General features: G+C 37.5%; 2 protein-coding genes across 6 annotated transcripts; both read right to left on the bottom strand.

Annotated features, from left to right (window-relative positions):
* Positions 1-42,686: 42,686 nt before the first annotated feature.
* Positions 42,687-92,258, bottom strand: DSC3 (desmocollin 3). Of its 2 annotated transcripts, XM_038543612.1 has the most exons (17): positions 92,144-92,258; positions 82,738-82,822; positions 80,326-80,525; positions 78,604-78,723; positions 75,449-75,604; positions 74,058-74,202; positions 70,625-70,791; positions 67,510-67,644; positions 66,935-67,120; positions 60,983-61,242; positions 60,730-60,872; positions 59,534-59,758; positions 56,428-56,652; positions 54,219-54,340; positions 48,832-49,089; positions 47,050-47,092; positions 46,825-46,967 (listed from the first exon to the last, which is right to left on the bottom strand). In XM_038543612.1, exons 1-16 carry the CDS (start codon positions 92,207-92,209, stop codon positions 47,066-47,068), a joined length of 2,520 nt encoding a protein of 839 aa, XP_038399540.1. In that variant the 5' UTR covers positions 92,210-92,258; the 3' UTR covers positions 46,825-46,967; positions 47,050-47,065. The 2 variants fall into 2 exon arrangements, with proteins under 2 accessions (XP_038399539.1, XP_038399540.1); XM_038543611.1 differs by lacking the exon at positions 47,050-47,092 and having other exon boundaries at positions 42,687-46,967.
* Positions 92,259-102,254: 9,996 nt separating this feature from the next.
* On the bottom strand, positions 102,255-135,465 carry DSC2 (desmocollin 2). Of its 4 annotated transcripts, none has more exons than XM_038543609.1 (17): positions 135,000-135,464; positions 128,702-128,786; positions 127,436-127,632; positions 126,379-126,498; positions 124,960-125,115; positions 122,743-122,887; positions 121,656-121,822; positions 117,597-117,731; positions 117,182-117,367; positions 115,207-115,463; positions 114,952-115,094; positions 109,726-109,956; positions 107,436-107,672; positions 106,764-106,888; positions 105,276-105,533; positions 104,568-104,613; positions 102,255-104,481 (listed from the first exon to the last, which is right to left on the bottom strand). In XM_038543609.1, the coding sequence occupies exons 1-16, from the start codon at positions 135,066-135,068 to the stop codon at positions 104,578-104,580; spliced, it is 2,547 nt and encodes an 848-aa protein (XP_038399537.1). In that variant the 5' UTR covers positions 135,069-135,464; the 3' UTR covers positions 102,255-104,481; positions 104,568-104,577. The 4 variants fall into 4 exon arrangements, with proteins under 4 accessions (XP_038399537.1, XP_038399538.1, XP_038399535.1 ...); XM_038543610.1 differs by having other exon boundaries at positions 126,379-126,489; XM_038543607.1 differs by lacking the exon at positions 104,568-104,613 and having other exon boundaries at positions 135,000-135,465.
* Positions 135,466-144,179: the final 8,714 nt, after the last annotated feature.

Raw genomic sequence — 144,179 nt, 5'->3', positions numbered from 1 at the left:
TATGCTTTTCTTATATGAGACCAGAATGTGTTTTCAGATACAACAGCCTTCTTAGTAACTAGGGAGAATGTTAAACCTAACTTATCTTCCTCACTGGCCCAAAAGCTATGTATGCCTCATTAGCATTTAGCAGAAGACCAAGGAATTTTTTTTTCACTTTTAAAACTAACATTGTTCAATGTGCTTTTTTTTTTTTTTTGCAAGTCTATTGGTAATAGTATTATCTCTTCTTTAAAAAATCTTTTTTCTTAATTTTTCAGAAAAAAAAACTAGAATTTCGAACATGAGAGCTTCAAAATCGTCATTTCAGGAACAGGAGCTATGAAAAGGGACCATTTCAAGCTGCAACAACTTCAAATGATTAGCCTTTTGAGACAGCAGGTGTTAGATTCAGCAAGGTCCTAATGCCAGGAACACATTTACATTCAAATTAAACTGAATGTAATTAGAAGTTATTTCTTCAAAGTAGGAACCCCTTTGTGTAAGAAAATAATTGCAACTCCCACTTCTGCAAAATTCGAATTAAATTTTTACACTTAAAACACCCATCTTGGCCATACTAATAAGGATGTCAAAAATTGGCTCAATATTTTTCCCTTTTGTTACTACCTACTATGTATTTAACCTTCTGTTAACATTCTTATCATTTACTTTGAATACCAATGTGAAAAACCAAAAGCATACGTCCATAAGTAAGACAGTGACTAAAAATCTAGTTTTCATTATGATTGTCAAAGTTATTTGAAACTTTTTGAGACAAGGAGACATAAGCTTATGTGGCTCAAGTAAAACTCATCTTCCTGCCAGCAGCCACTATCCATACCTCTACTGAAACAGGTAAACTTCCGCAAGTGTGAAGTCTGATGGCAATTTGTGTGAACTAATCTCTTTGCAGTATTGTCCTGTGATCCCCTCCTTAGAAAATCTCTTTCATGTTTTACTGTCTGCTCTTTCTTCTATTTCTCTTCTTCTATTTCTATCTATTCCAGTCCAGTCATCTTGGCTGGCTTCTCTTTTCTTTATTGCCTGTACTTTGAGTCCTTCCCAGAGCTCTGTCCCCAGTTGATGTCTCTTTCCAACCTTCACCTACAATCTCACACCACAACTTTGACTCTCATTTCTGCTGGTCACTTTCACCTTTCTGTCTTCTAGGACATTCTAATTAGCTTACATGCTCTACTTTCCTTTTCTTGACCAGCAGATGTCTAGGGTGATTATTTTTGAAGGTACATCTGCTGCTCATTTATAACTCAATGTCCCACAAAAACTTAAATTCAGCCTATTAACACTGATCTCATTTTCATATTCTACCTTTATCATCTTCTCATCACAAGAGCCTGTTTCAATAAATTATGCTGCCATTCACCTAGTTAATAAATATTCGAGTCTTCTATGCTTCCTTTTGTCTTCACTCTCATGACAAGTCCAGTCTAGTATTCTACTGCTAGTGTTTCTTTAAGCTGCTCTTTTTTGGCGACTACAACTTCCTTTGGGTTGTCATCATTTCTTACCAAGATTCTGTATTAATTTCCAAACTGAAGTCCCTGTCTTCCAACTATGTGTCATGGTGGGCAGAACAGTGACCCTTCAAAGATGTCCGAGGCCTAATCTCTTTTATTTGTGGATACATTACCTTTTTGGCAAAGGGACTTTGCATATGTGATTAAGGTCAAAGGCCTTGGGTTGAGAGGTCATCTGGGATTTGTGAGCTATGCTCAATCAAATCACACAAGCAATTAAAAACAGGACATTTCCAGGATATAGCCAAAGAGAGAGATGTAATGACAGAAGAAGAGTCAGAGAGATGCAACGTTACTGTCTTTAGAGATGGAGAAAAGGGCCAGAAACCAAGGAATCCAGCTTCTCTTCAAAAGCTGGAAAAGCCAAGGAAACAGGTTCTTCTCTAGAGCCTCCAGAAAGAAATGCAATCTGCTGATGCTTTGATTTTAGTCAAAAATCACAGTTTTTAGTCCTGTGTCCATTTTCTGGCCTATAGAAGTGGAAAATAATAGATTAGTGAAGATAATAGATTGATAATAGTTTGTGGTCATTTGTTAAGGCAGCGGAGGAAACTAACACCTATCTCTCTGAATTATTTTTTTTTACCCCACTATCGAAGAATCTTTCTAAAATGCCAATATGCTCATATAAACACGTGTGTTGATTTTATATGCTGTGTAACAACCACAAACAGCTGCTAGAAAACAACACACATATATTATGTCAGTTTCCGTAGATGAGGCCAGACTTAGCTGAGTTCTCTGCTCCAGGTGTCATCAGAGTTGGGACCTCATTGAAAGCTCTATTCATCTCCCAAACTCACTAATCTCAGTTCTTATGGTTGCAGAATGGAGGCCTTTAACTTCTAGAAGCTTTGGGAAGTTTCCTGCCAGGGACTCTTTCTACATACCACAGATTGTTCAGGTCAACAAGAGAACAGCTATTATTGTTTCCCTTTTCTGTGACCTCAAGATATTTTCTTAAAGGGCCCCCCTGATTAGGTTAAACCCACCCAGAAATCTTTTCCTTTTGTGCGCATGGGGGTTTTGTTTGTTTCCGGCTTCAAACAACACAAATTTATTTATCTCACAGTTTCTATGGGTCAAAGATCTGGGGACAAGTTAGCCAAATCCTCTGCTCAGGGTGTCACTAGACTGCAATCAAAGTGTTGACAGGGTCTGTAATATCAACTGAGGCTCAAGATCCTCTTCCCAGCTCATAAGGCTGTTAGTAGCTGTGTAGCTGATGTCCCCATTTTCTTGCTGTCATGGAATGGAATGGAAAACTACAAGAACCAGAAAAAAGACAGAATGATAGAGAATTCAGATCATTTGGGAAAGAAAGATTGGATCACTCCACCAAGTAAGGAACCAAGAACAGTTGGAGTTCTGGCTGTAGGCAAGGGAAACATGGAATAGATAGTTGAAGGTAGAAACTACATATATCAACCATGGCTTCATGACCAATTACAGAAACCATGACCAATTACCAGGGCTCTGGTAGTTTTGCATATTTTGTCTTTGCTTGTTAGATATGTGTGTTTATTTTTTCCAGCTTTATTGAGATATAATTAACATGAAGCATTGTGTAAGTTTAAGATGTTCAACATATTTACATGAGGTTGCAAAATGACATCACAATATGGTTAGTTAACACCTCCATCACTTTGCATAATTATCATTTTATGTGTGTATATGTGTTTGCATAGTGAGCAATTAAAGGTTTTCTCTTTTAGCAACTTTCAAGTATATCATACAGTATGGTTAACTATAACCACTGTGCAGTACATTAGATCCCCAGAAGTGATTCTCCCTATAAGTAGAAGCTTGTATCCTATAACTAATATCTCTCTAACCCCTGACAACCACCATTCTAATCTCTGTTTTTATATAATGAGGCTCTCAGGGGGACCAGGCAGGTCTCCCTAGCTAGTGTGCCATGGCTTCAGGGAGCAAGACAGGTAGATTGGTTTGGAATTTTTATTGTGTTTAGGAGTTGAAGCCAGGCTGAGGGACCCCACATGCAGGCAGGAGCTAATGGGGCTTGAATTTTCCACCAGTGACAAAGCAAGAAGAATCCAGGTTTTCCTAACTTCCACGGATATAGAGAAGAAAATCAGCAATTAAATGTCAAAACCACAGAGTCCAATCATTTGTTGCAAAGGAATTTGGAAGATTTAAGGAGATTGCCAAAATATGATCCTAGAGATGCATTTGCAGAGAGATACTATAAAGACATATATCTGAATTATTACATGCACCATATCTAGTTTTGCATTACCTACTCAACTCCCAAGGCACACAGGAACACAAGTAATTGCCTATTTAACATGCATATTTCTCAGCACTAGACTTTGAATAACCTTAGGGCAAAAGGATCATATTTTATGTGTCTTGGTATTTCCAGGTTCTAGCATAATGTCTGGCATATAGTTAATGTTCAATAAATGTTTATAGAATAAATGAGTCTATCAATTCTCATACGCTATAACATTTATTTTTAAAATACTTGAGCATAATTAGTGTGGTGGTTGGTCTAACAGTTCAGCCTATGGGCAATTTGATAAAATGCACAATATTTTAATCAGGATTACATACTCTAAAGTGGTTAGTTAGCATTTTAAACACTCTTATCAGGAGTTTTCATTCCAGAGGCAGCTTCTACAAAAGCTTTAAGTATCTTTATTTTATCATAAGCACTTAAAGGGTGGCATAATGGATTTTAAAATCTTTAATTAGTTGAGTGAATTTTGTCCACAAAATGTAGATTGACTAGAAACACATCATAGGCCCCTCAGTCATGGCATGAATGTGGTATAGAATCTAATACACCCAGTAGCCTGTGATGTTTATTACTTAAGGCTCTGATCAGCCTTCTGCTTAAAAATGTACAGAAGAGGGACACCTAGGTGGCACAGTTGGTTATGCATCTGCCTTGGGCACAGGTCAGGATCCCAGAGTCACAGGATCAAGCCCCACATCCGGCTTCCCGCTCAGCAGGGAGTCTGCTTCTCCCTCTGACCCTCCCTCCTCTTGTGCTCTCTCTCCCTCTCTCTCTCTCTCTCTGATAAATAAATAAAATCTTTTTTAAAAATGTACAGAAGAATCTGCACCTCAGGGCTCCTGGGTATATTCTTAGGTGGCTGGCTGAAGCCCAAAGACTCAGAGCTAGGGTCTCATGGAGCTTAAAAGAACAATATAAATGACTGCTTTGGGGTCTGCTCTCTAAAATATGCCTTTAAATATGCAAAGTTTTGTCTGTCACTTGCTTTGCTTTAATATACAAACACATAGTGAGATTGTGTGGGACCCTACGACCATCAGCTGCTTCTAATAATTAAAGGCGACTGGTATCAGCAGAAGGAAATACAATACATAAACCACCAAACTGGCTTAGCTAAGTTCATAAACATCCCATCTCTAAAATATCCTACTTTATCATAATAAAAAGGAACATTCCTTAAGACCCTGTCAGACTCATAATTAAGAAATATTTCATGAGGAGGGTCTATATTAATTTGCCGGTGCTGTTATAACAAAGTAATACAAACTGTATGACTTAAAACAATAGAAATTTATTGATTCACAGTTCTTGTTGCTAGAAGTCCAAAATCAAGGTGTTGGGACTCCCTCTGAAACTTATACAGGAGCCTTTCCATGCTTCTTCCTAACATCTAGGCTTGCTGGCAACCTTTGACATTCTTTGGCCTGTAAATGCATCACTCTGGTCCCCAGGCATTACATGGCTGTTATCCTGCATCTTTGTTTTCCCATGCTGTCTTCTTACAAAGACACCAGTTGTATTGGAGTTAGGACCCACCCCCTACTCCAATATGACGTCTTCTAAACTTAACCAATTACTTCTGTAATAATCCTACTTCCATAATAATCCTACTTTTAAATAAGGTCATATCCTCAGGTACAAGAACTCAGGATTTCAATATACTTTTGTGGGAGGGGACACAACTCAACCCCTAGTAGACTCTGTGAACTTGCCATCTGAGTTTCAGTTCCCAAAAGAGAGCTGATTTTTAATTTTTAATCAGGGGACATTTTTTTTTAGTTTTTCTTATGTAACAGAACTAAAATCTTAGTCCTTGTTTTTAATGAGTTGTTAGTCTCATGATAAGGCAAACATGTAAGCAAGTGAATACTGCAAAGGCACTGTTCCAGTGAAGGAATATGCCTCATTATAATGACACATAAAATTTGAGAGTTGAAAATAATTATAACAGATTGTGTTATCCCTTTATTGAAAGTTTTAAAACACACACACACATACACACACATACACACACACACATTGCCCTGAATTCTAAAATGCTCTAAACACCTATTAAGAATTTTCATTTCCCCTGAAAAGAAAGTAAGACTTTTTTAATATCTTATCTCAGAGAGAATAAGGCTAATAGCATAGTAAGATGATTCAGCAATTTAGAAAGTAGTTTTGAATGCAGAAACCCAGCATCAGTTTATCAGCTCCCACCTTGCTTGTGTTATAGGAAATAATCAGCACTGTCAGCCTCAAAGAGGAAAATACGACAATAGTATTTTTGTTTTCCCTGACAGGTCAAATCATGTTCCAAGCCCTTCACCAACAAAGAAAGCCTTTCCTTTGAAATATAATTTCTAATAAGTTGAATGCTTGTATAACCCCTATTTACCATGCACTTAACATCAGAAAGTCAGGCCAACACATTCATCTCCTATGAAGAAAAAATGAAAACAGTAATAACAACAAGAAAATCTCAATTTTGCTTCTCAGTAGCATGGATGAGTTGGGTCTCAAAAGGGATTTCAGAAAAGATCCTAACTCCAGGCTTTGGCCAGGGGTGGCAAAGCACAGAGTGCTCCAAAGACAGGAATCAGGAGCTCACCCACTGGTCCCTCAACAGGTTAGCAGCCTGGTTTTCCTGCCTACAGCCTCCTAGGCCCTTCCCAACTCCCTGCCTCTTCCCCCTGAGACTCCTAAACCTTTTCTCTCTATCCTTCTCTCTCCCTCCCAGTTATCTCCTCTCCTCAGCCTTAGAGCCAAGGGCCCAAGTATTTCTTTTCAGCAGCTTTATTTTCTCTGATGCTGAAAAGGACTGTAGAACCCTTTGCCTGGTGGCATTTTTTTCCCCTGCAATATGCTGAAAATGCCTGTGTCTGTCTTTGTTTTGAATTGTATTGGATTGATGGGAGCTCTCTCTTCCCTTAGTATTCTTAACCTGGGAAATATCTGGACCCAGAATTGGAATTAGCAAGTACCCTTCCCCAGTTACAAGGGAAATGGAGAGAAAAATTCTTCCACACTCAATTTTGGGGAAAAATTTAATGTTGTATTCAACTTAGGCAGGTGCACGTAGAGATTCCAACCATGTCCTTTTACACTATAATTTTTGTGTATATGTGTCACAGGAAGAGGCTCTGTGAACAAAGGAGAGAAGGAAGAAGGATGAAGGGAAGAGGAAGAGAGGAAGGAGAAAAGCAAGGAAAGAGGGGGGAAAATAGAAATTATCATCTAAGAATATAACAAAAAGGTTTTTACTAATATTGACATTTTGGGAGATGGGATGAAGGACAGGCATTTCCATTATGAAATTAAGATATGAAAGACTAATATGCCAATGCTGACCATCTTTCCCCCTTTGCATCATTCATGGAAAAGTTAATATGCATCACTTTTTAACAGTAATATTGGATATATTCCATTTATTTTTAAGTAAAACAAAAACTCATGTTAATGATTTTTTCAACCTTATGAATATCTTCTAATATCCTAAATGTCTTAATAGTCTAAATATTTTCTCTTTTTTTAAGATTTTATTTATTTATTTGAGAGAAAGCACAAGCAGGGGGAGGAGTAGAGGGAGGAGCAGAGGAAAAGGGAGAAGGAGACTCCCTGTTGAGTAGGGAGTCCAACACTGTGGGGCTCCATCCCAGCACCCCGGGATCATGACCTGAGCCTAAGGCAGACGCTTAATCAATTGAGCCTCCCAGGAGCTCCTGTTCTACATATCTTCCCATTCTAAGAAGTGTTAAAAAAAATTCAATTCTCTCTTCCACTTTCACCTTAAATAATTTTTCTGAGCAACTATAAGTTAATAGTAAATAGTCTTTACACCCCAAGACTAGTTTGTGCAGAAAATGTCAAATGGTGTGATATAATTATCACATATGATTATAAAGCAACTGCTCCGAGCCTGATGAATACTAATTAACAGGGAGTTGTCCCATGCATATGGTGCTTGGATGAAAGGATTTATCCCCTAGCAGGATCCTTGCTGGTAAGTTTTTACATCCTCAATGGTCCATTTGCTACCCACAGATACAAAAAGGTTTAAGTGATCAGATTTACTCAAGCTTTCATCATAAAAGATATCTATTGAATTGCACCACTCTGTGAGTAAGATACTTCACTGGCATACATAAAGATCATAACCATTTTCCAAGATATGTTCTAAAATGTATTTTTTACTTCAATATGAACTTGGTAAGCAAAATAATGCCCCCCCCCAAAGAGGCTATATTCTGCTTCTCAGAACCTGCAAATATATTCTTTTACATGGCAAAGAGGACCTTGAAGGTGTGACTAAAGTAAGGCTCTTTCACTGGAACATCACAAGGTCTTTATAAGATGGAAGCAGAAGGGTCAGGTGGGAGGAAAAACATCGATAGGAATGCACCATAGGCTCTGGAGAGTGGAAAAGGCAAAGAATGGATTCTCTTCTTCAGCCTCCAGAAGGAATTCAGCCATTGATTTTAATCCCTAGACCCCATTTCAGACTTCTAACCTCCAAACTACAAGGCAATAAATTTGTGTTGTTTTAATCCACTAAATTTGTAGTGATTTGTTACACTTGGCATTAGGAAACTAATACAATGGATTTTATCATTTGACATAAAAGAATCAATAAAGTATAGTATTTGAGAGCTGAGGCTTTGAATTCACACAGGCCTAGTTAGAATATGCTGCTCCTGCCATGTACTACTAGGCTCATTAATTAATATCCTCAAGCCTAAATATTTCTCATTTGTAAGATGGGTATTAAAAACGAAGTTTTTGAGAAGATTAAAGGAAGTATTTGTAAAGCACTTTAAATAATTCTAATTCTTTTTTTTTTTTTTTTAATAATTCTAATTCTTAACAAGGCCCTGCTACAAATACTAGCCACTGTAATCATACACTATGAATATATTATATTTACTATTTTTTACTGTTGTCAGGTGAACCCGGGAACCACCTTGTCTTAGGTAACTGTTATTATCTCCTTGTTGCTGTAAAGGAAATAAAACTGCAAAACAGAATTGAACCAAGTTATCCAGAGCCACTCTCAGAATTTTATGGTTAAATATGAAGCAAAGATAGAAGTGCTGAATCTGGGAAATATGATCCATCTATAATATTGCAAAATGGAGGGAAGAATAGAAGATTAAATTGTAACTTGGATCACATTTTTTTTTTGAATATTCTTTTTCGGAAACAAAAGCATAATCAGGCAATTTGTAGTCAGCTTTCTATTATAGATACCAAACCATACTCTTGGAAAACTTGAAGGTAATTGACTTTTTATTCATTTTTAAATACCTGGAGTCATAACTTTAACCTACCTTATAAAACAAATGTGGCTTTTTATTTTCACATCAGGATATTTTTAAAAGGTTAGTGTGAAGTGCCTATAAATATGCAAAGATTTCAACAGCTAAGACAAACATCTCAGTAAATAACTTAATTGAGCTGTGAATATTTAGTGATTGAAATCCGATTACTTTGTGGCGTAATTTGTGTACTGCTTGACTGCTCTGCAGTTTCAGGCAATTTAACAATGTAGACAGTATATGAAGATGGAATGTTAAATAGTGACTGAGGCATTCTAAGTAAAAATGTCTGTGTTGTGTTCATTTTTTTAAGCATACCACTGAGTAGGATGCAAGCTCAATTCAAAGATTCCAAGTAGACAGAATATATAAGTCATGGAAGACACAGATTCTCTTCCCCCACATCTTTGGATAATTAGTTTTACCTTCCTGTTGAATTTTGGCGATCATTAGACTCATAAAGATTAATAGCATAGCACACAAAATCACCTTCACTCCTGTAAAATATAGTTCTCTCTATGGTGGAAAACACATCAGGTCAGTGAGTTTTTGTGATGACCTAATGCTTTCAGAAGACATATAGAGCTACAGAGATTGGGGAGATTTCTTGTTGTTCTTAAACCCAGCTAAGTGAGTTTCTGATATTTTACAAGACTGTGTACCCAGCCATTGAATTTTAAAAGATTGATAATAAATTAGGTCAATAAAGAGAGCAAATTTGGACACGGCATGTCAAACAAACCGAGTCTTTTTCCTCAGTTTGTCTTTTTATAAACAAGTTCCAGAATATGGCTTCTATCATCAGTTCATTTTATTCTTTCTTCAACATAAAGCTGTAAGTTCTGTCCATCTCCACCCTCGGCATTCTACATAAGCCATGTGGGTTAATGCAAGAATTCCAGTTTTCTGCACCAATCTCCTGTCCCCTTTAGTTCATTCTTTTCACGGAAGCCAAATGATCTTTTCAAAAACCAATTATGTTATGACCACCTCAAAACCTGTCAATATCTTCTCATTAAGCAGTTAGGAAAAATTCCAAAGTCTTTACTATAAGCCTCAGGGCTCTGCTGCCCACCATCTTTATTTACTCAATATATCCACTTATCATTATTTTGACATGTAATAATTTCACAATATCAATAAAATATTTCATCTTCCTTTTGTCATAAGAACTCTCCAAAAACTAGATCATTACTCTTTTTTTAAAAAATGATTTTATTTATTTATTCATGAGAGACACAGAGAGAGAGGCAGAGTCATAGGCAGAGAGAGAGAGAGAGGCAGACTCCCCACAGGGAGCCCGATGTGGGATTCGATCCCAGGACCCCGGGATCCCAACCTGAGCCAAAGGCAGATAGTCAACCAGTAAACCACCCAGGTGCCCTTGGATCAGCACTCCTAATTCAAGTTGGCCACATCTCTACTACTTAATAGCCACATGTGACACTCATGCTGGATCGCAGAGTTTCAGAGAACCAACTAGTTGATGTCAATGAGTGAACCAGATGAGAAACCTAAGTCATCAAATACATGGTTTCCAGGCAGCTTGGGTGGCTCAGTGGTTTAGCGCCACTTTCAGCCCAGGGTGTGATCCTGGAGAGCCGGGATCGAGTCCTACGTTGGGCTCCCTGCATGGAGCCTGCTTCTTTCTCTGCCTCTCTCTCTACTTCTCTCATAAATAAATAAAATCTTCTAAAAAAATACATTGTTTCCTTCACAAGCAAGAAAATACTTTTCCAGAGTCAAAGAAAATGCCTAAGAAGTAAAATCTTCTCTCCAAACTATTAAGTATTCATTTCTAAGCTAAATTATTTTATGTCAAATAAATTACAATTAACCATCCAATACATTCTAATACCTTACATTTAATAGTTGTTCCTTTTTTGAGTATTAACTTTCGCTTTGTAATGATTACATATTAATATAACAATGAAGTTTCAATATAACTACCTTACACTAAATGTCTTTACCAACAAAGAAGATTTCATTCAAACCATTTTGGCATTTATAATCAAATTAAAGCCACAGCAAGCACAACAAGTTCATAATTACTGTGATAAATATGGACTGATTGAAGGGACTAATAACATCCATCCTTAATATATTGTAACACTGCTATAAAGGGAACTTCAAATTAATTTAAACACTTTCTCATTTCTAATTTCAATCATTTTAAAAGACTGAAAACTACGAAAATGGATTGCAATGTGCACAAAACTACATTCAATTCATTCTGCCCTGAGTTCACTTTTTGTCTGGTTGATTAAACTTTTTTGGCTTTTATAGCACTGAGAACTCAGCAATTGTTCAGACGTGAAAGGCCATTTAAATTTGGTGGTTTTAAATGGTCGTTTGGACTTACTAAATAAAATTATGAATGCCAGTATCTAAATCGCAGTGATCATTTAATAAGTAATGGATCATCTCTTTCTATAGCAGAAAAAAAAAACCACTTCTTCAAATTAATAAATGTTCACAGGCATAGCCAGAATAGAATTTTAAGTATAACTTCAGCTAAACCATCTATATCTCAAACACAGAATTAATATGAATCATTGACACCCTGAAATGAGAAGCTATTGTTGGCAACTTACTAGGATGGAGCCCAGTTATAAGGATTTGGCAAACTTTGTGTTCTCCATACTAACATGTTTTAGCTCCAGCCTGAGCAGGCTGGTTTTTGAGTTCTTGATATAAACAAGGTTTCCTTGTCTGTCAGTCAGATGTAATTTCAGGCTTCACATAGAGATTGCTTTCTTAAAAGCCACCTGCAACCCCAAGCTGCATGAAATTATAAATGGAGTCCCATACACTCCTCTGCCTTGGGGCTCCATCCTAGGTACAATTTCATTGTCATTCTTCCAGCTTTATCTGGTTTGATTCTAATCTTTCCAACTTTCTTTTCAGTCTCTTAGGTCTTCAGATGATGTTTCCAGATTCTCTACCATTTCCACCTTCTATCTTCATTCACACTTCCTTTCCAGTGATTATATTAGCCCTAAATTTCTGCCTATGATCAGTATTCCTCTCTCAGTAAGTTTTTGTAGTAGATAAGAATAACCTTCCCAAGATCGATAAGTACACCTACATATTCATGAGGAAACCTGTTACCTTGTTGAAACAGGTGTCCCGGTTGTCTTTAGATTTTGCAGAAGAAACAGAAGTTTCTCCAACAGAATGTGAGGAAGAAACATACACTGGTGTCTGTAAAACAGCACTTCTTAACCTCGGCTGTATGTAGGAATCACATGCTGGGACTGGGGTGTACCTCAGAGATTCTGATTTAAGTGGCCCCAGGGTGAGGCCCAAGCATCTGTATTTCTGAAAGTGATTATAATGTGTATTCAAGGGTAAAAATCCACCCTCAAGGGTCAGATTGCAGCACTCTGGGAAAAAAAAAAAAAAAGCCTTAAGTAAGGAAAGTACTACAGATTTAGACATCATGGAGAGAAAAAAAAGGTGCAGAGGACAGATGACGTGCCAGAGACTTGCCTAAGAGCAGCACACTGAGAATAACAAGTGATGCTGGCAACCAGAGAATGCAGGAAGACTGTCCATGTTAGGACTTATGAGCCCTTGCTGAGCAATTTATACTCAGAATTAAACCAGAATTGTTAATAGAAAGATGCCAGGGAGGTATTTAGTGACTTAAACCAGAAGCAGAGTATAAGCCAAACTAATGCGTCAGGCCAGAATAATTAAAAATGTATCTCATCATAGGTTCAAGAAGAATAATTAACTCAGAGATACGCTCAAAATTAATGTGCAAACAAGTCGACAAAAAAAAAAAATTCTTTCTCTGGACCTGTGACTGCTTCCACCAATTTGCCTTTTCTTCCTCCCACAGCCCGGCCAGCATCTCAGAAATATTGTCCTACTTCATAGCCTCCAATTCACTCATCCATTCACTGGGATGCTAAAGCCACTTTCACCAAGGTTATCAGTGAACTTTTTATTGGTAAACCCCATGGATCTCATTCAATAATCTTACAGAGCCTCGAACAGGTTCGGACAGAGTTGACTACTCTCTTCAATTCCTCTCTCTTTCGTTGTCTTTTGTGATGCTACTATCTTGATGATCATCCTCATCTACCTTGGAAAAGTCTTCCAATGTTTTCCTAGGTTAACCCGTCCCTTGGTGTCCTGTTCTTAACGTTGTCATGTATTCAGGATTCTGTCTTTGGCCACACCTTACAAACCACACTTTCCTGAGGCATTTTCACCAACACTTATGGTTTCAACCACTCTCAAGAGGCTGATGGCACACTCAGCTTTGTCTCCTGCCCAAACATCAAGGCCAGCCTCTAGAACTTGCATGTTGACTCTGTCGTTCTCAGCCACTTTACACTCTACATGTTCAAAAATGAATTTACGATCTTTCTCCAAGTTTTCATTACCAAACTCTTAGTCATCCTAGTTGGAATTTAGCAACCGTTCTTGACTTAAGTACAATTTCATCATCATACATATATATATGTATGTATATATGTGTGTGTGTGTGTGTGTATATATATGTATATATATATATATATATATATATATATTCTTGCTCAACAAAGTATGCTTTAAGGATTAAAAGCTTTGACATCATCTGAGAGTTTGTCAGATGTGCAGATTCTCAGCCCGCACCCCAAACCTGCTAAATCAGAATTTCCTTTTTTTCCCCCAATATTTTCTGTTTATTCTCCACACAGAAAAGTTTAAGGGGCACTGCTCTATAATATATGCCTTAGAAACTCTCTGATTCAACTTCCATGTCTGCTACTACTATTATAATCTCATAATCCGGACCCTGATTCTGAAAATTAGCTGCATGTTATGATCACTTGGATATATTTTTTTAATATCCATGCCAGATTCTATCCCTGGAGATTCTGACTTAATTAATCTACAGTGGAGCCCAGGAATCAGTAATTTTGAAAAATTCATCAGGTTATTTTACTATGTTGCCAATGCTGAGAACCACTCATTAAGGCCACAATCACCCTTCAACGAGATTATTACAATAGTCTCAACTGGTGTCTCAGTCTTCAGTGTTTCCAATTTTCCTTCTTTCTAATAGAATGATATTTCTTAAAATCTAGGTTTAGAGCCTCTCAGTGGCTAATGTTGACTACATGTTAAGCACACACACTAAAGGTGGACACTCATGGCCCTTCATCATCTGTCCCCTGTTTATTCATTCAAAGCCATTTCTCATCTTGACCTTCCTTCTCCTTGTGTCCTGCATCACAAAGTGAATTGTTTGCAGTTTACCAAATGGGCCATGGTGTTTTTGCCTCTGTTCCTGCTTTTTTAAAAAACACATTTATTGAGATATAAATGATCTACAAAGAACTATACATATTCAATCTGTACAATTTGATGAGTTTGGACATATGCGAACACCCATGATACCATCACCACAATCAATGTAATAGACATTAACAGATATAGCCAACATCTTTCAGAGTAGCCTTGTGTCCCTTTGTTTTTATGTATATGTTTTTTTGGCTATCTGTGTGTTTTTGTATGAGTGGCAATAACACTTCACATGAGATCTACCCTCTCAAAAAATGTTAAAGTACACAACTTTCAACAATTTCTAAACCTCACTGTGCTCACTTATAGTGAAAAGACTGTTATCATAATAACACAAAGTAAAATGAACTATTTTGATGCAGTGTTTAATTTTGGTAATAATAAATTTCTAGTTTCCTCAACTAGTCTCTAAGAACTGTACCCGTTGTGACCTCCCTATCCAAAGGAGACACCATTAATCAATTGATGGACACTATCTGAAATAGAACTTGGAAAACTTAAATATCTAAGCTATATTAAAAGGAGGAAATGATGTAACATAACAAAATTTTGTTACAATGCATTTATTAAATATTTATTGAGGACTTCCCTATGTTAGGCACTGTAGAAGACGCTAAACGAGTTCCTGACATTAAAGATGTTAATATGCAGGGAAAATAAAAAGTGCATGCAACAACATGTAATATCAACTTAATACTTTATGTTAGTGTATATAACCCTCATTTTAACTCTAGAAGACAGATATGATTAAAACCTTTGTATTATATATGAAGACAGCAAAGTTTCTTAATTTTCTCAAGGGTACCAACTAATAAATGCGGGAGGTCAAATTCAAACCAAGTACCATCTGATTCCCAAGGCCCCACTCTTATGCACAGCCCTCTGCTAATTCTTTATGATCACGAGATGATGGCTAAATGTCATCTGAGTGCTGCATGCATTGGCAGTATAATAATCTCCCAATCTTACAGTCAAACAAGAAGCTAATTATCCTAAGATAAAAATTCACTCAGTCTTTCGATGCTGAAAATTTTGATACTTGGACACATCTGGTTGATTCGCAGAACTTTTACTTTTTATCCAGATTGCTTGTCATTATAAATGCTGTAACATAAACACAACCAAACTTGAACTGCTCAAGCTTTTCTAAATGGACCTCAAAGCACTCATTGCTCTTTCAGAAGTGTAATGTTGATTTTGATGCACTATCAGCTTCTGAGTGATATCCTATAATTAAAAACTTACAATGCCTCATTACGAGGATAGTAATGAAACAAACCAGACAATAGAAAGTCGTTGATGAGAAATCTTAACATTTCGTTCTTTCTGAAGAGTCTAGGAAAATGAGGAACATCACTGGTGTTGCAGTCACCTCCATGGACTGAAGAGGTGTTATATTCAATACCTCATGCTCTAAATAAGATGAATGGAGGTCCAGACTCCTAACACTGAAGGCAAAACACAGCAAAAGAAAAGTTATGGCAAAAAAAAAAAAAAAAAAAAGAAAGAAAAGAAAAGAAAGAAGTTATGGCAACAAAATCTACCCACTAGGCAGAAAATAAGACAGGAAAGTTACAGGATTAAGAACCTTTTTTTTTCCCCAAAATAGGACCGAACATGTTGTGTCCAGGGTGTATATAAAGTATAGAGCAACCTGGCTTCAGTAATGGCACCGCCCTGTTATTTCACAAGGTCTGTTCCTGGGTAAGACATCTTAGAGTACAGATGCTAGCATTAAACTTTTGCTTGAAGAATATCCTAACGAGTCAGATTTTTCCTTTGTGTGGAGCCTCCCACACACCCTATTCTACTACTTTGATAGTTTCACTGCTTTTCCTTCCTAAGAAAGGTTTTGGCTATTTGTATAACTATTTGCCTAGTAGGTATTGTTACTCATACACTTATATGTTCTTGTTTTATTTTTTTTGGGGGGGGAGGATGTTGAGTTTCAAAAGCTCTTTTTATATTTTGGATACTAACCCTTTATCAGCTAAGTCCTTTACAAATACTTCTCTAATTCTTTAGATTGTCTTTTAGTTTTATTGATGTTTCCTTTGCTGTGCAGAAGCTTTTAGTTGTTGTTGTTGTTGTTGTTGTTGTCCCAGTAGTTTATTTTTGCTTCCACTGCCCTTGCTTCAAAAGACGTGTCTAGAAAAAATGTTGCCAAAGCCTGTGTCAGAGACCTCACTGCCTGTGTTCTCTTCTGATATTTTTATGGTTTCAGATCTAACCTTTAGGTCTTTAATCCATTTTGAATTTATTTTGTGTATGATGTAAGAAAGCGCCCCAGTTTCATTCTTTTGCATGTAGCTGACCAATTTTTTGAACACCATTTGTTGAAGAGACTGTCTTTTTATGATTGGACATTCTTTCTTGCTGCATCAAAGATTAATTCACCATATAACTGTAGGCTTATTTCTGTGCTTCTTTATTCTGTTCTATTGGTTTATATGTCTGTTTTTGTGCCAGTACCATACTTTATAGATCACTAGAGCTTTGTAATATAATTTGAAATCTGGGATTTTGAGAAATATGTATCCTAATTACAATTTGTACATTGGTATCAATATGTACATTGATGTTAACCTTTAACTCAACTACCTTTATTAGGTATACATGAAATTCAACCATATGATTCCATTTATTTTCGATTACTTCTGGTTTTCTTCTCTTTATTGAGATTTTTAATGAGACCATTGTAGATTCACAGATAGTTGTAAGAACCCTTGTACACTTTTCATTTTCTCTGGAATAAATTCTTATGAGTACAGTTGCTGAGTCATATAGTAGCTGCATGTTGGTTTTATAAGAAACTATCAAAGTATTTTTCATAGTTTTATTTCACTTTTTGTTTTAACCATTCTGATAGATATGTAGTGATATCTTGTGGTTTTAATTTTCATTACCTTGATGTATAATCACATTAAATGTCTTTTCTTTGCTTTTGTCATCCATTTTATCTTCTTTGTTAAAATATCTATTAATGTCCTTTGCTCATTTTCTAATTGTGTTGTTTGGTTTTATACTGTTGAATTGTGAGTGCTTTTTTATATACTCTAAATACTAGTCCTTTGTTGGAGATGAAATTTGGCAATATTTTCTCCCAGTCATAGTTTGTCCTTTTTCCAATTCCCATGGGCTTTCCTCAGAGGAAAAAGTTTACATTTTAGTGAGTACCAATTTATCAACTTCAATTGTGCTTTTAGAATTCTTTGTCTAGCCCTAGATGCCAAAGATTTTCTCCTATGTTTTTTTTCTAAAAACTTTATAGCTTTACATTTTACATTTAACTCTATGATTTATTTTTTAGTTAATCTTTGTATAAGGTTTGCATCTAGGTCAAGGGTCTTTTGGTTTGGTTTCTGCTTTTGTTCATATTTTCCCCATGCATATTCAACTGTTCAGGCAGCATTTGTCGAAAGGCCATTTTTCCTTCATTTAATTGGTTTCTTGCCTTTGTCAAAAATCAACTGGGTGTATTCCTGTGGGTGTATCTCTGATGTTCTATTCTGACCCATTAATCTCTATGCCTGTTCTTCCACCAATGCCACATTGTCTTCATTGCTATAGCCATATAGTAACACTTAATACCAAGTAGAATAATTCTTCCCACTTTAGTTCTCTTTGTCAAAATTGTTTTAACAGCTTTAGGCCTATGCCTTGCCAAAAGAAATTTCAGAATGAGTATGCCTGCCTCACACACACACACACACACACACACACACACAAATCTTGCTGAAGTTTTTTGATATGATTTGCTTCATTTTGCTTTTATAATACTAAGAGCTATTTTAGTTATTACTAAAAACTGGTTTTTAAAAAAGACAGGTTCATACATAGATGCAGGTATCTTGATGAATGCACTCTCATTCAGATGTTCCACAGATTATACAAGGGTATGGCTAGGCTTTGTTAGAGTAGTAGGAGAATAGGTCACGATGTTATACATCAGGTAATTCAGTAATCAGTATTTTTTTTTACTTTCATACAGACAGCCATGATATAAAAAACAAGATGAGCTTTATTGTTCTTCAGACATACATGTTGTGAAAAGGGAATAGTAAACCTGTCTATGTTTATACTCTCATAGAACTAAGATTAGGATGAATTTATCTGTTCTCTTCTTTGGAAAAAGGAACTGGCATCTTAGCTAATAGTCATTATTTTACAGTGATTAATTTTAAGTGCTTATTCACATTCATCATAATTAAAATCAGAATTCTATGTGAGGTACTAGTAGCCTCCTTTAGAAAATCAAATGGATTGCAATTAGGAATTGATGAGAGCTTTGGCAGAACCATGGAGCCTTCTGGGTCACTTTTGGCATGTTCTTTGTGAAGAGCCATCCACATGAAGCAGCTGGAGTTCCAAAAGAACATTTGACTGGTAAATTGACTTGATTGATTCAAATTTGATTACATACCAGAAACACATTTAGTTCAAGTTAAGCACATTAATATATATCAGTTAGAATAAAGACCCAATTGCTTCTTTGTTATTCATTAATGAAACTTAATGACTTCAACAAAACATTAATGAAGAAAAAATATTGGCTTGCATAATTCATTTGGAAAAATTAATTAATTGTTGTATTAAGGGCAGCCTGTTCCACAAAGTAATTACGGAGGCTTTGATGGAGAATTGCTTTATGTTATTTATTTAGCAAGCTGTTGTTTACCTTTTTCATTTTATATTGATTAGTTATGCACATAGTTTTTTTCCCCTACAGAAGCAAATAAAGTCAATTTACAGTGATGATGTAACTATGTTCTTATAACTGATAAGGTGACCATATTTTACTATGTCTACTAAACTCAACAGGCATTACAAAGATGGTAATGTTCTACCCAACCAGATTTTCAACAGTAATATCTTGCAAATAATATCCTAATTAAGTAGGTGACTAGAAGGCAGAAATGGCATAAAATAAACTTTAGCCAGTTAGCATTATGGCTCTTTTTTTGATTAGGCAAAGCCATGGTTTGTTAATATTGTAACATAAAAGTGCCAGAACTAAATATTTAATAAGAAAATCGCAATATTTAAAGTTTTCTGAAATGTAATATCAAGGGCCATATGAATGAATAATTAAACATAAGGCTGAATCAATAGTTTAGAATTCTATTTTTTTTCACTTCTGTTTCCCTCTATGACTTTGATCTATGCACTAAAACTCATCATATCTACTTATGTAAAATAGAAATACTAATAGAAAAATTGTCCCTAAGTATAGACTGACTGACTAATGACTTTAATTGGTTGGACAATTAATACAAGAGTAAGAATTAATATTATTAAGATTAATCCTTAATATAATGCTCATTAAGTAATTTTTTCATTAGATACAACTAGGAAAGAGCAAGTAATTTGTTTTAAATTAGAAACAGGTGATCAAAAGCTACCCTTCTTTTAGAAGATAATTCATTATCTGCTGTGAATAAATGAAAGCATTTCTATATTGAATTGCCTCAAAGAGACTTCCATTCCATCACAGGGTAGATTATTTTTCAGGTAATAGCAAGACCACTTGCATAATGGCACCATGTTTCATTAAGATAAAAAAAGATAAAACCTGAAGTAGTCGCATTCCAAAATAAATCAGCCCAGCTCTCTGCTGATCCGCTTTAGCTTTTTCATTACTATATGGATATGATGGATATTTTTCAAAACCTAGTTTAGACAAACTGTTCAGAAAGGAATGAGTTCTCCTGATCAAATGAAAATTAAGGTGAAAATAGATGTTCTTCCTTCCTCCCCTTCCCCCCCCCCCCCCCGTGGAAATATTCACGAATAAGAAACAATTATTTCTCTGAACTGTTAAGTCCTCTCAGGACTTTTCTCCTTCATACATTATGCAGCAACTATTTTAAACTCATCCCATCTCAGAGGGATGAAAGACAGAGAAAATAAATGAAGGAATGCCACTGAATATCATTCTTTCCAGAGACAGGGCACAGGTCTGCTCCTGTCCCTTAGTCCTGTTTTTCCCTCCTGCCGCTCATTCCTGTTATTCCATAGAAGCAAACAGCTCAAATCTTTTTTTTAAACATGGGATCTTCCCCACTTCATTCATTTCTCAAGTAACCACCGGATGGCAGCATAGGACGATAAATCAAAATTGATCGCTTCATTCAAAGCCATCCACCAGAGGTTATTAATCAGACGTGAATCGTTTTGGTGCCTAACACATGGAACTGGTAACAAATTCATTCGTGGGGAAAACGTGTGTGATATTTAGCCCACCCGTGTGTGGTTGCAGTGACCCCTCACCAAGTAAGTTCTCAATTGAGTCCAGCAGAAAACAGAACAGCATCTATCTTTCATGCTGCAGCGTCTTGTAGGGTCACGGCGTTATCAGTGTGAACACGAATTTGTGGTGAGAAGTATTAGAGCTTCAAGCAATGTTAAATATCTGTCGTACAGCCTGCTTTTGAGAAACCGATACCCAGTCTGCTGCCCCTGGTGCCACTCCGCCTCATAAGAAAGAAACCCAAATGTTCAAAAATCCATTCCGATTAGGTCACGTTCTTTCGCCTCATTAACGCAGGATTTTTAATATTCCCACTATCTTCTTGCAGACGGGATATAATTTATCTTCGAGCCGGATGAACTAGCCAATGAATCTGAAGTTTAAAAATTGCTATATTTTCAAAAATTAGTTTAGATGTAATCCCCCTACATTCTACATTTTGTTACTTCACATGTGTTTCCTATTTCCTTCACATGCCTACAATCACTTCTTTTCTTTTTTTTAATTTTTTTTTTATTTATGATAGTCACAGAGAGAGAGAGAGAGAGAGAGAGAGAGAGAGAGAGGCAGAGACATAGGCAGAGGGAGAAGCAGGCTCCATGCACCGGGAGCCCGACGTGGGATTCGATCCCGGGTCTCCAGGATCGCGCCCTGGGCCAAAGGCAGGTGCCAAACCGCTGTGCCACCCAGGGATCCCCAATCACTTCTAATCATATTAGTTGTCACGTTTAGAACTCTTTCCTCAGAACCCCATTTTCCCTCGGATGCTAAATACTAATCTCTAAGGAAATGTTTCATAAAAAAATGTTCCACTCTAAGGAATTCTACAGACTTTTCCTTTTGAGGAAAGGAATACATATAAACATATTAAATCTCTGAAAAGTCTTACTAAGAAGAATTAGTTTATCTTGTATGAATCCAGCTTTTAATCCCTGCTACTATCATGTACTAATAAATGCTAATTTAAAAAAAAAAGAAGTCAAAACATTAAGATTACACTTCAAGACCCATAATATGATTCAAAACTGGCATTTGACATCACAAATACTGACCATCCAATCCACTTGGTTGTCCGCCCAAAATATATAACCTTGAAAATTTCATCAATTCTAAAATTCCTGAGACAATTTTAACTCTACTTCAAAAATTTCTCATCTATATTAAAATAATATAAATAATTTAGCTTATCTAAAATAAAATTTAGAAAATGAAATTAATTTTTATGTGAAAATTGTGCACTATGTAATAACTTGGACTTACCTTGAAAAATAACTTATCAACATATGTTGCCATCTAGTGGCCATTTCTGAAATCATAGTTTGGACTAAATGGAGCGGACATTTGGCTCAAAGGTATCAGGCAGCGATTATATCCAGAAATAGAATTTTAGAGTAGATCCTCATTGAACTCCAATTAATTTATAATCTGAATTAAATTACTATGAGAATTTTATTCCAGAAACCTTCTATTCAGTTATTTCATTTATCAATTTTCTAAATATATTGAGTGCCACTTTAGTGTAAAGAAGTTTACTATTTCAAGGAGGTTGGATGTTAAACTGATTTTGATCTGCTTGTTCATACATATTTCTACTTATATGCATTTAATCTACAAGTTTGCCAATCACACCAAGTTAGTGATTGTCACATTGCCTTTCAGAAGAAATGATGTCAGAATATATCAGCTGTGAAAATTAAATGTGTTCAGTTCCTCAAGTGATGGAATGTGCCTATCTTAAACCTTAAAAAATAATTACAATTTCATTCATTCAACAAATACTTTTTAAATACTAATTTTATGCTTTTTAATATGTTAGTTAGTAGAAATAAAGAATGAACAGGATATACTCAATCTCTGCCTTATGGGCCTTTACAGGAGAAAGCATGCTTTTAGTGATGATAATGCATAGAAAGTACTTACTTAGAATTTGACCAAAGAATCAGTTCCATCTACTCAATAGCCACCTTCCTGAGTATATTGAGGCAGAAGGGGTTTTCACACATCCACCTATTTGTGTACCAGTAGCTATTTCTCTGCCTCTATTCCCTGCTGGTCACAGCGTGTATCATCCACTATCACTCAATATGGTGTTGCTGTCAACTACAGGACTTAATCAATGTGGGATAGCCCACTCTCCTTCACTGGTTTCCATATATATATATATATATATATATATATATATATATATATATAGAGAGAGAGAGAGAGAGAGAGAGAGAGAGAGATAGGTATATATAGATACATATAGATATCTCAGAACAGACCTCTCTGGGGTTAGACCCAAGTAGTTTCTAGAAATGCCATTCTGTCCTCAGGTTCATGTTCTTCTCAGACACCTCCTGACTTTGCAAACTCTTACACATACCCGTATTGTCTTTAGGAAAATCTCACACTCTATCATCAGGGGTTGGTCTTCTCTAAGACCCCTTAACATCCAACCAGGAACTGTAACTCTCCAGCAAGACACCCAAAACTGTTTAGAGTGGATGACCACCCCCCCCCCAAAGTCAGTTCCTACTGAAACCTGTCCACAGGGAGGTGTTCGAGGTACTTTGTTCTTCTAGGCATCCACCTGGCTGGTGATGAATCCAACACAGGCTTCCCAGTACACAAGAATACACACGCACTAACTCTCAGGGTAGTACAGCCTGAATTTACAATACGAAAAAGACATCTTTTCCTAAAGCAATCCCTCAGTTGCCCTACAGTACAGGCAAAATTTTATGTATGCCAAAGAACAATGGCAGTTCCCTTTTGGTTTTTCTTTCCTTTTTTCTAAGCTACGTCCCAGGGCCTCCTACTGTGTAAGACAAACAAATAATAAATTGAGTCCATTATAGGACCAAACACCCTTTGATGGCTATCTTTTAGATACATAGAGACACAGAAGACATTTTGAAACTAGATTTATTGGGAGCTTTTCCCTTTTATATGCCAGATCAGGTTTATGAACAATGCATCCTCTGGCCATTTGTTTAGGTAAAAGGAAATAAAAACTACTTCTTCCTCTACCCACTTTCCTACCTAAGCAACACGTAGAGGTAGGTGCTAGTTAGTGATAGTGATGATGGTCGTATGGTAGGGAATAGTGGGTGAATATCCTCCTGTTACACAGTTAGAATAAGCATTAATGGGGATATCTAATCCAATATTAAACATTTGGAGGACCATAACATTTAAGATTCTTGAATAATTAATAGAAATTAGTTTGAATAAAGGGGATCAGATTTGTAAGGGAATGGGAATTCTAAATAGACCAAAAAGCATATTCAAAGGCCTCAGTGTAAAAGGAGCATCAGTTAGTAATAAGTACACATCGCCATCCTTAGCAGTATTATGATTACTTCAACTTTTTTTGGAATATGTATTTCTTCCAGGGAATTGTATTGACTATGTTATGTTACATCTCTTTGTGTTACTAAAATTCGGGCTTGGTTATACTCCAATGGTATCTACTCCCCATGTTCCTCAGACAAAGCACACTAAACTACTCAATCCACCCCTGAAAGTACAGAAATGAGAGTCCAGTTGCAACCACATATCCACTGCACCAGAAGCCTGCTTGGAGATTCAGGTGCTGGGGACATTGTGGAGCAGAAATCCTCATGAGATAAGCATTGTGGTGTAGCCTTAAGTCATTGCAGGCTGTTCATCCCACTCAGCTATTGGACATGAAGTGCAAGTTTTCTTGGGGCAAGTGATGTGACACTTCCACTTACATGGGAACAGGACAGTTGACAGTTGAGGGCTCTTGATATAATTGTATGACCTCTCTACTCACACTGTTCATAGCTAGCATCTAAGAGTCTCTCCCACAAACAGCAAAAGGTCAGCTTCCAAGGCTGACAGTGGCGTCACTCAAAATGAAGCTGACGCACTCTGGATGGGTTCATCTTGCCCTAGACAGTCACCCTCCCTTCAAGAATAGACTAAATATCTTTCTTCACTACAGCCAGAGTGTAGGAAAGTTCTCATAGCTTGTTCACCCGGAAAGAAGTCCAAAAGTAGTTGATAAGCATCAATTAGCAAGTAAGAAAGTAAAAAAGTTAGATATGTAATAAAATTATGATAGGAAATGATGCGAGGCACCTGATTTTGGCTCAGGGTCATGAGATCAAGCCCCATTGGGCTCCATGCTCAGTGTAAAGTTGGCTTCAGATTTTGTCCCTCTCCCTCTGCTCCTCATGCTTGTGCTCTCTCTCTAAAATAAAAGATAAATAAATCCTTTTAAAAAATGATACATAACAATGGTAATATGACCACTGACTGAAGTTTAAGACAGTTGGCCTATAAAACAGTGCAATGAAAGGGAAAATGAGAGACAGAGACAGATTGTTATTTTCAAAGTGATTATTCTTAATCCTTATCCAACAGAGTTTCAAATTTTCAAAACTTGGCTAAAATTATAGGAGTGTCCCCATTTGTTTCAAATACTTTAATCTTTGGAAGTTTTTTTAATCTTATTTTATTGTGGTAAGAACCCTTAACACAAAATCTACCCTCTTAACATTTTAAGCGTACAGTACAGTATTGTTGACTATAGTGTCAGAGTTGTACAGATCTCTAAAACTTTATCATCTTGCATGACTGAAACACTACACTCACTAAACTGCAACTCTTCATTTCTTCCTCCCCTAGTCCCTGGACACGACCATTACACTCTTTGTTTCTCTAAATTCAACTATTTTAGACAACTCATATAAGGAGAATTACACAATATTTTTCTATGACTGGGTTATTTCACTTAGAATAATGTCCTCATTGTTCATGTATACTGTTGCATATTGCAGAATTTCCTTCTCTTTTAAGGGGAAATAATAAATATTCCAGTGAATATATGTAGTACATTTTCTTTATCCATCTGTCAGTGGAACCTTGGGTTTTTCTACATCTTAGCTATTGTGACTAGTGCTGCAATAAAATAGGACTGCTACTATGTCTTTGAGATCCTGATTTCATTTTTTAATAAATACCCATAAGTGGGTTTGCTAAATCATAGGGTAATTCTATCTTTAATTTACTGAGGAACCTCCACACTGTTTTCTATAGTAACTATAATTTTACATTCTTATTAACAGTGTAGAGGAGTTCTAATTTCTCCACATCCCAGCTTATTGTTGTTTTTGTGATAATGGTCATCCTGAGAAGTGTGAAGTAATATTCACTGTGATTTTGATTCACATTTCCCTGATGACCAATGACGCTGAGCATTTTTCATATACCTATTGGTCATTTGTATGGCTTCCTGAGAGAAGTATCTATTCAAGTCTTTTGTCCATTTTTATATCAGGTTATTAGGGATTATTTATTATTGAGTTGTAGGAGTTCCTTGTATATTTAGGGGATTAACCCCCTGCCAGATATATAGTTAGTAAATATTATCTCTCATTCTGTAGGTTACTTTTTTATTTCATTGTTTTCTTTTTCCCTCTGCTGTAAATCTCTGGAATCCTAAACTAAGATATTTGGAAGCTATCAGACTCCCAGCCTGCCAACAAAAAAACTGAAGTGCTTTTTCAATGTGCATACGAAAAACTTAATACAACTGAATAAAAGTAGGTAAAAAGAAAATATCTATTCTTGAATAACAAATTATCCCAAAACTCAATGGCTTAAAAGGACACATACGTATTATCTCACAGTTTTGTTTTTTTTTTTTTAAGAAATCCAGGACAGCTCCGCTGGCTGTTATGCTTTCAAGTCTCTCACATGTTGCAGTCAAGGTGCCAGCTTGGCTGTAATCATTACAAGGCTCCAATGGGCAAAGATATGTTCCCCAAGTTCACAAGGGTGTAGGTAGAGTTCAGTTACTCATGAACTATTAGAATGTGGGCCTTGGTTCCCTTCTGGATATGGGCATCTCCAACATGGAGGCTTGCTTCATCAAAAAGTGCAAAAAGTACAAGAAGGCAATAGAATCTTCAAGCAAGATGGAAGCCACAATATTTTGTAACCAAATTACAGAAGTAACATCTCATCAACTTTGTTGTACTGTATTGGTTAGAATCGAGTCACTATGTCCAGTGCATACCCAAGGATGTGAATACTAGGTTATGGGTGTTATTGGGAACCATTCTATGAATCTTCCTACCACAGATGGGATGAAGCTTCTTGATGAGGTTTATGGTCATCCTGAAGACCTGTTTTAGTCTCTTACTATATATATTCATACACACAAGAGACTGGAATCTGCCCTTCTAACTGGAATGATGCATCTACCATGTCTTTGAGGCCTGAGAAAATGTCTTAAGTCTCATTCCAAAGGAAAAGTAAGGATGTGTCTCAGCAATTGGATAATATGCAATCCACGCACACTAGTGATATCTGCCGATGTGCACATGTCAGCAGCCGGCCTCAGAAGTTTCAGAACCACCTAAAGTCAAGCCAGTATTGAACTTTATCAATATTTAATCACACTGATTCAATCACCAGTAATATTAGAAGTTTGGACTCATCATTGAATAGGGGGCTGTATGCATCAGGGTTTAGGGAAAACAATACATTTAAGCTAGTTTTAGCAAAAGAAATAAGAGAGTTAAGTGCTTACAGATTTGTGAAGCCTGAGGAAACAGATTGATTGAATTGAACTGAACCGAACAGTTTGAATATGTAGGAAATAACAGAGAGCCACACTGAAGAACAAAGGTACCATGGGAGCTGCTTCTACAGTGCCTGCCTGGCTCTGAGAATAAGCCACCACTGCCACATTTATGAAATTACCACTATCAGGACAAAGCCACAGTCAAGAAGCATCAATTATCAGGAAGTTGTCAGAAGAAAATGAGACACCTCTAAAAGACTTATTTTCAGAAGAAAACTATGGAAGAAACAGAAACCAGGCCTCTTCCTGCCTTCTACCTTTCAGCATCTGTGCAAAAGTATCTGATGAATGGGAACCTAAATTGTAGCCAAAACCCAAAATGCAATAGGGACTGAGAAATGTAGCTTTTATTTTTCTAGCTTGTACACTATAGGACAGTGTAACAGAAGGCAGAGGGAATGGATGTTTTGAGTGGTTCTGGGTCAATATGAGTGACAGCTTGTCAGGCCTTTGAATCTGACCCAAAGGAATTCCTGGCACCATCAGATGAAAGACTATAGCCACATGTCTCTTTGCTATCATTGTATCAGCTTCTGGCTTCCCTTCCCTGTTTGTGTTCCAGGAGCAGATGCTAGATCATCCATATCTACATAGTAAATAGTAAGAAAGAGAACTAAAAAATGCAATAAACTAAGATCCATGTCCGCTTACTATACACTGTATTTTGGTTGTAACCAGTGTGCTTCAGGTTAAGAGTTTTTAAGCCATCACATTTGAAGTCAAAGGTGGTTGCAATTGTTACATTTACTTTTAGTAAACTATTTAGAAGCAAGAGAAAACCCATGTGATATGGAGAAGAGTTCATGGTCATACATAAAGATATAGACCTTATCCTTTAGCAGCCAAGACAGAAATTGAAGAAGCATTCACAATCAGTATTACATGATGGGGTCCAGAGTACACACCCTGATCTGATTTGTTGACTAGATTAATTTCAGTTTCCTCTTGATAACCAGCACTACTTAATATCTTGCCACTGGACTGTAGACTTTTCCCCAAAATTTTATTTTATGACAGTTGCACCTTCCTCCCACTCTTCCTTCCTTCCATCCTTCCTTCCTCCCACTCTTTCTTCCTTCCTTCCTTCCTTCCTTCCTTCCTTCCTTCCTTCCTTCCTTCCTTCCTTTTTCCTGTGGTTCTACATGCATTGCTGTTTTGAGTACATAGCCACATCAACACGTGAGTCCAAACTCACGGTTTTAAATTAGCTAGCTGGTTCATCTGATATATTTTTTTAATTATAGCTGGCAATTTCCATCTCCCTCCCCTATTTTTTCTTTTTGCTCTCTTTATGAAAATGTCTTTCCCTTTGGGCCTCAGTAAAACTAACAATATTTTTTTAAAAAACAGAAACACAAAAGTATAATGAGATAATCAGAGATATTTACAAACTATATGCACAAGAAGGTTTATCATGATACTAAGTAGTGATTAACTCATTGGGGTATCAACATCTTGACACACTTCTATATGCCATCAAAATCATAAAGCAACTCAACTCTCTCCAGTGTTTATTCCTTGTTTCACCATTTAATCCTTTAAAGTTGTCTGGTTGGCCATTCTCTCAAAATGACCCCTTTATTCTCAAAGTCATATTTGTACAAATTTTTATCCATGAAGCACTTGTAAGTTAATTGAAAAGGTAATTGAAAACAAAACCAACTTTGAAGCCTACTTGTGAAGACATCTTATAATTACAACATTAATTGAGTTGATAAAATCTAACACAATTCTGAAAACTATCTTCACAAAGATAGTCCCCATGTTCAAGTATTATGGTTTCACTTTCAAAGAGAAAGTGCTCTTTAAAAAGAGAAATATAAGAAATCTCCAAAAACAGAAAAAAGAGATTTTAAACATGAAGGCAATACTACTAGATATACTAAATATTTTAAATTGTATTTTAAAAAAGAGAAATAGGGGCACCTGGGTGACTCAGTTGGTTGAGCGTCTGACTCTTGATTTCAGCTCAGGTCCTGACCTCGGGATCCTAGGATCAAGCCCCTAAGCTGGGCTCCAACTCTTCGGGGAGTCTGCTTAAGGATTCTCTCTCTCTGTTGCCTTCTGTCCTCCCCCCCACTCATGTGCACGTACTTTCTCTCTCAATCTCAAATACATACATAAATAAATAAATAAATAAATAAATAAATAAATAAATAATCTTTTTCAAAGAAAAAAGAGAGAAGTAATTATTCCTTCTTTTAAATTGAAAGCAAAAATGAGGCACCTGGGTGGCTCGGTTCCTTAAGGATATGACTCGGTCATAACATTGAGCTCAGTGTTGGGCTCCATGCTCAGGAGGGAGTGTGCTTGAGATTTTCTCCCTCCCTCTTCCTCGTCCCTCCCACTCATGCTTTCTCTCTCATAAATACATAAATAAATAGTAAATTGAAAGCAAATAATGTTATGACTTGAAATAAAATGTAAGCAATATATGAAGTTCATATTAAAGCATTTGAAATATAAAGATACTTACCAACTCTATGGGAAATCACATGCAGCATCATAAGATGTTTTACATAAATATTACACAAATCAGAAAACATTTTATAAATAATTTCTGTGGAAAAATGCTATCATTGCACCTGAATCATTAGGACTTAGTATTTTACTTTTAGCACAATAGAGAAAAAGCTATTCTTTTGCACAATAAACCATACATCCTTTGATTTTGTTTTTATTCCCAAGCTCATCTTTCCACATATGAAATGCCAGAAAATAGGAATAAACATGAAAAAAAAAAAAACTGGAATTATTTGGGTAGCTAAAAACCCTTACAGAATCCAACATCAGCAAAATGGCAGATTAAGATGGTCCTAATTCTCCTTCTCACAGAAAACATTGATAAAACAACCCATAGCTACCTAAGTCAATTTTTTAAGAGCTCTGGAAACAAAGGATTGCTACCTAGCAAACCCCCAGTCAAGAGAGAACAAATTCCAAAATGGCGGGGAAGTTTTATATTTTTATTTTCCCTCACCCACCACTTCCCTGGTCTTGGGCAGCAATAGCCCAATTCTCAGATACCCTAATCCTTGGACATGATTGTGTATGTCTATGCTAATAAGGCTGCAGGATATCTGTATAACTGACTTGTTAGTCTGTCTCCTGTAACTTGGAATGTAGGCATGAAAAAGTGGCAAACACTCCTCATAAAAGCTACAAGGGGACTATCCACCCATGATATCTAGATTATGGGCAAAGACATATAATAGATTGATCAAAAACCTAAATGTAGAGTTAAAACTATAAAATGCTTAGAAAAAAATATAGAAAAAAATCTTTGTGACTTTGTGATTTGGCAATGAGTGCTTAAAAATAAGACCAAAACTATAAGCTACAACATAAAAAATAGATAAATTGTACGTCATCAAAACTAAAAATGTTTGTATTTCAAAGAATACTATCAGGGATGCCTGCCTGACTGGCTCAGTCAGTAGAGCATGTGACTCTTGATCTTGGGGTTGTGAGTTCAAACCCCATAATGGGTGAGCAGATTGCTTAAAAAAACAAAATCTTTGAAGAAATAAAAAACAAAAAAGAACTGTATCAAGAAAGTTAAAAGGCTATCCATAAAATGAAAGAAAATACTTGCAAATTACATTTATGATGTGTATCCAGAATATGTAAAGAATACTTTGAACTCAATAATAAAAAGAAAACTTACTTTAAAAATGAACAAGGGATGTGAATAGATATGTCTCCAAGGAAGATATACAAATGGACAATAAACACATGAATTAGATGCTTAACATTATTAGACAAATAAAAACCACAATGAGATATGATTTCACATCCTCTAAGATGGCTACAATGAGACACATAATAAACATTACTAAGGATGTGGAGAAAGCACAGCTCTCACCCACCGTTTGTGGGAATGTAAAATGGTACAGCTGCTTTGGAAAACATTTTAACTGTTTCTTGAAAACTTAAACATAGAATTACCATGTGATTCAGTAATTTCACTCCTAGCTATATACCCAAGAGAAATGAAAACATATCCACACAGAAATTTGTACATACATATTCATGGAAGCATTATCCATAACAGCCAAAAAATGGGAAAAAATCATAATGTCCATCAGCTGATGAATGAAAGAACAAAATGTGTATATCCAGACAGTGGGGTGTTTTCAGCCATAAAAGGAATGAAGTAATGATACCTGCTACAATCTTGATAAACCTTTAAAATATTATACCAAGTTGAAGAAACTAGTTACAAAGGACCATGTATTATATGGTTCCATTGAAATAAAATGTGCAGAATAGGCAAATCTGTAGAATAGTCGGCTAGTGCATAAGGCCAGAGGTACTGGAGATTTATAACTAATGGATATGAGGTTTCTTTTGGGGGTGATGAAAATTTATTTAAGTTGATTGTAATGGTGGTTGCACAACATTGACTATAGAGTAAACTATTCAATTAATTGCACATTACAAATGCATGAACTGTATGATAGTGAATTTCTTATCAAAAAGCTATATAAACAAACAAATATATATATTTGAGCCAAAAGCAGACATTCAACCACTGAGTCACCCAGGTGCCCCATAATGAAACAATGTTTAAAACCTGAATTAATTAGGAGTGCTGTGTGGCTCAGTTGGTTGAGTGTCTGACTCTTGATTTCAGCTCAGGTCATGATCTCAGGACCAAGAGATCAAGCCCCATTTCTGGCTCCACACTGAGGTGGAGCCTGCTTGGAGTCTGTCTCTCTCCCTCTCCCTCTGCTCCCCACCCCCTACTCATGCACTCTTTCTCTCTCTCACAAAATCAAATCTAATCAAATATTTTAAAAACTTAAAACTGAATTAATTAAAATGAAATCATGGAAAAGGAATAAGGTAACAAACAACAGACAGGATAAAGAGAAAACAGCAAAATGGTAGACTAAAACTCAATTATAAAATATTTGATTGTATTAAATGTGAATGAATTAAACACTCCTATTAAAATATAAGAATTTTCATTTAATATGAGATCAAACTACATGTTATATGTAAGAAATACACTTTAAATAGAGACACAGGTGTGATGAAAATAAAGGAGAAATGCCATACAGTTAGCAAAAGAAAGTTGGTATAGCTACATTGCTACTACACAAATTAGAATTTAAGGCAGAAAAATATTACAAGGATAAAAAGAAACATTTCATAATGGCCAAATGATCAATTCAACAAGGAAGATATAAAAATTCCAAATTCATATGAAACCATCAAAGACCTGAAAAAGACAAATCCATAATGACAGTAGGAGATTTTAACATCCTTACCTCCCCCAGTACAGACATGTGATAGAGTGAGCAGACAAAATATGTGGAAAGAAAATACAATATTTGGACAACTTGATTACCCATATGGACCTAAATGACATTCACAAAAAGCCAGCTATGGCAACCTCAGGATGTGCATGTTTTCCAATTCTGAGAAGCAGTAGAATACCCCATTTTTGAACAATGTCAAATAATGAAATGCTGACTGTACTGATCTGAGAAGTTTCCAGTATGACTTACAGCATCGTAACCACTTAGGAACGAAAAACAGGGTAGAAACTGAAGAAGCATCCTAGGGAGAGAGATGGAGGTTTGAACTTGAGCTACTCCAGTCCCATGCTCTTCCTCAACTATTTCTCTGGCTTGGGGCCAGTTCCTTAACCTCTGACCTTAGGCTTCTTCATCTAGAAAATAAATATAACAACATGTCTGAATTAAATTCTAAGCTATCCAACATGTATTCAATGATACTAGTTTTCTTCCTTCCTTACCTCTTCCCAATCATCCTAAACATGATGGATGCAAATTATAATCTTATGCATCTAGAAGGAACAGCTACAACAGAAAAATGCCATGTGTTTGGTACATAGATGTAAGATGTTACATACCCAAAATATGTCCTATAGAAATATGGCTAAAGAAATTGTATCCCTCAATAAATCATTAAAACTTCTAGCAATGGGCTTTCAGGGTTTTTTTGTATATTTTTTTTTCCTAGAGCTCGATATGCCAACATATAGTATAGCACCCAACGCTCATCCCATTAACTGCCCCCCTCAGTGCCCATTACCCAGTCACCCCATCCCCCTGCCCACCTCCCCTTCCACTACCTCTTGTTCATTTCCCAGAGTTAGGAGTCTCTCATGTTCTGTCTCCCTCTCTGATTTTTCCCATTCATTTTCTCTCCTTTCCCTTTAATCCCTTTTACTACCTTTTATATTCCCTATATGAATGAGACCATAAAATGTTTGTCCTTCTCCAATTGACTTACTTCACTCAGCATAATACCCTCCAGTTCCAACCACATTGAAGCAAATGGTGGGTATTTGTCATTTCTAATGGCTGAGTAATATCAATGGGCTTTCAGTATAAACATAAGAGATCTGTTTTTTAATTGTGTCAATGCATCTTTATTTTGACTTGATTATTTTTTCTTTTTTTCATATTTTCATTTAAATCCTAGTTAGCATATAGTCTAATATTGGCTTCAAGAGCGGAATTTAATGATTCATCACTTATGTATAAGCCCCAGTGTTCATCATAACAAGTGCCCTCCTTAATACTCATCAACCATCTAGCCCATCCCCCACTCACCTCCCTAAACATAAAGATCTGTCAGTGGTTTTCTACGTTTCCTTTCGGAATTCATAAAACAGCAGTAAGAAACACTGAAAACAAAGCAGAATAGACATAAAACCTTAAAGCTCCATTTTCATTGAGACCAGGAGACAGGATGTGGTGACAGACCCGGAAGTAACCCCCTGTGATTTGCTAGTGTCTACGCCTTTGTGTCATTCCCCCTCTCTGCATGCAGATTAGACTTGTGATTTGCATCTAGCCCATAGAGTATGGCAAAGATCATGGCATGTCACTGCCATGAGTAGATGGTTTTATGTAAGTCTCCTACTTAGACTGGAGGGAGAGACAAGCAAGCAGCTGTGTGGAGGAAGCCCAAGGCAAGGAAATGGAGTGGCTTTGAGCACTTGCATGGCCTGAAGAATCTGAGGGCAACCCATAAAGACAGTAGTGAGTCAAAAGTGGAGACCCTCAATTCTACAGCTACAAGGAAATGAATTCTGCCAAACACCTGAAGGAGCTTGGAAGCGATTCTTCCATAGTAAACCTCCAGAAGAGCCCATCACCCAGCTAATATCTTGATTACAACTTCATGAGACCCTGAAACACAGGACCTACCTATGCTGGGCTCACACTCCTGCCCCCATGGGTTCAAGAAAACAAATGTGTGCTGTGTTAAGCTGCTAAATTTGTGGTAATTTGTTACATGACATCAGAAAATGAATATACAAAAATAATTCTCAGACAACAAAATATATACCTGGACTAGTAAAATCAGTGGATCAGTGAATTAGGACTAGTGGAATCAAGTAGAAATCTCCTGAGGAATAAAGAAGTAGTGTTTTGAAAAGTGAGGGTGGTGAGAACCTCAGAAAGTGCCAATAATAACACATTCTTTGAAAGTAAGAGCTAAAAAACAAAAACAAAAAAAACAAAACAAAACAAAAAAAAATGAGAGCTCATGCTAAGGTACAAAATAAAAGAGATTTAGAACTTGTTCTCAAATATTGTGTAGGATCTGGAGTAAGTAGTTACCATTGAGGACCTAGGTTAGTTTATAGATAAGTGCAAAGAATGCAGGATTATGGATGCCCCATAACTGCAAGAAGCTGAAGAAATAAAGAGGGTCTTCAATTGAGGATGTGACTGTGCCCTCTCCTTCCAGATAAGCTCCTCAACTAGCTGGCTTAATAAATCATGTCTTCTCTAATGCTAGTGGAATTTACTCTTCCAAGAGTGGAAAAAACATCATGAATTGCATTGAAAGGGGCAGGGATATTTTAGGTTAATAGAAGGAACTTGATCAAGGATCACTGCAGGGTGTAAACTATATGATGAAGAGTATAACATTACTATTTAACATATAGCGTCTTAACCCTTGTGCCAAGCCATTCAGGTGATTAATCATCAAATAGGCTTTTTGTTTGTTTAGGCTCTTGGACCACTATGGATATGATGCCAAATAGTGATGAAGGTTAAGCTTCTAAATGTAACCTGTTAGTTTATAACCCTCAAAGTATTTTTTTGTTTTTAAGAGAGCACAGGAGGGACAGAGGGAGAGAGAAACTCAAGCAGACTCCATGCTGAGCATGGAGCCTGATGCAGGACTTGATCTCATGACCTTGAGATCGTGACCTGAGCTGAAATCAAGAATAGGACACTTAACTGACTTCACCATCCAGGCATCCCGACCATCAATATGTTTTTCATAGGGTCCAGATACTCAGTTTACTGTGAGGACCTTCACAGTATCATAGATGAAGGAGTCTAATAAGTGATGAAGCTGGGAATTCAAACCCAATTCTGCCCCTACACCTGGTAATACTAAATAGCCAAACAAATCCTCACATTTACTGAATGCTCACTCCAGGCTAGGCAATGTGCTAAGTAGAGTTTATGTATGGCTGGGTTAATCTTCAGAGCAATCCAATGAGGTGGGTACTGGGATCACAACTGACTTCTATCCTCTGATTCAAAGCCACCAGCAGACTCAGGGTGAAATCTGACAAGAAATGTAAGAGTTGTATGTCACTTCCAAAAAACTACTTTACAAAAATTCTTGAGAAATTTCAAAGTCTGGAAATTACGCCAACTTTATGTGTAGTGTTGTTATTAAAGAATAGAAAGAGACCTGCCAGTTAAAACTGCCTCACATAAAGAATAAAGTAATATATTTGGTACCATTGTCCATTATCTCTGTCTTAAAGGTCATAGTGAAATTAGTGAAATACACAACTCTGCTTGGGGAAAAAACTCAAAATACAAGGATTCTGAAACTTCTCTGATATTGAAAAAATAATTTTCAAAGTCATCTTACCAATAGAGGTATAAGTGGACAATATATACATATTTATATATGTATGTATACATATTTTTATACATATTTTTAAGTGGAAAATAATACTCACTAAATAATACCAATATATTGATCTCTATCCTGAATTTTTAACACATTAATTTTAAAATATAATTTTAGAAAAATAGCCAATAATCCAAAACTGGGATTTTCATCTAATGTTGGCAAGGTATGAAAAATAAATTATTTTCTCACTGAAACCACCTCAAGTACATTTATTTGATTCATTTTTGGTATAAGCAGCAGCAACAGGAAAAAAGCACTTACAAATATCTATCCACCACACATGAATTGCACTGAGCTTTTACGGTGTGTGAAATAAACCATTTGATTTTAAAGAAAGAAGAAAAAAAGAAAAAGAAAAGAAAACCAAATTAACTGTGAGCTTGGGTACCACTGATGTAATCATTAATAGATAAAATGCATTAATAATCATTGGATCAGACACTAGTCACATTGATGCTTTCCTAAAATATCCAAAACATATTATTTGGACATATAAATAAATCCAAAAGGAAAATTAGCTCTCTAGTAAAACAATTTGACAAGTATCATTTCTTCTTATATAAAGGGAATGTCAGTAAACACAATGGAGATGATTTTTAATTTATAATAAATTTAGATATATTGCCAAATTTTATCTCCTTGAGATCTTTGCAGATTAAAATCTGTTTAATCATGAAGACTGTTCTGTATATTTATTTGGTAGGCTCCTGGGAGCATGAATATTTACATCTTTTACCCTTCTTACCAGCACATAAAATTACAGAGCTGCTGCTGCAGAGATGAACAGAAATCAACAGTGGAATATAAAGGGCCCATGTCATGATGTAAGATTAGGAAGGACAGGAAGGCTCTGTTTAAAGGGGCATTTTTCAAGCACCAAAGCCAGAGTGGATTGACTTGAGGTGGAGACAAAACATCAAGGGTAATGTAAATTAGCCAGAAGGCAAACACCAGATCTGAAATCGGACCAGGCTCCTAGCTGTAAAGACATGTCAGAAGGCAAGTCAGATTCCCATTGTCAGAAGAAGAACAAGAGGCCAAATGCTGATACTAGCTGTTTAGGTTCTCAAAAAGACTTGCTAGTTCATGCCTATCTATTTCTCCTCTGCAATATTCCAAAGTCACTCACATGGGCACCACCCCCGTGACACACAAATAAGGGAATCTGCCAAGCAGGGAAGCTAGGATGCAAACTCAGTTCTAATTCTGGGAGGCAGTAACTATAAGACAAAAAGGAGTGGGAAAAAAAAAGGAAAAGGAGGGGAAGGTGGTGGAATAGGAGGAGAAGAAGAAATGAATAAAAGAAACTGAAGAAGAAAAGAAAATTTTAAAAAGAGAACAAGGTGGCGGAAAAAGAGGAGGAGGAAGAGGACAAAGAAAGTCTTTTATACAAACTAACTCATTTCACCTGTAGCACAGAGATTGTTATAACTCATGCCCTCTAACAGGCTCTTCCCTTATTCAGAGTAAGGTCCCAGACCACCCTCACAACCACAGAACCCTAGGCAACAGGGCTTCCCACTGCCCTCCCTGCCTCACCTCCTCTCATTCTTCCTCTCCTCCTCCCCAGTTCAGCTGTACTAGCTCTACGAATATACCGAGCAAAGTACTACTTCAGGGCCTTTGTGTGAGCTTTTTCCTTTCTCCAGAATGTTCTCTCCCCTCATGACAACATGATTTGCTTCTCTTCCTTCAGGTTTTTTGCTCAAATGCCACCTCACCAGGACTTTCTGTAACTACTCTTAATAAAATAAAAACCTCCCATAATTCTCTTATTCTGTTTTTTCTTAGTATCATTTACTACAGCATGACATTATACACATATTTGTACATTTATTGTCTGCCTTCCCTCCTTTCCTGGGATGCAATTGTTGCAAAAAGACAGACTTTGGCTATTTTATTCACTGCTGCATCTTTCTTTCTTTCTTCTTATCTTCTTTTCTTCTTTATTCTTTCTTTATTTTGTCTTTGTTTCTTCGTTTCGGTGCTTTCGTCGGGGTTTCTTCTTTCTTTTCTTCGTTCGTTCTTTGCTTCTTTCTTTCTTTCTTTCTTCTTTCTTCGTTCCTTGCTTTCTGTTTCTTCTTCTTTTCTTATCCCTTCCTTTCTCTCAATCTTTTTCTTGTGATACTCCATTATTGAATACCTAATACACTTTGGGATCAGAACTTAGTCTTTAAAGAAAACAGTATGAGTGTTTGATCCCAAGAAATGTATGATACAGTTGGAGAACCAATTAAGTACACACACAATAATAAGTCAACTTTCTTTTTCTTTCTTTCTTTCTTCTTTCGTCTTTCTTCTTTCTTTATTTTTCTCTTGCTCCCATGCTTTCCTCATTCCTTCCTTCTTCCTTCCTTCCTTCTTCCTTCCTTCTTCCTTCTTCCTTCTTCCTTCTTTCTTTCTTTCTTTCTTTCTTTCTTTCTTTCTTTCTTTTTCTTTCAAGTGGTGGGAGGGGTAAAGGGAGAGGGAGAGAATCTCAGGAAGTCTCCATGCCCAGAGCAGAGCCAAACGTGGGGTTCAATCCCATAATCCTGAGATCATGACCTGAGCCAAAATCAAGAGTTGGATGCTTAACCGATCGAGCCACCCAAGCACCCCCCACTGCTGTGTCTTCAGCATCAAGAAATAGGCTCATCATGTGCTTAAGTGACCAAGAAATAATTGTCCACGACTGATTAACTCACTGACTGGCCAACTCACTGAAGAGCCTTGCTTTAGACAATAAATTGAAGCACAGAAAGACTACCGAGCTTCTCCAGGTTACTTGGCAGGTTAAATACTTTTCCCTGCCAAGCCCAACAAATCTTGTGCCTCTTTAGAACAGAAATTCCATTCAAATTTGAAAGTTCTGGTTGTGTTATCCGTGGGTTTTTTCTGTTTTGGTTTGTTTCATTGTTCTTCTCTTTAAAGCATTGTTCTTATGTTGTCTTAGCCCCATCTATCAAGATAATAGTCTTATTCTATTATTATATGCTTGGTATGTGTGTTGGTGTGTAGACTGGAGATACGAAATTAGACTAATTGGCTGAGATAATACTCTGATTCAATAATTTGAATTGATTCAAATTCTTAGATTACTTGGTAAATCTGGTCAGAAAGATGGGCTTGAGGAGCATACAAGTTTTTCAAGAGTCAGCAAATACCATGAAAAAAGTTGAGGGGGGGGGAACCTTGGTTCTCAAGATCTCAGGAATAGAAACCCTGCACTCTGATCCCCAATTACTATAAGTGGTATAAACTCTCTGAAACTCAGACATAATCCAAGAATAGAGACTGAGGGAAAACCTTAAGTTTAAGCTGACTGATTTAATTTAGATTTTTAAAAATATCTTATTTATTTATTCATGAAAGACAGAGAGAAAAAAGCAGAGGCATAGGCAGAGGGAGAAGCAGGCTCCCTACGGGGAGCCTGATGCAGGAATCGATCCCAGGATCCTGGAATCACAACCTGAGCCAAAGGCAGATGCTCAATCACTGAGCCACCCAGGTGCCCCAGAAATTTACTTTTTTATTTCATTTTTGCCATCCAGCTGAATGGGGGGTGATTGAGGATGTCAAGACAAAGACAAATTAAGTTATGAAAAAAATATTGACATTTTCTTAATCTGATTTTGTGATCATGGATATAATTTATAGCCTAAGTAAACACATATATAACAGAATTCCTCAGAAATGATATATAATCTTTCTGAATCAAGAGAGTGTGAGGAAGTGAGGGCCTCTTGTAAAGAATACAGTGTTTTGAAAACTGGACTAGAAATGGTATTTTTGCTTCACTCTGAGACACATTGCCCTGGTGGATCAGATGCATCCAGCCTCACCAAGTTAGAATCACAGAACAGAAATGTGACTAACCTGGTTTGATTCCAATAAAATTCACATCACTTTTTTTTTTCTACTTTTTGCTCTCCCTTTGCCTAACATACTTGAGGCCATACTTGCCTCTCCCCAAGTAACCTTATATGATTATATATTTGCTTTAACTTGTCTGTGATGATCCATATTGAGAAAAAAAAAAAAACAACAAATTTCAGTGAGAAATTGAAATTAGGAATTTCTGTGAAATGCCCTTTAGCTTGGAACCTGTCACATCCTGTCAGAGAAAACTTGCATAGTCTATGAGCCAGAATGCCAGTCTCAGCAGAACTCTACAGCCAGTATGCACTTTAACTCCACAGATTCAGGTTTACTTCTACACAGGAAGTGAATCTATTAAAGTTCAAATGTAAATCGATCTTTTATTTTATTTTATTTTTAAATCGATCTTTTAATAAATGAAATGTAAATACACTAACATCACGCAGCATATATTTCCCTTAATGTACATTGAAAAGAAAACAAGGAACTCAATACAAATTATGTGGGAATTTAACAGTTTAGTAATTTATTCAGGTGTCTGCGGGCATCATATTGTATCTGTTCGCTTCCAGGGATGTGAACTACTGGCTCATCGTGCTCACAGTGCAGATTAACCTCCCACTGTGGGAGGCTGCACAGTACACAGGAGACAGAGAACGATTGTGGACGAGATAGGCTGCAGGTATTTCTGCCAATGTTGGGCTTTTTTCAAACTGGCTTCCAAAGATCCTTCTGCTCTTGGAGTCACATGAACAACGGCAGTGCCAGAGCCTGGCACTGGCCACATGTTTGTGCAGCGCCGGTGTCTCTACCTGCTCACGCTCAAGCACAGCTTAAGGGCGCGTCCTCCACGCTCCTCCACGCGAAGGCAGCAAGGCACTGGGAGCTGGGGAGGTGCAGGCAAGGGCACCCAGCCCCTCCACCTCGAGGACTTCTGGCAACGCCCAAAGAACACTGCAAAACCAGTTTATCTTGAAGGGAACTATTTTCCTTTTATTGGTGTTATTTTCCATTGTGGTGAAACACACTTAACCTGAGACCTGCTCTTAACCAAGGTTGGCGCGTCCAGGACGGTGTTGTTAACCATAAGCACGGCGTCGCCTTCTCATCGTACATGACAAACTATCCATGTGGAACAGTGACTCCCCGGTTCCCCCCACCCAGCCCCTGGCAACCACCATTCTCCTGCCTGCTGATTAGTGGTTGCCAAGAGCGAAGGGAGTGGGGAAAGGGGAAAGGCAGCTTAAAAGGTTTGCTTTTTGGAAACTGAAGGATAAAAATGTTCTGCTTGCACAGCATTCCGAATGAATGTCACTGAACTGTACACTTTCAAATGGTTCAAGTAGAGGCACCTGGCTGGCTGGGTCCCCGCAGCAATGTGACTCTTGATCTCAGGGTTGTATATTTGAGCCCCACGTTGGGTAGAGATTACTTAAAAATCGAATTGTTAAAATGGCTTGAGCAGGTGAATTTTATGCTATGTGAATTTTACCATAATTGAAGGGAAAACAGCAGGAAAGAGGAAACAAAAATTCTGAGGCTCAAATTGATGGCATCAAAATAAGCAATCGGAATAGCGAGACCTGCAAACTTAATCTGGATCCTATTCATTTAAGTCACTGGCCATCTTGTTTTCTGTCCACGCAGCCAACCTTAATCCTAATACAAGAGCCATAAAGAAATTGTCTGGAGCCTGGATTAACCCTTAAAAATTTTTAAAAATGTTATCACTGCTCATCATAGAAAATGAATACAAAATACAAATCTACCATAATTCCATTATCTGAAAAGAATCTGTTCAGATCTTTATATATATATACTTATATATATATATATATATATGTGCATAAACTCTTCCCTAAAGACAGATTAGATGTTACAGTATATTCAACTACATGATTTTATTGCCTATATACCTGAAACATATCTTTTACTATGTACAGGCAGTATTCTATGTGCTATAAATATAGTAACTCACTTAATCATGCCAACTATCCCTTGAGGTTGGTACTGTTATTTAATTTTAAAGATGGAAAAATTCAGACTAAGAAGGGTAATAAGTAGCCTTTCTAAAGTCACACAGATAGTAAGTGGCCGAGCCAGGATTCAAACGCAAACAGTCTGACTCTAGACTAGACCGTTTCCCTTCTCAACCGCTATGAGCCAATATTTAACCAAGTCAATTCTCCTGGATGCTTGGAATTTTCTGAATTGTTTGATATCAGAAACAAAATGTCAATAAACATTTTTTAAAACAAATATTTACACATAAAAATAATAATCACAATAAAAGGTCCTGAAATTGAGATTGTTGTTCAAGTTACACTACAGTGTAAAGCTTTTGATACGCGTCTATTTTTAAATGGGTCAGCAGCCTTACCTTTGTGGGAAAGCACTCACACACCCAGGGAAAAGATTCACTGTGAAATACACAGCACCATAATTTGGTTGTGAACACAGTTAAAAGGTCATATATTCTGTAAGTGACAGAACAAAGACTTGAATACCTCTTGCCCTTTTTTTTGTTGTTGTTAACTCCTAATGTTTCCCCTTGAATATGCTGCTCCAAGTAAGAATGCTATGACAGCATTTTATTTCTGGAACACTCTACAATTACAACTACCTTCCAATACTTCTTTACCCAATAAAAATCAGACAGAGAGAGAGGTACAGATTTTTGATATAATTTGGAAAGCTGTGCCCCAAATAGTGATATCCCCCCACACATAGTTTAATATACAGATAATGCTGACAACTTGGTAATGATTCATTCTCTAAAATATTCCCCAGGAATATAAGGAAGACATTATCAAGGATCTATTTTCCTGCCAGTCTTAAGCACAATTTTATAACAGTTCATCTTGGAATCATTTAATCATTAAAGATAGCAAAGACAAGATACGGAGTTAACAGTTTTATTACATCCTGCATCTGCATCTATTACTTTACACATCCCCTTTTTACTTATTTTAACCTGCCAGGTTTCTTTAAAAGCAAAGTAACTTCTCTTAATAGCATACTTAAAGTTCTATTAAAAATGCTGCAAACCAAACCTCACTGCATTTTAGACATTTAACTGCTTCCTTATAAAAATATGAAAAAACAATCTGTACATTTACATTAAAAATTCAAGAATATTCACTGGAAAAAAATGAAAGCTATTTTCACACTGAAATAACATAATTTCCCCCTTACACATAAAAGGAAAGAATATCACATGTTAAAAATGTTTACATTAAACATAAGACTTTAAAAGGAAAAGCACCCTTTTAAAAGCCTAGGTCTGAAAATCTAGATTTCAGGGGGAAAATTAGAAAACAGGAAATGTGGCATCAGGTAAACAATTTAGATACACACTTAACTGAACACCTTCTATCTCAGTGCCCAGAGGACTGCATAAGGAAGAAAGTATTCCCCATGAATGCCTTGATTGTTCTGCACAGCCAGTTCGGGCCCATCCTGTAAATGCCTGCAGATGCATCACGCAGTCATGTAAGCCCTTCCCTTGATTCCACACTCCAAATAAGGTGAGGTATGGAGAAAGGGTTGGTGATATTCCCCTAAATTCAAATGGGAGCTGCCTTTGGCCTGAGAAAAGCAGCAAAAGGGAGGGTCTGGCCTAAGAAAACTTAAGTAGCAGTGTTGTCTTTACTATCAGTGTCCCTTTGTTGGCTCTCTACTTGCCCTTCAAGGCCTGGGTTTTCATGTTGCTGACTATCCAAATATCCTACTTGGGCTTGCACTCTCCCTAAGCTCCCTGTGTTCTCAAATGATGACTAAGTTTTTTCTTTCCTGTATTCAAAATGCTTGTTTCTTCTATTAACTTGAAAAATCCTTGTAAGAAAGAAATCGCATAAAAATTAAGTCAAACTATAGGGTGATTGACAGCCTGGAGCATTTGCCACCTAAGTGTTACTGGCAACACTGGGAGAGAGGTTAAAGAATGGGGACTGATGGGAGGGCTAGATGTCTGATTCACTACGCCAGTTTAAAACAGGGAAGTGAGTGGGGAAATGGCATTTTACAATTTCCAGGCTCAAATTAGAACACAGCAAATGGCAAGGAGTCTTAGGATGGTCATGCCCCTCTTGGTCCCTTCAGTAAGATTTGTGCTCTCACCCTGTTCCCTTTATCCCCTAAAATCTGACCAGCGGAATATGGCTATTTGGCTCTGAAGTTTTAAAATGTTGGTAGAAAAGAGAGAAAAAGAAAATGGTGATAGAATCCTTTTTCCAGAATTGGTTTTTAAAAAGCTTTCAGTATTAGCTCCAAGAAAAACACTGCATCTCTGGAACTTTGCCACTGGAAGTCAGGCAGCCCTAGCTCTAACAGCTTTTGCCAGTTTGTGCATGCAGAACCAAACTGCAAAGCAAAGCTACTGTTCCACCTACTTGCCTCCTTCCTTTCCACTGAAACCAGAGAAGGTTAATTAGCTGTATACGATTTTAAAGAAATTATGCAAATGTACGTGAACTATCTTCTGATATGCTCAGCTCTGCAGCACAGACCAAAGGCTAAGAGGCTCTCTTTTTAAAATCCTGGATTCCTACTGTAGGACACACCTACCTTATTTTATCAGATTCCCCTTTGGTTTTCATTTTATTTTAAACGTTGCACTAATAGTTTTATATAAATATATATTTATCTATTTGTGTGCATGTGTGTGTGTGTTTACCCTTATAGCATTTCTATGAAAACTTTCTAAGCCAAAATGGCAGAGAGCAAAGAAACAATCACCATTCATTTATATGGAAATCTTTTTAGTGTTGTCAGATCCAAAAATTAACCGTTCTTCGGCTTTTCTGATACCTTAGGACACATTTTACTAAGGGATGCACAAAATAAATGGAGATCAAGCACAGACGCTTGCAGATGCCATTCAAAACTCTGGCAGTGGATGCTGAGAAACAGTACAGTTCCTGGGGAAGGCGCTTGGCAAGGCGGCTCTCTGCTCTGGGTGCACGCTTGCCTCCCTAAGGCTCACTGCAAGACAAGCCCTAAATGCTATTTTCACTTTTTGCCTTTATTCATATAAGTGCAAATCTTCTTCAGGTATCATTAGGTTAGCAAAAACAGTTGCTAATGTAGGTCTTTGTGAAACACAAACTTTTGAAAAGCAGGGGATACCACTGTCTCTCCTCTCTCTCTCTCTCTATATATATATATAGAGAGAGAGAGAGAGAAGAGAAAGAAAAAAAAAGAAAAAGAAAAAGAAAAAGAAAAAGAAAAAGAAAAAGAAAAAGAAAAAAAAGAAAAAGAAAAAGAAAAAGAAAAAGTCAGGTAAGCCTATATTCATATTGAACATTGCCCCCCATTCTTTATTTGACTGTGAGGCTCACTTTGTGAGTTAGCCCATGTAGTGGCAATGTACCAATTCGTCACAGCTGCAAAATTTTTAAGTTAATTTAGTTTTGTTTCTCTTCCAAAATTTTCTTCAATTGGTGATACATAATATTTCTTCTCTATTTTTTAAGCTAACGCATGAAGTGAGTATACAACAATGTGATATGAGATTCTGCAAAAGATTAGGTGTTAATTATTTTAAGTTTAAACACCCTCTCTTTAGAGTTTTTTTGCAAGTCCTTTGCAGGGGCTCTATCACATGAACAAAGCTGAGCAGCACAAAATTTTAAGCAACAGTTTGAAAGATATTAAAATGCTCCGAGGGGTTCTTTTGATTGTTTATAGCATTTTAAAATGTTTATCTGCTTTAATAAGGAACAATTTATGTGAAAATGATAGTGAAAGGAAATGCACACTCAGCCCTCATTGCTACGCATAACTATGACAAGGTCTGTTTCTTCAGAATGTGTGGTGCGGCATACTCTGTCTAAGGAGAACATATTCTAATTGCAAATAACTACTATTGAAAGAAAATAAAAAGCCAGATGTGCTAAACTTGCAAATAAAATCATGAAAGTACGATATTAAAAAGAAGAAAAACAACTTTTTTCTCAGCATAATGTTCATCACTGCACATTACCAATAGTAGTCCTGAATCTCAGGGAAAAAGATGTTAAGACTTGTGATTACAATCTCAATAGGTCTTTGGTATTTTTCATTAAAAATATGATTACAGTGTAGTCTAACATCATATTTTTTAAGACCTTATTGGGGCAGTCAAGTAGATAGACCTGCTCTTCATGATCTAGTTGCTAGCCAGAAGGAAAATGAAATTCTAGCACTCTCTGGAGCTACCAGCTTGGTGGTACTGATTCTTTAAAGAGCTAAAAAATGCAATATAATTTAACAAAATGTTTGATATAATCCTATTCGACTTAAATCTAAATCTGGAAAAAGAACAGAATTTCTAGCCCACATAGCTATTCTATATTCAATCAAGTACAGCTTAGCTATCATTGGACTAATATTAACCTAACACATTTATTGGTAAAGTGTCTATGAAGAATGGCAGGTCCTTTATAGACCTTAATTCAAATGCTACAGCATGAGATCTACTAGCTGTCTATTTACTTGGCAGTAAAGAAGACAAGAGACATTTTAACATTTCAAATTCCTTGGAAAACATTAGCAACAAATTGCTATAAAAATACAACTTGGTAAATAGTACAATCCAAAATTTAGAAAGTTATATATTCTTTTCTAATGTATAGATATATTAGAAATATATCTATATGTATCTTTATATATATTAGAAATTGAAATTGAACTTTACAATATCCCTTTGCTTTTGGAAACCTCCAGAATATTTGGCAAATACATGTCTAATTGTAGCACTTTAACATTATCTCTTTGTGCATGTCTCTGCTAATGTAGTAAATTTGGCTCCCAAATTATTTAAAAAGTCAAGGCCATCTTCTTCCTGTTTTTCACTGCAGCAACCCACAGAACCAGCTGGAGATCCTCTTCCTTCATAGTTATATGTAAGGACATAATCTTGAGATGGCACGTGGTCTTCATTCTGGTTACACAGATGCAATTTCTATAAAATAAAAAAAAAAGGATTCTATTATTGTTTTAAACACTCTTAAACATATGAACATAAAATTTATTTTTTTATTTACCTTTTATGTTTAATTTCTAACCAGTGTGTCCTCTAATGGAGTCCTACATACAAAAAATGCACATGATTGGTTGATATCACAACCGTACCATAAAGTCAGTATATTTTACATTTCTAGTAATCAATATAAATTTTAAAAATTACATATATACAAATGTTATATTTAAGTACATTTAAATCACCATTAAATGCTTAATCTAAATTTTGTACCGAGAGGGGAGGCTAACCCACAAAATGGTGACAGTATGCATGGCAGGCAGTTAAGAATTTGATTCTGGATATTTTAACAGTCCTGACTCTGAGTCATATCTCTGCTTAATCACTATGTATATGACTTTGGGCAAGTTACTACACATCTTGAAGTCTTACTTCTAACTCTCCTTATGTCTAAAACAGGAATATACACAGTGACTATCTCACAATACGGATGAAATAGAATTTTGCCCAGCACATAGTAAATATTCAATAAACGTGCAATTAATAAAGTAGGCAAGAATTACCACATTGGGTTCAGAATCAAGTTTCCAAGACAGCCCAAACGTGACAAAAGTAGAGAGATGCACAAAGCATTTTAGTGAAATTACAAAGAATCAACATCACCCACATTGCAAAAACCAGGCCTTGGGAATGGAGCAGACAAGCATTCAGCTACAGCCATCCTCACTGGCTGCTACCTGCCTCCTCTGCCCTATTGAACTCCTTTGGCTCCTTCCTCCTCACTCCCTCCCTAACTACAGTTTCTTTCTTTGGCTTATGTTACCAAGTGCTTTTCTTCACAACCATTCCAGCCTCATATCCCATTATCTGCTGTGCACATTAAAGGACACCCTTAAGAGCACTTCTTAGGCTCCACTATTTCCCAACCTGACCTTACATGAATATTGAATAGAAACTTTTAGAAAAGAGATGAACACTTGAATTTGACGGGAAAAAAAAATGCTATGGACATGTGATAAGCTACAGCTGCAGCACAGAATGATGCTATCTGCAGTCCATTAAAGGATTAAGGGTTCTGGTCCACTGTAGGTGTTACAATAGTATCAGTAAACTCTGATAAAAAGAAAATTTAGTCCCAGATAGAATATTTAATCCAGTGCTTTCTCTACCCAGGTGGTACATGTGCATCACCTGAGGAGCTTTAAAAATAACAATAATAATAAAAAGCCAAACCAATTAAATGCAAATCTTTCAAGGTGGAGCATTTAAAAGCTTCCCAGGGGATTTTGATGTGTTGCCAGGACAAAATCCATGATTTAATCCCTCTTTTCTTTTATATCCTTGCTTTCCTCTGAATAAAAACACTTTATATTTGAATAGTGCTTTTTACATTAAGTATAGTTCCTATAACTCATATTACTTAACATACCCCCTAGAATTGTGTACAGACGTTTTGTTTTCAGAGAGAAATGCAGAGTTGATTGGGGGAGTTTTGTGATTAGAGGGAATGAGATTTTTTTTCACATTTCTCTATATTAAAATAGTTCAGGAGGTAAACAACATCTATAAACAGCATGCAACTTTAGTGGGGATATTAGGAATTTCCAATTCTCATGAGATTTTAGAAATTAAAAGAAATGGGACAGATGGGATTAGATCTCTCTTATGTTAAACAATGTGACAACATCGAAGCACGGTTGGTGGGGGCCATGCAGGGAATGACCAGAGAGTGGAAGAGAAAGGATACATTGAAAAATATGCAAAAACATCTGTGGAAACTCTATGTTAACTTCAATTTCCTATTGTTCATTTAAATTGCAGATGCAAAACATTCAGGAAAACTCACTTCACCAAGACGGGGCTGAGTGAAACTATGCCACTCGGAGTAGGTGTATCTGCAGTTGTCCACCTCTGTGGGTCCTCCTCTGCAGGAATCCAGGGTGTGATGATGCCCGGTCCCCCGGCACGATTCCAGTGTCTGGTGTCCGCCTTTCACCATTTCAATGGTCTCCTGACCTCCATTTTTCACTCCTGATCCCATAGTACCGCAAAAGCCTTGGCCAGAGTTGTTGACTGTCTGGGTCATAAACCCATTGGCAGAACACTGAAATGAAATAAAATAAGACCATTTGTATCGAGGAAACAGATTCCAAATAAAGTTGTAAGAAGACAAGGGAGAGAGGATGTTTATTTAGCCTTTTATTAATTCATCCATTCATTAACAGACATTTTTGTTTTCTAATTATGTGCCCAGTGTAGGATGCAAAGATGGACATGATACCTCAGTGGCTCCAAGAAGTTCTTATTCCAATGAGGCAGAAAAACAGATAATTACTTTAAATATACACACACACACACACAAACACAGAGTGCTATAGGAACATAGAAGAAGAGCCTTAAAATCCAAGCCCCGGGCAGCCCAGGTGGCTCAGCAGTTTAGTGCTACCTTCAGCTCAGGGTGTGATCCTGCAGACCGGGGATTGAGTCCCACATTGGGCTCCCTGCATGGAGCCTGGTTCTCCCTCTGCCTGTGTCTCTGCCTCTCTCTCTCTCTGTGTCTCTCTCTGGTCTCTCATGAACAAATAAATAAAATCTTTAAAAAAAAAAAATCCAAGCCCAGAGAGAATAAGTGGAGAAGACTAGAAAATACTACACTGAGGGACTTCTGGACTCCTACTTGAGAAATGGGAAAAAGAAAGCACTACCTGCAGGAAGGCCTACACGTAAAGGCAATGGAGTACTTTGGGGGCCTTCAACTTTCAGCCTGTTGAGAATGGCTACCACATAGAGTTCACAGTGAGAGAGAAAGTGGAGAGGTCACAAAAGGCCAGAGAACATAAAGATCCATATGCCATGCAAAAAAAACTTAGACTATCATGAAGATCATGGGGACTCAAAGAAGGATTTTAATAACAGGTAAGGGACATATTTTTTACAATAATTCTGGGCAATAATTTAAAAGACAAATAAGAAGACAAGTTGAATATCATGGATACTAGAGAGGTTTCACTAGGTGAAACATGATAAGGACCTAAGCCAAAGTAGAAGCAATGATGATTCAAAGTAGTTGGATCCCATACAAAGTTTACTGGTGGTCAGATGGATGAAACAGCAAAGGGAAGAGTCAGGAGTTATTCCTGAGTGCTCTGCTTGCTTGTGCAACTAGATAGATGGTATAAATCACTATACCATCTAGTGATGAAGGATGCACTCATGGGTGAGAGGAGGGTGAACAATTCAGTTTTATACATAATTACTTTAAGAAATTTGAGAAACCTATGGATGCCCAAAATAACTACATGGATATGAATTGATTAATATGTGAGCCTGGAGTTCAGGTGGGGGAGCTGAGCTGGAGCTATAACACTGGAAGTCATCACCATTTAAGAGGTAGTTGAAGCCATGGGAATAAATTATAACTCCCAGAGAAAATGGTAGACTAAACAAAAAGAAGGCTAAGAATAGAACCACAATCATGAAATGGGCAAAAGACATGAACAGAAATTTCACAGAGGAAGACATAGACATGGCCAACAAGCACATGAGGAAATGCTCCACTTCACTGGCCATCAGGGAAACACAAACAAAACCACACTGAGATACCACCTCACACCAGTGAGAATTGGGAAAATTAACAAGACAGGAAATCACAAATGTTGGAGAGGATGTGGAGAAAGGGGAACCCTCATGCACTGCTGGTGGGAATGTGACCTGGTGCCACTCTGGAAAACTGTGTGGAGGTTCCTCAAAGAGTTAAAAATAGATCTGCCCTACGACCCAGCAATTGCACTGCTGGGGATTTACCCCAAAGCTACAGATGCAGCGAAACACCAGGACACCTGCACCCCAATGTTTCTAGCAGCAATGTCCACAATAGCCAAACTGTGGAAGGAGCCTCGGTGTCCATCAAAAGTTGAATGGATAAAGAAGCTGTGGTCTATGTATACAATGGAATATTACTCAGCCATTAGAAACGACAAATACCCACCATTTGCTTCGACGTGGATGGACCTGGAGGGTATTATGGTGAGTGAAGTAAGTCAATCAGAAAAGGACAAACATTATATGGTCTCATTCATTTGGGGAATATAAAAATTAGTGAAAGGGAATAAAGGGAAATGAGAGAAAATGAGTGAAAATATCAGAAAGGGTGACAAAACATGAGAGACTCCTAACTCTGGGAAATGAACAAGGGATAGTAGAAGGGGAGGTCGGCAGGGGGTTGGGGTGACTGGGTGATGGGCGCTGAGGGAGGCACTTGGCAGGATGAGCACTGGGTGTTACGCGGTATGTTGGCAAATTGAACTCTAATAAAAATTTTTTAAAAAGAATAGAACCACAAGGAAAACAAAACAAAACAAAACAAAACAAACAAAAAAAAACATGTTTTAAGGGTGGATAAGGGAATTAGAGGACAGAACTGATCTGAAATAGCTATTGAGAGAACAGAGGAACCCAAGAGGCACAACTCTGAAGTCATGCCGAGAGGATTAGTGTAAGGAGAAAACATCAAAGTAGTTTAAGAACTGGTTCAAATAAAGTAATCCACCTATTAGATTCAAGTAAAAAGGTGGCCATTGGTGACCTCTGTCAAAAGAATTTCCAAGAAGTGCTGAATGAACAGGAAGTAATGCCATGGACAAATCAAGTATAATCTCTCAAAAAGCTGTTTCAAAGAAAAAGAGATAAGGAGGGAACTAGAGGAGAACAGAGTCAAGGGAATGTTTGAAGATAAAAAGACTTGGCTAAGCATTGACGAAGGCCGGAACCTTATATGGAACTCTGGGCTGTAGGTGGGAAGTCTAGTTAGAGCGGTAACCTCAAGCATGTCAATTTTAATTATAAACTGTTACTTTCAGACAAGACCTCCATTAAAATCAGGCTCCATTGTGCCATCTTCTTACCAATTTGCTTTTCTTCTATTTAATATGCAGAGTCTCTAACTAAACTGGAAGATTTTCAAGTTCAGATGATTTGGAGTTTTGGATATTTCAGAACCTGAAATGTCCCTATAAATGTCATACATAGTGTCTCACTGCCTTAGAAAATTATACCAGAGAAGAGAACTGAAAGTAGCCATTTGGTGGCACTGCTACCCCATATTTTTTGCTTGGATTGCTCCTACAGTGAAATTCTATTACACAAGAAAAAAAAATAATCCTGATTATCAAATCTCCTTGATGGTATAGTTTTTGTCATTATACATACATGCTCAGAGATCATGCAAGCTAATACCAGGAGAATTCAAACTAAACTAAAACCAAGGCCTAGCCCACAATGCCATGTTTCACATTCTATTTTCTGTTTCCTTCCTGTCATCATGTACATTCTCACAGGGTATCATATACTCCTTTTCCACACCCATGATTTCCAGATTTAACTTCTCTAGTCCTGACTTTTCAACCAGCGCCTAACCTCTTCTGAACCCCTTTGACTTCAACTTAAGTCCAGAACTAAAGTCATCACCTGTACTCACTGTACTAAAATGAGCTTACACATTCACTATGACATTCTGTTACATTTTGTAAAAATAGACCTAAATTAAACTGCAGTATAAATTAATAATTCTGAGAATTTTGAAAAGTGTTCCTAACAGAGAACAGGCAAAGGTAGGTCTGAGTATGTTATGGTGAAATTGCCAATTAATGCCAGCAGCTCTAGTATCGATTGGCAAAGAACAAGTATTACAAATATCTCCATCATTCCCTTCTCAGGTATAAGATAAGAATTTACTAGGAGTTAAAGAGTATCAAGGGACTCAATGTATTTTCTGAATGGAGAAATAATTACAAGGTTCCACATGGAGGCATGTCAAGCATAGTGGGCTATGATTTTACGTGATGGTGGAAGGAGGTGAAAGAGGCAAAGTCGTTAAGAAAGGTATCCTAACACAGAGATACAGAAAAGGCTTGAAAGGCTTAATGTAAAGTCCTTGTCCTTGGTTATGGCCTCTGTTGCTTTGACTTCATTTTTTATTTTGTTACTCAAAAGCTAACAACCTTATCATTTACACATTTAAAATATTTATTATCCTTATTTTAATTTTCCAGTGACCATTATCCATTCTCGTAGAGTTACCTCCTGCTTCAACTACTGAAAGATTCTAATCCTTTCTCTTCCCTATCCCTAATATCTTCCTATTCTCACTGATCATCCTACTGACTCAGCATCACACTGCTCCCATTATGCCACTTCTGTGCAGAAAAACCATCACCTGCTCTTCCTTACCAAGAGAATAAATCCCAAGTCCTTAACAACAGCCCCATATCCTACTCCTCTCTTCCAAATGCCTAACGAGTTTCAAGCTTCTACTGCAAAACAGCATTTCTTCCATTTCAAATCGATTTCTTTACTATTTGTTGAAGAATCCCTAAACTTTGTCATCTCCTTTTTTATTCATAAGGCTGTTTTCCACCTCTATAGCTATTCCCACCATCTTTCTACTTTCAAACCCTTCCTATTCTTTAAGTTACCAAGGCTTTCACCAAGCCTTTCCAGTTGATCCAGACAACACGAATGCACCTAAGTATCACAAGCACCTTTGAAAGACAACAGTTTTCTATCATATTGGTGCTAATAGTTTACTGGCATGTTCCTACTTATTTTTCCCATAAAAATAGATTCCATTTCTCATCAATACTTTGAAATCTTTTTGAGGGAAGAACATGCCTTGTAAGAACTTTTTAAATATACATCTCCCCAGACAAGAAGCCTAGTACAAAACACCTCAGCGGTCTCAAGAAATCTATACGGAAAGAAAGTGGCAATAATCTTCCAAGTAATCTATCCTCCCCCCACATACTTTTATTAAAAATATGTATCTCTTTGGTATTTTCTTAGTTGATCTTGAAAACTTTTAGTAAGTTTTTTTTTCCCTATTATCAGTGGTCAAGAGTCAGAAAAACAAATAATATCTGGAAATGTACATTGTGGAGAACAGCTAGAAGATTGGTATTATAATAATTTCACAACATCAAAGAGCAAGTTTTAAATCATAACACTAGAGAGTGGAAGAATAAGAATGAAAACAATGCATCTGATTTAAGAAGTTCAATAAATGCCACCTACATAAATATTTGAATATTGACAGATAAAATACTTATGCCTACAAAATCTGACCAAACTAAAAATATAAATATTAACTCCTAAATTACAAAATAACTTCATGAGAATCAGTAAAAGAAATTAAGGGAGATACTCAGAGATAAATACTCATTTTAAAAAATTACTTACCACCTTATCATCTCCAGGAGCTTCTGTGTTTGATATAATTAAGTTTTGCTGTGCTAAATCTTCAGGAAAACCTTTTCTTTTTTTGGCACCAACAACTCCACATACCAAAGTTAGCAATACAGCTGCATTGAAAAAAAAGTTTAACAAAATAATCATCTCTTATTTTTTATTACCTCAGCTACACAGGAGGAAAACCAAGCCAGTAAACATGGTCCTGTGAATTACCTTGGCCTTTCTAAATTAATAGGCTGTGATTTAGCTTAGACTTTCAAATCTGAATTATATGTATATTTTTATTATAGCTCTTTTTAAGAGTTTGAATTCAATCCGTAATTTTAAAATATTTACAATTGTAAGTTAAGTCATACATTTTCAAAAAATTCAATGACATTTATTTAAGACAGAGACTTTAAAGAGATTTACTGATTCCCAAAACACTGATTTGCCTATATGAAAACATGACAGACTTTTCTCCCCAGAACAGATTTATCTCCAAGTATCTTCATTAAAACTACTCTGTATTTTGTCTATTCAAAATTTTCTTTCTAAAAAGAAAATTCAGCATACCTGTGGGAGTTTTAAATATGTGATAATTAAATTAGCAGTAATAATAACGACAGTTCTCACAATGTCCTACAAGCCCCTCTATCAAGGGTGGCCAAACTACAGCCCCAAATCCAGCCCACCACATGTTTTTGTATCATTCATGAGTTATGGTTTTTAAAATCAAAAGAATAGAAGTTCAGTGCATGTGGAAATAATACGTCATTCAAATTTTAGCCTCCATAACATTCTACCGGAGCCCAGCCATGCCCATCACTGAAATGTTTTCTATGGCTACTTTCCTACTAGAAGGGTAGATTTCATTGGTTACAAGTGAAATCACAGGGTCTGCAAAATATAAAATATATACTAACTAGCGCTTGACAGAAAAAGGGTGCCAATCCCCGCCTCCTCTATGTGGTCCCTTGTTACCTTTCTGGTTCCATGTCCAACCCCACTCTCCTGATCCACTCCAGTCCAGCCACACTGGCATCCCTGCCATGCCTTGACTTCTCCAGCCTCCCTTTCACCTAAGAGCCTTCGAGCTGATTTTCCCCTCTGAATGAAAACCTTTCCCCCAAGTACTGTACTTGGCTCTTTCACCTTTCCCCCAAATCGTCAGACAGCCTTGTCAGTTAGCCCTGACCAAACCATCCGCAGACAGCTGCTGTCACTTGCACTGATCCCTCATACTCACTCACACGTGCTCCACAGCACTACAGCTCCTAATTCTTTTGCTCTATTTTTCCCTCCACGGCATTTCATTTATTTATTAGTTCACTGTCACAAGGCACACTGTTTGTGTTTGGTTTTGTCTGTTTTGTTCTCTGATGACTCCCAACACCTAGCCAGTTTCTGGCATATAGTGGCATATTTATTTTGTTGACTTGCAGAAAAATATTGAACACTGTACTATTCTAAGCTCTTTACATGCGTTAAAGCAATTAATGCTCAGTGCTGCCCCCTAACGTAGGCTACTCCAATTATTCCCTCTTATAGTTGAGGAAACTGAAGCACCATTAATTAAGTAACTCGCCCCAGGGTGCATGGGTTGCAAATGGTAGAGCAGGGTTACAAATCCAGATAATTTGGTTCCAGAGTCTTGCTCTTAACCCTAGGGCTATCACAGAACAAAGAAACCATGGCTCATCTAGACTGTAGGAGTAGATGGAAATAGAGGGGAAAATATGGTGCCATTGGGAACTACACAACTGGCAAGGAGAGGGTTAAAAGAATTCAAAACAGACAAGATACACGCAAGATGGGATATTGCTGTGATCTGGGTGATTCCCAGAAGCCCTGGGCTGAATGGCGAGAAGAGGTCACAGTGGCTCATAGTGGACTTTTATATTGCAAAAGTTTTGATTGTTTTATTTAGCCCTAATAGGGGTAGTACCAGGACCAAGAAATGAAAACTATATATTGACAGATTTGGTACGGTCTAAGGAATTTTAACCAGCTCTGTCCAAGTATGAAATCATATCTCAAAAAGGATCTAGCTTCTCCCTCTCCCCAAAAATATTCCATCAGAACTCAGGTAACACAAAAGCAATTTATAAAGAGGACACTCCTGATGGATAGTTGGACAAGATTACTTTTTAAAGAACTTTTCCTGCACTCACATATTTATGATCTATTTTAACTTTCAGTAAGTAAAAGGACTTACAAAATAGTAATGCTATACCCAGCAGTATTGCTAGGATCGCCCATTTTCCGAGTATTACTCCTGCACTCCTTCGAGCTGCCCGACATTGACTTGGATGAGTACAATCACACAGATTAACTGTCAGGATTTTTGTTGTAGATTGACCTTCTCTATCCTTTACAGTAATAGGAACACTATATTCCTGAGATTCAGCATTTTTCCAATATGAAAGACGGGCAGCTGTATCTGAAAGAAAATGAAAGAATTATATCTTTAATGGACTTGTATTTCTCTCTTACCATTTGTTTTGCCACACTTGCTTCTAAACATATTATTCTCAAGGAACCACCTGCCACATGAAAATGAATAAAAATGGACAACTGCCTACAACCTTTTCAGCAAGAACACTACCATGTATGTGTTGTCCATTGTAACTTTTTGCACGAAAGGATTAAAGACATAATTCGACATTGGAGTGACCCAGTAGCATTTCAGTAATATTTATATTCCTTTACTTTTCCCTTATCTGCAAACCAATGATGCTAGATTGGCCCCTGACATGCACTTCAAACATTTTTCTACAGTACCAGTTTTTGGTATTCATAAAGAATTAATGCCAATTGTTAGGCACAAAGTATGTCTTCAGTTGACCTTCTCTTATCTATTTACTTTCTGGTATCTGTCCATTATTTTTTTTTAACAATTTTATTTATTTATTCATGAGAGATACACACAGAGAGAGGCAGAGACACAGGCAGAGGGAGAAGCAAGCTCCATGCAGGGAGCCCGACGTGGGACTCGATCCCGGGACTCCAGGATCACACCCTGGGCCGAAGGCAGGTGCTAAACTGCTGAGCCATCCAGGGATCCCCCCATTATCTTTACATATAAAGTAAATTTTCAAAATACAATAGACCCTTTGTTATTATGCCTTCCCTACAGAAGTGATCTCAATACCAGAAAGCTAATTAATGTCACCCAGGCTAGGTATAAGGTTTACATAAAAACAAATGTATCTGTATCATAAAAAAAAACATTTTTATCAACTATATTTCCCCAATAGTCTTGATACCTATTTTAATGACTTGATTATCAACTTACCAAAAGCTCTGCCCACTTTTAATGCCAATTACAGCCTTCTGAGTCTTGCAGTAAGTGAAATGACAAAGTAGCACAATGCATACCCTGGAAGTCATCTGTAACTTTTAAGCCTTTCTTAAATGTACTGTTACAACTGATGAGAACTTCAAAGACTTTTGGCTGCACTTCAAATGCAAAGCTCCCTGGAGGAATGTGGATTACTACTAAGGTTTAGATGGAACCCTCCCAGATCATATTGTGGTTAAGGTAAAATCCTTCAAATTCCTCTCTTCCCTCAAGACATGCTCAGCTCTGGTCACATCTTGTTTGTTCATACAAGTGCAGCAGCCTCTGATGACCCTGCCACTCAACTCTTGCCCTCCTCAATCCTGTCACCAGTGTCACCTTGTTAAGACACAAATCTGGGCACAGCATCCCTTACTGGCACACTCCCAGTGCACACCTGCTGTCACCTACTGAATATAAGTCAGTCTCTTCAGTCATAGATAGGCCCTGCATCCCCAAACTCCACCCATTGTCCCACCCAGTCTCTCAGCAGTTCTGCTAAAACCTGAACTCTAACAGCACCAGTTTACTTATTCTTCTAGAATTTTCCTTCTTTGTGCAAATATACTAATCGATTACTGATTAAACAAACACTTATTAAGCAGTTAGTATCAACTAAGCTCTAGGCTATGTGCTGGAAATACACAGAAGAATCACAAATATACTGAGAAACTCATATATTGGAGGAGAAAGGTAAACAGATGATAATACAACATGAAAGGAGCTATAATAAAGGTAGAAAAGGTCATGGTGCTACTCCTTCTATTTTGAAAAAGGCTTCATTGACGTGAGCAACAGAGCTGCAGTCATGTCTGTCTTGTTAATCTCTACATACATACCCAGGGTTAGAACAATGCATGATAGATGGCAGGTGCTCCCCAAGTATCATGAATTAGTATCGAACTATGAAATGGGAAAAGTATTCAGAGCAGAAGGGTCAGCATACACAAAATTCCACTTACATGAAAGAGCATAATACAGTAACAAAACAGCAGTGAATGGTGGCTAAAATATAGAATATTCTATTTCCCCAGGAACCACTATCATAGGAGGCTGTCCTGATTGCTCCAATGCTATATCCCTGTCCATACTCCAATATGTTTCCTTCCAGAATACTATTGAGTCCTTGTCTCATACAACCAGATTCCTCATTTCCAGTTTTCTTATACTAAAATTTAAACTAAAATTTATACTAGAATTTAAACTGTCCATCTCTGTTCTCCCCTCACCTCACTGGAGTCACTTTAAAAATACATCAGGGGAACCTGGGTGGCTTAGTGAATTACATTGGACTCTGGATTTTAGCTCAGGTCATGATCTCAGGGTCATGAGAGGCCCACATTGGGCTCCATGCTGGGCTACACACTGGGCATGGAGTCTGCTTAAGATTCTCTCCTTCCCTCTACCCCTACCCCATCCTCTTTCTCTTAAAAAAAATAATAATAATACACCAAAAACAATTTATCTTAATGATAAGCTGCCCAATATTTTAACAAAGCTTTGTCTTTGTTGTAAATGGAAGTTTGCCTTAATAAAAATTATTTTTTTTCATTTTATATGCAATAAATAACACAGACCACATACAGTATTTGTAAAAGACTGAGTTAGTCTTCTAAAATATATTAATGAGACTATTACACTAAACAACAAAATCTACTCTCAGTTATTTTAGAGCATATAAAGCATTACTTTTTATTAAATACTTCAGTGTGCCTGGGTGGCTCAGTTAAGTATCCGACTCTTGGTTTCAGCTCACGTCATGATCTCACGGGTCGTGAGATCCAGCTCTATGTGAGGGCTCTGTGCTCAGTGGGGAATCTGCTTAAAGATTCTCTCCCTCTGACCCTCCCCTCACCTACACACATGTGTGCTCTCTCCCTCTCAGCTCTCTCTGAAAGAAAGAAAGAAAGAAAGAAAGAAAGAAAGAAAGAAAGAAAGATAGAAAGAAGAAAGAAAGAAATCTTTAAAAATAAATAAATACCATTAACTTTGGTGAGGGTCCATATTTTGTTCGTTTCTGGAGAAGTGTTTGCCAAGCTGAAATAAAATGGAGCACCATGGATAGGTTCATCAGGATCAACAGCTGAAATGTCTGTATACTTCATCTTGGGTTTGCAAACTGTTACATAACTTTGAAGTACTTCTGGTGGATTATCATTCATATCTTCAATGCTAACAGCAAGTGTTCCAGTACATGATTTACCATCTATGAAAGAAGGAAAAAAAGCTTAGCATAGTTTTTTGCATTCTCTTACAGTTTTCCAATAAAATTAACTACATTCTACATAAGATATATGTTTTCTTAAATAAGCTGATTACTACAGAAAATAGGATGTAAGAATGTAGAAGGATAAGTGAAACCTGCAGATCATCTAAAATGAGTACGTCATGGACAATATCAGCTACAACTGCCAATAAACCCAATAAAACTTACGCCAGGATTATTATCAAATAATAAAAATCAATGTGTGAATTTCAAGCTCTGTATTTTGGGGGAGTTCCTTCTGGTGCAGATGTTAATGAGCAGTAAAGAGGCTACAAAGAGTTATTCCAATCCCGATACATATTTAGGGAGTATTTAGGGGTATGATAGATACACTTAGGGAGATTTTCAAAATATATGATGCTCAAGTCCCCAATCTAGGATTCTGATTCAGTGTGTCTAAGTCACATCTACAAAATGATTTTTTAAGTGCCCCAAATTATTATTATTCTAATCATTAATTATTCTAATAATAATATGAAGCCTGAGTAGAACCTCTGGGTTGTTTTAAGGAACAGAATTCAAGGAAAGGACCACTTTGCCCTAATAATCAGCTGAGTTATTTAAAGATTCTATTTTAAGTGTAATAAAGAGATGTAGAAGAGCCTGGTGAGAACATTTCATCTGATCCCAAACTTAAGTTTCATCTTTGCCCTCTAACATAGGCATCTATAGGCATTTGACGTTCCCCCATACTGCGGATATAAAGATAAATATGACATGGCTTCTTGTTGCTGTGAAAGTTCACCTTGTTAGACAATCAAGAGAAATAGGTAGTCTCCAAAATAATTCCTAACAATTCCAAATACTTATCATAAAAAATTCTGCACAATAATAAATGCAGTTTATTTTCCAATTCCTTTCTAAAATATCATATTAAAACTTAAAAAAAAAAGTTGTTTTTTTCTTTTTACCTTGGTCTATTGCTAGGACTGTAATATTATATAACTCATTTCTTGGAGCCATGGCCTCCCGGTCCAGGATTTTGGAAGTTATGATCGACCCTGAAATCTCATCAATGGTGATCCATCCTTTAGGATCATTCAATTTTTTGTACCTATTAATATAAAATGAAAAGTCTTTAGCGATACAAAATGTATAAAAATAAATTACTATCTCAACTATCACAAATACATTATCTGTATGTGGTTACAGACTTCTCCGTACCTTAAGTGGTTGCTACTTTTAGTTTCAGGGTCATACGCCTTATAGCCATTGATCTTTGACCCCACTGCTGCATTTTCTGTAATCCGTATGTATTGGGCTGCAGGGCTGCATTCAGGTCCTTCATCCTGATCTCTCACGTGAACTGTCACCAAGGCTCTATTCATGGTTGTCATTCTGAGTGCGACATCTCTGGTAAATGGAGCTTCGTTGCCTACTCCAATTTCCAGAATCACCTGATGGTTTTCTTCATAATTCAGTGGCTTTTTAAAGAAGCACATGTATAACAGTATCAGTGTAAAATACATTTGGCATTTCAAATAGCAAGGGACCTTCTTTTTTATGGGGGGGGGGACCTTCTTTAAATAAGAACAGTGCTTCATGAGTTCTCTCTTCCTTTTCAATCAGTACTGACTTCAACAGAGAGATGATTCTTCACTAAGCCTTTAGCAAGAGTGATCTGAAAGTTTCTGCAGGTGGTTTTATGGAGTTGCAGAAAACAATTCCTAAAATATTTCTATAGTTCATTCTTACTGAGGAAAATTATTCTGAATCTGGAGATAATGCAAAAAGATAACAGTGTTTTTACGGCCCTGTCTTATAGCACTGAAGGACCAGCCTGAGGGGCATCTAACTCCAAATGAATCCAACTTTGTTTGACTTACTACTTCCTATTGACTATGTCCATTTCCTCAACCACTGTACTATAATCCCTCTGCTACACAATTCTACTTAAATGATTCATCAGCCTCCAAAAATATTTAAGTGAATCCTTTGATTGTAATTGATTTTCAGACAACAAATCAAGCAAAACCCATAAAGACATTATTTCACACTGTACTGCAAATTGGAAGCATTTTTTTCCTTGATTCTCTTCCTGCTTATCAAAATCATCATTGGCTGACCATTGAACGAAATGAAAACAGATGAGTAAAAATTTTACTTTAAACCTTTCCCCATACCTAGCTATTATCAAGCTGAGATATAGTATCATGAGTCCATTAAGGAGTGAATCATAGAATCCACAAAATGTCTGTGAAATTCTTTTTTAGTTTATATAAATATTCCTGAAAATGGAGGGTCAAGGGGGTAAATGAATTAATATCTGTTTATCTATTGCTAATGAACACTACCTCACAAATTACATGTGTTGGTATGAACATGTAGAGAATGAGAGTATCCACTGGCAATGAGCCATGGATGGAAATTCACAAAACAGCTGCTGCTCTGGAGGAGGTGCAGTTATTCCATCCAGGACCACTTGCTAAAAAGCCTTAGAATTTCTTTATGTAATTTTTCAAGGCTTATACTGGATATTGTTTTAGAGGCTTAAAACTCCACAAGACTGAAAATCTGGTGGGATGTGAAATGAATGATTAATGAAAAAACAAGAATTCTCTTCCACCATAGGGTAAGCTTTATGTTTTAATTATTTTTTTTAAAAAGTGCAAAAATATCCTATATCTGCACTGAGATGCTATGAACTCCCTAGAAGATGAAGTGCTGCTTTGTGGTGGACCTTCTACATTGAGAATGATCAACAACAATATCTTCTTCACTCAAACCAATGTGCACTACTGCTGCTGCTCAAATGGAAATGAAATGTAGGGATGGAAAGATCACTCAGGATTGAGCTACTAAAGACTGTATCAGCTCATGCTCTACAGTTCCAGAAAAGCTATCCAATATAGAAAGGTGTAACACTAGCCCCACACACATGTAAGACTTCTAAAAATATAATAATAATATCCTATAGTTTACCAAGTGTTTTCATTTTCATTGTTATAATTGAATAGCTATTAGGGAGACAGAGAGAAGTATTTATGATTTATAGATAATACAGAGGCTAACTTTCCATCACATAACTATGCAAAGCAATTTAACATGGTGCTTAAGAGCGTGGTACTTGGAATAAAAGAGATCTAGGTTCAGATCCTGTCCTACTGCATCCTAGCTGCATCACTTTGGGTAAGTGTCTTAATCTCTCTGAAATTCAGTTTTGTCTTCTGCACAACTGTTACAAGAACAAGATTTAATATTGTAAGCCCATAGTGAGTGTTTTATACTATAGGATATAATAATCTCTCAGGCTGCCACATAAACAATTGAAAGAAAACAGTGACATTTTTTGTTAACAGCCAATTTAATGCAATAATAGGAGACATCAACTAGCAAGGCAATGTTTGGAAGCTTTGTTCAGATAAAAGAAGTACATATAAGCAATCTTTGGTTTAACTTCTGATTCTTTAACTCTTTTTGGTATAAAGGAATAAAAAAAGTTCATTCCCAGCCATCATTATGTAAGTAGCCTACTGAAAGAATGATGGATTTCAAAATGCCTTGATTATACAGTGTTTGATTTTAAAATAAAAGATGCCTCATCAAGGTTAGAAAGTACTTAAAGATAGAACTTAGGTACACAAACACAAATCTTGAGCACGGAAAAGGATTAAGATATCTTTAAAGACCAGTGTGGCTACCAAAGGAGCTATGTGATGAATTCAAGTTTTCTCAGGGTTTGCATAAAATATAGAAAAGAAAGTATACCATGGAAAACGCACATTTTATTGACCAACATGGTAGAGACTATTATGAATGGCTCAAAGAAAGAGAGATGGTAAAATTCTGAGAGGAGCTAATAAGGAGAGATGAAGAGAGGAAGGAGATAACAAGAAATAAATACATAGAAATAGAAATTAATTCAAGTTTAAAAAAAAGACCCCCTTGTGCAAGTCATGGTTTTATCAAGCTAAGTAACCCACATATGGAAAAGAGGAGAGAGAAAGGGAATGTGACCCAAGAGTCTCCAGCTGGAAGAGCAGTACAGTGGTTGTGAGGAAGGGTTCTTCTTCAGGAATGTCTGAGTTGGCATCTTGGTTCTATCACTTCCTATCTATGTGAACTGGGGCAGGTGACTTCACTTCTTTCTACTTAGCCTCCTCATCTGGAAATGGGAAGAATGAGAGGAACAACCACACGGTTGTTAGAAAGGTTAAAAATAAATCTTTTGAATCTAGCATTTTTTGTTTTGTTTACAATTTCAGAATGTGGGAAAAGAAACAAAATAAATTATTTTTATAAGCCAAGTCAAATACCAATATAAAAACTTAATAGGAATTGTGCAAAAGAAGAAAATTATAAGTATCTTTATAAGTTGTAAAATGGGGATAATAATAATATCTTATCCTAAAGAGGATGCAACAATTAGTTATAAACTACATAAGGTACTTATGTCATTCCCTTGACATGAAAGGTGATCAGTACTTGATAATTGCTTTTAAAATTCTGAAAAAATTTCCTAGATATAAGAACTAGGATGTAATTATAAAATATAAGTGCAACTATCTTCTGTTTAAAGATAATGGGAATAAATGTACATAAATTTTATGGTGGGGATTTTCTTTATTCTTCATATGTGAAATTAACTTAAGCTGAACCAAAGACAAAAAAGTAAAGTATCACCATATAATTGCTCTCCCTACTGGGGAATCCTGAGATGGTAACCAGAAGTTGTTCATCAAAAATAAAACAGATTGCGGGGGGGAGGGGCAGCCCGGGTGGCTCAGCGGTTTAGTGCCGCCTTTGGCCCAGGGCCTGATCCTGGAGACCCAGGATCGAGTCCCAAGTCGGGTTCCCTGCATGGGGCCTGCTTCTCCCTCCGCCTGTGTCTCTGCCTCTCTCTCCTCTCTCTGTGTCTCTCATGAATAAATAAATAAAATCTTTAAAAAATAATAATAAAAATAAAACATGTTTATTAGTCACCCAGAGTGGGAAATATTCTAGGATATTATAGGCTATAATTTCTGAAAATATTTGGAAACATTTTTCTTAATGTGATCAACATTCTTTGAGGGAAAAAAATCCACTCTGAATATGAAAAAATGGAATGTACTACATTTTTTTAGAATATATTCTTTTGAGAAAGTTTATTAAAATTCATTTTGTATTGCTTTAAAAAAACTCAAAAAATTTAATTCCCAGTGTTACTTAAATTTTGCCTTCCAAAGCAAGATGAAATCACTGAGATTTAAAAAATAATAATAATAGGACTTTAATAATGGACTTGAATGAGAGAGAAGTGAGGATTAGTCTTCTAATCAAGCAGCAGATACAGAACGCTCTAAAAGGTCTGAGCTTGGGTCTTTGACTTGAGCTACTGCAGTTGGCATAATCTTTCCATCTTAGAATTCAAACTACTCCTTTGACTTCCTTCTAGAAAGAAGTTAAGATGGCGGTGAGGGGGGCAAAAGAGGTGTCCAGGAGAAATCTTTTACAGAGTATCTGTTGCCAAACACATCAAAATTGATGCCTGACTACATAGGTATGCCTAACTTTGCAAATTGATGCATAGCTGCACTTTTCATAAGAATTATACACCACAGACCTTTAGCCTACCCAACTTCAGCTGCAGCTTGGTGGACACTCCCCCATTTATGCTGATAGACTCACATCTCAAGCACACAAAGATTCAGCTCTCCACATTCAAAGTCTCTCCAAAGCCAGAGTGCTCTCCCCCTAGCAGACACAGCCAAGCCAGAAGTGCAGGAAGAGCTGAGGTTCCCTTAAGGCAGCCTTCCACCAATGAGGCATGGGTATCAATGGAGTTGATGGATAAATGTTCCAGGTACCACTTTTCGAGGAGATAATTCCGAAGTACATTCTACGTGGTTTATTGTATGACTGAACACCAGAGGGGACTAGGTCAATAATGCAGACTTGATTGGCTTTTCATTCTTTCCTGTCTTTTCCATTTTTACTCTGGCTTCCTGGAATCCACTTCCTAAATAATTCCTTTCATTGAGGTACTTGTCTTGGGTTCTGCTTTCTGGAGAGTCCAAATAAGACTGGATTGAGGTGTACCAATGAAGAGGAACAATGATCAGTATCATCTGCTTATTTCTTTTCCTACTATTATCAGTTAAAAGTTTCATTTTTCTTAAGTAGTTGGTTTTAGTATTCAATTTGAGCATATCATATTAGAGAAAACTGAAATAGAAGTTTAATGTTGAGAGTAATTGGAACAAATACATTTGACTATTCACATCCAAGTAGAACTTGCCAAGTCTTATTATGTAATCTCTGGAAATTTTTACAGAGCAAATAATTATAACTAGATATTTATGTATCAAAGTCTCCACATTGTTGTTGGCAGGAAAACTTCCTTTATTCAATGGATGACTGCTTCACCTGTCCATAGGACATTTCCTCTCTTATTCTGGGTTACGTAGTAAAACCAAGGGTCCTTCCCAAATAGGGCCTTTTCTGCCCTCATAACCTGGACCCTAGAATAAAACAATGCAACCAAAAATATAATATACGGGATAAAGAGTCAGCTCCTTCAGTGCTGTCTGATATAACACTATATTTCACCCTCAATTATCACCTATAAAAGATCAGATACAACCAGGCATATATTCCAGAGAAAGAGAGAGAGAGAAAGAGAGAGAAGATTATGGGCTTCTAAATTATGTCATGCAAGGAATAAAGGAATTAGGAATATTTATCCTAGAGAAGATAAGTTTCAAATGAAAATAGCAATCTTTTCAAACGAATTCTAGTTCTTCCATTAGCGATGGAACCTAGACCATTAAAGGCAGAATCCAGCCATGGAATATATATATGGAGAATAATTTGGGGAATATATATATATGGAGAATAATTTGGGCACGGTAGAAATAAGGACTTGTGAGAATGAGAGCTCTCCAAATATGGAATCAGCTGCCAATGGAGATACAGAGATCCTTAGAACTAAGAATGTTCAAGCATAAGCTAGGTGACTAATGACTGGCAGCAAAATTATAGAAGAAAGACTGCATTAGATGGGAACAATTGGACTAAACAAAGCTCTATTCCAACTTGTGGAGTCTTTGATCTGAAACTATTTAGTTGATTAAACCATTAGGTGAACAGAACTTGTTAGCTTGCCAAGTTGTCAATTATTCATTATTACTGTACCTTTACAACATACAAGACACCTTCATTAGTCTCTTTGTCTGTGCTGATTTTGAAATGTTCATTTTCATTGCCCTTCAAAATGGTAAAATTGGCTCTCCAATTGGCAGTGTTAATTAAATCCTTATCTTCTATAGGTATTCGTAAGATCTCCACATTGTACGCATTTTCCTCTACTGATGCTTCATACTGAAACAGAAAGAACTCATTAAAAACTTACTTTATAAAGAGAACTTCTACAAAGAAAGCAAAATATTTTTTCCACTCCAAGAGTATTGGTTCTTACACTTTTTATCTAGTTTATTTTAAAGCCATAAATCACAAGTACTGTCTCATTAAGGGTTATCTTTGAAATGAAAGAACTTCATTATAAATGAGGGCAAATGTTGTTTGTCTTTAACAAGAAGGAGATAATATAAATACTACAATGAATAAGTAAAAGAAATTTCTATGTCAGCCATTTAATTTTATTTATAAAATAAACATACATACCTCAAAGTATGGGATGTATTTTATTAATTCATATTAAATAACCAATCCTGGTTAACAAGAGATAGATTTTGAAACTGTGCACTTACAGTATTTTGTTTGAAAGTAGGTGCGTTGTCATTTGAATCTTTTACCGTTATGATGCAAGTTGATGTACCCACCAATCCAAAATTCTGACCATCCATGTCTTGTACTTTCATTATCAGTGAGTACTTATCTACAGTCTGAAAACAAAACAAGTATTTAATTAGTCTCAAAAACATTTGCTTTGACTCACAAATGAATTTTTTTAAGATTTTATTTATCTATTAATGAAAGGCACAGAGAGAGAGAGAGAGAGAGAGAAGCACAGACACAGGCTGAGAGAGAAGCAGGCTCCATGCAGGGAGCCTGATGCGAGACTCAATCCTTGACTCCAGGATCACGCCCTGAGCCAATGGCAGGTGCTAAACCGCTGAGCCACCCAGGGATCTCCACAAATGAAATTTCAATTGTACCCTCTTCTATTTATGTGTATCCATGCTTTTATTTGATTCTATATTTGCATACTATTTTAAGAATTTGGTAGACAGGGAGAAGCCAAAAGGGTAAACAGGTTAAATTACAAAGAACCATACTAAGAATTTAGATTTATATGTTAAGTAGCAGGTAATAAGGAAAAGTTTTATGGGAGTCATGGGGGGGGGCAGAAAATAAGAACACCTAAGTGTTAAAAAGAAGTTTCTTAAAGAAGATTTACCATAATTTGCAGTAAACTGAGCTGAAAGTCAAAGAAATCAGTTAAAGAACTCTTGAAATGGTGTGAGACAGGTGATGCAAATCTGACACAATGGCCATGAGGACACAGAGAAAGGGTAACAGGCAAGTTCCCTGGGCGTTAACATTTAATAAGATATGATGGTAGATTCTATATAAAATGTAAGAGAAAAGACAGAGCTGAGAATGATGCTTAGCCATCCTATTTGAATAGGCAGAGGATGTATTATCAATCATTGCAGCAAATGCAGAAGGAGAGCTAGTTCTCTGAGGAAGTGAACACTAGCAAAATTAGGAAGCAGGGCCAAAAGGAATGACTTGTGTTTTGGATATACTGGATTGTATGTGCCCATGGCAAATCTAAGGAGAAAGGTTCAGAAGGCACTTGGATGTTTGGCCCCATACTACAAGAGAGTTCATAGCCAGAAATACCAATCTGGGGGTCATTAGTATGTAGATGGTGGTTGAAATTACAGCAGGAATCAGATTATCTAGAAGAGGTTAAAGGATGAGGAGAGCTGAAGATTTAAGAACAGCAGCATTTCAAGCATGGGGAAGTAAGACTAGGAAACGACACAAAAAAAAAGAAAGACCAGAGAAACAGGAACAGAACCAAGGAAGAGATGAGTTTTAGTTAAGTGCCAACAATAGACAGAGGCTTCAGGCAACAGGTGAATGTGGCAATTAAGAGGTCACTATTGACTTCAGTGAAGAGAGTTTTTGCAAATGGTAGGGTGATGATGAAATGAACTCATTATGTTATGACACAATTACCTGTGTTGCCCTTCTCTTCTATTTTTTAAGCCACTCCTTTTGTTTTTGCTTTTTTTACTTTTCTCCATTTTCAACTTCGTATTTCTTCCTCCAGCGTTCATTTTCCCCATCCCCCTTCCACATTGGCAACAAATATTCCCACCCTGAAATGCTCCTCTTTTAGGCTCACTCACTGATATCTTTCTTTCTCTTCCTCTAAATACACTGAGTGTTTTGTTTTGCTTTTTTATCTCCCTTGTTCATTTATTTCCTGTGTTGTCCCCACAACACATTTTGTGGTTGTTCCTTGAAAAATCCTGTTGACTTTTTTTGATCAGGAAAACAGACATGGGGACACCTGAGTGGCTCAGTGGTTGAGCATCTGCTTTCTGCTCAGGGCATGATCCTGGAGTCCTGGGATCAAGTCCCATATCGTGCTCCCCATGCGGATGGGGAGCTTCTCCCTCTGCTTGTGTCTCTGCCCCTCTCTCTCTGTATCTCTCATGAATAAAAGGAATAAAATCTTAAAAAAAACAAAAAGAAAAGAGATGTGGGTCTGACCACAAATCTGTACAAGTTGTGTATTCTCAAAGTATTTAATTTTTCTAAGCCTCATTTGTCAGTGTGTAAAAAATGAGGGAAAATGCTTGTTTTCATTTGATTAACTACATACTCTACCTATTGCACATATACAAAAACATGCTCATACAGGCCCTCTCTCAACCTCTGCCATTTATTATTACCATCATGTGCTTTCTCACCTAAAATATCCTGACCACACAAATAAAAAAAATGACAAATAAAACCTTTGTACAAATTTTTATCCCTTTTTATGGGTTCTCATCATCTTTTCCTTTTCTTTGGCATCAAATTCCATGGATTTCTTCTGTACATTATTTCTCCAAGTCATATTGATCCCTTTATTTGTGTTATTCTAGTTGCAGTGGGAACCACTGAAGTGTTCTAAAAGAGCTATTTTGTACACATGAAATTGATTAATCTGCCTCAGTCAATAGTTCAGGGCTCTGAGTTAAACATAGGCTGACAAAAAAGAGCAACAATAATAAAAATTAGGAGATTCAGTGCATTAATTTGACTTAGGTGAGTCAATCAATCTTTCTGTCATGTTTGTCCTCTATAGATTGGATGGAATACCCATCTAGTCAAACGAGGAAATTATATAGACCAAATACAATTATGCATAAAGAATTTGAACATACCTGACAATATTCTAGTACTATCATCCAAACAGTGTTATAGATTTTGTAATAATTCATCAACTCATTCATTCCTGATAAAAAACACATATCAATAATAACTAAATAGGGATCAGGGTATGATCTGAACTCTGAAACAAGGAAATTAATTGTCCTACATGAGAACTGAAGCCTTTACTGAACTGGAATCAACTAGCCACATGTAAGAATAGAATAATATTTAACAATAGCAACTTTCATAAGAAATATATATTGTTCCCATTCCTTCTAAACACCAATCTTTAAAAAATAATAATAAAATAAAAAATAAATTTTTTTTTAAAAAACAATAGGTAATATTACCAGAAGTCTTATTGTCTTACATCTAAATAAAATAAAGTAAAATAGAAATGCCTAAGATTAAAGGAGAGCAAACTACAGTAAATGGGGTATGGGTCTCAGCTCCAGAAAAATGATGTTCTATGGAATGGAAAGCTACCTCTCTGTCCAAATAATGAGTGACTGTGGTGATGACACCTGTGCTGGGATGCACAGAGAAGAGCCCAGGGGATCTAGGGGTCTGCTCCAAAATGCTGTACTTCAGGCGTGTATGCATCGTGTCCGGTTCATCTCTGTCTGTGGCACAAACCACTCCCACTGTAGTACCTACATGTTTAAAAAAAAAAAAAAAAAGAGTCTTTAATTTCCAGAAGTGCAAAACACAGTTAGGAGTATTACATTTTACAAATTTTAAAAGATTTTATTTATTTATTCATGAGAGACACATAGAGAGAAGCAGAGACATAGGCAGAGAGAGAAGTAGGCTCCCTGCAGAGAGCCTGATGTGAGACTTGATCCCAGAACCTCAGGGTCACAACCTGAGCCAAAGGTAGACACTCAACCACTGAGCCTCCCAGGCACCCCTATTTTTCAAATTTTAACAATGACAGTGGCAATATAATTTTAAATGTTATTTCTTCTCAGAGGTGTTCCATCTTTAGATAGCATCAATGAAGAAGACTTCAAATTTATAATTTAAAACACTATGATACTGGGAATCAAGGTACACCTTTACTTTGCTCACTGTTAAGAATGTCTGATACTGGGGCACCTGGGTGGCTTAGTTGGCTAAGCATCTGCCTTCAGCTCAGGTCCTAATCCTAGGGTCCTGGGATGGAGCCCTTTGTCAGGCTCCCTGCTTAGCAGGGAGCATGCTTCTCCCTCTCCCTCTGCCCCTCTCTGCTCATGTAAGCACTCTCTCTCTCTCTCTCTCTCTCTCTCTATCTCTCTGTCAAATAAATAGATAAACAAATAAATAAGTCCTTAAAAAATGTTTGATAGTAAATCCTAAAAACTTATTTAAATGGCAATCAAGAATAATTACAATACATATTTCCAGACACAAACTACAATAACAAACCTAGCTGGTTCCTAAGTAAATCAGATTTTTTAACTTAATTTCTGATTAATAGGTAAATCAAGACTGAGTTGGGGTATAACTGAATAAATGATCAAGTTGACCTTTCGTAGTCTAGTCTCCACTCTCTAATGGTTTTTGCTAGTCTCTCTTTCACCCACTTAGTATCCATACCCCACTGCTCTCAGCCCCACTTAATCCTCAAGAAAAGTTTTCAGACGATTCACCCTCCAGGGAGAATTTAAGTCAGCTGTTTCTTCAGGTGAAACTATTAATATTTGTCATCTGTATGGAATATAAGATCATTGCTCTGGTAAAGGATTATAGGTATCAAAGAGTACAAATAGGTGGTATTATATAGTGTAAGGACAATGTTCCAGTGCCCATGAAAATGTCATCCATAGATCCACTTTGCCTATGGCCCTGTAAGGCCAGCCTGAGAAGCAACACATATACAAACTCACACACACATATGTTTATATATTTGTTGAAATACTGTATTTAAAGGAAATAAAAACCAATTAATGCAAGAAAATATTAGTTTTAAATAATTTTTCACCATAACATGTCTTTAATATATGTATATATGTATGTGTGTAAATAAATGAATATATGTACACACATATATATAAAAAGAAAGAGAGAATGTCCAATTAGATATTTATAACTAATGACAAGATTTTTGCAGACATGAATATGAAGACATGAAGACATGAAGACATGAATATGAAGACATGAAGTAATCATGTAATGGTAAGAAAACAAATGATATTCATCTATGTTCGCATAAAAAAAGTTACCGATCTTTGTAAGGCAGAGTATCTTCTTTCTGAAATTTTACCAACAGGACACAAACATTATTTTAAATCTCTGGATAAGAATGGCTTTACTTATCACAGAAAATCTTCCTAAAATCTTGACTTCAGAACCTTTTATGAGTGCTATACTTAAATGTTAGTTGAGCACCCTTTGTCCAAACTTCTGTGTGTGAGTTATGGCAAATTCAAGCACACCTAGTAGTCCAGAGTATCACAGCCCAAACTGGTCTGAACCTTCTTACATGGAATGCTTCCAGTGCCTCCGGTTAGTCAGGCCATCAAAGTATTTGCCCTGGATTATTGTCTGTCACGATCACAGAGAACAGAATCCTCAAGAAAGACTTTAAAACCAATGATCTCTCTTTGAAAAAAAGAAAAGTTGTACAAGAGTCATAGTCGCTGTGAAGCTAAAAATATTATAGGTCATCTAATGCAATTAACTCCTTTTACAGGCCAGGGAACTCAAAGGGACTGCCACCATTTCCCACAGTGAATTAATAACAGACCCCGAATCAAAAACTAGGTTTCTTAAACTCCAAATGCACAACTTTTATTTTTTTAATTGTACCATATGAGTAATAAAGAGGCTAACATCTCTCACATCAAATCATCAATGTCAAATATAAAGGGGAATAGCAGATATTAAAATCTAGTGAAGATCTAAGTAACTACTAGAAACTTTAATAAGCAAGTGACCAAAACCATCCTTTATGAATGAGTTCACATTCTTTCAACTTTATGTGAATGGTTATTTTCCATTTTTTTAAGTCTTAGAAGACATCATGTATGCCACCATTTTAAGGGCCAACTAACCTGAACACTTGGTTTTCCAAGTGTCTGAACAAGTGTGATGTTCCTAAATTTATCCCTGTATTCATTCTAAATTGGAAGCAGTAAAGTGGTAGTTTTAAGAAAAAAAAAAATAATACAAATAAGAGCTTTAAAAAAATTACGTTTTCAGTAATTTTGTTTAATACCTCTCTAAAGAAAACCTAATAAAAATATCAGTATTGATTTTAATTTTATTGTAATTCTATTCTGTATGTCCTCTCTAAGAGATGAGAACAGTGACAAACCCACAAAATGATAGAGTATATAAACTAAATATAATTCAAAGCTTGAAAACCTGTTACCTGCTTGTATAATTAATTGGTATCATATTGACAACACCAAATTCCTGTAATAATCTGTAGGTTATATTCTGTTTGGACATGATAGGATAAGTGTATTCTGGTAAATAAATACTGACTGGTTCAATATCATCAGGATAATCTGGTCTTAGGCATAAAAAGTCCAATGTCTCAAAAAATGTACATAAACATACTTACCATAATACATTTTATTTTTGAAAGTTTCCTTACCATAAAGTATGAAAGGAAAAGGCCTCTATGAGTCTAGTAAGGATAGATTTAACTAAATGGAAGTTCTGAGCTTCTTTACCTCAAAAAGTAGCTTTAAGAAAACTGAAAAGTGACAATACACTGTGAAAATATTTGCAGTGTGACAACAAGTTAGTATCCTTAATATGTAAAAAGCATTTTTTAAGTAGATTTTAAAAAAACCAGTTAAGAGCAAGATAAACACCAAGGAAAGTGAAAACAAAGGAAATGAATATACATTTCCTAGAAGAAAAAATACAAATAACAAAAAAAAGGAAAACACATGCAAAAAAGTTCAATTTAAAAAAATGGTCTTACCAAGTTTGCTACTTTCTGGAACTTCAAAATTATAAATAGCTTCTGTGAAAATAGGGTGGTTGTCATTTTCATCCTCCACTCTGATGGGCAGTGGAAGAGGTAAGTCTGCTGAATACCCATCTGCAGTTGAGGCATAAGCAATCAACTGGAAAACAGGAAAAAGCAAGACCAGTAGTCGATTGATATTAGATTTTAGCAAGAGGGAACTCTGTGTTTCATCTGCTACCCTCTTTGAAAATCTTTTCAGTAATCGACCACTTAAAATTTCTATTCAATTATTTTTAATCATCAAAGCATCAAATTGAAAAATACTGAAAACACAGTAAGAGGCATCCAGCATTTGGTAGAAATGGCTACACTTCAAATAAAACTCCAGAGTACAGTAAAGTCAGAGACAACTCTGTCCATTAGACTCAGATTATAGACTTATTCTCTCCATAATCAGAAAGCTATATTGGGGAGAATAATTAAACTCACTGCAATTGGAAAGATCCCTACTACATCATCTACTTAGAGCCATGATTCTCCATCCTGTAACTAACAAGCCCTTTTAATTGTTTTACCTCATAGATCACATATTTGTAAGAGATTTTTCTAACAAAACACGTTTACCAGTTTCTGCATTGCCAATTAATCAAAGGGCAATGTAATGGCAAATAGAATGTACTTCTATTCAGCATGTGATTACAACACCAAGTTGAAAATTTTCCACTCAAAATCAATGAAATGTCATGTGGTAAACATCAGTCACATTTGCTGACCAGCATTTTTTCCTTCTTCTAAGAAGAGAATCCCTCTTTCTTATGGAGAAACATCACCCCCCTGTACCACTGGGATGACCACATGACCCCAGAGAATCTACCATATTACACTGAAAACTGAGTTACTCCTCATTGACCATAAGCTAGCTTATCCATTTCAGAAGGCTGGCTTATTGACCTTGTTTGGGTTTGGTCTCCCACTTTTGTTTCCTTATTTAGTTCTCAGACATGATCAGAGGATCACACAAATGGAAGGAAGAACAACAACAAAAACAACAAAAATTAAAGAAAAAACCCAGAGCAGAAGAGGGAAGAAGACCCATCTAATCAATGGTGGCTACATCCTGGAAAAAAATATAGCATGACCAGAGAGAGAAAGTACCTCATAAACAAAACTAACTCCTGGAAATGTACTAGAATTTACATACAAATGCAAATAAACCTCTCTGCTTCATTTTAGGCGTATCTAACAGAAGTTAAGATAAAGAGCAGATCAAATATTCCAAAATAGCACAATCTATTTCCTTTGAGTCTAAGAAAAGAATGTAAGAATATAGGAAAGAGTACATGGAGTAGCAAAGGAAACATAGCTTAATCATTTAAAATCATGTATATCAATAAAGCTCCTACATCAAAAACATCATATTCTTCACGGTCCACAGGCCGGGTACAATACAGATTTCCAGTGTCTCTTTCTATGAAAAATAAATTTAAAGGTTCTTGGTCAACTCCACGCCCACTTATTGAGTAGAAGATAGTATAGTTCTGTGCTGCATCAGATTGAACCTAAAAGGAAAAGAATATATATGTAAAAATTTTAAGTTAAAATCTGTTAAAATGCTATTTTTTTAAAATGTAGCTTATGCATTTATAGTTTTTTTTAAATTTTACTAAAGAGCCTTTAGTAAAATTACAATCACATTTATCACTTCATCAACACCCAAAACAATAAGGAGCATTTGGCAAAAGATTTTTTTAAACTGCTCAGATTTAAAGAAAATATGTTCAACAGAAAGAGTAACCAAAGGAAATGTAATTAAAAACAATAAACCATAATTTCCCATCTAGAGATTTGGCAAAGATACAAAAGAACAATAATACCCATTGTTAGCAGGACCCATGTCATGTGGGACTCTCATATACTGGTAAAGGAAATACTAATTTGAATGTTCCTTAGGGAGGAAAACTGGCAAAAATTAAAAGAATGACACAGAAGAATAAACAAGGAAGGCTCTTCCTGGCCTAGGAAACAAAGTTTTGCCTGGAGTGTTCAAGGAGCAGTAAAGAGGCCACTGTGGTTGGAGCAGAGAAAGCTAGCAGGCAAGAAGTAGGAGATGAGGCCACATCATGTAAGTGATTCCAATGGTGTTGACTATTCCCTGTAGTCAGGTGGGAATCCATTGAAAATTGAGACAAGAGTAATATATGTAACTGATATTTTAAAATGATAATACTTGGTGTTTTGTTAAGACTAAAAATGGGTGGATGGGTAAGCAAAATGCAGAAGACCATTAGTTACTGCAAGAATTCATGGCAGCAGTAGAGGTGCTGAGAAATGCTTAGATTCTGGATATAATTTGAAGGTACAGCCAACAGGATTTGCTGATGGGTTGGATGTGTGCTATGAAGATGACATTATGTCAGAGAGTGCGAGTATCTCCTAATATCTACTCTTCCCATGTTCCTTTGTATTAGAATTTATAGCTGAGTGCATGATTGCCCAAAAGAAAGACATTTCTCAGGTTCCTTTACAATTAGGTATGGCACATGAAAAGACCGGGTCAATGGGATATGAGCAAAAATTATATATGCAAGATCTAGACTGTACCCTGGAAAGTGAAGGAATGTGTTCCTCCATTTGGACACAACAATGAGCCATCTTAAACCTGCAGAGATGGCTAAACTAAAAAAGAAAGAAGTCTAGGTCCTTGGTGATTTTTCAAATTAGAATCTCTTTACCAGCTCCTACTTTCACAGAACATAAATAAATCTCTTGTCATGCTTAAGCCACTCAGTGGCACTTTGGTTACTAATGAATTAGTGGCTACCCCATCATGGAGAAAACATGTCCCTTGGTTATGGATTCTGGAGCGTAGCCTGGATTCACTCTTGAAAGTTCAACTAAAGTTTGTTTCTTCAGTCCCTCCAACAATTCTGTAAACTACTTATACACTGTAATAAATCTCCATCTGTTAACTACTTACAAGTATGTTCTCCACAAGCAAAACCTTACCTAACAAACTCTAATACTCCACAACTGAAAGAATGGAGGTGTCATTAACTGGGACAGGAGGATGTGTTTAAGAGAAAATCCACAAACTTTTGGTGCTGCGTATGTCAAGTTTGAAATGTCCATTAAGTTTCCAAGTAGAAATATTAATTAGGAAGTCTGTTCCAGAAATATGAGGTCTTAAGTCTCCAACAGACAACAGTACTTAAAGCTATGAGACTGGATGCAATTACCACTAGAGTGAATATAAATAAACAAGAGACAAGATTCATGGGCTGAGCCCAGAACTCTGTCCAAAGTTTGGAGGGGGTAGGCACATAGCAATGAGGAAGAGCCAGCAAAACAGCCTACAAGTGGCCAGTGAGGTAAGCAGAAAACTAGGTGAGTGGCGTCTTACAAGCCAGTGAAGAAAGTATTGGGAGAAGGAGGGAAGGGTCAGCTATGTCAAATGTACACATGTCAAGGAAGTAAGGACTGAGATATAGTGACTGGCTTAGCAAGGCACAGGCTAAAATTAGTTATGATCCATACAACTCCGGAAATCGGGAATCGTTTCTTAATATGCCTCCAGAGTGGTTAAAGTACAAAATTTGAAAAGAAGAAAAAAGGTATACCACTGAAGTATGAAAGTATGAAATATGAAAGAAACTGAAAGGATAGTTAAAAACATTAACAAGAAGGGGTCAGTCACACCACTGGAATGAAACCTCAAGTACAGTGATAGAAAAAGGCAAGCAAGCAACCAGAGCCCTACCTCAACAACTGCTTTCAGTGTCTATGTTCCATTTAGATCTTTATGCAAAGTAAACCTGACCTGGTTAAAAATTTCTCCTGGTTTTTAGGAAACAGTTAAATTCTCTAACAGGACACACATGGCCCGTTATGGTTTGACCTCTACTTGCCTCTTGTGCCTCATCTCCCTGCCCCAACCCCCATCATACCCAGGAGGACTAAGCTACCCAGGGGGGCTGCTAAGGTGTTCGCCTTCACCTCTGTACCTCCCTCTTCTTCTTATACAATTATCTACATGAACAACACTTCGCCATCCTTTAGGTCCTAGCTCAGATGTCTCCTCCTCAAAGTCTTTTCTTGATTTGTACCACACTTCATCCCAGAACTTGGTGCTGATCCCATGAATTCTCAGATCACCCAAATCATCTCTAATACAGCACCTATCTCTCAGTATCAGAACTGTGTGCCTACCTCTGTCTTCCTTACTAGGCTGATGACGTACATGAGAGTCAGGGTATGGCTAAATTTATTTCTAGTGTTGTACTTTGAGCAGTGCCTCTGATGGGACATAGTAGGTGCTCAATAGCCAGCTGCTAAATGAATGAATAAAGTCATAAAGATAATTTAAAGGATAATTTCCTTCTCAAATTATTAGTAGTAGTTTTTTAGTGATTTTCTCATTTTACTCACTTTTATTATACTTCCTGAATATCTTCAATCAAATCTCTTTCTTTTTAAATGTCTAAAGAGTTATGAAACCTGGACAAAAACAAAATCTAGGAATTAAAACACACCCAATCAAAAGAAAGATTGTAAAACCTACTTGTTGAAGAAATAATGGGAATGGGCCCAATGAATTCTCTAGCATTGAGCAGGGAATAGGAGCCCATCTCCTCTTGGAACGCCTGAGAACGGCTTCTTTAGTATGTCTTTTCCTCAGCACCTGAATTTAGAGAAAGAAAATTAAATAAATAAAAGCACCCCAGCAGACTTTATCTGAAAAGAAGTGGACAGTCCATAAAGCTCATGCCTCCCTGGAGGCTCAGTCTGGGGAGTTTCCACACTGAAGCTACAGGCCAAATAATAAGGTCTTTTTGATTAGATGGGGAAGAAAGAATGTAGTCACATTTTAAAGGTTTCATACTGAAGAATTTCATTTTGTATACTTTTCTAACCTGACCAAAATTTCAGGTGAGGAAAATCATCACTGCACTCTTAGATTTTCTTCTTTCCTTCATAGAGATAGGGAACACGTCCTCTTTAGAACACTCTAAAGACAGCCTGTTCTTTCTACTAAAACCTCATGCTCTCAGGAGAACCAGAGCAAGAAAAGGCATGTTCTTCATTCCCTTAACACTCGCATCTGTGCTCTCCAACATGGTAGCTCTAGACATATGTGACTATTTAAACTTAAAATGATTATAATTAAATAAAATATAAAGTACCACCCTTCGTTTGTAGTAGCCGCATGTCTAGTGCTCATTAACCATTAATATTAGGCTATCATATCAGGTAGTGCAGATTACAGAACACTTCCATTCCCACAAAAAAGTCCCATTGGACTTTTCAGCGATTTCCATCTTATTTCATGGTGTTGCAAGAAAGCCGCTTTATTTCCTGACAATTAATCAATAAATAATTTTCTTGAATATTTATTAATGGGCTAAATAGTCATTTAAATTAATTTTGTCATGAATTCACTTAGCATCCATTCATTGTAATCCAGCCTAAATATTTAATCATTTTTGTGACTACTTTCCTAATGGCATTCCTTATGGACTCAAGATGTAGAATCTAGAACTGCCATGAATGACAGCCAATACTATGCCAAATATACGTTCATTCATACTTATCCACACTTCAGGATTTTAACATCACAGTCACTGTGACACTTGAAATCAACCTCTTAGGCACTGGAAACCCTGTTCTTAACATTAACATATACCTACTGACTTGAGTTAGGTATTACTGGGGCTATAAGCACAAAAGGGATCAATCAATTCATGCCCTGACATAACAATAGATAAATTGTTTGCACAAATTTAAAAAATCCAAATGCTTATAAAAGAGGGGTAACCAAACTGACAATGACACACAAAAGCAATTAGTTAGACTCGGGGGGTTGAAGACCCAAAGAAGGTGCCATTTAGATTTAACAAAGCAAAACCCACAGCCAATGTTTAGCCAGTGTTGGTGGGGTAGATGGGGGAGACGGAGGAAGGGAAAGCAAACTGAACGGGAAGGAAAAGAAGAGGATAAAAACTGATTTATCCCTCTGTCCTCTTGGCAATTTTTAATGGAAGTATTTAAAATGAGGGGCACCTGGATGGTTCAGTGGTTGAGCGTCTGCCTTTAGCTCAGGTAGTGATCTGGGGTCCCAGGATCGAGTCCCACATTGGGTTCCCGCATGGAGCCTGCTTCTCCCTCTGCCTATGTCTCTGCCTCTCTCTGTGTGTCTCTCATGAATACATAAATAAAATCTTTTTTTAAAAGTATTTAAATGAAAAGAAAAACATGCCTAGAAATATCACTGTATTTTGAATACCTTCTTCTGATGTTCCAGGAGCACCTTAATCTCTTTCTGTGTCTGTGTCTTAGTGTCAGAAAGCCATATGGTGAAGGATCTTTTCTCATCAGACAACACCACAGGGCTGGCTGTGTAGACTGATCCATCATCTAGAACTCTGAAATCAGGGTCACCCGACTGGATGAGGTCTGCAGACCTGAGACACTCTTTCAAATTCACTGCAAGCAAAAGTTTCCAAGCAGTAAAGTAGAAACACAAGCAAAAAAGAAAAAAGAAGTGTGAAAACAATGTATACATTTTCTTCAAAATCATGAAGTAGAATAAAATAAACCACGTCCTCTGCATTCACCAAATATCTGAACCCATTTCTTTACATGTATAAAAAAATGATTAACTGGGACATCTGAGTAGCTCAGTGGTTGAGAGCATCTGCCTTTGGCTCAGGGTGTGATTCCAAGGTCCTGGGATCGAGTCCCACATTGAGCTCCCTTTGGGGAGCCTGCTTCTCCCTCTGCCTATGTCTCCGCTCTGTGTGTTTCTCATGAATAAATAATAAAATCTTTAAAAAATAATAAAATAGAGATCCCTGGGTGGGGCAGCAGTTTGGCGCCTGCCTTTGGCCCAGGGCGCGATCCTGGAGACCCGGGATCGAATTCCACGTCAGGCTCCCGGTGCATGGAGCCCGCTTCTCCCTCTGCCTATGTCTCTGCCTCTCTCTCTCTCTCTCTCTCTGACTATCATAAATAAATAAAAATTAAAAAAAATAAAATAAAGAAATAAATAAATGATAATTGTCTTTCAGTTAAAAAATAATTCTTGACTTTATACAAAGTCAAGAGTATTGAGTAAGGTGTTTTTATACCTTTATATGCTTCTAAAAGTTAATGAAATGATGTCCCTATCACAAAGGCGTGTGTGTTGCAATCATGACAAAGCTGTGCTACCCCCCACGCACAGCTGAATAAACAAACAGAGTAGTTTTCCTTAACACTATAGTCTGAGTCCTTTAGGACTCAACCAGAAGTTACAGACATGAGCCCAAAGAGGAACAGAGGGTATGAATTTGGCAAATAGTCCAATAAGAAAAGTCTATCACTGAAATCTTCCCACTGGCACTTTTCTGTTACAGGCCTCCTGCCAGTCATCAGCTCCCCTTCCACCCACAGTTCTGTGTGTTCCTATTCCTGACCTTCCAGGACCCCTCACTCAAACTCTAGCGTGTGTCTTCTCTCCTTGGAGTTTTCCCTAGCAAAAATAATACAACATAAATATCAATTTAAGCAGTTCAAAACTCCTATCAAGAGTATCAAATTCATCTCATTCTTCAACATTCAGTTTTAACAACAACCAAACTGATACATGAATGCTCACTTAATAACCTCTCAAGGGATTATGGTTACCCATGTAAAGCCTTGTCACTTTAATCCCAATCTGTCACAGATGGAAACATTGGATCAAAAAGAAGTGAACATCTTTAGGAATGATGACATATTTCTCTCATCTTCCCATGTTTAGCATAATGTGAACCTCTTGGTCTCTCCCTGTCCTCTTTTTTACATCCTCTTTTTTCTTCCTTCCCATAGGAATTAAAGTGACCTTTGCTTAATAAAAATCAAATGAGACACTTAACCAGAAAATGGGACACTTTGCTGAAAAGGTGAATTTGGTATGTCTGGGATAAGCTATATCCTTTTAAATAAAACAAAACAAGATGCTTTCCTCTTACATTCCCTACATCACATGTAAAGTCCACCCAGGTAGAGTTTCCCAGCTGTTGGGAAAGTTTATAAAGTTCTCTAATTTCTCCATGTTGAAATGGTTGATTAAGTTCAGTTTTGAATGGAATGGCTCATCTTGTGACATTCCTCAATGCAGCATTAGTACTGATAAAAAAAAAAAAAAAGTAAACAAAACCTGCTGATTTTCTCAGCAACTTATCTCTACTTCTCTAATGCTTAGAATACTAGGATAATGAAAGGGTTATGTTCTACATTTTAATTTTTTTATAGATTTTATTTATTTATTTATTTATTTACTTACTTATTTACAGCATGGGTGAGTGGAGGGAGGGGCAGAGGAAGAGAGGGAATCCCAAGCAGATCCTACAGCCAGCACAGAGACCAATGTGGGGCTAGATCTCAGGACCCCAGGATCACGACCTGAGCCACCCAGGTGCCCCCTACATGTAACTCTTTATGTAATCCTTAAGCTATTAAAACATAAACAACTACAAAAATGTAGATTAGAACATTTGGAGCAGGATTCAATGGACTTATAAAGAACAGGATAGAATTTAAAACTATCTTGAATTGTATTTAAGAATAAATAGATTAAGGGTAAAACCAAAAGGCAAAAATTGGATAACATGCACTCTTCTGCATAAGTAAACTAAACTTCTGTTTTAAAAACACTTATTTTGAAATTTCTCACCTCTGCCAACTATTTTGTCTGCCTCTAGCTTGGGAGGTACATTAAATATCACCTTTTTGCAGGCATCACAAGCAAAACTGAAGACCTAGAATTAAAAAAAAAAAGTCACATTAATATAGTATAAAATAAACAAGAAAAATAAGTCCTAGAGATCTATGTAGCATACTGCCTATAGTTAACAATACTATATTATATACTTAAAATTTTTGCTAACAGGGTAGATCCTATGTTAGGTGCTCTTATCATAAGAAAATAATACAAATAAATAAAAAGGATGAAAGGAAACTTTTAGACATGATGGATAGATTTGTCATAGATCGTGGTGATGATTTCACAGATGTATACTTACTCATACTCATCAAGTTGTATATGTTAAATATGTACAGCTTTTTGTATGTCAATCTTACTTCAATAAAGTGGTTTTTAAAAAAATAATAATAAAGAACAAAACACATGATTATCTCAATAGATGCAAGCAATTAACAAAATCTAACCTCTATTTACAATTAAAAGCCATCAACAAGCTAGGAATAGAAAGGAACTTGGTCAACATGATAAAGGGCATCTATGAAAAACTTACAAGCAACATCATACTTAATGGAGAAAGACTGAATGCTTTCCTTGGACATCAGGAACAAAACAATGATGCCCTCTCTCACCAGTTCAATTCAACATTATACAGGGGCTTCTAGACAGGGCAATTGCACATGTGCACACACAAACTAAAGGTTTCTAGATTGGGAAGGAAGGAGCAAGAGTCTCTATTTGTAGATGATTTGATCTTGTACATAGAAAATCCTAAGGAATCCACAAAGAGAACTATCAAAAATAAATGAATTCAGTAAGGTTCCAAGATACAAGATCAACATACAAAAGCCAAATGCATCTCTATATACCAGTAATAAAAAAAAAAAAATCTGAAAACAACAGTAAGCAACTATTTCCATTCATAATAGATGTACCATCTTCATGGATCAGAAGATAAATTTCCAAAATTCACCAGAGTCAATGTAATCTCTATTAAAATCCCAAAAAGCTTTTTCTCAGAAATTAAAAACTAATCCTTATAGAAATGCAAGGGACCTAAAGACCCACATAAACTTGAAAAGCAACAAAGTTGTAGGACTTACATTTCCCAATTTCAAAATTTACCAAAGATACAACAATCAAGACAGAGTGGACTGGCATAAGGATAAACATATATAGGACTGAAATCCCATAAATTAGCCTTTACATTTGTGGCTAGCCAATTTTGAGCAGACTTCAGAAAGTTCCAAGAGAAATAAATAGTCTTTTCAAGGGTACTGAGACAATTAAATATCCTCAATAAAAAATGAATTTGTACCCTTACCTCATACCTCATATTATATAAGATTAATTCAAAGTGGATCACAGACCTAAGGAACTAAAACTATTTATAGGAAAACTGTAGAATAAATCTTCATGATCTTGGGTCAGGCAATGATGTCTTCTAACACCAAAAGCATAAATGATGAAAGAAAAATTAATGTAACTTACTAATCAAATTTAAAACTTTTGCTCTTTAAAAAATACCATACAGAAAATGAAATTACAGCCTACATAATGAGAGAAAATATTTTCTAATCACATAATAAGGACTTATACCAAAAAAAATTAAAAACATTTAAAACTCAATAATAAAAAGACAAACACCAGAAAAAAAAGGGGGCAAAGGATTTGAATAGATGTTATCCAAAGAAAATACATAAATAGTCAATAAGTGGATGAAAAGATGCCAAACATCATTAGGCACTATAGTCATGCAAACTTAAATCACAATGAGATACCCACTAGGATGGCCAAAATAAACAAGATAGAAAAATAACAAGTGTTGCCAAGGATGTAAGAAAACTGGAACCTTCATGCACTACTAGTGGAAACATAAAATGGTGCAGCAAATTTGGAACATAGTTGGGCAGTTTCTTAAAAAGCTAATCACATAATTAACATATAATCCAGAAATTTCACTCCTACTGACAGGAAATGAAAACCTACATCTACACAAAAACTAAGACATGAATATTCACAGTAACATTATTTACAGTAGCAAAAGAGTGAAAACAATGCACGGGGCTATCTTTTTACAAATAGATAGAATGTGCACATTCAAATGCAATATTATTTAGCCATAAAAAGAGAAAAGGAACTGATGCAATGCTACAACACAAATAAACCTTAAAAACGTGCTCATTGAAAGAAATGACACAAACGAGTACATATTGTATGATTTTGTTTATATTAAATGTCCAAAAAAAGCAAATATATAGAAACAGACTAGAGTAGTTGCATAGCGCTGGGGTAGGACTGGCAAGTGACTGTACATGAGCATGAAGTTTCTTTTTAAGGTGATAGAAATATTCTAAAATTAGATTGTGGTAATGATTGCACAGTTTGTAAATTTGTGAAAAGCTATTAAACTGTTTACAATATAGGTAAGTCCTTTGGAATATAAAGTATAGCATCAAAAACAGTTTTAAAAAATGGATTACATTGTCATTGATATAAAAAGCATTCTTTGCACGCCCACCTCTACAAATTGGCAGTGAGAAGCACTTTCAAATTTACAAATTTGCATAATTTCAGCAAGACAAAATTGGATAATAACTACAAATTATTTCATTTCTGATATAATCAAATATAAAACAAATTCCTTTTCAAAATTAAAAGACTTTAAGTCATGGTGGTAACAAACTGTAAATATATATGCATATACATACGCATAACCAAATCTTTACTAATATGTGCTCTAAATGTTACTGCAATGTAAGATCTATCTTATTCCTGCTTGAATTAGTTAAGGAAAACAATTCAAAAATAGATTCAACATATAACAGTGTCATTTAATTTAAATATAACAAAAAAGTCACCTTCACAGAGTCATAATCAGATTGCTGGGAAAATAAAGCAGTAAGTTATATGCTGTTAAAAATAACTCAAACATATTATAAATGTTCAATTGAATATTATCCCTAAGAATATAGTTGTCACCATAGGTGAAAAATGGTTTTATTTAATAATGCACCTATTGATCCAACTATGTGTGAACTCTATAGTTGGTATTTCAGACTATCAAAAGAAAGCCATGTTCAATATATTTTAATCACAACTCTTTAAAAAGTATTTGAGGGACACCTGGGTGGCTCAGTGGTTGAGTGTCTGCCTTAGGCTCAGGTCATGATCCCGGGGTCCTGGGATTGAGTCCTGCATCAGGCTCCCCATGGGAAGCCTGCTTCTCCCTCTGCCTATCTCTCTGCCTCTCTTCTCTGTGTCTCTCATGAATAAATAAAATAAAATCTTTTAAAAAAAGGAATTTGAAGTTAAATATGAAATATTTAAGTCAAATAGAACATACTATAATAAATGTGCATGTATTTATTTAGATTTTTTAATTAATATTTTGCAATTTTTGCTTCATTTTTTTTTTGTTTTTGTTTGTTGTTTTTAGTAAACTCTACATCCAACATGGGGCTCAAACTCATGACCCCGAGATCAAGTGTTTCATGCTCTCCCAACAGAGCCATCCAGGTGCCTTTTTGCTTCATTTTTATTTTTCACTCAACAATGAATTTGTTCACTCAACAATGAATACTCACTCAACAATGTATTTAAGATTTTTCTGTGACTATACCAGTTTATTGTGCTCATTCCCCTATGACAGTCATTTAGATTGTATTCTTATTTTCCATTTTCTCTATTACAAATGACACTGCAATAAACAGCTTTGCAGGTACAGAATATTAAATTAGAAATATATTACTACAATTCCATTAACTATTGCCAAATTGCTGTCCAAATCACTAACATCAATTTATATTACTATCCCCCAGAATATTAGACCCTTCTATTTCTCACATCCTCCACTACAATTAATTATACTTGGCTTTTCTATTTTTTGCCCATTCTATAGGTATCAATTTAATGTGCACTTTCTTAATTTCTAGTGAGATTATAATTTCCTGTGTTAATTTGCCTTTTACCTTCTGTAAATTATCCAATCCTCTCATTTAATCATTTCATGTATTATTCGTCTATTTTTATTACACTTTACTTGTAAGATATGTAGGTTGCTTTTTTATTCTTTTAGTGGTATCTTTCTGATAAACAGTGCTTCACTTTTAAGGTAGTCAAATTTATTAAGTATTTCCTTCAGTTTTTTTAAGATTTTATTTATTTATTTGAGAAAGAGAGAGAGAGAGCACAAGAGGGGTAGAGGGAGAGAATCTTCAAGCAGACACATACATGCCCCCCTATCCCCACCTCCCTGCTGAGCCCCACTGAGCCCAACTCGGAGCTTGAGCTCAAAACCCATGAGATCATCATCTGTGCCAAAACCAAGAGTTGGGACATTCAACCCACTGAGACACCCAGCACCCCTCCTTTAGTTTTTTAAAGTAGTCAATTTTATTAAACACTTCTCCTAGCTTATACTTTTTGTATTAATATCTCCCCCCTACCCTGTCATAAATATATTATCTAGTATTTTCTTTAAAAATTTTTAAAGTTACTTCCAACATTTTAATATTTTACTCATCAAGAGTGTGATGCACTGTAGATATCTAATCTTCTCTTTTGCCATATGGTAGACAACTATCTAGAACCATCACTGAGCAATTCTTTCGTTCTTAACTCACAATAATAATGCTGCATACATCATATGCATGGACATCAATTACAGAATCTTTTTCTGTACCCTCTGAATTATTTCATCAATATATATGTTTATCTCTACATCAACTATCTATATAGTTTTCATTAATATAGCTTTATTATAAACTTTAGTGTTTGTTATGGTGACCCCAATCCCTATTATCTCCTTTAAATTATGTTTGCTTTTGTTAGCCTCCTACTCTTTAAAAAAATTCTTATGATCAGCTAATTCCATAAAAAATCTTTCTATGTTTTTTTATCCAGGAAACTTGTTTACTTTTACTAATTCCAGTAGTCTGTCAAGATAGTGTAGGATCTCCCATGTAGCCAATCCTATAGCTGGCAAGATGGCAATCAGATTTCTTTCTTTAAATCCTTAACCTCTTTCATTATTACTATTACATATTTTATCTGATATATGTGCTTATCAGGACCTCCAGTAGAATACTGAATAGGAACAGCTATAATGGGCATTGTGGATTTTTTTCTAACATTAAAGATAATGCTTTTACCATTTCACTATTCATTATGACTTCCTTCCTTCTAACCTTCCTTCCCTTTCCTCTTCTTTTCCATTCTTTCTTCCTGTCTTTTTTCATTAATTAATTTTTGTTAGGCATACTTTAATGTGTTAAAAAAAAGTTCATTCCCTTACATTCCCAGTCTGCTAAGAATATTTTATAGCAATTAATATAGTTTCCCACTTTTTTGAAACATAGTTTTTCTCTCTGAATATGTTATGTTAAAATACAACAATGGTTTTCTAAGGCACCTGGTGGATCAGTCAGTTAAGTGACCGACTCGATTTCCACTCAGCTCATGATCTCAGGGTGGCGAGATCGAGATGCACTGGGCTCTATGCTGGGCATGTCACCTGCTTAGGATTCTCTCTCTCCCTCTCTACCCCTCCTCCCACTCATACGTGCACACACACACATGATTGGTCTCTCTCTCTCTCTCTCTCTCTCTCTCTCTCAAAAATAAACAAAAAACAAAAAAATCAATAATAGATTTTGTAATATGAAACCATCTTCCCATTCCTGAGACAAATCTTACATGGACACGATAGCTTTTTAAATACACTATTGGTTTGGTTTGCTATTTATTTTATTATTTCAAATATATGTCCATAAGTGAAATCAGGCTACTACTTTTCAATATCATACAATCCCTGTAAAATGTTAAAGACAATTCTACTTTTTTCTGTTCTTGGAAACAATTTATATACGGTAGAGATTATCTGTTCCATATAATTATGGAAGAATTTACCTATCACAGTACTGAGCTTGATGGATATGAAGGTGTCTGTGTTTCAAGATATTGAACTTTCAGTTCAATTGTCTTTAACGGTTTTGAGTCTATTTAGGTTTTGTATATCTCCTTGAGTCAGTTAGTAATTTCTTTTTTGCAGGAAATTTCTCATTCTGTCTGTTCAAATTAATTGAAATAACACATTTAAATTATTTATCTAAAACATCTGTCCTCTCTCTGACTATGCCTCCTTTTATTCCTAATATTGCTTTATCTTTGCCTTCTCTATTTTTTACTTGTTCAACCACAGCAGAGTTTATGTATTGTTTCAAAGAATAGCTTTTGGTTTGTTGATCCTCTGTGTTGCTTGTTTCTTTTAACGTTCTTTGTAAGATATAAATACAAAAGGCTATATATATAGCATATAAGCATGTTTTAAAAAATAATAAAATGAACACTAACATGCTCACCTTCAAAGTTAAGAAATAAAAAATTATCACTATTTTCAAAGTTTCTATACACTTCTCCTCAGGTGCATTTTCTTCCTTCCCACTACCCCTATAACACAGATAATCGTTAATGGCTGATTTTTGTGTTAATCAAAGAATTGAAAATTCTTACCAGCTCAAAGGTAAATCAAAAGATTGACTTCTCTGTACTCTCAGTACTTAGATCACACTAATAAATTTCTTTCTAACCTCTTTGTAAGACAGGAATTCTAGTTAAATAGAAAGCATGATTAACTGCAGGTGACCACAGATTCCATATATGGAATGCTAGCTGCCAAGGGGATTACAATAGGACCAAAAAATGTGCATAGGCTTACATATATTTAGTGATTCAGAAAGTGTTTCAGGATCTAGCTGTATCTCAATATGAACATCAACGATTTCCTTTTAAAAAGCTAGGTGTCAATGCACCCATCAAATATATATCAAAACTCTGACTCTCTTAGAATCGTGGTTTTAAAATAAACTAGTTCTCATTTATTCCCTTTGTTGGCCTTAGCCTTTTTGTCACTAATGCAAAAGTTAATAGAAATTCTTGTACTCTTATTTTAGAAGACGAATATGTCAAATGTTATCAAGAACAACAACAAAGAAGTCTGCTAAAGGAGGCACGTTATTCTTGTTAATTAATGCTATAAAATCTGAAAAGATAGGATGCCTATTTGTCAGCATAGGTGGCAGGTAGGGAAAACTATGCTATGCTAGAAAGGAAAACATTTTTCATTCTTTTTCAAGAGTCCTTATAGCAAAATGAAAGGTTCACTATGCCCAAGAATGTACCATTTAAAATACATAATAAATAACAATTCCCAAAGTGGATTTGATACAGTGAACAATATTAGACACATATTTGAAAGGAACTCGGTATCTGTAGTGTGGCAGGACAGCTGAACAACTGAGCTAATGGAAATTCATTTCAATTTTTGTTACATTCAGAGGATAAACATTTTAAGAGATATTCAGTATTTTCAACTGTTGTGGGACAGACTGACATGTTTATTTTCTAGTCCTGGCCCCACACCTCTTCTTTTTTTCTTCCTTTTTATTTTTTTTTTCTTCTTGTGTGTATGGTGGGAGCAGTCATTAGGAATGTATTTTGTAGCAGTAGTTTAGAGTGTAAGGATAGAGAGGGATGCAGGAGATGCAGGAGGAGGGTACGAATGAGAAGATTCCTCAGCTTATGGGACATCCGAATGGGAAGGCTAACCTGTTAAAAGCCTCAATTTTGTGTTAAAGACCTGCTTTGAAGAGGTCTCACTTCAAACAAGGAATTGTTTTTCAGAGATCCATGAAAGTATCTATAAAATGAGAAAAGTGTCTCTAAAGTGTTATGCCATTAATACTATGCTGAGAAAGCCGAGAGCCCTATGAGTCAAAAGGAAATGCAAACAGAAGATGGTCAATAGAGGTCTACGGAGGCAGAAAACTGAAGGTATTTGTAGACTGGGGATTTTGGATGAAAGTAATTATTCTACGTACACTCTCCAGTACTCAAGTCTCCAGATATCCCAGTTGGTCTAACCTTTAGGCAATTCCTTTTTAAAATAATCCTAAATGAATATGTCAAATAGTAGAGGTGACGCGATCTCCATTTAGATTAACACGCACTTTCTTGCCTTGCCACACCCTAACACCTGCACCATTCCCGTCCCCCAGACAGCTCCTTGAATTCCACACCCTCCCCTCCAGCGAATGCACAGGAAGTCTTGGGAACACAGGCCCTCTGCAGTTTCTTCCCCCCATTCCCCAATCCCTTTCGCAGAGACGACACAAAACAGGAAAGCCACGCTTTTAAACATAAAAACTGGAAACTCTTCCAAATTCATCACAAAAGGGCACACTTTGAGGGCAGTTCCCACTAGTCAAGAGTCGTTTCATCAGCTGGATTGGAACAGCTGCCCTGCAGATCACCGCGCTCCTCCGTACCATTCATCGTCCATAAATACCCACCCAATACGTATAACTCGCTGATTCAAGGACAAGGCAAAGTTTTGATCGGCTCGTCCTGCTGGGGCAGAGGAGGAGCAGGGACCCGGGCGGCCAGAGCCAAGCTCCTCCCGACTTGGGTCCGCTGGGCCCCGGCCGACCCCACGCCCATGCCTGGCTGCGGGCACGCGGTCTGCGGCTCCTCTCCTCTTCCCGAGAGCAACCCTGGTGCAGTCTGAAGCTCCGCGCCTAATCGCGCCATCAGAGTTCCGGATTTTTCGCCGAATGTCTCCCCAAATTCTCGGAGAACTGTCCCCAGTCTCCTCTCCAGGAGAATCTCGTCCTGAATCGCGGGTTTCCCTGGGCCCCGGGCTCGCGTGGTCCTTCCCGGGGCCGGACAATCTACCCCCCAAACCCACGCCTACCCCCCTCCACCCACAGGGTGCCCCACCCCTGCAGCCCCCCTCGCCGCATCACACCGGTAACCCCAACCCCAGCCCCGATCCAGCCTTCGCACGCCCTCGTGCTCGAGGCCCACGTCGCCCCGGGGCCAGGAGGCTCGCGCGGGGGGCTCTGAATAACCTTCAGCAGAGGCAAAATCCGGAAGCCGGTTTTCAGAGTGAATTCCACGCGGGGACCCTGGGGCACCGCTCCAGCCCCTCCACGCACTAAGTAAGGTCCCCATCCCAGGCGACCCTGGGGTGGAGCAGCCTCTAGAACCTCATCTCACGTCTGTTTTGCTCACTCTCACTCGGGGATCCCGAAATACCTGCCCCGGTACTGCTCGTCCCCCTCCACCCCGCCGCGCCCCAGATGCCATCACGGCCCCGGGCGCCCGCGGAGGCTCAGAGGGCGCAGCCACGCCGCGGCGCCCCCCGTGCCTCCAGCACTCGGACGCGGCGTCCCAAACGCAAACCGCAGTCCCGAGTCGTCCCTCCAAGGCTGGTTTTCCGCCCTCACCCGCCCGGGCCCGAATGTGGCTGGTCCCGCCCGGAGGACTGAGCGGAGCCGCGGCCCCCAGCTGTGGGTCCGCCCCGCGGGCGCCCACTCACCGCGACGGTCAGCAGCAGCGCGCGCAGCGCTCGGCGCCCGGGGACCCGGGGCTCGGCCGTGGCCATCGGGGCGCCGCGCGGGAGGCGGGAGGCGGGAGGCGGGAGCCCACGGGGTGCGGCGGCGCGCGCGGGTGCGGGGTGCCTCGCCGCCACTCCTCTTTAAGTCTCCCTGGGCCTCTGTCGCGCTCGCCTGCCCGGGAGCGTGTGCGCTCCCCGGACGGGATTGGACCCGGGAGACGCCGAGCCGCCCCTCCTGCTTATTGCCCAAGTTTTATCACGCGGGGAGCCGGGGAGCTGCCCGAGCCTGCCCTCCGCTCCCCGGCGGCCGCGCCGAGCGCTGGCTCGCGAGAAAGCGCTCCCAGCCCCCGCCCCCGCCCCCGCCCCCCCCCCCCCCGCCCCCCCGCCCCCGCCCCCCTCCCCGCCCGCCGGCTTTCCCACGCCCCCCGCCCGCCCGCGGCGCCGCGCCCGCCCGCCCCGCCCCGCCCCGCCCCGCCCCGCCCCGCCCTCCGCGCGCCTCGGCCGCCAGGTTGCTCCGCGCTCAGTCCCGCTGCGGGACCCGAATCGCGGGCGCCCGGGGGGCGGGAACGCTTCTGTGATCCGATCACCGGATCCTCCCTGGAGCGCCCATCAAATGCCGGGCAGTGTCTCCTGGTTAATACAGCATTTATATACCCTTTCCGAATTGGACTACCCTGGGAAGATAAACAAGGGCGGGGGGGGGGGGGGGAGTTGGGGGGTATCCCAAGTGGCGCGAGTAAACTGGCATGTGGTATACCAGAAATTAAAACCAAGTAGAAGAAACTCTGATATCTGACCGTTTTAAGTACCTAAAATTCGAGTGATTGCATTCAGAGCCTTCTTTAAAGAAAAAAAAAATTGTTTTTAATATATATATATATTCATGAGCAACAGAGAGAGAGAGAATGAGAGAGAGAGGCAGGTTAGGCTCCCTGTGGGGAGCCTGATGTGAGTCTTGGTCCCAGCACCCCGGGGATCAGGACCTGAGCTGAAGGCAGCCGCTGAACCACTGAGCCACCCAGGGGCCCCCAGAGCTTGCTTTATTGCCAATTTTGTGACCTTACATGAACCTTCTAAGAAAGAATTTGTGCTTATATGTAAATATTTGATTTAGTGATTATGTGGTAGTTGTACTAAGGTGCCATTTTTCAGTTTGCAGTAAAAGGAAAGTATCACAGGAACCCTCTGTTCTAAAATGAGGCTTGCAATGCAGTATCACTCGACAAACATGTATCAGGGCTCAAGACTGGTCAGGCATTGAGTGAAGGGCTAGAGGAAGAGAATATAGAAAACCCAGTTCCTGCCCAGAGTAACCCAAATTCTAGAAGAGAGTAAAGGCAAGCATCCTAGCCCAAAATGGTAAATGTTTTAATAGAGAGGTCACTTATAACACATAGGCACGTTGCTTTCTCTCTAGATGAAATTTTATGTTCTTGAAGCCCCTTGCTGATTCAGCCTTAGAAGATTCAGAAAGAACTTCTTAGATCGATGTACCGAGTTCCAACATCAGAATCCTCAGATAGTCCAGATTAATCATGGAAAATGCCACCACCTTCATTCATCCGGCTCTGGTCTTCCCAGTAGGCTTGTGGACTGAAGTCTGGGGCTTCCCTGAAACTCATAGGCTCTTAGGATTTAGACGGTTACTTCAGCATCCAGTCCCATCTCTGAGGCATCCAGGGCACACATCAGAAATCCTGTCTCACCTCTGGAAGCCTCTGTATGACAGAGAGGCCTCTGTCTCAAAGAAAGGTCTCCAAACTTCTCTCTGCTTCAGTCATTTTCACCCCACCCAAGTCCTCAGGGAAGGTCTATGGGAGATTCCTCTGGCCCCAGCCAGCCTTTAGAAACACATGAATCATGGCTTTCCTGTAATGTAGATGATGCCATGGATTGAACTGTGTCCCTTCAAAATTCATGTGTTGAAGATCTAACCTCTGTATGACTGCATTTCGAGATAGAGCCTATAAGGAAGTAACATTAACAAGGTTCTGATGGTGGGGCCCCGATCCGATGGAATTAGGGTCCCTATGAGAAGAGCTCCCTTTCTCTCTCTTTCTATCTCTCTCCATCTCCGTCTCTATCTCTCTGTCTCTCTCTATCTCTCTCTATGTGTGACACAGTGAGAAGGTGGCTGTCTACAAACCAGAGAGTTCTCATTAGAAATCAAATAGGAAAAAAAAAATCAAATAGGCCAGCACTTTAATTTTGGACCTTCAGCCTCCAGAACTGAGAACTAATGCTTGAGATAAGAATCAACAGAGAAAAGGAGAGGGCAGCAGCATGTTGCAGCACTAGAAGAATCTTCTAAGCCCTTCTAAACAGCCTTCTCCAGCATGGAAACCAAAAGGGAGTTTTTTCAGAACCCCTGGATTTCAGAAGAAGTCCTATGACCGGGAATTAGGTTAGAAAGATAGGCTTAAAACAAACCAGGCTGAGGAGTTGAATCTCATCCTGGAAAAGATGAAGGACACAATCTGCAAAATGGTTACTAACTACAATTATGGAATCATCATTTTTGGTGAGTGAATGAACTGGTTAACTTCATCTGTAATCTGTTGTGTCTTCCTATAGCTTTCCCTTAATTCATACAGAATAAAAGTCTTTGAAATGTTTTTCTTTATTCTAAGTAGCCCTACTTTTCAATGATTTTGATTTTGTCGTCTAGAATGAATCTAACCGTTTTTTTACTGTCATCCAAACGACTAAAACCATAAGATAGCTATTAACTGGTTGTTTCAGCTATACTGTGTAGTTGAGGAGATTGCTAAGCCTCCTGACTATGGAACAGTTACTCTGAGCTTCCATTTTTAGCTTCTACAAAATAAAAGTCATAGGCGTCTGTTCCAGAAATACTGCAAGAAAGCATATTGGGGATGTTTTCAATTTATGTGGCAAATTTGAGGTGCAATAAGAGTACTTTATAACTGGAGTCCTGTTTTGCTCTAGCATGTGCTTGTCCATCATAAGTAGATTAGACTAAGTTCTAATGAAAAATATATTTTTATAGATTGGAAGAATCATTGTAGGCAGTTATAATTAAAACATAGATGTGACTTGAGGATAAATTAAAATTGCTTTTATTTTTCCTATGTAAATTAGAATATAAAATGAGTTTGTTGAAAATCTATTTAAAATACGAGCCTTGGTTTGAATATAGTGAGAACTGGATCTTCTATGATGAAGTTAACTTTAAGTCATCATGAGACATCATGAAGCATAAAGAGTGATTCTGAAATGTCTTTATTTTAATATCCCATTTCCCAAACTACCAAAACAGTTGGAAGCCACTCCTAAAAGGATAATGTACAAAAATGGAAAAGAAATGTATTATTTTCCCTTGTTACTTTCTCAGTTTGAAGGGTAAGAGCAGGAATAATAAAGAATCAAAAAGGGAAGTGATTTTAGGCTGAAATACAAAACTTCAAGAATCCATTCTGGTAAATTCTATCTTCTACAATTTTCAGTAAATTCTAAAATTTTCAGAAGAAAGCAAATTTAAGATTATTAAGAAGCGTTGTGTATACTTAGGAGGAATCTCTGGCCACAGAAAGGGTAATGACCTTAAGAGGTGGGAGCTGACCCCTGGCCCACTGAGAAGCCTGCCTTGCAACAACTCCATGCCAACAGGTGCTGGTCTCACACACCTACTCACCTCTGTGGCTTACATAGGCGGTGACATAGCCAGTGTGGGTCTCCTCAAACCTGCCTATAAAATACAACCAAGGCCACTATATGATGTTTGGAATGAACTTGCTAGTAGGGAAAGAGAAATGGTGAAAAGCTTAAATTAAAACCAAGTAAAAGATTAATCTTGAACAGTCCTTCTTAAGACATAAAATCAATTCTGCATGATACAGTAGCTCAGAAGCACTTTGAGAATACTGCTTAAAATAAATGGTCATAGTAATAAACAGTAATTGAACAAATGACTTGTTGGATCAGCTGTGAGGGATACTGTGTTAAATGTGTACTCAAATGCCAGGAGCTCTCGCAGACTTTATTTTTGGGAGTTAGCCCTCCTTCATCTATCCACTTACTCTTTCAGAGAGACTCCCTCCTCATACTTGGGAAACAAGTGGTCTTTTTCCTCCAAGAGTAACCATCTCTGCTACAGCCACTCAGGTTCCAAGAGAAGACACTGCTTTTTCTGTATCATCTTTCCAAAGTGTGACTAGGGCTCCCCACTAATTTCCCAGAACACCACTGAGAACAGCCTTGACTTTTGGGTCATTTCAAAAAACTACTAGAGACTTGAGGATAATAGACAACTGAAGTTAAGAATAACCTATAAAATTGAAGAAGGAGAAGGAGGAGGAAGAGGATGGGGTGAGAGGGGGGAGGGAGGCAGAGAAGGAGAAGAAGAACCTCTAATGCTGCACTGCTGCCCAGGATAAGAGCCATCCCAGAATCCCTGTCTGCCTCCCTCCCTTCCTGTCTTCCCCTGGCAAGTACACCTCCCAGCAATCTCTCCCTCCCCATGGAAATGCTCCAGGCAACTAAGAGAACCTCAAGTCTAGATCAAAATGACTCTGGCCTTACAGGGCAAAGAAGTGTCCACTTCCTCTTTTCTATGTTGCGTCTGTCAGGTCCTTGGTTGATACTCTAGGATTAATTTCTACCCAGAGTGATTGACAGAGGGACTGTACATTCCCTTCAGGAGAAAACTCACTCCTGTCCACAGAGGTGTGGCTTCTCACTATAATCTCAGCAGCAATCGTACAAAATTCAGACATTTGTACATTTCCCCAATTCCGAATTATCCAATATAAGTAACACCATAACAATCATCCAATCCAAATAGAATGTGCCAGGCTCAGAAAGACTCCTTGTAATCTTTCCTTATTAATTAATGATTCAAGAACTAGTATAATGGATTTACTCTTCTTCCACTAAAATCTTCAGACACCCTTACAAATTTCTTTTACAAACAGTCCTTTTTAAGGCAGGCAAGTGGTCTTCTAGTGACTTCTCACTGGACTGGAAAGAATGGTGATTTCTACACGGAAAACAAAATGCCATTGTATGGCTGATAACTTCTCCCAGGAACCGGCCCAAAGCAGTATAACAAAGCCCTGACACAGGGTGAAATATTAGTCCCTCTCATTGTGGAATTATCCCATAATTCTTCGCTTCAGGCTCTTTCAGAATGGAAATCTCCTCCCACTGGGCGAGGCTGTAGTTTCTCCTGGACATTCTCATGTCCCCGGGAGCTCATTGTATGCATCTGTCTGTTCAAAGGCCATTGCTCAAGCATGAAGGTTTACAGGTGTGAGTGGGCTGACTTCCAGATCCCATGTGTCATTTATCTCCACGTCATCCTCTGATTCACTGGCCCATCAGCCTTCTTTTCTCCCACGTGTTTAGGAGGACTGTCCCTCAACACCAGCTTGGGGAAGCAGCATATCCCCCAGATCAGATGCCTGTCAACTAGCTCAGGACTAGAAAAGTAGCTTTTCCCACCAGTTCCCTGTAGGCAGTAAATTATTTACTTCAACCTTTATTGATGTATTGCTATTAACTCTTTTTATTGATTATCAATTACCTATTCATTATTTTTACTTACTCACAATTTATTATTCTTGATTTGTCTTTTCTTTTCAGGCTGCCCAGTTTCCCAAGCCTTTCTGTCACTAGACAACGTTTTCCATCAATAAGTTATTTTGTGTTTACTAAATTATTTAGCCAATGCCACAACAATAATTGGTTCTTTTCCTGCACTTTTTCAAGTGTCATATTTGTGTTTGTCCTTCACTGTTACAAGCTACTCACTTTCCTAACTGGTAAGCTGTAGTCTTAACTTGCACATAAGGTTATGCCAGATTCTTACTCCTCTAAACAACTCTAATGCAAGGATCCCACCTGAACATTTACAAGAACAAAAACACAGAAACTGAAGAACTAGTAATATTCATAGTAGGCATATAGTCAGGTACCAGGAAAGCTATTTTGTTGTCACTTTCTACGAACTTTGTTTTTTAAATTAATTAATTCATTCATTCATTCATTCATTCATTCATTTATGTAGGCTCTACACCCAACGTGGGGCTTAAACTCAGGATTCCAAGATGAAGGGTCACATGGTCTTCCAACCGAGCCATCTAAGCACCCCCCCACTTTCTACTAACTTTGTAGTTAGTGTTCTCAACATGTTCAATAAAAGTGACTGTTTCTCACAGGTTCCAAGTTCTGTTCAGATGGTGGTCAGAGGAAGGTCTAATCTTAACTATAATACTTTACTTTTAAAATGAGAATCTTGGGCCAAAATCTTCTTGCCAGGCTCCCAAAGTAATAAATATTATTGATTAGTGTCAGAATAAGTGATTCCAAACTCAGAGGCATCCATAAGAACTTCTTTATTTCCTCTTCAAGAGAACATTAAGTAGCAATTGGGTATTATCTGGGGCAGCTTTTCAACCATCTAATGATGAATTATCTGGGGCAGCTTTTCAACCATCTAATAATGAATTATCTGATCTCAACTGCTGTAATGTTCCAAAGGTCTAGGCAGAGACTGGACATCACTGTCTCCCACGCTCCTCTCATCCAGGATGGGTGGACAAAAAAAAAAGTTGGGAAGGGACAAGCACTATGCATGTGGCTATGCCATCTTTTCTCCTTTATTGTGACCTTCCTTTCTGTAACATTTCCAAGATAATGGACACCAATGTTACCCAATCTCAGCTTTTCCTTTCTCACTCAGTGAATAGAGAGTCAGGTTTTCTCTCTACAGAGATACTGGAAAGTGATAAGCACACACAAATTCTTATGACATAATGGAAGACATAGGACATTTTACTTTCTGCCCTATTCCTTTGTTGTAACATATAAATGATTCCCTGAGGATAAGGTGGTCTGAGCCTTGCTCTACCAGGCTCTCCTGTGACAGTTTTCCAAATTCATCTATTCACAGAAGAAAGTATTGTGGCAATTGGCCAGGAATATGCTAAGGCTTTTTCCCCAAGTTTGACCAAAGGCCTCTGGTTCATTCTTTCCCTTAATTTCCTTTTTTAATGTTGAACAAATGGGGACAATGTTCTTAAATTCACAATAAATCTTTGTACTTGGCTATTGTGGAGGCAAAATGAAAGAGATTGTTTTGGCAGCAATACAATATGAGTAAAATGAAGAACACCACTTCAAAAATAACAAGAATTCAAAGGGTGCCTGACTGGATTAGTCAGTAGAGCATGTGACTCTTGACTTCAGGGTTGTGAGGTTGTGGCCCAAGTTGGGCAAAGAGATTACTTAAAACAAAACAAAACAAAACAAAAAAAAACAAAAAACAGTGAACAAAACAAAAAGAACAATCAAAGGCTATATTTCAGTGTCGTGTAGCTGGTTCTGAGGTCAGGCAATTGTTGGAGGTAGGAAGGAATTAACTAACCTGAACCAGAATTTTCCACTCCCACCACCACAAGGGAGAAGCAGAAGGCATTCCAAAACCTCACCATTTCACTTTTTAAGTAGTGAATGTGAATGTTTGATGGTCTATGCATTCAATGTCCCAATGGTGAAAAAAGAATTCAATGCAGAATCTAATATACATCACATCTCAAATAGAAAATTTATGTCAAGGGACTATTAGATAGTTTGCTAGGAATCAAATAACTTAATTTGTAATCTTCCTCCTTTTTCCTTTGTGATGTGGGCAATACAATTTGACTCACCAGAATGTACCGATGGACCAGAGTTTGATGTGCATACAAATGGGAACACTTTTCCTTGTCTTCAATAAGCTTCCCATATGAAAAGAACACACACACACACACACACACACACACGCACATGCACTTACACATGCATATACACACATGACTATACACCTATAAGTGAAAATTTTGTAAAATTTTGTGTGTTTAGAGCAAATGTGCCCTAGACACATAAATGTCATGTAGCTAGAAGAGATGGTTTTTGAACTAAATCTTTTAAAAAGTCATATTTTTTCAAGAAGGAAGTGGATAATAAGTAGACACTGCAAAAGCAGGCCTTATTATGAGCAAGGCACAAAACAGAGTATGTGTGTGGGGGGCAAGGGAAGACTGGTATTTGAGTGTGATTTGCATTTCAAATTTATCCTCTAAAATCACAGAAGGCCCTATGCAGGGGAATGCCATGATCATATTTGTTCTTTGGCGACAGGTGAAAGGATGGAAGAGGGAAGAGTTTGGAGGTACAACCACTGTTGGAGCTGAGTGATGCTGAGGATCTGAGCAAGGATACTGTGGAAGAAACATATGAAGAGGAATGGAGGACAATAAAGGTAGGGTACTCATGCTCATGAACACTGGACTTGGGAGTAATGGAAACAACTTGACTCACTAGAATAGTAAAGTTCTTTTGCATCATCTGGAATTTTCTTTACTTGTATTGAGCACTTACCATGTGCCAAGTATCATGCGATGTGTTTTACAAGCATTGGACCATTCCATATTCACATCCACTCAAAACTACATTGTACCACGTCTTGCAGTAAAGTGTGTGGGTGGGAAGAGTAGCTAATTCATCTTGTACCTTGTCATACCAGCACAATCTGTGTTACAAAGGCCTCATATGGCTGTACTGGGAAGGCATTAAATGACCATATATAAATGAATGAATAAATAAACTTGTATTTAAAATTCTCAGAAAGTTCAGCAGTTGGGGCAACAAACAGAATGTGCTATGCAAACAAGATAAAAAAGGAATTGAGTTTTATGATGTCTGCATGGGGTCTTGGAGCTTCAATTATTCAAGGTAGTTATAAGTATGATGGCTGTAGACACACACAAAAAAAATATTGGATTTCCAGTACGTTGCTGCCTAAGGGGTTGACCAGGGCAAAGTCTGGTGTCAAGACTTCAATGTGGAACCCAAGAAAAGCTGGAGATGGAGACTAAAAGGGAGGCCTATACTCAAAGTCAGATTCTGCACAACACAATCAGGAACAAGATAAAAAAATATCTTTAAGATAGGGGATCCAAAAAATAAAGCAGAAAATGATTTCAGGGATAACCCAAATACAGACTAAATTGAACTAACAATACAGCTCTGTTGCCTTCCACCTGTTGAAGTAGCCCTTCCCATTTCTTAGGGGAAATCTCTCAAGGAGGCAAAATCTGATTACTAGAAATTTTATCTGTTTTTCATTTAAGTCTCAAGACCTATCACACTGATTTGTGGTCTATGGATAAGATGTAGCTTTCTGAATACCAAGAATGAGAGATCTAGAAACAATTATGAGCCATGAAGTTCCCAAAGGCCATCACAGGTAAAATACAAGTCACGCTTCTGGGAAAGATGAATGGGAATATGATGGCAAAATGTCAGCTGTAAGGCACAATGCAACTTGAGACTGAAGCTATGATTATCCCAACTAAGGCATTTTCTTCTCTTATGATAATAATAGCAGCTAATGTATATTGAGTGCTCCTTCTGCACCAATTCTTTCCATGAATTAACTCTTTTAACTCTGACAACAAAACTATAGAATAGACTTCTACAATCCCTTCAAATATAGATCATATAGTAGAGGAAATTAGACTCAAAGTTAAGTGACTACTCAAATCCCACAAATGGTAAGGGTGGAGTTGGGATTCGCATCAAGGCACTCTCTGGAGTCTTTGTACTTTTAGGGTTACTATGGTGACTGCCAACTGCCTTAAATTCCCTGGCAAGCAACTGCTTGTCTCAGAGACAAGGAATCTCTCTAGCTAGAAGTGAAGCCCAGAAAGGGCATGACAGGAAGAGTCTTAAGAATATGTAAGTTTTATAGGGTTTTAGAATTAGTGCCCATTTTTAAGAAGTAGATGTTCTCCTTTCCATCCAATTTAAACTAAATAGTTTCATAGTATTTCAAATTAAGCAATCCTTCTCAGATGCTTCAGAAATCTTTGCAATATATGATCTGAACCACTGGATCTATAAGACCCTGTCATGAGGTAATCATAACGAAGAGACATATTCTCAAATTAACAGACATTCTAAAGTAAAGCAAAGCAACTTTCAATTACCCTATTTTAGTTGATTTTTGTTAATATGAATCAGGATGTACATGTGACATATTTTAATCATTTAGTATTATAGGAGTGCCTTTTAGGTGGACCACTCTATATGAATTTCATGCTTAAAAGCTATTTTTTATTCCAATGTCTTACAGTCACCCTAGGAAAGGAATTATATTACCATCCCCCATTTTATGATGAAATTTTGAAAAAAAACACACAGACACAGAGAAACTATGTAACCAATATCCCGTAGCATCACAACCTTTAGAATAGCAAAATTATATACATTTGGTGATAACAATGGACCAGTGATCTCTCCACATCAAACTCTAAAATTCTAAAAAATGTAGAACACGATTCTAAAGAACAGACTCATTTCTCAAAGTAAAACAAATGCAATCTTATAAGGTCATATCAGACACATGATTAACAAACTCACACTAATATTTTAAAACTACTTGATTTACTTTCTCATAACTAGTAATACACACATTGTGGACATGATTTATTTAAAACTTTGAGAAATAGTATTTTGACCGAACAATAATAAAACTATTAAAAAGATAAATTGATAATGGAAAATTACCCAATGTTAACCTTTAAAAATAATTGTTACAAGCCAAACTTGTGAATTTTAGATAGGCACATTATTAACAATTGTAACTATCAGAAATACATTTAAAATGTCCATGGAGTTAGTATACATAAAAAATTCATTAGCTGAAATCAGCTGTGAAACATGGTCTGAAATTTGGTTGGCTGTTAAGTTTAATTTTGTCTTATTGTTTCAAAATATAAATAGATTGGCCCATACTACATTTGTTAAAAACTGTAATCTTAAAATATGAAACAAAAAAACTCTGATAGATATGACTAGGCAGTTCATCTAAAAAGTTGTAAAATACTTATTCCTGGAGAACTTTCACAATCCCTGTACCTCAAAGCTTATTTCAAAACCATCATTATTTCTCATTTAAAAACTATACCCTTGCATTGAAGATATAAACTGTAAATATGCTATTATATACTAACCGCACATATGCTAATTTTAAATACCCTTTTGTTAACATAGAATATTGCATCTAATAAAAGCATGACTTATTTTTACATTTTCAATGGCAAAGTTAAAGTTCTTTTGTTGAGGAAATAATGAAGCAATGACCAAGATATCTGAAACAATAACGTCAACATTATAACATTACTCCGATAAACAGAGATTACTACACTTACATAAAACACAAACAGAATCACTCACTTTAGAAGAGAAGAGAGATGGCTTTTTAAAATACTAGACTCTCCAACCCAAGTAGAAATTTAAAAAATAAAGAGAAGAGAAAGATAGTGAGAGAGAGAGAGAGAGGAGTACACACACACACACACACACACACACACATATATATATATATAGAGAGAGAGATATCAAGGACCAAAACCATGCAGAAGTAAAAATACATTCTAGCAGTTTTTAAACTTAAATTTTGCTGACAAGAGAGGTTAAGAAAGAAACATAGACTCAGTGCAGGATTTTATATAGAATAAAACATAGAAACTAAACTCCACCAAAATGGAATTGTATTAATAGTTAATGCCTGCCTGGGACTCTCTCTTTGCATTAAAAAGAAAGGTAATGTTGTAAGAAGAAAACATTATCAAGAATGCAATATACATTTTATAATGTTTAGGAGAATGGCAGTTTTCAAGCACCACACGATTAACTAATTAGGTAAGTGAAAATAATATTAAAGCAAGTTCTTGACAATTTTCTATTAGGTCATACTTTAAGTAGTGTATGACATACACTTGAATTCATTACATTTTATTGCACTATAAAGTGGTTATTATCATTAGACTCAAATGTAAACAATAATGCAGACTTCCTTAATTTTCCTATCTGTAGGTCTCCTTGGATGGAAGACACTAATAAATAACTTTGTAAAACTTGGGAAATTTGGATACATATTTATAGCATTATCTTGTAAACATGCATTTGGCTAAAGAGATCCCATCAAAATAAAGAGGGGAAAACCCAAAACATAACATCTTGTATTTTTTTTTTTTAAATCTGGCTGGTAATGAAAAAAGTGGTGGTTGGAAGGAGATAAAGTCACTGGATTTTGTAGATTTATCAGAATACACTCATCTCTTGATGCATGCTTCTGCTAGTGTCCTAAATTTGGGTTCCAAATGATCCAAAAATTCAAGCCCATCTTCTTCTTGTCGTTCACTGCAACAACCTATAGAACCAGCCACGGATCCTTTTCCTTCATAGTTATATGTAAGGACATAGTCTTGAGCATGCTTATGCTTGTCATCTTGATTACACAGTTGCACCTTCTGCCAGGGGAGAAACACAATATATTTTATTATTATTATTTTAAACACCAAAACTTACTAACATAAAAATAATTGCTTTGATTTACCTTTCATTGTTTAATTTTTAATCAGAGTGTGTCCTCTAATGGATTCCTACATATAAAAAATGCACATGATTGGTCTATATCATAAATCATCTCTAAATTCACTATACAGCATGCTTCTAAAAACTCACACGCGGCAACAAGTATACAAGGATTCATATTAAGTAATCATTAGTTTCCCTTTCAAAATCATGTCTAAAGTGAAATGCACCCATTAAACTGAACCCAAGTTGATATGAGCCCAATAGGCTTAGTGACCATAAGGCTTTAATTGCCTCGTACCACATTTCTGGTTTCTGTGATATGATTTGTCATGTGGGAAATAGTATTACAAAGTCATGGAAAAAAATAATTTAAGTATCATCCCACAGATAGCTTCTATATTTAAAAAAAAAACATATAAACTGGGATAAAGATTCTTTTCAATTGTTCTTATACCAAATAAATATGACATTTCATGTCCAATACATAAATAAATAAATATCTAACACTATTTTGTAAGAATTAAACACCAAACAAAATAAGAGGAAAAATAAATACCCACTTAATATCTGAGCATTACTAAATTGAAATTAAGGAAAAACAATTTTCCAATTAATAGATTTAATATTTAATGGAAAATAAAGGTCAGGCCACTAAATTGTAGTAATTTAGAAAGCTGAAGAGAAATGAAAATAAATTCGTAGGACACTCAGGGAAACTCAAACTCACTTCACCAAGGCGGGGCTGAGTGAAATTATGCCATTCGGAGTAGGTGTATCTGCAGGTGTCCACCTCCACATGTCCTCCCCTACAGGAATCCAGGGTGTGATGATGCCCAGTCCCCCGGCATGATTCCAGGGTCTGATGTCCACCTTTCACCATTTCAATGCTCTCCTGCCCTCCATTTTTCACTCCTGATCCCATGGTGCCACACACTCCCTGAGCCGAACTGCCCACAGTATGGGTTGTGAAGCCATCCGTGGAACACTGAAATGAAAACAATTTGTGTACAAATTGTAAAACGAACAACAATAACATGCAGATAATGTCATACATTTTTGTGTTAGAAGGTAGGCTCTCTGAGAGCAAGAACTAAATCTTGCTCTCTTCACAATCCTGAGTCTCACCCAGGACTTGATGCAGTATCCAATGCATCTGCAAACTGCAGATATCAAGCGGTCTAAACCTTGAAACAAATCAGAAAGCTGAATATATATTCCTTCTTTAAATATTTCTTAGAATACTGTACATTGTTGTTTGTTAAATCCTTCCAAAATCTCAAGGCTCAAAATGAGGATTCCAGTATCAATGCCTCACATATATTTACCCTGTTTGTTTTAAATTCACTCCTTCACCTGACTAGAGCAGAAACAGAAATGATGATGAGTATTCTTATTCAGTGTCTAATCTCATTTCCCTTGACTAGAACAAAAATACAGGAAAAAGAGTTGCCATAAAAATCTTAGCTTCAGTATTAAACCCTTGTGATCTCAATAAATACAAATAAATCAGCAGGGAAAATAAGAACACCAACGTTCTGGTCACTAATTTTCTATGCTGTGCTTTTGTAGGAAAGTCTAAGGTGTTTTTTTCCAATACTTTATTAAATGTCAACACACTTTTGCTTTCTAAATCTTTCCTGTTCTTATCATTATGCCTTTTGTAAAAAATTTACATGTTCCTCATCCACGTAGTAGGCTAGAAATCAAAGTTGGAGCTCTGTAGTCATTTGCTAGCAATGCTGTTTCATATATTTGATCTCAGGCTTCTTTCTAACCATATTAGAACCAGGAAGACTCCATTAAAGTTCTTCCCACACTGATCAAAGCTTGTAGTCATTTTTATTGCTGCTGCCAGAAAAAAAAATAAAATAAAATAATTATGCTGATGACCTGTGAATAATTAAATGAAATATTTTTACAGCACAAACAGCAGTTTCAATATTTAAAAAAGACTGGATTTAAAGTTGAAATCATGGAACATTTTAAGTAGAAATAATAATGATGTGCTAAAGGATTTTTACTATTAAGGAACACTATATGACCACATTGAAAGGCCACACACCACCATGAGAATCAAGGTCATTTTATCTATTCCATAGGGCTGATGAAATTTTACATATTCTAAGTCACCTGATCAAAAGGACTTCTCTCAGAAAAGAATTGATTAAACCAAGTTTGTCCTTTGTATTTATTTTAAAAAGAACAAACTACTTACTATTTTGTCATCTCCTGGAGCTTCTGTATTTGACACAATGAGGTTCTGCTGGGCTAAATCATCAGGAAATACTTTGGGCTGTTTAGCTGCCCCAGTACCCCCACAGACTAAGGTAAATAGGATACCTGGAGGATGAAAGAAGTTATTTCAGTTTATCATAAAACAATGTGGAGTTGTAATTCAGGATGACTAATACAAAGATGATTTTCCAGAAAACATAAATACGATGGCTTGTGGAGAAGTAGCACACAACAGGAAAGTCTTCCCTAACCAGGTATCCCACGAAGACGTGCTAAATGCCGTATTTCTGCACTAAATTTTACGTCTATGTTGAGATAACACTAGAACAGTACTTTCAGTATATAAATTAAATGTGTTGTGTTGAAGCATCTGGGTGGCTCAGTCAGTTAAGCATCTGCCTTTAACTCAGGTCATGATCCTGGGTCCTGGGACCCAGCCCCACCTGCTTCTCTCTCTCCCTGGCCCTGCTCATGTTCCCTCTCTCTCTCACATAAACAAAATCTTTAAAAAAAAAAACAAAAACAAATATGTTGTATTAAATAGAAATAGAACTATATACAAATGAACAGCTACAGATAGCAGTGCTGATTCTAAGAATGTGTCTCGAAAGTTATTTCAAAGGCTCTTATTTGAGTTGGTGAAGGAACTTACAAAAGAGCAACGCTATGCCCAACAATATTGCAAGGATGGCCCACTTTCCAAGTCTCACATCTCCGCCACCAGTCCTCGCATCTGTGCGAAGCGTGCAGTCATTTTCAGTAACACAGTCACATAAAAGTACTTTTAACGGAGTGATGAGTGACCGGCCATGTCTATCGGCAACTCTGACAGATATTCGATATGTTCCAAATGGAAGGTCCTTCTCATAGAAAAGACGAGCTGCCGTATCTGAAAGAAAATGAAACGGAGTGATAGAGAATGTCACTAATCCCTCCTAGTGGTAGGATATTCACCCTATTTCCCAACAAATGTATCTTCCTGATGGGAAGGCACAATTGCTACAGGATTGAGAAGATGAGTGGACTGGAAGTTCTAATCTAGAGCAACGGTAAACATACTACGTATATAAGTTTCTCTCTTCTCCCTCTTACATGAATGTCCTTTGGCTTTTATAGTAATATATCTTTCTGTCCATAAATAGACCTTCTATCATAAGTAATAGGCTTGTTAAGACATTGGTTTGGGGATGCCTGGATGGCTCAGTGGTTGAGCATCTGCCTTCGGCTCAGGACATGATCCCAGGGTCCTAGAGTCCTGGGATCAAGTCCCACATCAGGCTCCCTGCAGGGAGTCTTCTTCTCTCTCTGCCTATGTCTTTGCCTCCCTCTCTGTGTCTCTCATAAATAAATAAATAAAATCTTCAGAAAAAAAAAAAAGACTGGTCTTTACCACATCTTTGAAAATATTTGCCTTCAGTGCAATTTTCTTTTATACATGGCTCATCACAGGGTAATAGTCTGAAATTCTGGATGTTTCCCCTTACTTTGTTTTCATATATTGTGCCAAACAAACATAAAAAACAGTTGTGGCTTACTGTCAGCCTGATTCTGACAACTCAGAACATGGCTAACCTTGAACATACTGGCAGACATGAGTTGTCCTGCTGCTGTACCATCTCATCATTCTATAAGACCCTGGAACCAACTGTCTAGTTTTTAGTTTTGATGTATTTTTTTTGGTCAAGGATAGAAAATATCCAGGTCAATCTCTAATTCAGTCTTGGGTACAGATCTAAAGATATAATACTATTCTGAATATAAATGCTGCATGCCAATGCCTAAGAATAATCTCTCCTCACTTAACTGGCCTAGTGTGACAGTCCTATTTATTTTTAGGGTGTTTGAAGCTCTAAATATAAATTTGGGGGTTCGGGCAAAGAAATCAGTGAATAAGTCCATTTTAAAAGAAAGCATGGTTAAGTTGGTAAGTCTATGTGTAAAAAATAAGACTAACAAAACCAAAATTTAGGATGCATAATGTGTCATGGGCTGATGCATTAATTATCTTGTTTACTCCCCCAAATAATCTCATTTTACAGATGAGTAAATTAAGGCCCAAAGAGAATAAATAGCACGGTAATATTTATATCACTAATAAACAGTGGAGCCGGCATTTAACATAGCCTATCTTGACTTCAAAGCCTCTTTAGGATTCATTATTCGTAACTTGATGTTTCCCAGACTTTTGTGTTATTTCACAGATGAGTAGAACTTTAAAGTCACAAAGTTTTGACCAACATAATCTTACCAATGTTTTACTGTATGAAGTAGGAACAATAAATAAATAAATAAATAAATAAATAAATAACTTCTTTCAAATGATCTAAAAAGAAATGATGTTATGACTACCCAATCAGTAGAAAGCAGGAAATCTAAAAATAAAGTTAGTTCTTCTCAAGAAAGTTGATAACCTTACATACACACACACACACAAACACACACACACACAAACACACACATACCAGAATATTGTTAAAAATACTGAAAATGTTATCCATTCACAGAGCAGGATTTGGGACATGGGGCCGTAACTTGTCACCGTGGCTTCTATGCATCCTCGATTTTCTTCTCCCTTCCCGTTCTTCTTCCCCTGGCTTGCAACTTAGTTTTCTAATTTGTCTTAAGAGAAAATGGAGGAATATTCATCGGAAGCCTGGGGTTAAAATTCGCATTCAAGGACACTTTAAAGGCAAACCCCCTCAGTTTACAGCAGATCTGAAAGTTGTGAACGCTGGAGTGCTGGGGGACCAGGACTTCAGGGCCAGTGCGTAGGACAGTCAGGACATGTGGAAGACACTAAAGAGTTTACAGCTGATGGAGGGAGTGGTGCAGCTAAATGGATAGGGGGCCCCTCCATTTTTTCCTGTCACCATAGTTCCTCTCATGGTTAAAGTCAGAAGTACAGACTAAGAGCTAAGTTGGTATTAATGATATTTACATACCGTTAATTTTTGTTAATCTCCATGTTCTTTCTATGTCTGAATCAGGAATATTCTCCAATCTGAAGTCAAAGGGTGGGCCATTGATAGGCTCATCAGGGTCTATAGCAACAATGTCCGCAGATGGTGACAAGACGGTTTTGCAGATTACCACTGTGTGTTTTGGTATTGATGGGCCATTATCGTTCACATCTTGAAGTATGATTCCCAGTGTCCCAGTACATGATCTCCCATCTGAAAAATTGGACATAATAATATAATTATTTTTAATGTTCTGAGTTTTCACTGGGAAGTTATACATTGAAAAAATAGTTTTAAAAATGAATGTGGCACTTGTAACCTAGAAATGGCAGTGACAAAGACAGTCACAGGCTACTCCCTTAAGGAATGTTTAAAAAAAAATGATCACTTTCAATAGGTTGTGCTGTTTGACATAACTGCTATTAGATTTGTCCTTCATGAAGAGTCCTAACTCTGGGAAACAAACTAGGGGTGGTGGAAGGGGAGGAGGGTGGGGGGTGGCGGTGAATGGGTGACGGGCACTGAGGGGGGCACTTGACGGGATGAGCACTGGGTGTTATTCTGTATGTTGGCAAATTGAACACCAATAAAAAATAAATTTATTATTAAAAAAGATTTGTCCTTCATTCACTAAATAGTTGCAACAGACATGGAAACTTTTATGGAGGTTGATTTTTGACTGATTTTTGAAAGGAGAAAATGTGAACAAGGGCACTTCTGGTACTTTAAAAGCACAGAGAAATCTGAGGAGGTGGAAAATCCCAAGGTACATATCCATGTTCTAGACATAATGAAGGGGAAGGCAGAGTGGTTAGAACTGACATGGCAGAGAAGAGCCAAGAGTCCCTGAACACCAACCTAGGAACCTGGAATTTCATATGCATATAGAAAGTGCATAAGGCTTTGGAGCAGGGGAACTGAAAGGTAGAAGATACGGATATGGAAGATGAGAACAAAATAGTACACAGAAACATCTGAAGGGGAGCCCCTGGGTGGCTCCGTGGTGAGCATCTGCCTTTGGCTCAGGTCGTGATCCTAGAGTCCTGGGATCGGAGCCTGCTTCTCCCCTTGCCTGTGTCTCTGCCTCTCTGTGTGTCTCTCATGAATAAATAAATAAATAAAATCTTTTAAAAAAAGAAGAAATGTTTGAAGGGTGAAAAGACTCCAGAAGTGGAAAATCACTTGTAAACCAAACTAACCACAATGGCTGTAGCCTAAGGAGAGCATCTGTCTATATATTTAATAAGAATTTACTGAATAACTACTTTGTACTGGGCACCATACTGGAAAATCTAGGGGATTCAAAGATGAATCAGACATGGGTCCAGGCCATAAATCACTCACACAGTGGTGAAGTCTGAAGCTGAACACAAATCCTGGACTTTTGTCTCTAAATTGCTGCTTCTTTTTGCTTAATCAGGATGCCTTGAGACATCAAGGATGGACAAGAGGATAAATGGACTTGCTGCTGCTGGCTGGGGCTGTGTCTTATGTGAAGCTGCCAGCCTAGGAAAACGGAAACCCCAGGCGCAGCCCTGCAGTCACAACCTCAACCAAGACAACAGGATCTGTGATACTCATAGTGTCACTGATGGACAGGAGAACTGGTTCTGAAATGTGGGCCACAGAAAAGGACAAGGTGGAGGCAGCAATAAGACTGCATGACGTTGGGCAGCCCGGGAGACTCAGCGGTTTAGCACCGCCTTCAGCCTGATCCTGAAGACCCAGGATGGAGTTCCATGTCAGGCTCCCTGCATGGAGCCTGCTTCTCCCTCTGCCTGTGTCTCTGCCTCTCTCTCTGTGTCTCTCATGAATAAATAAATAAAATCTTAAAAAAAAAAAAAAAAGACTGCATGGGATGAAGTGAGAGAGAGGAATGAATAAAACCAGAAAGCAAACCGAACGCCTCCTAGGGAACAGAAGCCTGCAGATGGAAATTCCAGAATGAGCAAGATCAATGTTAAAAGGAAAACCAACAAAACCACCCTCAGAAGATGAATTCTCTCTCTGCAAGACATTTCTGAAACCTGTATATTTAGTATCTCCAAAGACATAACAAAATGGTACCTGTGTAGACAACAATGAAATTATAGCTTAAATTCCAGTAACAGTAAGACAGCAGCATTCCTCTAATAGGGACTCTAGAAGAAGAGGATAAATAGAATGGCAGGGAAGCACTCTTCAAAGAGATAATTGCTGAGAATATCCCAGAATTAAAGAGAAGCATGGATTTTTTTTAATATATTCTGACTGCAGTGCTACCTACACACAAATAAACTCACATCATAAAGATTGTATTAAAACTATAGAAGACAACCTAGAGAGCCAAAAAAGGTGCCTAGACATATCACCTACAAATGGGCAATCACAAGATTGGCAGTAGAATAAACCCCAGTGGCAGGAGATACCAGGAGATAATGGAGGACAACCTGAGCAGTGCTGAGGGGAAAAAAAAAAAAAAAAAAAACTTAAAGCTTTACATCAAGTCAAATGCTCAAATCAGGCATGAGAATGATGTTACAATATTTTCCAGAATAAGATGCTTAGGGTTTATCACCCACACCACACCATCTGAAGAACTTAGTAAAAGACGTAGACCAGCAAAAAGAAAAGGGAACTAGAAGAAATGAGATGTAAGAAAAATACAACCATCTCAACCATTTAAAAGAAGAGAGATGAGCAGGGGGATGTGTATTTTCTCCAGCTGGCATACTTTTCATAGGGCAAAACAATTTCACCTCTCAAAATCTCTTGTTCTCAGACTACACGCTGTTTTCTTGATCTCTCTGAAAACCGGGGCTGTGGAACATCCTGAACATACATCTCTTCCCATTGGAATCCACCCACAGAGTTGAAAGCACATGGCTCACTGACTGAATCCGGTTAATTGCATTGTCTTTAAAAACTGACCTCCACGATGTCTGCTCTTCTACCGTTGTGCTAAATGCCTGAACTTCCCTTCCATTAAACGTTTAGAGTCGTGCAATACACTCTATTTTTTTTTTGGCACGTTGTGATTAGTATTGGTGTACAATATTTAAACCAAAGCTCTTAGGCATCAAATTCAGTTTCACGGCTCTGTTTCTCATGTTAGTTAAATAAATCACACTCTTATTCACTGGAGTGTATGCATGCCATGCTCACTCTCTAATATTAATGCGATTCTATGTGAGTAATTACTAATTCTGAATATGAAGTCATGGAGAATGAACTACACATGGTTTCATGATTTTTTGTGGCTGGTACACTCCTACTCAATGTTTCAAATATTTTGAAAGCACACTCCTCCTCTCCAAAGCAGGAATAACACAACAACACAGACACCTAAAACTGAGTTATATAGAAGAGATATCTGAGTGACACTGCCAAGAGAATTTAATTTGAGAAGATACTGAAAAGAAGAGAGAAACTGAACCCAAAGCTGAAGAAATCGCTCTGCTCAGGTGAGTGGAAAGTACTACCAGAAAGCACAGGGGGGATCCCTGGGTGGCGCAGTGGTTTAGCACCTGCCTTTGGCCCAGGGCGCGATCCTGGAGACCCAGGATCGAATCCCACGTCGGGCTCCCGGTGCATGGAGCCTGCTTCTCCCTCTGCCTATGTCTCTGCCTCTCTCTCTCTCTCTCTGTGACTATCATAAATAAGTAAAAATTTAAAAAAAAAAAAAAAAAGAAAGAAAGCACAGGGACGAGAGAGGAAAGTGTGGAAACCTGTACACAAACAAACCTTGCAAAAGGGTTTTAGAAAGAGGAAGCAAGTGCTGCAGAAAAGCAGGAGGATGGAGAGTGAGAATAGGCCCGAATTCAGTGCTCACAAGACAGCATCTTTCATTAAGAGCAGTAGGGAGGGTCCAAATGAAATTAGCCAGTGTAGATTTTAGAAAAGATAAAAACAAGGTCCCATGACATATTTATTACATTCTACAATGATGATTAGCTCATCTAAACTCCATACAAATATTTGATCTCTCAAGTATTTTATTTCCTCTGCAACAAAGGAAAATGTAGAATAAAATTATATCCCAAATCTCTAATTCCAGACAGTAATTTTATCTGACCTACCAACAAGCTATTTGTCATGTGCTGTTAAAAACATAAGAAGATGGGATCCCTGGGTGGCTCAGCAGTTTGGCGCCTGCCTTTGGCCCAGGGCGCGATCCTGGCGTCCCGGGATTGAGTCCTACATCAGGCTCCCGGCATGAAGCCTGCTTCTCCCTCCTCCTGTGTCTCTGCCTCTCTCTCTCTCTCTCTCTCTCTCTCTATGTCTATCATAAATAAATAAATCTTAGAAAAAAAATGTAACAAGAACAGATTTGATTTTCATCTGCCTTTGACCAAAAAGCATGTCCTGACAAAGGGATAAAGGAAGCTGAGGCCTTAAGGGACAGTCTTTAATGAATCAAAGTTGAATTAATAATAATCACACCCTTACCAATTCAGTCAATGGATATAAACCATTTCTCACTTTAGAGAGCACTGAAATACCTAAAACATCTTCCAAAATCACTTCTAGACTCTAATGTTGTAAGCTATAGTGTAATAACTGATGTTTACTGTAGTCAACATATTTAGTTTATGGATGCACAAAGGCCAAATGTAACTCATACACTAAATGGATCTCATAACCACTGTGTTCACATTTCTCTCCATTTTGTAGCACTCATAGAACATTTTACACTTTATATGGTTTTATGGATTCACAGTGTTTAATTTTATAAGGTACTGTTAATCATGACTATGATTATTTTTATATAATGTTCTTAATCAGAATTCTAACCTCCACGTACACTGATAGTTCCCTGTAAAAAGACAAAAACAGTTTTCTAGGAATGCGCTATGGGGCAATAAGTATGTGCTCCCTGCAACGAACTTTCCTGCCAAAGTGAGTATTTTAAAAGATACGACTAGATAAATTGAAGCTAATTTTACTAGAGTAACTTTCTCACTTTTCAATGATTGTTTACTTTTAATAAATTATGGTTTCCAGTATTTCTATTACTAAATTTTATAATTACATAAAACTGAGCGTGTTATTAGGAAACATCCATGTGTTAATAAACTACATCAAACCTTTCAATTGCTCCATGTCTTCCAGGGAGAAATATATTTCGAGAATACATGGAGCTGACTTAAAATCAATGTGGTTGGCTTAAGAACTGAGGATGAAAGTAGGGGGAAACTGATGTAGCTGGCTTAGAAACAAAGTTCTTACCTTTGTCTGATGCAAGAATTGTAATATTATATATACCACCTCTGATCATCTCTGCCTCTCGATCCAGGTTTCTGAAAATTGTAATGGATCCTGTGTTTTCATTTATTCTGACCCACTCTTTTGGATCACTTAATTTCTTGTACCTGTTAATAACGAAGTAAAATAACAACTGTATCATAGGCCCAATTATAATTTTGGCAGCAAATTATGAATTTTAAAAACATGGTAAATTTGGAGTTAACTAAAACAGGATACCTTATGCCACTGCTACTTCTTGTTTCGGGGTCATACGCTTTGTATCCTTGAATCTCTGTCCCCACTGGCACATTTTCTTTAGTTTGAATGGTTTGTACTCGAGGGCTACACTCAGGGCCTTCATCTTGATTTTTTACATTAACAGTAACTGTTGCTGTGCTCATGGTAGATCGTAAGCTACCCTCTTTCGAGTATGGAGCTTCATTAACTACAACAATCTGTAGGTCCACCTGTTTTCTTTCTTCATAATTCAGGGGCTACAAGAAAAAAAAATTGTGTGGAAAATGAGCTCAAGACAGCTAATATTTGGCAATGCTAACTGGCATGCATAACTAATCTTGAGAATAGTCAGGAGAATATTAAATATATACCCAGAAACGCGGAGGTGATTGAAGGAGGGGAATCCAACTGATTCAGGATTTGGGTGGAACCAGAAAAACCAAACCAAACCAAACCAAACCAAAACTGTTCCTCAACTGCCAGTTATGTCAGAGGTCCTGATAATGAATTAAAAAACTATTTAATAAAAAGGTGTTTCAAGGTTAACCCTTGAGAGATAACTTCACACACTACATACCCTAACCAAAAGTTATTTACTATACATTCATTTTGGGACAGCTTATCCTATCCTTCTGAAATGAATAAAATTATTTGTACCTGGTTTGGAGTAGAAAATGTAGGCCAAATTTTATCAAATGTTTTTCAGAGAGAAAAAATAGAAAGCTTATGGACATTACACTCTCCTTTTTCAGCTCTTCCATCTCAGTTACTTTTCAAAGAACTGGCAGTACCAAATTTAATGGAAGGTTTTTATTTTATCTTGCCTGATATGTAGTTGTAATGAGAATAGGTAAAAGGCATTTCCTGCAAGACAGAAATCCTGTGAGGTCTTGGACTTCACAGAGATAAAATTGTTTCTTAGGATATGAAGGGTTAGGGCAGGAGTTAGGTGAGGAAAGAGATAGGATTCAAAGGATATTTCTTTGCTGTTCTGAAACAGAGAAATGAACCCACAAACTGCAGTTAATTTTCATCATTACAATTTCTTACAAGAAAAAGAATTTGTCATTTTTAGTTCATGTTCTTTGTGAATAGGTACAAAAGGGAAACTGCATGAACCCAGGATAGAATCATGTTCTAGTTAAAGATTTATTTTATTTTTATTTATTAATGATAGTCACAGAGAGAGAGAGAGAGAGAGGCAGAGACACAGGCAGAGGGAGAAGCAGGCTCCATGCACCAGGAGCCCGATGTGGGACTCGATCCCGGGTCTCCAGGATCGCGCCCTGGGCCAAAGGCAGGCACCAAACCACTGCACCACCCAGGGATCCCTAGTTAAAGATTTAGCAGAAATAAGACTATGACTGTGTCCAAAGCAAAAGGAGCTCAGGTGGCTTTAGGGGCTAACTGGCTCCTAAATTAGCAATGGGATCTTCTGAGATGTTGCAGAATAGTATTAGAAGGAGGTTTTACAAATATTTGCAACTTTGAATGGTTGAGGATTCCCATTCTCAACCCAGAAGCTAAGGCTGTAATGTATGCTAGGTATAGATGAACAGATCTACAAATGTTGCCCCTCTGGGTCTCACCAGGAATAACTCACCATTTGGGAAATTCAATAAATAAGTGGAGGCACCCTGACCCAGCTACAGAAAGAATGGGCTGCAGAAATTTGGCACTGTCCCATGGGCATCAAAGCTATGCCCATTTTTTAATTAAGAGATGTTGGTTTCAAAGTGGATACTATTGGACACACATACATAATATTATCTTAAATATCATTAGTTTATAAAAGGTTCTCCAATTTGAATATACTCATCTCAATATAGATATGGAGAACATAGCATTTATATTTACCTGTATATCTATTTTATTTCTCTATTTACCAGAATTCCCTTTTTTTTTTATTAAGCTCTATTATGCTTATCTATGAGATTATAAGATACAAAGAACTAATTTACTAATTTATTCTTACCTTAACCACACACAGAATTCCTTCATTGGTTTTCGGGTCTGTTACTATTTTAAAATTCTCATTTTCATTACCCTTTAAAATGGTATAATTAGCTCTCCAATTCGCAGTATTCATTAAATCCTTATCCTCAACAGTAACACGGAGGATTTCGACATCAACAGTATTTTCTTCCACTGATGTCACATACTGAAATAATAAAAACAACAAAAGAGCCTTAATTAGTAACTATTACAAATAGAACACTCTAGGAAACAAACTCAGTCTTTCTAATTTCCAAGGCCTATGTTTACATGATTGTAACTGTCACGTGGTTGGGGATACTGCATTTGAAATCATGGGATGTGGATGGAGTTATGAATATTTAACAATTAACACTGGGTCATACATTTTTCTTTTATTACTGTCATGTACTTACAGAAGTACGGGTAAATGTTGGCAAGTTGTCATTTACATCATCAATATTAATGATGCAAATTGAAGTTGTCTGCAAACCGAAATATTGACCATCCATATCTTGTACTTTTATTTTCAACTGGTATTTATCAATTAGCTGAAAAGAGAGAATTTCATTACTGAGTGAAAGCAACATTATAAATGAAATCTTAATTTACACTCTGTAATTTTTCTTGCATTAAAAATGTAAGAAGTACACCATTAAATTTCATAGTTTTCAGGTACTGGCAAAAGAATAATTTCCTCACACTAGTCATTTTCTATTAATTTATGAAAATAGATTAGTTTTTCAAATTTAAAGTGCTACTCTATATAGAATATAGAAAAATTGGTTTTGGTTTTACTCTTTCTGGTGAGTAAATGAGCACATTTTAAAGTGCCTAGCAGTTAACCAAAATCTTTATTTCCTATCCAAAATACATTCTCATGTTGAAAACTACATAGCAGTGACTCTCATACCAGTCTTTTAATAATGAGGTAAAATACTCTCTCATAAAAAGGGCAGATTTTAAGTATTTACATTTATAGAAAGATGAACTGTAATTTCTTTTCTCTCTATGGAAAACGTAATCTGGTTCTTAGGGTTTTATATTCATCAGGAATTGTGGAAGTCTCATTGCTAATGAAAAAAAAAATAGTTTCTCCTCATAATGGTTTCATTTATCCTAAGTAAGGCATGAAAGGATTAAAAGCAACTCTAATAATAAAGCCCTCTGGACGAATTTAGAAGCTTTGGGTTCTTTTCCTAACTCTAAAAATAACAAATGTAATCTTTCTGGCAGTTGGAAAAGTCTTTTTAAGCTAGATTTTCTCTTCTATAAAATGATGATGCTAATACCTTTCCCATATAATTCATCTCTTTTCAAAGGACAAAATAATATGTAAAAAACCATCCTACCCTTCTACCAAGAACGTTTACCTTTCTCTTAATTTCATCACTTCTTAAACTTTCTTATCCCTTATGTCTTACCTAAAATAAAACTAAAATTTCTCTATGTCTATGCTTTTGACACATAATTTTCCTGATTTACTCTTCTCTCATAATCACATCTGCAGAGTTGAAAAATACTGGCCTCATTTAAAAACTCATGCTAGTATACTTTAGGAGAAAATACATATTTTTTTTAATTAAGATTTACTCAAAATAATCAACTGGCTGATAAAAAAGCGAAAGAAATGAAGTGTGGGACATAAATATTCACTTGCAAGATCTTCAGATGGAAGAAAAATTGTGACACTTAAAGCGCTTAAGGGATTGAAGTGAAGAGATGAAAGCTGGAATCCTGGCATCAGTATGTGTCTCCAGAGCACTCTTAAGTAAAAACACCGCAAGATTCCTTCATTAGTCCAATGTTTTCAACTGACTTATTAGAAAGGGATATTCAAGACTTGATAATAAAAGAGGACTTGGTCTATATTCTGCTTTTCCTAAGCACATAAATTCTATGAAGAATCTGTATAGTTCCTGGAGCTACAATACAGAGCAATTCATTCATTCATTTATTCTGTAAATGATACTATATTCGTCACTGGCACATACAGTAAAAATAAATGAATTTATAAATAAAATACAATTACAATAAAATAAAATAAAATTTACTTAGAAATGTCCTTGTAGATGCAGTGAAAAATTATAATTTTATTAAATTTTATTAAATTTCAACCCATTAGTCTAGGGAAGAAATGGGAGGTATGAATAAAGCAGTTCTGCTACATAACATAGCATGATGTTCTTCTCAAGGGAAGTACTTGTGTGGTTATTTATGAGCTGAACTAGCCATTGTTTTGGGGTTCTTATTCCATAAAATACCACTTTTACATAAAAGACATCTATCATTATTCAGACTAGTATATTTGGAAGACATTTTTTTAAGATTTTATTTATTCATGAGAGACACATACACAGAGAGAGGCAGAGACATAGGCAGAGAGAGAGAAGCAGGCTCCATGCAGGGAGCCCAATGTGGGACTCGATCCCAGGGCTCCAGGATCACGCCCTGGGCCAAAGGCAGGCACTCAACTGCTGAGCCACCCAGGCTGCCCTGGAAGACATTCTGTTACACATAAAGTGAATCTGTCACTTCAAGGAAAAAAACTATTTGTTCCCAATTATAAATTGGAGTTTCAAACAAAAATGAGACTTCTTGAAAATTTTTATCAGCCATTGTAGTATCAATAGAGGTGACAAGGTGACTTTTTTCCTATATTGCTTAATGGAATGTGTCAATATATGGAAGATCTACATAACTCAGTGAAACTATTTTACAAATGGTCAACACATGATGTTACAAAATCATACATGGGTAAATTGTCGACTCAGAGTACAAGATAGACCCATGGATTTTAATGTAACAAATTATGAAAGCTCATTGACAACAGGCTTCAGAATGCCCACTGCAAAAGACACATTTATGAAACTAGCATTTACAAAACAAAACTTGTCAAGTTTTGGTGTAGTATCAAAAGAGTAGCCACAATGATGTGAAATTACTATTAAAATACTCCTCTTTTGGGGTGCCTGGGTGGCCCAATGGTTGAGTGCCTGCCTTTGGCTCAGATCATGATCCCAGAGTCCTGGGATTGAGTCCTGAATCAGGCTCCCTGCAGGGAGCCTGCTTCTCCCTCTGCCTCTGCCTCTCTATGTCTCTTATGAATAACAAAAAAATACTCCTTTCTTTTCTAACTTCGTATCACGTTGGGTTTTCTTTATATATTTTAGCTAAAGCTACATATTATAACAAACTGAATACAGAAAGAGATAAGAGAATCCACCAGTCTTATATTAAGTCAGGTATTAAAGATACTTGGAAAAATGCATTATAGCTTCAGTCTTATCAGTAAATTATTTACTGTTTTGGAAAATGTAATTTTTTTATAAAAATGTTATTTATGATAGCATGTAATATATTTATGATTTTTAAAATGGATGAATAAAGACATATTTTAAACTTGTGTCAGCTTTAAATGCTAATGGAGTAAATATCAATAAATATTAACTCACATAAACAAAAGATCTTTGGAATCTTCCATAAGACTGTAAAAGGTCCTGAGATCAGAAAATTTGAGGACCACTACTCTAATCTATGAGGATAAAGGAGAGGAAAATGAAATGAATCTGGTATGAAGTTTTAGGAATCAAGGAAATACCTGACAAACATGTATTACTATAGTTTAAGGATTATAAATGTAATAAGTAGGCCAGATAAACTGCTATAAGAATTCAGATCAATAAATGCTTGGTGAAGAGGCAAAAGTTGAATAACCATGTGAATGACTCACTACATTAGGATAGTTACAGTGGAAATGGACAGAATATAAACAAAGACAATTTTGGAAGTAAGTGATCTGATCAAGGGAACAAGAGGAATCATCAAATACAATTTTGAGAATGTAAATTCAAGGTGTCAATATAAAAATTATCAACAAGAAAAGAATGTATTAATGTCTTTTTAACTAGAAAGCATAGCAAGGAGAAAATATGTTTAGAAGGAAAAAAAGAGTTCGATTTTACATGAGTTGCAGCTTTGGTACCTGTAAACATCCAAATAAGGATTTCAAATAGTCAGTTGAAAATGGTAAACTAGCGATAAAAGGGAAATAAATTTACTTTTAATCAAATATATAAGGGGAAGAATATAGATGAGATTGTTGGGGAAGGGATGACACAGGCAAAACAAAAGAAACATTGTTATCTGTAAATAACAAATTTCTGCACATTTTCAAAAGTTTCTCTTTTCACATTTGATGTTTCTTGTTTTTACTACTATACTATAAAAATGTTAATATTGGGAAACTTGACTTTGTAAAACATACATATTTCAAGAGAGAACAAATTAGCAGTTCAAAATTGGCACATTGCAAAATTAATGACCTCCATCTGCATACTTAAAATATAACTTTTCTAAAATTAGATTTACAACATGCTTTTCACAAACAAATCCACAGGTGCTCTACAGAGATATACAGATATAATTAAATGGCGATGTGATAATCAGGTTTTGGCTGCTAATATTTATGTTACCTCTCTGTCTAGCTGAGATGAGGACGTGGTGATCACGCCTGTAGTTGGATGCATGGAAAATAGTGTGGGATACGCTGGCAACTGCTCGATGATGGAGTATTTGAGACGTGTGTGCATCGTATCAGGTTCATCTTTGTCAGTTGCACACACCTGTCCCACCGTAGAACCTACATATGGGAAAAATCCTTTTCAATTTCCAAAACTTTTACCTTTCCAACTCTCCTTTTATTTCACTCCTTTCCATTTACCTCAAAAAGCTTTTGGGCCATCTGCAGACTTCTATATGAAGTATTATTTTTAAAAACTATCCCAGCATTGTAACATTTTTGAATTTGGGGACCATATCTGTATTTATTGTATTTAATGTATGATTTTTATAAATGTTGATAATATCCCTCCATTGCCTTTGTATCTGTAGACAAAAGAATTCTAACTACTCTTTACCCTTTTGCTATTTGTAGGTCTGCCCTTAATTTGATCAAATGGTCAAAAATTTGTCCAAAACTCTTAATTTAGTTAGATCTTTCTGGGAGACTCAAAAATGGCATTCTGACTTCCAGCTGTTACGGTCCATTGACATAAGCTTAAGAAAACATTTGTATTATTTTCAATGATCTTTATGATAATGCTCAGAATATTGTCAATCACTTAACCAGTACAGAATATCAATAGATCTCTTCAAGGCTAAGACTTCAATTGCACAAAGACGTTCTGTTCAGAGTGTGTGCTCTTAAAAGTATTTATCTCACACAGAAAGGCAAAATAACATGTATCAAGTAATTTCTCTAGTTTTCGGGCACTAAGCTTGGCATTTCAGGTTTATGATGTGTCATTAATCTTCATAACAATCTTGCATATCAATAACCCATTTTACAGATAAGGAAATAAGGCTTGTCAAGACCAGGAAACTTGACCAGTGTTACAGAACACAGCTAGTGAAAGGCAGAGCAAATTCCACCCACAGCAGCCCTGATTGGCAAGTCCCTTATTCTTGCCAGCAGGATATGCTTCCTCCCAATAGCCAAAGTGAAATTCAACTTATGAATTAAAACACTAACTTGCACACATTGTTAAGGTAGATACGCACCAACTCTGCAATTTTCAGAAATTGTAAAAACATAAGTTTTTTCTGTAAAAATGGGGTAGTTGTCATTTTCATCCTCAATTCTGATTACCAGTGGCAGTGGAAGTTCTGGAGTGTATCCGTCTGGAGTTGTGGCAAAGGCAATTAGCTGTGAAGAGTTAAATAAGGAAAAAAAGCAAAATCAAAATATGGTTCCAACTACCTTTGGCTTTAATTTGGAGACTGTTCAGCACTGCAGTCTGAGTTTCACCATTTGTTATTGTCTGGGGATGTGGACATAACCTTAATGTCACAGGAGGTAGTTAATCTCATGGTGTACAATAGCATTTTGTTTAAGTTTATCCAATATAATAACATAGGCAATTCTGGTTTCTTTACTAGTGCTGTACTGTTGATGAGTGTTAAAGCTTTTATTATTATTTTCCCAGAACAGTCTTAAAGATTATTTTGTGGGTTTTTTGCTTTGTTTTATTAAATTTCTTATTTTAACTCCATTGTTAACATAGTGTGATATCAATTTCAGGTGGACTATAGTCATTCAACACTTCCATACAAACACCCAGTGCTCATCACAAGTGCCCTCCTAATCTCCATTACTTATTTCACCTCCCACCCACCTGTAACCGTCAGTTTATTCTCTAGTTAAGTCTGTTTCTTGATTTGCCTCTCTTTTATTTTTCCCTTTGCATGCTTGTTTTGTTTCTTATTTGTTTAAATATTTCATCCATTTATTCATGAGAGACACAGAGAGAGCAAGAGGCAGAGACACAGGCAGAGGGAGAAGCAGGCTCCATGCAGGAGCCCGACGTGGAACTTGATCCCGGGACTCCAGAATCACCCCCTGGGCCGAAGGCAGGCGCCAAACCGCTGAGCCACCCAGGGATCTCCAGATATGTCTCTATTTTTATGCCAATACTATATTGTTCTGATTAGGATAACTTTGTTTATTTTTAAAGATTTTTTTAAGTAATCTCTACACCCAGCATCAGCTTAACCTCACAACCCTGAGATCAAGTCACATGTTTCACCAAATGAGGCAGCCAGGTGCCCCGATTAGTACAGCATTGTAATATAACTTGAAATCTGGATTTTTTTTTTCTTTTTCAAGACTGCTTTAACTATTCAAGGTCTTTGGTTGTTCTATAAAAATTTTCGGACTGTTTGTTCTAGTTCTGTGAAAAATGCTGCTGGTGTTTTGATAGTGACTGCATTAAATCTATAGATTGCTTTGCATAGTATAGACATTTTAACAATATTTGTTCTTCCAACGCATGACCCTGAAATCTTTCCATTTCTCTATTATTTTGTTTTGTTTTAAAGTTTCAGGTGCATAGTTGTTTTTTTTTGTTTTTTTTTTTTTTTTTGGTGCATAGATTTTCAATATCACTTTCTGGATCTTTGTTAACTTTGGATTCTTAGAACTCCAAACTCCCCAGGTACAGTTAACTAGAATATTATCTTATTACTTACTATATTATCTTACTATTCTTAGTAAGTAGAATTTTATGCATATTGGTAGTTATATTTAGATAATTCTCTTCATGAGGATTTTTTAATTTAAAAAGGGAAAGTCAGAGGATTTTTTTAATTTAAAAAGGGAAAGTCAGAAATAGAATAAATGCACAGCTATAAATTCTGCGTGGAATGCAATTTCTTTCTCTTAATTTTATAATATGAATTTCAATTCCAATTTTTCTCATAACAGTTCTCAGAGAAAGCAGAATATCTCAAGTACTTAGAAGGCCATCTTGTAGCAATTCTAAACTAAATGTTCAATTCTAGGGGTGCCTCAGTGGCTCAGTTGGTTAGCATTTGACTCTTGGTTTCAGCTCAGGTCATGATCTCAGGGTTGTAAGGTTGTGAGGTTGTGAGATTGAGTCTTGTGTAGGGCACTGTGCTCAGTGTGGAGTCTGTATGTGATTCTTTCCCTCTCCCTCTGCTCCCCCCTCCCTACTCAGGATCTCTCTCTCTCTCTCTCTTTCTCTCTTTCTCTCTAAAATAAATAAATAAATAAAATATTTTTTAAAAAGTAACATTACCATACCAAGATCAATCTAAGAAACTAATGGTATTTCTTTTTGTTTCAAATTTGTGCTATCAGATGTAACCAGAGCATAGACAACAAACTCAGAGAATAGAAAAAGGTAAATAAATTGAGAATGAGAGATTAAATAGCCAAGCTTAACAATCATTAATACAATATGTAAACTTCAGACTTACCTCAAAGGATTCATATTCCTCACGATCTACAGGACGAGTACAAAACAGATTTCCAGTATCTCTCTCTACATAAAATAAATTCTTAGGTTCTCGGTCTACCCCAGGTCCTCTTATGGAATAGAATATAGTGTAGTTTTGTGCGGTGTCAGATTGAATCTAAAAAGTAGATATTATATGCATAAGAGACAAATTTTTATTTCAGCAAAACTTTCATCTATATATATTTCTCCAATCATGTCGCCATGTTTGTTGCAATAAGTAACTGTCCCCTTTATTATCATGTATGAGTAAGAAATAGCAATAAAATAAGGAAGACTCATAACTGAGAAATTTCAAGAGCAAGGCATGAGGACAACAATGTAGTAGTGTCTTAGTTTTCCAGAATAACTGAGAAATGCTTTAAAGGCTAAATGGATCCTATGTGGACCAAACATTTAAGACTTTAACTGTCAGAGAAAAAGTATTCTGAGCGTGAAAAATTACCCTTTTGTCAATTTTTTAAGCTTGAGTTTTTATTATACATAACATCTGAGACGCTCAGTTTAAAGTTACTGTCTACAGGACAAAAACATGGGAAATGCCTTCCTTAATTCGTTTCTGTTATTTGTCAGCATCTTTTTTACTATAGAAGCTGAGGTGAAAGAAGGGGTGGAAATGGATATGAGTGAGAATAGAAATAACATAATATCCTGGTAAGTGTTATATTCTGGTAAAAGCCAATATTTCCCCTCGTTCTTTTGATCCTCTTAGTAAGATCTTAACTGTATGTCAGGATGACTAACAATTATTTTCAAATTATTTCTTTCCCAAATTTAATATGCTCTTCTCTCAGCTACATTAAATTTGTTGGTAGGAAATAAAGAAGAGTTCTCTCTCAAATTTCAAGAACTGAGAAAAAAGAAACCTAAGTCAAAGATTGAATGGTAGTGGCTGTGGATATTGGAAGAAGGCAAGATTTGCTGAGGTTGCTTCTAAAAGTTAAAAGAGAGAGAAAATATGGATCCAGTATGATTTAAGTAGTGGACTTGAGGAAAAACAATAGAAAGGATGTATGTGTCTTTTCCCCTTCATGGCATTTGTCTTTGTGTCAGCAATTTCATCTATTATGGAATATGGGGGTTGCTAGACTATGTCCAGGCAACACGCTTGCTAACATGAAAATTCATTAAGGAACCATGTGTTTGAGAGTGCTAGATGGGTTTTACAATTTCATAAATGGTCTTTGCATGACTAAACTACAAAAAACTGTATGCTAGTATAAAAATATATATTTATATCCATTTATTGAAACATATAATACACATACTCATGTATTCATATGCAACTGTTTTTAAAATAACTGCATATTCATTGTCCACATTTAAAAAAAAAAAAAAAGGAAATCACTGACTTTCACAATGAAAGGATAGTAAATTGTACCTGCTGAAGAAAAAGTGGGAAAGGACCCAAAGAATTCTCCTGCATTGAACAAGGAATAGGAGCCCATCTTCTCTTGGCACGTCTTAGAACTTTTTCTTTAGAATGTCTTTTCTTTAGTACCTCAATTTAGAACACAGGAAAAAAAAATAAAGTCAATGATTACTTTATTCACAAACGTTGGAATTCTGACACATCTCTCATGAGGATTAACTGGGAAGGTGTAAGACCATGGTCGTGCTTGAAAACCAAACTAAATATCAACACTGCAAAAAGGTAACAAAAAAATAATAACTGTTATTACATCAATCCTCTTGAGAAAATAACTTGGTACAAATATGGAAGAAAAAGAGATGGAATTGGAAGCCTAGAAGCAAATTTTAAAAACAAAACAAAACAAAACCAATGTTACTGCTGCCATACTGCATACATGCAAAACCATGGGAGGAGAGAGATGCAAGAGAAAGGAATATACAGTTGAATGACCTTCTAAATCCAGCATATGCACCTTCCACTCACCAGCAGCTAGGAAGAGCCACAGGCCAAAAGAGAGATCTGTGTCAGAATGAGGAGAAAAAAAAGGGTGATAACTCTCAAGCTGCTGCAGTGAATAATGGCCAATGGTTGAACAGAAGTCATCTGGATCTCTAGTACCAGAATACAGAAAGCATGTGTGAGGTCTTGACCTCAAACTAACACAGCCATTTACTGTTTAAGACTACAGATTATGCTGTCTGAGACACAGAAGACCTCCAGAGATAGTTTCAAAACTTGTGTTTTGAAAGGAAAGATCAAGCAATGTGTCTTTGTACCTGATCTCAAGTTCTCATGCTGCAGCATCCCCATTTCTCCATTCATGTCCCAAATGAAAAGGAATTACAACCTAGAATAACTGATGTGGTGACTTTTCCATCATTTGAACACTTTTAAAGTGCATGATGGTTTCAATTCTTCACCAAGCTGAGCTATCCCACATCTTCTCTGATTCCACATCTTCCCTGGTAATGCTACAGCTGCAGAAAACAATTCATTATACTTCATTCCTTATAGTGTGGCATACCTTAGTTTGATGCTGTAACAGAACAAGTATTTTCTTTTCTTCTTGGTTCTCAGTGTTGGAAAGTAATATGCTAAAACTTCTCTCCTCTGAAGACAAAACAGCATTTGTTGTATAGACTGAACCATCTTCTAAAATTTGGAAATCAGGATCACTCGAATGAATCAGATTTGCAGACTGAAAGCACTCCTTCAGGTTAACTGTAGAAAATATACACAGCAATCATTTGTAAGGAAAAACAAAACAATATATGGTATTAACAGTAATCTATGCATTTGTGGGGGGGGGCAAAAACTTAAAATTCATTACACTGATTCTTGTAAATGTTGCATTTTTAAAAGCACATATGAAACTATATGGTTAATTAAACTGTGCATAAACACATACATCACTTCTAATACCTACTTTACATCCTTCAAAAAAAAAAAAGATATTTGTCCTGAAATAAAGGCATGTAAGGTCCAGTTTTTGAATATGTAAACCAAACCAAAAAGTTTTTCTTTATTAACTGAAATTAACTATAGAGTCACACATGTGAGAACTTAAAGGGAATCTAGAGACTTAATCAGTAGTTTTTAAACTAACTCTTTGTAACTACTGTTAGTCATTATATTCTGTGTTCTCACTGGTCTGCTCTTTCCTTGTACATTTTGAGTTTTGTGAAAAAACTAATTGATAAGGGGTGGCTCATTTGGTTAAATGTGGGACTCGACTTCAGCTCAGGTCATGATCTCAGGGTCGTGGGGTCCAGCCCAGTGTCAAGGCCCTCTGCCTAGGATACTCTCTCCCTCTGCCTCTGTCCCTCCCCTGCACTGTGTGCATGCACTCTTTCTCTCTCTCTCCTTTTCTCTCTCTTGTGCACACACAAAAAAAAAATGATATAAAGCTATATGTGGAAATACATATCGGTGAGAAGCCAAAATGTTTTATGATTAAATCCAAAAACAACACTTTTAAACTCAAGAAATAGTTTCAATACTATTTCCCAGCTTCATAGAAGAATGTTATCACGTATACTGTACTTTGCATCTAGTATAAATATTAATAATTATTTATTACTCAAACTAAATCTTTTTATCTACTTCATATAATCATGTTTTTCAAAAAAAGGAATATTCCTTTTATTGAAATGACACCAAATGTATTACAAATGATAATGTATTATGTTAGTTTTAACTATGAATTCCAATAGTTATCCTTCTAAAAATTACATTAATTTTACAATATCATATCAAGTAAGATTTATTACACATTTAATCAGTTTCTTACCTCTACCGACAAATTTCTCAGCATCTAGTTTGGAGGGGACATGTAGTATGACTTTTTTGCAGGCATCACAGGTAAATGTTAAGATCTAAAATATCAAATCAATATTATGCATTTAAAAAATATCCTTTTAATGTGCATATAGTTTACATAAATTAGAAATTGGTGTAATTATAAATTAGTTTATACAATGAGAAAAATAAAATTTAAAAACATAACACTGGGAACGCCTGGGTGGCTCAGCGGTTGAGGGAGAGCCTTGGGCTCAGGGCATGATTCCGGGATCTCGGATCGAGTCCCACATCAGGCTCCCAGCATGGAGCCTGCTTCTCCCTCTGCCTATGTCTCTGCCTCTCTGTGTGTCTCTCATGAATAAATAAATAAAATATTTAAAAAAACAAAACATAACACTGTAGTAGAAATCAGGACAAAATTGTATGGAAACAAAGAATAAAACAATAGACCAAGGGATGCCTCAGTGGCTCAGCGGTTGAGCGTCTGCCTTTGGCTCAGGGCATGATCCCGGGTCATGGCTCCCTCCTTCACAAAGCATGTAAAATCCAGGAATTCCGGGACGCCTGGGTGGCTCCGTGGTTGAGCATCTGCCTTCGACTCAGGGCGTGATCCCGGGGTCCTGGGATCGAGTCCCACATCGGGCTCGCTGTGAGGAGCCTGCTTCTCCCTCTGCCTGTGTCTGCCTCTCTCTGTGTGTGTCTCTCATGAATAAATAAATAAATCTTAAAAAAAAAAAAATTCCAGGAATTCCTTACCCTCTTGGGTTTTGTTTCTTATTCTGTAAAAAAGAATTAATAGTAAATTCACTGACTAATTTAGTGAGTATATCCAGGAACGAATGACACCCTGTGTGAGAGAATAGTAACAATTCAGAAAGGCAGCACAGGTATGCGAATAGGAAGGAGAAACAAAAACAAATTTCCAGAGTCAGCAAAGTGTTTCAATTGTCAATTGCCTATGAGCTATGGTACCAAATCAATAATATCTTAAACAAAACCCAATGCTTTACAGAGAAGCATGAACTCATTATCACAGAGCAACTTGGAGATTATTTATCTATGACCCCATACAAACAAGCACATAACTTTGAAATATGAATTTATTTTGGAGGCACATCTTCTCATAAATGATCAGTAAGGTCATTTTATAAAACATTCCACTTAAAATTTTTTAAATGAGTTAGTGATTTATGGCAACCAATTCCAATACTATATGTATTTGAACACACTGAAATTTAATTCTGTTCTAAAACTGTATAATGCACACTTCTGAAAGATTCACAATTCTATAGTTTTGCAAAGGCTTTTGGCCAAAAGCAAGATAGCTGACTAGCACTGCCACTGTATTTACAAAGTCTATAAACACAAATTTAAAATTTGGATTAAAATATTTACGTCTAAGACACGTTTTATTTCCATGACACATGCCATATACATTTAATTATCCAAGTTAAATTATATAGGAAGTGATTACATGTCATTTGGAAATTAATGGATGGACACAGTGAAGAGCCTACTTGGAAATTAAAAGTTGAGAAAAGTGTTTGTTTGTTGGCTGTATCATCTTAGAACAGGAATAAAAGGAGATGTGTGAAGAGTCCAACTCAAGGTGGTTGAAAGCATGTATCTACTTATTCATTCAACCCCCATTTACTGGTTGCTTACTAGGTGCAAGGCAATGCTCAGCAGTGAACAAAGCAAAGTCCTTGACCTCACAGAGACTACCTTATATTGATTGAGAGACAAAAAAATAAATACACAAAGGTCATATAATGCCAAAAGATAAACATTAAAGCAGGGAGAAAAGGTGATAAAGGGAAAACCAGAAGCCTGAATGAAATAAGGAAGCAAACCAGTTCACTAAATAGGGAAAAGTCTTCCAGGTGGAAGAAAAACCAGAACAAAGACCCCAGAAGAGGATTTTACCTGGTGTGTTAAAAGAACAAAAAGGCAGTCATGGAAGGAATGCACAGTGAGGGAAGAGTGATACAAGATGATATTAAAGGGACAATCAAAAAAAAAAAAAAAGGGACAATCATGGACATATTATGTGGGATCTAAAAGGCCATAATGGGAGTGCAGATTTTATTCTGAGTGCAAAGAGAAGCAGCCATAGGTTTAGAAGCTATGGAGTGGCATAATGTGGTGAGCATTTACAAAGACTCATTCTGGTGGCCCCATGAGAATGGACTACAGAGAAGCAAGAGTAGAAGCAAGAAGACCAGTTGGGAGGTTCCAACAGAAATCTAAGACAGGGGAGATCCCTAGGTGGTTCAGCGGTTTGGCACCTGCCTTTGGCCCAGGGTGCGATCTTGGAGACCTGGGATCAAGTGCCGCGTGGGGCTCCCGGCATGGAGCCTGCTTCTCCCTCTGCCTGTGTCTCTCCCTCTCTCTCTCTCTCTATGTCTATCATAAATAAATAAATAAATAAATAAATAAATAAATAAATAATCAATCAATCTTGAAAAAAGAAATCTAAGAGAGGGAGAATGGTGACTTAGACTAAGATAAAAAGAGCAGACAGAGAAGGTGAGAAATGTCAGATTATGTCAATACTTTAGAGAACAGTATCCTGGACATCCATTCATTTATGCATTTAACTAATATTTACTAACGTTACTGAATGTCTACTATGTATCAGACACAGAGCAATAAACCCAATCTTCATGAAACATGGAGTTCAAGGATAAAATATAGTTGTAATTTCAATAAAGGAGGATAAATGCTCTAAGAAAGAGATATAGGATGCTATAGGATAGCAGGGGAACTAGCCTCATCTAAGAGCCAGAGGAGGTCACCAGAAGAGGGGCTATATATTAGCCATGCCAAGAGCTTATATGTTCCAAACACAGAAATGGAATACGTGAAGCCCAGAAATGACACAGATCTTCTTTTATGGGCCATTTTTATTACTTTATGGCACCTTCTCACATCCATGCTCATGCTGGACTATTTAATTTATGAGAGCTCTTTATATACTTGTAGATAAGCCTTTTAAAATATGATCTGCATTTTTTTTTCCAATTTGAGCTACCTTTGACTTTGCTTTTAATACTTTGGTTTGGTTTGGGTTTTTTTTTTTTTTTTTTTGCCATGGACAAGTGTGTATATGTCTTAATATAATCGATTTATATTATTAATAATATATTTACATTAATTATTATAACAATATAATTGCTTTTCTCGATATTAATAAATGGCTTTTGAAATCTAAGCCATGTGAACCATAGATAGGCCTTCTTGACTCCAACTTAAATAGGAATTCACCATGTCTCCTATTATCTGTATGGTATCATATGTTACATACAAATCTTTCATCTGTTTGGACTTCTTCTGTGGTACTCTACATGAGGTATGGGTTCAACACACAACTTTATTCACTGTGACATTATTTGTAATGGCAAAAAGTAATAGCAGAGGTGATGTATAGAAGCAGAGATTTCCGCAAGGTAACTCTGAATGTAGATTTAATGGGACTTAATGATGGATTTGGGGAGGGGAGCAGTGAAGAAGGAAAAACAAACAGCTTCCAAACTTCCTACCTGAGCAACAAGGTGTATGGTAGTGTCATTCACTGAAATACAGGACTCAAGAAAAGCAGCATTGTTTGAGAAGATAATAACTGCTGCGTCACACATCATATTAGGTAGACATAGACTTATTGTTCGAGGAAGACATCCCAACTAACAAATTTAGTATAAGGAGGCACCTATACTACTTATACTAAGTCCTATTAGTATAAGGCACCTATACTACTTATACTACTTATACTAAGTCCTATTCAAGGACAGGACCTAGAATAGAGATTCTGATTCTGAGTAGTCAGAAACAGGAAGGTCAAAAGAAAAAAGGGAGTGAGTTTCAATAAAGGCACAATCTACACAGTGGAAACCTATAAGGAATGGTTTATATTTAGCAAGGGAGATCCCTATGACCTTAGAAAGCAAGCAGCCTAATTCGGTGTTTAGGTAGAAACCAGAGTTCAAATGGTTAAGACATGTGTGAGGTAAAAACAATATCAGGAAGCAGGAGAAGCCCATTCGTGGAATAGTGAAGGACTAATTGGGTACTTGGAGAGAAGGAAATGTAAAGGGTGTTTCTCCAGTGAATAGGAATTATTCACTCTTATTTAATAATATCTTCTACTCAAATGCTCTTTACACATCTATCATACTTGAGGCTCCCAACCACAAGAACCGTCTGAGGCTGGCAGGACTTTGCCCAGATATGCACACGAACACCAGAACAACCTGAAGAACTCACACCACACCTTCCAGCTAGAATGTAGCAGGATAAGGGGTGTACCCAGAGCCAGCGCTTTTTTTCTATCTATCCCACTTCTGGCTAAACCAGCTTTGAAGCTAAGAAAAGCCAAGGAATGAGGATTAGGAATAAATTAGGAATAAGCCAAGGAATGAGGAAAGAATCCCCTTTCGTTTACATACTTTATTGTTTTTCTTCTCAAAAGGATCTGAGATCACACAGAGAAAGTTTTGTGCGTAAGCATATGTGAAGCAATGCTATTTATCGCCCATACGTATTATTGTCCAAGCTTAATTACTCCTTTTCCTTCAAAGAATGATGGCCAGTGGTTTAAAAAGAAGTGGCAACTTTATTAGGGATCTAACCAAAGTTGTTTCTTTGTCATTGACTACATATTTTGCGACCGTTATTTATTCCATTCTTAGTTTTCTGAACGGTAAAATATTAATTGCTATGCACCTGGCGCTTTCTATGATACCAATGTGCCCTGGAAACTTAATAAAGGGTTTGAGTCCATAGGATTCCTAGAGAAAGACATTAATGATAGTAAAACAACGACAATTTCGGGACTTAAAAAATTTAAAGAATTCACCGTCAACTAAGAGCAGTTGAGAAGTGAAATAATTTGAGTATTTCCTCCCCCCCTGTTCCAGCACTCCCAGAAGGAATCTTCCTGCTGTCTGTTCTTCAGGTGTGTCCCCTTGTCCTTCAGGGAACTTTTTTTTTTTTAAGATTTTATTTATTTATTCATGAGAGACACAGAGACATAGGCAGAGGGAGAAGCAAGCTCCCTGCATGGAACCTGATGTGGGACTTGACTCCAGGATCCAGGGATCAGGACCTGAGTCACCCGGGTGCCCCTCCTTCCGGGAACTTAAGCTCGAACGCTTGAGGCTCAACAGGAAAGGTCACTACCGGGTTGAGCACTCTTTGGCACCTGGTCTATTTAATTTTTCTCTTCCTAGGGGACTCAGGAAATCCAGTCTGGGAAACCTCTGATCCCAAACTCTCTCAGGGGCTGTCCATCGGCTTTGAATTCCCCTACCTTCTGCCTCCCTCTCACTCCCCCTGCCCTGGCCCTGCCCTGAGATCCCAGTCTCTTCTGCCAGGGAGGGGGACTGTCCCTCCCCAAATAAAACCACCCCTTCTCGCTCCGAAGATTGGGTGCGTGGAGTCACTGCTACAGTGTTCTTTAACATGGGAAAGAAGTTAGAGCCAGAGGGCCTAGGAAAAGAATCTCGATGCCTCTGTGCACAAGAAATCCGGACGAACATTTCCCTAAAAGATGAAGGTGGGGCAGCCGGGGTGGCTCAAGGGTTTAGCGCCGCCTTCAGCCCAGAGCCTGATCCTGGGGTCCCAGGATCGAGTCCCACCTCGGGCTCCCTGCATGGAGCCTGCTTCTCCCTCTGCCTGTGTCTCTGCCTCTCTCTCTGTGTCTCTCATGAATAAATAAAATCTTAAATTAAAAAAAAAAAAAAGGTCCAGGTGAAGGCAATCGCAGTGGGCGACGAACAACGGGACCATAGAAAGGGTCACCTAGGGCCCGCCCCTCCACCGTTTCCCGGCGCAGAGGGTCGAGACCACTCCTTCGCGCGCACACCGCACACCGCACACCGCACACACGCGCGCACACGCGCACACACGCGCACACTCCCACTGCGAGCCGCCCCTGGATGGAAGGGCGCCCCGCCCTCCCTCGGACCCCAGGCGAGCGCTTTCCGCCGGGTCCTCCGCGCCTCCCCCGCCGACGGCAGGCGCCCCCCGAGCCGCGCGGCCCGCTCCTACCCAGAGGCCACGGTCTGGGAAGGGCGTCTGCGGCTGCGGCTGCGCCTCCCGCCGCCCGCGCCGACTACCTCTGCGGCCGACACCCTCCTCCCCGCCTCCGCGATCGCGGCGCAGGCCGCCCGCCTCGAGCTGGCCACCTGCCCCGTCTCCACCGCGCCCCGGGTGCAGCCAGCCGGCGGCCCAGTAACCCCGGCCGCCCCCCGCCCCCCCGCGCGCCCCAGGCGGCCGCGGCCACTCACCGCGAGGGTCAGCAGCAGTTGCGGGCGGAGGGCTCCGCTGGCGGGGCGGGTGGCGCGGGCTGGCGCCATGGGACCCCGCGGGGCCCGGCGAGCTAGCCCTGCGGAGGCGGAGGCGGAGGCGGAGGCCAAAGGCCGCGGCCGGAGCGCGGAGGAGTGCGAGCCCAGCCGGCGGCGCGCGGGGACGGGCGCTTTCCCCCCGGGTTCTCCGAGCGCCCGCCGCGCAGCCAAGGGCCTTTTCCTCTGGCCGAGGGTGGGGCTCCAGGCGCGGCCGAAGGACACCGATCGGCCCCTCCTTGCTATTCTCTCAAGTGTTCATCTGGAAGAGCGCAACAGGCGGGAACTCCCTGTCGCCTCCAGCCAGTCACCTGCGCTAGGTGTTCTCAGCCCCGGTCGCCACCTATATGCCCCATCACCGCCCCCCCCGCCCCGGTGTCCGCCTGGGAGATCAGCCGCCGGCCCTGCCCAGCCGGAGCCCTGACTGCAGCAGGACTCACTCCCCGGGCGCTCCCGGCCCCGCCCCGCCCCGCGCCGCCCCGCGCCGCGCGCTGCCCTCTCGGCCCCGCGGCTGCGAGCTCGGGGGCCGCGATCTCCGATGCGCCGCAGCCGGAGGCCTCCCAGCTGGAGCCACGTCCTGCAGACGCCCACAGTGCGGTCCAGGAGAGAGGGTTTTCTTCTGTGGCACGTCCTTTCTTTGGGGCTCTTGTTTTTGGTTTTAGAAATTGCACGGCCGATAGAGCAGAGATGCAAGAAAATTAATTACTTAAGGGATTCCAGGCTACAAAAAAAAAAAAAAAAAAAAAAAAGTAACAAAATCAAGAAAACGCATCTCTCCAGATCCTAGATGTTGACTAAATGTGTGCTATGGCTCTACTCCAAGACCTTCCCTTGTGCCAAGGCAAAGCCACCCACTGACCTTGTATCTGTCCCCTAAACTGAACTGCTGGATATCTAACTGGATATTTCACTCTTCCTTTCCTACCACCAAAACCAGAATTTGCAGTGAGAAAAGAAATAGAATGGGACACAATTTATGTTTGGTTTGCAGTTTACTTAAATTTCTGCAGTCCTTAACCTAGACGATTAAAATATGAAAGCAATACGCTTGTGCCCTCCAGAAAACAATGACAGGGCGTTGTGACTCACCTTCCTGCACCTCTTTTCAACTACTGGCTTAAACCAGGAAGCCTGACCACAAGGAGAAACCTGTCCGTTCCATTTCATTTGGTTCCTCTCCCCTGGGATGTTTGGAGAAACCTGTTTGAAATGCCTACCATGTCACTCACACCATTTCCATTCCTAAAAACAGGTACCATCCTATACCATTATTCACAGAGCCAAAACTATTATAATACTGACAGATAGCTAAACTCAAAAGTAATGTCAAGCACTACATGGCTTACATTCTATGTATTAGTCCCATGCTCTTTTCTATTAATGAATGACACATAGTGAGCTATTCTGTTATTTCCATAGCCACAAAATATGTCACTGAACTTTTGCTAATAAAATAGGCCTGGGTCATCGGCATGAGTCTATAGTTGACACGCTTCTGTTTCCATGTTTTTTAACCCTCGTGTTTGACCGGCAATGATTTCATAAACACACCTCATCCTATTAGTGACATCATGATCTCTAGCATGAAGCTTTCCAAAGGATAGAGAAGCAAGCTAGTTTCAGGTTCTAGAAATCTACTCAGTCTATCATCACAGTACTTGACAATAGAACATTTCCAAACTCTTCCCTACCTTTCAACCCCTAATGCCTTGAGGGTAGCTTGTGTTTTTCCTCATTCCAGAAAAGGGTGGAAGAGCAATCTGAAAAGAATTCATCTTAGATACTTATTTTCATCTTTCACACCAAGTGCCTAATCGAAGGTATTAAAATGGTGATGGGGGGGGGTGGGACTGTATTGTGACCTTTTTTTAAACAAACCAATTAAATACAACGGACTTACTATAAACGAGTGGCCCAATTTATTTAAGGATTTCGATTAGATCATATGGTCACTGAAATGGATTCCTCTATAATACAATTTTGAAATAACAGGTATAAATTTGAAGAGACAATGAAATGGGTGTAGAGGAATTTTTTTTAAGAATGTCTTTTGGTCTTTTGGAGGGTTCCCGAGTGGCTCAGTTGGTTAAGCCTCTGCTTTCTGCTCAAGTCATGATCTCAGGGTCCTGGGATCCAGCCCCATATCTTTGAGCTCCCAGCTTCTTTCTCTACTCTTCCCTGCTGCTTGCTGCTTATGCTCACGGTCTCTCTCTTTCTCAAATAAATAAATAAATAAATAAATAAATAAATAATCTTTTATGTTTTTAAAGGAAAAGAATGTCTTTTGGCTGAGAAGAGAACTCTGTTATCTTGAACTGGATTCCCAAAGTGCAGCAGCAAAGCGTGCACCAGACCAAAAGTCAGAAATAACCTAAAGGGAGTCGCAGAGAGATGAGATCATTAAAGTAATACCGGCTGCTATCTATAGCATCCCCTTGTAAAATTAAACTACTTAGACTTCCTGTGGCTGCTTTCTTGAAAAGCTTAGCTGGAAATGGATGCTGATACATTCTACATGGAAAGTCAGAATCAGAGTAGTCCTTCGAGAGAAGAACAAACAGCAACCCCAGATCCCTGGGGGCACATCTATGGCACCCAGCTTCATAGTTTTCTAATTTCAGAAACCAGCAAGTATGCACATTAATGGTGACAAAAACATCTCAGTTACTCACTGAAGTGAGTAACATAGAGATAGCTCTTCCTGAGTTGTATGATTTCTGCCAGTCTTCCCGCTACTGGAAGCTGGGGAGGAGGGTCCACATGCATAGGTGACCCTCAGGGCAAATCTACCTGGGGGTGGTGTAGGGCCCAGAATGGAACCCAAAAAGTAAAGGAATCACAGACTTCCTGAGAAAAGAAAAAAGAATAAAGGACATCTCTTGTTACTTTAGAGGTGTGGGTACAGAGGGAAACAACTGATAACCTCAGTAAAATGAGTACAGTTAGAGCATTTACCTCCCAGAGTTGTTGCAAAATTAAAGGACTTGAAAGGCATGCAGAGCGTGCTGGGGTGGCTCAGTTAGTTAAGCGTTGGCCTTCAGCTCAGGTCATGATCCTGGGGTCCTGGGATTGAGTCTGAGCAGGGATCCTGATGTGGGGACTCTGCTTCTCCCTCTGTCCTTCCCCTCTGCTCATGCTCCCTCTCTCTCTCTCTGCCTCAAATAAATAAATAAAACACTTTTTTTAAAGGAAGAAAGAAAGACCTCTAGAATAAAATCTGGCATGTGCTAAGCATTCCCTAAGTGTTAGTTTGGTATCCCTCCTGGGCTACTTTACCTTTACAACCCCCTCGTACCCCCACCCAACCTCATCTCTACCGCAGCTCCCCGGTTCCTGTTCTTCCAGGACCCACCTCAGATCCAGGTCTAGGGCTAACCCCCAGGGTCAAGTCACTCACTGACTCAAACTCTTCAACCGCCATCCCCTCAACATGACCCCCAGACTTTGCTCCAAATGGATCAAGTATGCAATACCAAGATGAGATGCCACAATGTGCTGCTGTGTACTTTCTGAAAATTTAGACCATTTTTTTTCCTAAAAAGAATCCTTTTATGTAATGGGAGAAATGTTTTTAAAATGTTGTTTTTTGTCCAGTAAATCAAATTTTCATTTTGTCAATGCTGCCCATATTTATTTGAAGTTCTCTTTTCAAAACTGGCCTGAATAAAGCATGGTGTACTAATCAAACTCAATTTCCATGGCATTTCAAAGTATATTTTTGAACTAATTAGAGTGTGAAATAAATTATAAATCAATTCTTATTACAGTACTTTTGACTTAATAGACCCTCCATAAAAACAAGGCAGTGAATTTTGAGGCAGTTGTGTTGAACATGACCAGAGATGGTTCATGACACCTGCTCCACCTTTACTAGATGCCACTTGTATTTGGCCCCCAGAAGTGCTATGAACAAAATTACAAAAGTAATTTTGCAGTAAAACCGCAAAACTTTCATTTGTTTGCCCTACTAACTCATTTGACAAGTATTTATTGACAACCTACTATGTCTCAGGCATAGTTCTTGGCATTGGGAATGCTCTGGTGAGCAAGACAGGGGCCATGCTCAAGGGAAACACGTAGGGAAAAATAAAATAACCCAGTAGGATAAAAAGTACCATCTGAGATAAACATCCTGCTGACTCTTTTGTAAAAAGAAAAGAGAAGGTTACTCTCAAGTTAAGTACAAAAAGATATATATACAGCACTCTAGCACTCTACAAAGATGAAAAAATCACCAATATAAACATCATGTATCAAATCTGTTCATGGATTATGAACTGTTGCCCTCTTCCTCAAAGGACCTAGAGACAAGAAATGCACTGCTTTGTGAGATAGTCTAGCCTGGAGCATACTTGCTCTTGGCTTCTTTGACAGTGTGTCCTGTTTCCTCTTCCCTTGCTGGCTGTGCTTCTACATTCTCGTTGGCTAGCTCCTTCTGCTCTGACTCCTAAATATCGACACACAAACATATCTGCATTTTTCAGACCTTTGCACTCAGGCCCTTTCTATCACAGGTGCTTTGTACATGCTCTTTCCTCTACCTGGAACTTTCTTCCATCTCTCTAGGCTGGTTACCTCCTGTCCATCCTACAAATATTACCTTTTATTTTACCTCTCTTCTACAAGGTCAAATTCTCTGTATGAAGTCAAGCCTTCCTCACTAAACAGCAACTCTCATTTAGAGTACTTGTCACAATTACAACATTAAGTTTGTTTGAATCATTATTTGACTAATGTTTGTTTCTCATCAAAGACTCCACGGTTTCATGATTTCAGTGACTTGCTTTTTCTCACTCAACCTTCTGTCTCCAGCTCTATCCATCATGAATCCTGACCCATAGACACCTAATGTTTTTTGAATGAGTGAGTAAATGAATGAATAAATGAGTAATGCCTGAGCACTTTTTTGATCAGTAGTTCTTTGTTTTTTCTTTCTCTATTTTAATATTTATTGGCCTATAAAAGTGATGTCTTGGATCAAATTTAGCAAGGTGAGAGTTCCTAATCTGATCTCATATATTATGAACATGTATTAGCATATTTGTTAACATGTGAGATGGACTTATCAAGAATTTCTAGTTTTTTGTTGTTTTGTTTTGTTTTGTTTTGCACAAGAACAAATAAGCTAATGAATTTTAACTTAGAAAGAGACCAATGCATAACTGGGAACTTAATATCTGATAAAATGGGGACAGCACATACTATTGAGAAGAGGAAAGATTATTTAGTGGTGACATTAGGAAAACTGAATTGTTATTGGAGAAAAACGTAATTGATTCCCTACTAAATACCACATACAAAGTGGCCTCCAGGTGGGTTAAACTTTCCTGTGGTGACAAAGACACAAAATCCATGGAAAATGGATATAGGAGAATATGTGATGCAAAGGTAGAGAAAGATTTTTGAAATGATACTCCAAAAACATGTATCATATAAGAATAGTAATAAAATAAGATATATTCAATTACATTAAAGTCAGGCTTTCTAGTCAACAAAGGACACCATGAATAAAGTTAAGACACCGATGACAGAATGGGAAAGATATTAATTATGATTAAAACCAACAAGGGAGTGATGTCTAGAACATGCAAGGAACTCCCACACATCGATGGGAACATGACAGAAACCTCAATAGAAAAACAATGGGCAGATATGGCCAAGCATTTTACAATAGGAGAATCTCAAACCTGCAAAGTATATTTTTAAAAATTAGGGAATCCATGTTAAAATCATAAAATATTCCTTTATACCTGTTGAACTGACAAAGTCAGAAGCTGATTGTCCCTTATCAAAGTTACTTCCCAATTAAATTGAACTCCCCAGCTTTCCAGCAACTGCATACTCACCACCGAATGTGGCTGAAGATGAACTCACACACAATTCAAGAGTTTCACGTTACGGTCGTGATCAGTGTCTTAAGCTGCAGTTAATATTGCCCACAGCCTTACCCTACCTGCCTTGTCCACCCACTCCCCCATTTTCCTTGGCAATTTTTTTTCAAAACCTCCTTTTCTCTACTCCAACCTCCTATATACCCCCTCGATTCTCACTTTTTATTCGGACTTAGTTTTCCATGTCACAGAGAAAAAAGGAACTGTCAAGAACTTCTGCGAGCTGCCCCACACCCACCACCTGCCTGCATCTGTACCATCCACGTGGCCTTTTCTTCTGTGCTATGGATGAACTACCTCTGTTCACAGCTAAGGTCACCTTCTCCCTCTGTGCATTCATTCCCATCACCTCCCACCTACTCAAGGGCTTTGTTCGCGTAGTTCTGCTCCTTGTCTCCAACATCACCAACTTAATCCATCACTATATAAACTAAACTAAACAAAATAAAACAAAACAAAAACAGCAGCAACAACAACCAAAATACCAGAAATCCCTACCTTTCAAAGTCCTATCTCTCCATCCAGCTAACATGCCCCATTTCTCAGCTCTTCTTTTACAGAAAAGAACTCTAGGAAAAGATGTTTTATGTTCACTGTCTTCAATTTCTTTCCTCCTTCTCTCTTGCACTCTTTCTAATCAGATTTTCTCACCTATTGTTTCACTAAAAGTGTTTTGACAAAGAGTTGCAGAAACTTCATGTTGCTCTAAGAGACCTTTTCAGCTTCACATTATTGTCTTAATTACGGAGAGTTTGCACACTGTCCTTGAAACACATTCTTCACTTGTTTCTCTTTTCCCTTCTGTGCCTCACTGATTGATTCTTCCTCCCCTCCATGATCTCTAATGATCAAGTGCCCCAGGACTCAGTGATCTGACCTTCTGGTTCCATCCCTGCTCACTCCCTGTTGATCTCACCAAGGTTGCTGACTGGGAACACCATCTCCATGCTGATTGGCAAACAAATCTCTCTACCCCACCTTTCCCTGAAACTCCCAGCTCCAGCTGTCCATGTGACATTTTAGCGTAAATGTCCAGAGGCACTGCAAAGTTAATCTTTCCAATTCTGAGTCCCTCTTCTCCCCCATTGACGATGCCCACCCCTCAGTCCCTTCTCTTTCAATAAATGGCAACTGCATCCTTCCACTTGTTTCCATCAAAACTTCTTACAGACTTCCTCTTTTTCTCTTCTACTCGAAATCCATTCCTTCCATAAATCCTATGAACTCTACCTTTAAAACATACTCAGAATCCCCCCTTTCCCACCATGTCCATCCACATCCAGATCACTGTTGTCTCCCACCCAGGTTATTGAAAAAAAAATCACCTAATTGGTCTTTCTGCTTCCAGGATGCCTCACTTCAGTCTGTTTTCAATCCAGCAGCCAGACTGTCACTGGGGATAAATAGGTCAGATCATGACATTTCTCTACCCAAACTCCTCCAAAATGATTGCAAAGGTAAAAGATTAAAAAAAAAAAAAATTCCTCAGAGGCTTCTCATCTTGTTTAGATCAAATCCAGAGTTTGGCCAGTGGTCCACAGGACCTTACACATTCCACACACAACACTCCTCCCTCAGATGGCCACATTATTCCCTCTCTCACCGCCTTCAGCTTCTGACTCTCATGCTCCCTTCTCCTTGAGGCCTTCCCAGTTCACATTACTGGAATTCAAACCTCTGATTACTTTCTATGTATTTTAACTAAGAGCCTCCCCTGGCAGGTTTTGTCTCCTGCACTGTTAGATGGTGGAAACGACTTTTGGTTTATCAGAGCATTTTGCTTTTGTTAGCTTCCTGCCTCATGTAGGTTTAGAACTCAGCAAATGTCCCCAAGGGAAAATCAGAGGTATGTGCAATCCCTTGAGTGTCTCTGTCACTCTAGCCCTACCCAGTTGCTAAAAGCTTCCTGTTTCTCTCTTCCCATGCAGTGGCCTTCTGCTTTGACAAAGCCTGGGTTCTTAGCAGCTAGCCAGTGTCCAGTAGTTTCAAATGCTCCCTGGGGAAAAAGTTAAGTTTTCTTATGGAAGATAAACTCCTCATTCCCCGGTAATCAGCTTCTGTTGCTCTTGTTGATTCTGCAACTTTCTGATATCTCAAAACAGATACCTTTTTAATTTATCTGGCTGGTCTTGGGAGCTTTGGTCTCCCACAAACCACTCCATCCTACCATCTGTCTCTCATATTTTACTTATTTTGCTTTCTTGGTCTATCTCTGTCTATTAGAATGGCATTTTCATGAGGTTTTATAGTGCTCTCCACTTTCAGTTGCTACAGCTGTGCCTGTCACAATGTGGGCCCTTGGTAAATATTGGTTGAACAAATATAATATGCTATCAAATAACCTGTAATCCATTGACTAATTATTAAAAAATTATGATGTTACTTTGAGATAAACATATGTAAAATATCGGCTATAAGCAAACCTTAAATTTACACTCAGGCATCTGAGAAGTCATCCTATATAGAGGCTATTATCCTTCAACACAACTGATAATGTAGGCATGAGAGATTTATGTAATTTCCAGTTGCAGAAAGCATATGAAAAACATTAATGAACATAGTGGTCAGAAACATGAGGGTCAAATAAAAAATAACAAGTCCTGGGATTCTTAACTACAAGCATTGGTTTGCAACAAAGCTGTATTCCATATAAACAACTCTGTGGAGCTTGCTCCAGAGACAGTAACAGCAGGAATTAATGTATTTAACTATGGTTGAGTTTTTCATCTAATCAGTTTTGGGGAAGCCAACTAGTAAATATTGGGTAGATATAGAGATAGTTAGATGAATAGATAGATAGGTAGATAGAGCTATAGATATAGATAACTATCCTGATGATGATTAAAGTGTGATTATCAGGGGCTAAGAGGTAGGGGAGAGATGGAGATGCCAGTCAAAGGGTACAAGCCTTCAGTTATGAAATGAATAAGGCTTGGAGATCTAATGTACAGCCTAGTGATGATAGTTAATAACACTGTATTGTGTATTTGCAATTTGCTAAGCAGGTAGACCTTAAAGTATTCTTACCATACATACAAAACCAAACAAGGTACCTCTAAAAATTGATGGATTTGTTAATTAACCTGATTCTGGTAATTAAAGTATATGTATAGTAAATCACATTGTATATATAAATTTTATTTGCCAGTTATACCTCAATAAAACTGAAGAGCAAAGCCAAAAACAAATGCCATCATCCCCCCAACATTTGTCTGGCCAATGACTGTACCAGCAC

Source organism: Canis lupus, chromosome 7 (assembly GCF_011100685.1).
Source record: "Canis lupus familiaris isolate Mischka breed German Shepherd chromosome 7, alternate assembly UU_Cfam_GSD_1.0, whole genome shotgun sequence".
Classification (NCBI taxonomy): domain Eukaryota; kingdom Metazoa; phylum Chordata; class Mammalia; order Carnivora; family Canidae; genus Canis; species Canis lupus.
This window is presented reverse-complemented; position numbering and strand designations above follow the sequence as displayed.

What these genes read in the sequence shown, in the direction of transcription:
- DSC3 (XM_038543611.1), bottom strand. Translation starts at nt 92,209, where the DNA reads ATGGCCACGGCCGAGCCCCGGGTCCCCGGGCGCCGAGCGCTGCGCGCG. An exon ending in CTCATTATTTGGACAGAGAG is followed by an intron (nt 67,645 to 70,624) that starts GTAGCTTTCCAT and finishes TTTTGTTTTCAG; the next exon opens with ACTGTAGATAAGTACTCACT. An exon ending in CTACTTTCAAACAAAATACT is followed by an intron (nt 67,121 to 67,509) that starts GTAAGTGCACAG and finishes TTTCTGTTTCAG; the next exon opens with TATGAAGCATCAGTAGAGGA.
- DSC2 (XM_038543607.1), bottom strand. Translation starts at nt 135,068, where the DNA reads ATGGCGCCAGCCCGCGCCACCCGCCCCGCCAGCGGAGCCCTCCGCCCG. An exon ending in AGGAATATGAATCCTTTGAG is followed by an intron (nt 122,888 to 124,959) that starts GTAAGTCTGAAG and finishes AACTCTTCACAG; the next exon opens with CTAATTGCCTTTGCCACAAC. An exon ending in CTCCAGGAGATGACAAAATA is followed by an intron (nt 105,534 to 106,763) that starts GTAAGTAGTTTG and finishes TTTTCATTTCAG; the next exon opens with TGTTCCACGGATGGCTTCAC.